The 144,179-nt window shown below is 36.5% G+C and overlaps 1 protein-coding gene across 7 annotated transcripts; it reads left to right on the top strand.

The window, feature by feature from the left end:
• The first annotated feature begins 22,783 nt into the window (after positions 1-22,783).
• Positions 22,784-138,374, top strand: JAK2 (Janus kinase 2). 7 transcript variants are annotated; one of them, XM_043890761.1, is made up of 28 exons: positions 22,784-22,925; positions 23,298-23,377; positions 44,013-44,048; positions 44,459-44,565; positions 47,419-47,507; positions 50,902-51,152; positions 69,528-69,651; positions 80,447-80,564; positions 88,428-88,573; positions 97,346-97,667; positions 98,530-98,649; positions 103,531-103,688; positions 106,335-106,446; positions 108,318-108,504; positions 109,185-109,312; positions 112,081-112,215; positions 113,333-113,420; positions 114,361-114,488; positions 115,414-115,552; positions 119,519-119,670; positions 119,822-119,972; positions 120,661-120,797; positions 124,297-124,486; positions 125,095-125,219; positions 125,626-125,798; positions 135,105-135,222; positions 136,737-136,850; positions 137,099-138,374. In XM_043890761.1, the coding sequence occupies exons 6-28, from the start codon at positions 50,927-50,929 to the stop codon at positions 137,204-137,206; spliced, it is 3,399 nt and encodes a 1,132-aa protein (XP_043746696.1). In that variant the 5' UTR covers positions 22,784-22,925; positions 23,298-23,377; positions 44,013-44,048; positions 44,459-44,565; positions 47,419-47,507; positions 50,902-50,926; the 3' UTR covers positions 137,207-138,374. The 7 variants fall into 7 exon arrangements, with proteins under 7 accessions (XP_043746696.1, XP_043746697.1, XP_043746698.1 ...); XM_043890762.1 differs by having other exon boundaries at positions 44,010-44,048; XM_043890763.1 differs by lacking the exons at positions 44,013-44,048; positions 44,459-44,565.
• Positions 138,375-144,179: the final 5,805 nt, after the last annotated feature.

Below are 144,179 nucleotides of genomic sequence, written 5' to 3'. Positions count from 1 at the left end.
CTTTCTAAATTCCATATATATGTGTTAGTATGCTGTAATGTTCTTTATCTTTCTGGCTTACTTCACTCTGTATAATGGGCTCCAGTTTCATCCATCTCATTAGAACTGATTCAAATGAATTCTTTTTAATGGCTGAGTAATATTCCATGGTGTATATGTACCACAGCTTCCTTATCCATTCGTCTGCTGATGGGCATCTAGGTTGCTTCCATGTCCTAGCTATTATAAACAGTGCTGAGATGAACATTGGGGTGCACATGTCTCTTTCAGATCTGGTTTCCTCAGTGTGTATGCCCAGAAGTGGGATTGCTGGGTCATATGGCAGTTCTAGTTCCAGTTTTTTGAGAAATCTCCACACTGTTCTCCATAGTGGCTGTACTAGTTTGCATTCCCACCAACAGTGTAAGAGGGTTCCCTTTTCTCCACACCCTCTCCAGCATTTATTGCTTGTAAACTTTTGGATAGCAGCCATCCTGACTGGCGTGTAATGGTACCTCATTGTGGTTTTGATTTGCATTTCTCTGATAATGAGTGATGTTGAGCATCTTTTCATGTGTTTGTTAGCCATCTGTATGTCTTCTTTGGAGAAACGTACAGACTGGTTTTTTTCACTTAGTAATATGAGTTTGTTTCCTTCATGTCTTTTCAAAGCTTGAAAGCTCATTTCTTTTTATCACTGAATAATATCCCATTGTCCCTATATACCACAGTTTTTTTATTCATTCACCTACTAAAGGACATTTTGATTGCTTCCAGGTTTCAGCCATTATGAATAAAGCTGCTGTTAACATTCTTGTGTAGGTTTTGGTGTAAATTTTCCATTCATTGGGGTGATACCAAGGATCATGATCTCTAGATTATTTATTAAGGATATGTTTAGTGTTGTGAGAAAATGCCAAACTATCTTCCAAAGTGGCTGTTCCATTCCACCAGCGGTGAACAAGAATTTCTATTGCTCCACACCCTTGTCAGTATTGGATGTTGGTAGTGTTTTGAGGTTTGCCTATTCTAATAGGTGTGGAACGGTATCTCATTGTAATTTGCCATACCCTAGTAAATCTATATGTCTTTAGATTTAAGGCAGGTTTCTTGTAGACAGCATATAGTTAGATCTTGCTTTTTGGTCCACTTCGACAATTTCTATCTTTTAATTGGTATATTTAGACCATTAATGTTTAAAGTGATTTTTATATAGTTAGATTAATATCTACAATATTTGTTCTTATTTTCTATTTGTTGCCCTTGTTCTTTCCCTATTTTTTGTTTTCCATTCTTTTTCTGCCATTTTTTATTTTAATTGAGCATTTTATGTGATTCTATTTACTCCTCTTTTTTAGCATATAGGTGGTTCCTTTTTAAAAAATAAAACAAACTTTTTTAGTGTTTTCTCTTTAGAGTTTGCAATATACATTTACAAGTAATCCAAGTTCACTTTCCTATAGCATACTTCTTCATACATAGTACAAGTACTTTCTTATAACAAAATAATCCTGATTCCTCCCTCTCATCCCTTGTATCGATGTTTGCATCCATTACACATATACATAAACATGCATAAAGATACGTATTATATGTTATGTATTATGTATATGGACATATGTATTCATATATACTGTTGCTATTTTTATTTTAAACAAATTATCTGTTAAATCACTTAAGAATAGAAAGTAAAAGTTTGTATTTTACTTTCATTTATTCCTTCTCCAGTGCTCTTCCTTTCCTTACGTAGGTACGATTTTCTGATGGATATCATTTTCCTTCTCTCTGGAGAATTTCTTTTGACATTTCTTACAAGACAATGCTACTGATGACAAATTCTCTCAATTTTGAGTATTAAGTATTAAATTAAAAAATGTTTTATTTGTTTATTTTTGCCTGTGCTGGGTCTTGGTTGCTGCATGTGGGCTTTCTCTAATTGCAGAGAGCAGGGGCTACTCTTTGTTGCAGTGCGCTGGCTTCTTATTACAGTGACTTTTCCTCTTGAGGGGCACTGGCCCTGGGCGCACAAGAGCTTCAGGGATGGTGGCACATGGGCTTAGTTGCTTCACAACACGTAAGATCTTAAATCCTAGACCAGGGATCGAACTTTTGTCCCCTGCATTGGCAGGCCAATTCTTAACCACTGGACCACCAGGGAGCTCTTAAATTTCCTCAGTTTTGGTTTGTCTGAGAAAGTTTTTATTTCTCCTTCACTTTTGAAGGATAATTTCACAAAATTCTTGGTTGATATATTTTTTCTTTTAATATTTTAAATATTTAACTCTCCTGTCTTCTTGTTTCAGTGATTTCTTTGGTGAAGTTGTATAATAATTTTAATCTTTGCTCCTCTGTATATAAGGCATTTTTTCTTCTGACTTCTTTGAAGATTTTGTCTTTATCTTTGATCTCCTTCAGTTTGAATATGATATGCCTATATGTAGGGTTTTTTGTTGTTGTTGTTTGTTTGTTTGCTTTGGCATTTACCCTGCTTACTGTTCACTGAGCTTCCTGGATATGTGGTTTGGTATCTGCCATTAACTTGGGGAAATTCTCAACAATGATTGTCTCAAATAATTCTGTTTGTTTTTCTCTTTATTCTCCCTTTTTCACATGTACCTTTTTTAGTTTTTCTTCAGTTTAGGGATATTCTGTTCTGTTTTATTTTTTCCAAGTCTTTTTTGTTTTTCTTTGTTTTTTCACTTTGGAAGTTATACTGACATATCCTCAAGGTCAGAGATTTTTTTTCAGCTATGTCCATCCCACTAATGAGCCCATCAAAGTCATTCTTCTATTGTTACAGTGTTTTTGATCTCTAAAATTTATTTTTGATTCTTACATTGCCCATATGATCATGCATGCTATCTGCTTTATCCGTTGGGGACCTTAGTGTATTAATAATAATTGTTTTAAATTCCCAATCTGGTAATTCCAACATCCCCACCATATCTGAGTTTGGTTCTGATGCTTACTTTATCTCTTCAAACTGTGTTTTCTGTCTTATGTCTTCTAACTTTTTGTTCTTGTTGTTGAAAGCCGGACATGATGTATTAAATAAAAGGATCTTTGGTGAAGAGGACATTAGTGGTATGGTGGTAAGGTAGGGAGGAGGGGAAGCCTTCTATAGTCCTGTGATTAGGTCTTAGTCTTTTTGTGAACCTGTGTGTGTACTGTGAACTGTGAACCTCTGTCTCCCTCCCTACTTCCTGCTGTATTAGGTGAGACAGGATGGCTAGAGTGATCTAGAACTGGGTATTTCCCTCCCCCCACATGGAAGACTGCAATGGATTGGAATCAAGTATTTCCCTTCCTCAGGTCAGTTAGGCTAAAACTAAAGCCCATTAGTTTAGGCTAGGGTAAAATAGTTTCTCTTGAGGGTAGGCCTTGTTAAGAACCAGTAGAAGGCTGTACCATATTTGAAAATGGTTACTTTCCACCTGCTAGGGCTAGAGGGGACTTTTCTCCAATATTCACTGTGAGAACCAAGTTAAGCTCTTGGAGGTAAAACTTAACAAAAATGTGGTGACTCTCTGACTGATTTTTTTTATCTCTCAGGCTTGTTCACACCAAACCGCCAGCAGTTTGTCAGTTACAGTTTAGGTTCTAACCTGACAGTGGTTCCCTTGATAGTTTCTATTTGAGAGTTTCCACTCCAGGATGCTTTCATTGCCTGTATCTGCCTCTCTGTTGCTCCAGTTTTTTGGGTGACAGTTTGCTTTGTGAATTCACTAGTCCGATGGATCAAAGAAGAGTTGTTGGTCTTTTGTTTGTTCAGCTTTCTACTTGTTAAGATAGAATGATGATTTCCTAGCTCCTGGAAGTTTCTCTTTCACTTTTGGAGAATAGTACTGCTAAATAGAGAATTCTTGTTTTGGTGTTTCTTTTTTCCTTTCAGCACTTTTAGTATCTCATCCTCTGCCTCATGGCTTCATGGTTTTCAATGGAAATAAGATGTTAAACTTGTGGATTCCTTGTACATAATGAGTTGCTTCTCTCTTGCTGTTTGCAAGATTCACCCTTTATTTTTGACTTTCAACAGTTTGACTCTAATATGTTTCTGTATGGATCTCTAAGTTTATCTCACTTGCAGTCATTGAGCTTCTTGCATGTGTAGATTCACATCTTTTGTTAAGTTTAGAAGGTTTTCAGCCATTATATTCAGCCATTATAGCCGTTAAGAATATTTTTAAAATATTCTTTTTGCACTTTTCTTTGATTCTGGGGCTCCTGTTTTGTGTGCATTTGATGCCCACAAAGGTCCCTTAGGTTTCTGTACTTTTCTTCCATCCTTTTTCTTTCTGTTCCTAAGACTGGATAATTTCAAACAACCTATTCAAAGTCACTAATTCTCTCTTCTCCCAGTTCTTCTGCTGTTGAAACTTCTAATGCATTTTTCATTACTGTTTTTAGTTCCAGAATTTTAATTTTTATTTCTGCTATGAATTGAATGTTTATATTCTTCAAAAATTCATATGTTTTAATGGAATCCTCAATGTGATGGTATTCAGAAGAGGTGCCTCTCGTAGGTAATTATGTCATGGGAGTGGAGCCCTGTGAATGGGGTTAGTGCCCTTTTTAGCAGAGGCCAGACAGCTTGCTCACTGTCTTTCTGCCATGTTGAGGATAGAGTGAGAAGCTGGCAGTCTGCAACCTGGAAGAGATTTCTCACCAGAACCTGATCATGCTGGCACCCTGATTTCAGACTTCTAACCTCCAGAACATTGAGAATAAATTTCTGTTGTTTATAAGCCACTCAGTCTATGATACTTTGTATAGCAGCCCAGACTGACTAACAGAGTTTCTCTTTTAGGTTTCTACCTTTTTATTGATAGTCTTATTTGGTGAGAAATCTTTCTTCTGTTTTTTTTTTATCAACTTCAATTTAGCATAGTAAGATGTTGATTTAAAGTCTTTGTCTAGTAAGAACAATGCCTTGACTGTTTCTGGACAGTTTTTTTATTAATTTCTTTGTTTCCTTAAATGAGCCACACTGACTTGTTTATTTCATACCTGATTTTTTTTTTTAATGAGATCTTCTGAATTTTATAATGTGGCGACTATAGAAATACAATTCTACCCCCTCTTCAGGGTTTGTTGTTGTTCTTTGTCTTGGGTTGTTGTTATTTGCTTATGAAGTTACTTTTAAAAAACTTTTTCTCAAGTGTGTATTCTTTGTCATGTATGGCCACTGAAATCTGTGTTCTGTTACCTAGTCATTGGTTGTGTTTGATAGAATAACCTTAAGTGCCTGGAATCAACAAAAGAAGAAAAGAAGGAGAAAGGCTTCTTCCGGTCTTTGTAGATTGGCTCTGTGTTGGGGGCACTCCTTCAATGCCTTGTCAAGCAGTTTATATCCTTGCTTTAGCCTTTAAGTTTTGCTTGCACAGAATTTGCAGGCAGGCTAAATGTGAAAGCTTTGGATCTTCTTGGGCTTTTTCTGAGCGTGTGTCTTGCCCTGTGTGTGTTCATGGCCTTCTTGGTTCTCTGGTGTACATGGGGGCCTTTACAGTCCCTATTCCTGCATGTATCTCCTTTCCTAGTCTCTTTCTTTTCATGACTCGCAGTCTATTTCTTGTCCCAAGTGTTGTCTCTTTCTCAAGGCCACTGTATCTAACACCTTTGCCTTTAAATGCTTTCAGCAAAAGCTGCCCAGGAAGTGGCCCCAGCCCTGAGAAGGCTCTGAGCAGGATGAAACAAAGGGAAGCCTTTGTGTAGGTCCTCAATGGAGCCACAAGAGAGGTCAAGACCCAAAACCACAATGTTTTGAAAATAAGGTTTGTGTTGCTCCCTCTGACTCTAGCAACCTGTGCCAGGATTGCAGGCTGCCATCCTCACTATTAGTTTTTGTTTGTTTTCCTTGTGGAAAGATTCTTAAACTCCAGGTTAAATTTCATATAGATATGGGAATATTCAGTTGATTTACTCCTTATTGAGTGACTTTTGGTAGTTAGTGCCTTTCAAGAAACTTTTCTGTTTCATCTAAGTTATCAAAATATTGGCATTCTGCTATTCATAATATTCTCTTAATACAGGTCTATAAGCTTTATTGATTTTTTAAAATAATCAACTTTTGTGTTTATTTATTTTCTCTTGTTGTTTTTCTGTTTTAATTTCATTGTTTGCGAGTCTTTATCACTTTTCACCTTTTATTTGCTGTGACTTTAATTTGCTCTTTTTTTCTTTTATCATGAAGTAAAGAGCATCTATTATTGATTTGAGATATTTCCCCCCCTAATATAAGCAGTTGATGGTTTAAATTTCTTTCTAGTCACTGAATTCACTGTACCCCACAAATTTTGATATATAATTTTAATTTTCAGTCATTAAGGTATTTTTTAATGTCCCTTGTAATATTTTTCTTTGATCTATAGAAGTCCTTAAAATTGTGTTGATTAATTTCCAGATCATCAGTGGTTTTCAAAATAGTTTTCTATTACTTTGCTAGCATGTGAGATGAATGCAACTGTGTGGTAGTTTGAACATTCTTTGGCATTGCCTTTCTTTGGGATTGGAATGGAAACTGACCTTTTCCAGTCCTGTAGCCACTGCTGAGTTTTTCAAGTTTGCTGGCATATTGAGTGGAGCACTTTAACAGCATCATGTTTTAGGATTTGAAATAGCTGAACTGGAATTCCAACACCTCCACTAGCTTTGTTTGTGGTGATGCTTCCTAAGGCCCACTTGACTTTGCATTCCAGGATGTCTGACTCTAGGTGAGTGATCACAACATCGTGGTTATCTGGGTCATGAAGATCTTTTTTGTATAGTTTATTTTTATTATTTATTTATGCTAAATATTTATTTATGTAAATAAAAATTTGTATTTTATTTAATTTTATTATCAACTTGAATCATCTGCAGAAATTCAGAAAAAAAAAGTTGTGCTAAAGTGCAAGGTGAAGCAGCAAATGTTGATGTAGCTGCAGCAAGTTATCCAAATCTATCTAAGATGAAGTTGGCTACACTAAACAACAGATTTTCAATGTAGATGAAACAGCCTTACATTAGAAGAAGATGGCATCTAGGATTTTCATAGCTAGAGAGGAGAAGTCAGTGCCTGCTTCAAAGCTTAGGACAGGCTGATTCTCTTTTTAGGGATTAATGTAATTGTGATTTTAATTTGGAGCCAGTGGTCATTTCAGAAATCCTAGGACCTGTAAGCACTACACTAAATCTACTCTGTGCTGTATAAACGGAACTACAAAGTTTAAGTGACAGTACATCTGTTCACAACATGGGTTACTGAATACTTCAAGTCCTCTGTGGAGACCTACTGCTCAGAAAAAAAAGATTCCTTTCAAAATATTACTGCTGGTCACACCAGGAGCTCTGATGTGCAGTGAATTTAATGTTGTTTTCATGCCTGTTACCACAGCATGAATTCTGAAACCCATGGATCAAAGAGTCATTTTGACCTCAAGCCATATTATTTAAGAAATACATTTTGTAAGGCTATAGCTTCTCCTTGATGGATCTGGGCCAAGTCACTTGAACACCTTCTAGGAATTGACCATTCTAAATGTCATTAAGAACATTCAAGTTTCATGGGAAGAGATCAAAATATCAACATTAGTAGGAGTTTGGAAGAAGTTGATTCCAATCGTCATGGATGACTTTGAAGGTTTCAAGACTTCAATGGAGGAAGGAACTGCAGATGTGGTGGAAGAAGCCAGGGAACTAGAATCAGAAGTGGAGCCTGAGGATGTGACTGAACTACTGCAATCTCATGATAAAAATTTTACAGATGAGGGATGGTTTCTTATGGGTGAGCAAGGAAAGTGGTTTCTTGAGATGGAAGCTACTCCTGGTGAAGATGCTATGGAGATCGTTGAAATGACAGCAAAGGCTTTAGAATACTCTATAAACTTTGTTGATAAAGCAGCAACAGGATTTGAGCAGGTCAACTCCAATTTTGAAAGAAGTTCTACTGTGGGTAAAATGCTATCAAACATCAATGCAGGCTCCAGAGAAATCTGTGAAATGAAGAGTCAATTACTGTGGCACGCTTCATTATTGCTTGTGTTAATAAATTGACATAGCCATGCCAACCTTCAGCGACCATCACCCTGATCAGTCAGCAGCCATCAACATCGAGGCAAGACCCTCAACTAACAGAAATATTATGACTTGCTGAAGGCTAAGATGATGCTTAGCATTTTTTAAGCAATAAAGTATTTTTAATATTAATTTATTTGGCTGCACTGGGTCTTAGTTGCAACACATGGGATCTTTGATCTTCATTTTGGCATGCGGGATCTTCAGTTGCAGCATGTGAACTCTTAGTTGCGGCATGTGTGACCTAGTTCCCTGACCAGGGATTAAACCCTTGCTCCCTGCATTGGGAGTACAGAGTCTTAGCCACTGGACCACTAGGAAGTCCCAATAAAGTATTTTTTAATTAATATATGTACACTTTTTTAGACATAATGCTATTGCACAGTAGACTACCATATAGTTTAAGCATAACTTTTATATGTGTGGGGAAGTAAAAAAATCCTTGTGACTTGCTTTATTGCTGTGGTCCAGAACCAAACCCTCAATATCTCAGAAGTATTCCTCTAATCGCGAGGCACAGGATATGAGGAGGGGCTGTGTGAGAGAAGAATCCTCATGGCTGCCAAACTCAGACTAAGTCAGCAGAAGACAGTTCTCCAAAGCACGAGGGCCACCTTGATTTAATAGGCAAAACCTGTGTGGAGTACAGTTGTCCCTCCATATCCTTTGGTTCTGACTTCATGGATTCAACCAACCTAGGATTAATAATATTAGGAAAAAAAATTGCAGAAAGTTCCAAGAAGCAAAATGTGAATTTGTCATATGCAGACAACTATTTACATAGTATTTACATTTACATTTTTTGTTGTTGTTCAGTCGCAAAGTTGTGTCTGACTCTTTGTGACCCCTGAACTGCAGCTCGCCAGGCTTTAGATGGTATTAAGTTATTATAAGTAACACTGGTGACTTAAAGTAGGTGGGGAGATGTGCATAGGTTATATCCAAATACTGTGCCATTTTATATAAAAGACTTGAGCATCCACAGATTCTGGTATTCTAGGGGTGTCCTGGAACCAGTCATCCTTGGTTACTGAGGGATGACTATAATACAAGTGAAGCTGGCAAGCTGACAGCAGAAGCTTCTCTACAACTCTGCTACCTTCGATAGTTCCACCTCCTCTGTTTCTAGGTCACTCTCTCAAGTACCCTAACTCCAAGCATCCTTCAAACAGTCCCTTACTGGAAAAACCATTAATTTTTTTTTCTGTTGTCCCCACCTACCTCATATTTTCACTCTCTTGTTTACTGAATTAAAATTCCATGATCAACTGTTATAATCAGTGATTTGCATACACCCTCAACTCCCTTGTCTCTTTTTCACTTCCTCTTACTCATCCAGGAAAGCTCCAACATTGCTTTAATTAAGCTTTCTCTATTCTGAGCTTTGTCTTGTGCAGCTGAATGTGGGTGGGAAAAAACCCACAACTGTGCTTGCAGAGCCCAATTTCAAATTCTTGATGTCTAGTGGGCTCTTTCACTGCCTGGTTATCAAACTACATCTCCTTGATCTTTTCACCTTCTGTTATTCTAGGTGACTTCTTTGTGCCTTCTCTGTTATCTTCAGACTTCAAAGTCTTTACCCTCTCCCACCCAAATTCACTGTCAGTTGATGATCTTGCATTCTATACACAGGAAAAAAAATAGAATCAGTTCATGAGCAGAACACTCATCTGTCAGTGTTGTTTCCATGTAACCTGCTTTCTTTTACTGTTTGGAGTTGCTTTACTGAAGGGAATCTCCTGGGAGGTATGTAGTTGGTTTATGGCCTCTGGTTGATTTACTTTAGTTTCACTGCAATTTACACCGAGGGCCCTCCCCATTGCCCCTTGGGCTTCCCCCAGCCAGTGACTGAGCATGGTGTGAATACCAGAAATGGGTCATTTTTGCTCCACATGCAGTTCCTCAAATAGGCAATCCTGCTTGAAGACTCCCTATTGAACCAGTTAAGACTTTCTGAGTGGTACTGCAGGTTTGAGTCTTCCTACCTAATCTTCTGTTTTTCTTTCTCATTTGAAAAATATTTATGGAGATATACTTCACATACCATACACTTCACCTATTTACAGTGTATAATTCATTCCTTTTCATTATATTCACAGTTATACAACCATCACTTCAATCAATGTTAGAACATTTTCATTACTCCCTAAAGAAACCCATACCCTTTAGCTGTCACTCTCCAAATCTCCCATCCACCACAGCCTTAGATAACCATTAATTGATTTCTTGTCTTTATAGATCTGACTCTCCTGGAAAATTCATGTAAGAGCAGTCATATACTTTGTGGTCATTTGTGACTGACTTAGCATGTTTTCAAGGCTCATCTATATTGTAGCATGTATCAGTACTTCCTTTTTTATTGCTGAAAATATTTCATTGTCTGGGCACACCACATTTTATTTATTCCCCACATTTTATTTATTCATCAGCTAATAGACATTCAGGTTGTTTCAACTTTTTGTCAATTATAAACAGTATTTCTGTGAGCATTCTGTACAAGTTTTTGAAAGGATATTTGTTTTCATTTCTCTGGTGTTTATACCTAGGAGTAGAATTGTTGCTCCATATGATAACTCTGTTTAACCCTTTGAGGAACTACCCAATCCTCTTTTATTTCTTCTGTTTTTCACCAAGTCTCAGGCTTGCATAATGGTCTGAAGGCACTTTGTATCTACTTCTGATCTCTTTTGTCTTAACCCTTCACAGATTTTCTCCCGGTAAATCTCTGGCACATCTAATTTTATCCTGGCACCTACTTCTCATAAGACCTAAACTTATACATCCTGGATGAATGCTCTGTGCTCTCATGTAAGGCCATACTTTTCATTTACGATCTAGATTCTGTCTTCTCTTCCTATTCAAGAACATTGCTCTAGCAATTCCCCTTTTCCTTCCTTCAACATAAATTGTTACCTTTCATCTGGACCATTCCATTGGATTACATACACAGTTATTTTCACAATTGTTCAATTAGTTAAACAATTATTCTCTTTGCCCTACTTCCCCTTCCAGCACTTTCCATCTTTCTCTCTTCTACTTTAACAAAACTGCTTCTCTGATTTCTCCTCTTACATATCTAATAAGCTTCTCATGCTTAACATATCAAAAAAATTTAAGTGGATAGGAAATAAAAAGAAAACATTTTGAACATGCTCTAATTAGAGACTAGTTCTCCTGAGCCTTTTTAGAAGAAACTAATAAAGGATGAGCTGAGAGATAAAGAAACTATAGCAGAATGACTGAAGAATATTGACTATTCGGACTAAGAATATAGATTATAGCTACAGAACATAATGCAAATTTTTAAAAGACATAAGTTATTAAAGTCATTCCAATACTACCCATTTGTAGAGCTCAAATGATATCTTTAAGAGAACATCTTTGTGGAGAGACAGAGCTAACTTCAAATAGCAACTTTAATACTTAGTAGTTATGTTACTTTGGACCAGTTAATTTTGCTGAGTTTCATTTCTTGTGTGCAAAATAGAAAGAATTCTTTCCTAATAGAATGTATAACAAAAATCATGAAGAATTCATTCATTGAATAGATATTTATTGGCACATACCATTTATCATGCACTGTCCAAGGTGCTAGGCATACAGTATGAATATAACAGACAAAGAACTCACTTTATAATTGAGGGAAGACAGACAAACAAATAAACGAAATATATGTGAAATGGTAATGAGTGTCATGTGTGCATGCATGCTAAGTCAACTGTAGCCTGCCAGGCTCCTCTATTCATGGGATTCTCCAGGCAAGAATACTGGAGTGGATTGCCATACCCTCCTCCAGGGATCTTTGCAACCCAGGGATTCAATCTGCATCTTCTGTGACTCCTGCATTGTAGGCTGATTCTTTATCACTGAGCCACCAGGGAAGCCCAATGAGTGTCATGGAGAAAACCAAATCAGAGTATTGGTGTAGGGAGTGCTGGAGGCTGGGATACATTGGGATTTCAGTTACATCTCATCTGAAGGATGTGATATGGAGCATGATACGTGGGCATAGGTATGTGGGGAAGGGGCCTAGGAAGAGTCACGGCCCTGATTCCTGGCTGCAGCTGCAGTTACTGTTATAGCTCTTGTAATCATCCATTTTGACTTCCCTAAAGCAGCAACTCTGATTTCTACAACTTCAGACCAAAGTCTTCCAGTGGGATACCTCTCCATGGTTGTGCTCTATAACTGAGCCACAAAAAGCTCTGTCTTGAGCTGTCAGTTTCTTACAGAGGCCCTGGATATATCAGTATTTTATTTGAGTGTTCTTGATTAAATTCTTTCCCTCCATTCTCTTCCTGGCTGTGACACAGGTGCTGGATGTCTGGGCTGGAGGGCAATCTTGAACAACACCATCCTATGCTTAACTCAGTTATCACTCATCACGTCTCCTGATACTCAGTCATTTTCTCCAGGCTACACTTCTACACCTCATCTTCTTCCCTTAAGGTGAGGGAATTAATTCCATATCCAGAACTCTACCCAGGCAGTTGAAGTGGTAACTTTTTTCCTGATAGCCTAGCATATTATTAATACAGAACCCTCATTTTTTACCTACTTTTGTTCTTTTTCATTGACCACTTATATGACAGTATTTGTTTAGCACCTATTTCATGTCAAACTTTGATTGATACTGGACATGTGATGGGGAAAGAAACAGATTTGTTTCCTGCCTTTATAGTCTGCAGGGGTGACTTTAAATGCTTATTCCATTGATTCTTCCTACACCTACCCCACCAGCCAAAGAATAGGTACATTGCTTGGACTGCATTGTATTTTTTTGCAACCTTTGTAGAATATGGTATCTATGCTTGATGATTGTATCTCATCAATGATCTTTATGGTGATTATGATAAGGTTCTTCAGCATCAACCCTTTCTGATTTTAGAATTTGATTTCTGTTGTATACTCAATGCTATTCAATGTAAATTCATTGCATTATAACAATGTAATCTTAATAAAAGTAGGGGTTCCTATATGGTCTAGGCATTATAAAGTAACTGTATTCAAACAAATGCAAATTGATAATCAAGAGTAATTAGAGAGGAAATTTGAGTTTTTTTTAGGGGAATGAAATTGTAACCAATATATAACATAAAGCAAAACGCTTTGACATTCTCTTTGCCATCTATCTCTTATTTCCTTCCACATACTACATAAACTCGAAATAAAGATTTCTTCTTTTTATTCATCCCTCAAGTCAGGTACTGTACCTGGGCCTCACACATCTTTTGTCTTTCCGGCCTTCTGTGCATGACTTATTTGTTATTATTGTCAGCCCAAGCTCTCTGGCTTACTTTTTTATTTTTCACTTAACCCATTACTTGGATTCTGTGCAACTGTGGTTTGTTTGGTGTTTTGTTTTGTTTTTTTGAGTTGAGAAAAGTTTCTTGTAGGGCTAAGCAAGGAGAATGTGGTGGCTTATGCTCAAAAACCTGAACTCATATAATAGTGGTTCTTAAACTTTAGTGTGCCTCAGAATCATGGAATTCTTGTTTAGAACACAAGTGACTCACCTCCAGAGTTTGATACATGAGATCTGAATTGGGGCTCAAGAATTTACATTTCTAACAAATTCCGTTAGTACTGTTACTGCTGGTCCAAGGATCACATTTTGAGAACTACTACTCTACAATATAGGAATATCTGGCAGCTGTTCCAGCAAATAATAATTTATCCCTGGGTAAGAAGCCTTTGTTATACACTGTATATAAATAACATTAGATGATTTCCTTATATGGTAATACAAAGCTTAAGAATTTATGAGTCATCTTCTGTCAGCATATTTAACGTCCAGTAGGTAGGGATTGTGTCTGATAGACCCTGGTATAATGCACAAAGAATAAAGGAAATGTTATTTTTTTGCTTGATTACATATACAGAGACAGAAAAGTGGGGTTGGTATGAGGCTCTGAAGCCAGATTCTCTGAGATTTGGTCCTGCCTCTGCAGAATTTCTGGAAGACCCTGGGAAAGTTAGTCTCTTGTGTCTCAATTTATTTCTTTTGAAATGAAGATAACAGAAGTAGCCATCTGTAGTTGTTGTGAGGCTCAAATGATTTACTATGTATGAAGCCTTTGAAGAACGACTAGTATATTGCACACACTCTGACATTACTTATTACCATCAGGAACCTGTTGTCTTCTCTGTTTTACCTCATGGGCTTCCCTGGTGGCTCAGATGGTAAAGAATCTGCACTACAGGAGACCTGGGTTTGATCCCTGGATAGGGAAGATACCCTGGAGAAGGGAATGGCAACCTGCTCCAGTATTCTTGCCTGGAGAATTCCATGGACAGAGGTGCCTGGTGAGCTATAGTGACAGTGGAAAAAAAATCCAAATGAAACCAAAACAAAACTCCAACAAACAAAAACACCATTATACAAAAAGAGAAACCAAAGAAATAGCATTTGTTTTTTTTCTCCAAATGAATGGTTATATCAGTGTTCAGTGGGAGACAGTACTAGGTGTGGATGAAAGAAGAAAGTTATTTTCCTGGTTTTCCTCAGTTTCAGTTTGAGAAATGTAGCATGGCATATTAGTTTCTTTGACTGCTGAAACAAAAATGTCACAAACCGGAGACTTAAAACAAATAGAAATCTATTATTTCACAGCTTTGGAGGCTAGAAGCCCAAAATCAAGGTGTTAGGAGTGCCATCCTCTCGCTGAAGCCTCTAGGAAAGATTTCTTCCTTGCCTCTTTTAGTCTCTGGCAGCCCCAAGTATTCCTTGCTGTGAATGTATCACTCCAGTCTCTGCCTCCCTTCCACATGGTTGTTTTTCTGTGTTGTCTCTGTCTTCTATACTCTTAAGGACTCTGATCTGTTGGATTAGGGTCCACCCTAATGACCTCCTCTTCACCTAATTACAAACAAAGACCCTATTTCCATATGTCACAGGTACAGGAGATTAGGATTTAAACATAACTTTTGGGGGAAGAGAATTCAGTCTGTAGCAATGGGTTCAAGTCTGATCAATTATTAATAACAGTCATTTAAAATATATGGCATTTGCCTAAGTCTGATAAGACTGATTCTGTAAACTTTAAAGCACCTCATAGTCATTCAATTCAAACAATCTCAACAATAGTCAAAAAAGACATAGGTGGCTTAAAAGCATTTTTTTTTCAGGTAAAGACATAGGTCACTGTGATAAATCTTAGGTCTCAAAGAGAACTGAGAGGACAGAAACGTCGATAAAGCAAGATTACCTGAAAGAAGGTGCTCTCTTAGCACCAGTTGCCCCTGTGAGGAGGGAAAAACTGGTTTCCCCTTTGGCTAATTCTCATGATGTAGAGATAAAGGAGAACAGGCTCAAAACCTTAGGAAGAGAAGGCACCAAGGGAAAGAAAAAGGGGGAAATAAAGGTGTAGTTAAAGATGAATTATAGATGTTGGAGGTATGTAACCAGTTAGGAGTGAAAATTAAAATTGAGAACTATGTCATTTATCATTTTCTGATTCATTTATATATTTCATAGGTAAAACTGAAATTCAGAGTATTTAACCACATTATTAAGATGCTTTAATATCAAATCAAATTTTCCTTTGATCAGTAGTGTAGGTACAATGGAATGACCACAACGTTACTGTGGCTATGGCCCAGAAAACTCACAAAATTATTAAGTTACAGAGAAAGTAGAGTGAAGTGATTGAGAAAAGAAAACTAAACAGTAGTGATAGGAGTGATGTTTTATAGGAGGAGGTATCTTTATTTTCTGCTAACCCATGGATTCTGTGTAATGTCTTCAGTTCAGTTCAGTTCAGTCCAGTCTCTCAGTTGTGTCCGACTCTTTGCGACCCCATGAATCACAGCACGCCAGGCCTCCCTGTCCATCACCAACTCCCGGAGTTTACCCAAACTCATGTCCATCAAGTCGGTGATGCCATCCAGCCATCTCATCCTCTGTCGTCCCCTTCTCCTCCTGCCCCCAATCCCTCCCAGCATCAGGGTCTTTTCCAATGAGTCAACTCTTTGCATGAGGTGGCCAAAGTATTGGAGTTTCAGCTTCAGCATCAGTCCTTCCAATGAACACCCGGGATTGATCTCCTTTAGGATAGACTGATTGGATCTCCTTGCAGTCCAAGGGACTCTCAAGAGTCTTCTCCAACACCACAGTTCAAAAGCATCAATTCTTTGGCGCTCAGCCTTCTTCACGATCCAACTCTCACATCCATACATGACCACTGAAAAAACCATAGCTTTGACTAGAGAGACCTTTGTTGGCAAAGTAATGTCTGTGCTTTTTAACATGCTCTCTAGTTTGGTCATAACTTTCCTTCCAAGGAGTAAGCGTCTTTTAATTTCATGGCTGCATTCACCATCTCCAGTGATTTTGGAGCCCCCCAAAATAAAGTCTGACACTGTTTCCCCATCTATTTCCCATGAAATGATGGGACCAGATGCCATGATCTTAGTTTTCTGAATGTTGAGCTTTAAGCCAACTTTTTCACTCTCCTCTTTCACTTTCATCAAGAGGCTTTTCAGTTCCTCTTCACACTCTGCCATAAGGGTGGTGTCATCCGCATATCTGAGGTTTTTTATACTTCTCCCGGCAATCTTGATTCCAGCTTGTGCTTCTTCCAGCCCAGCGTTTCTCATGATGTACTCTGCATATAAGTTAAATAAGCAGGGTGACAATATACAGCCTTGACATACTCCTTTACCTATTTGGAACCAGTCTGTTGTTCCACGTCAAGTTCTAACTGTTGCTTCCTGACCTGCATACAGGTTTCTCAAGAAGCAAGTCAGGTGGTCTGGTATTCCCAACTCTTTCAGAATTTTCCACAGTTTATTGTGATCCACACAGTCAAAGGCTTTGGCAGTCAATAAAGCAGAAATAGATGTTTTTCTGGAGCTCTCTTGCTTTTTTGATGATACAGAGGATGTTGGCAATTTGATCTCTGGTTCCTCTGCCTTTTCTAAAAGCAGCTTGAACATCTGGAAGTTCATAGTTCACGTATTGCTGAAGCCTGGCTTGGAGAATTTTGAGCATTACTTTACTAGCGTGTGAGATGAGTGCAATTGTGTGAGTTTGAGTATTCTTTGGGATTGCCTTTCTTTGGGATTGGAATGAAAACTGACCTTTTCCAGTCCTGTGGCCACTGCTGAGTTTTCCAAATTTGCTGGCATATTGAGTACAGCACTTTCACAGCATCATCTTTCAGGATTTGAAATAGCCCAACTGTAATAGAATGTCTTAGATTGTGACTAATACTTATATAGTTATGCTTGACTTTATGATTGAAGATAGAATTCCAAAATTGCTGGGTAAATTTGATTTTTAAATGACATGCAGTTCAGCACAGGGAATATAGCCAATGCTTTATAATAACTATAAATGGAGTATTATCTACAAAAATTTTGAATCACAAAGAAATAAATGAAAGGCATCATATGGCCAAAAAAAAAAAAAAAAAAAAAAAGACATACATTTTCCCTGTTGTAATTTGAGAGTGTGGTTTTTTTTTTTTCTTTTTGACATTTTCTTCTTATCATTCTACCATAATCCAAGTTATTTCATTGTGAATACTCTGACTCTACCAGATCTGGTAAAAGTTAAAAGGAGAAATTTGTCATAAGGAAGTTTCAAGATACCAGATACAGGAAGTTTCTTTGGGCCGTGTAAGGAAGAGGAAGCTGAAAGCCTCAGAGAATTCATTCTTGGTACACTGTCTTTTTTTCTCCCAAAGCAAGTCAGCTTTCTATGCAACTCCACGTACATGAATACAGATAGAAATCTTACAACTTTAGAGCATGGGTAACTTAACCTAAAAGAACAAAAAAGTCTGAGTAACTGTCTTTGAATCCCAGTTCCAAATTCCTCAGCAGGGAGACCATAAATGATTCAGTTTGAATTAGGTGACAACTCATGGTATAATCAAGTTATGGGGGGCAGGGTCACAAACCATAACACAGGGGCTAGAGGCTGACTACTCTGGGTGTAGAGGACATTTCTCAATGAAAGAGGGCAAAATCCTTAATCTAAATAAGGACACAGGAATTAACAGTCTATAAGCTAATAATTGCTTCCCAGGTGGCTCAGTAGTAAAGAATCCACCTGCTAAGCAGGAGATGTGGGTTCAGTCTCTGGATGACAAAGATCTCCTGGAGAAGGAAATGGCAACCCAGGTATTCTTGCTTGGGGAATTACATGAACAGGAGAGCCTTGCAGGCTACAGTCCATGGGGTTGCAATAGAGGCAGACACAATTTAGCGACTAAACAACAACAAACCAATAGTTATGCTGGGGGATTTCTACTCTTAAGAGTGAATCTTGGTATGGATCTTTTTATAAAGAAACATATTTTTAGTGAATTGGTACTACAAATGTTTTAAGTTAAATTTTTATTGTAAAGTAGAGCATAATTTGGAGAAGGAAATGGCAACCCACTCCAGTATTCTTGCCTAGAGAGTCCTGTGGACAGAGGAGCCTGGTGGGCTGCCGTCTATGGGGTCGCACAGAATTGGACATGACTGAAAGGACTTAGCAGTAGCAGCAGCAGAACATAATTATATAATAGATGCTTTGCATATTTTGCCAAATAATCATCTTTACCTCAAGGAGGTTATTTATTCCTGGCTTACAGATGGGATAATTAGTTTTTATGCACCAATATTAAACTTATCCAGTTACCTTAAGGGAAAGAGGGACCTGCTTGCCAGGAACACCTTTTTCTTTGAGACTCTAATGAAGGATGAAAGGATTGATTTAGAGATAGAGATATAAATAAATGCAGAGGAAAGTTTGAAAAAAAAATTTGCCATATCCAGCCAGACTTTGAAATGAATTGTCCTAAAATATGTGAATGATTCAAAGTAAAACAACATTGCTTGCTTATCTGTCTACCTGATTCACACTCCTGACTTTATCTTTTGGCATGTATTACTAGGCCTGGGGTAAATCAGCCTCTCTCCATAGCTCTTTTCTTGATGCCTTTAGAAGAGTAAATCTCTATCCTGGAAGGAAACAAACTAATTTGTGGATTTATCCCCAGTCTTTTGTTTGGGCCTGTTTCCTGTTCCAAGGGGAATAACTTTCCTATATCTTTTTCTGCTCTTAAGAGTGTTTTCATTATTTCATCAGCTAATGGCATGATTTATTTTTATACAAATGCAGAACTTTGCGTTTATCTCTATTACAACTCAGCCCTTATCATTCTTGCCCACAGAGTTCCATGTCATGCAATAAACTGTGACAAATGCTTCAGGATTACTAAGAAAATCCAACATTTTGGCAATATATATAAATTGTCCCTATCAAAACCATAATAGGCATTTAATAACTGTGCTAAGGGTTTAAAATATTTTTTCATCTAATCTTCAAAACAACTCTTCAAGGAAGATATTCTTATCCTCATTATACTGATGAGGAAATGGAAGCTTAGAAAATTTAAATGACTTCCTTGGTGAAAAGAGTAGTTCAAACCTGGGTTAGCCAGATTCCCTGAACCATGGATTTCTAACCTTTGCATCAAAACCACTTAAGGACTTTGTTGTTCAGTTTCTCAGTTGTGTCTGACTCCTTGCAATCCCTTGAACTGCAGCATGCCAGGCTTCCTTGTCCTTCACTATTTCCCAGAGTTTGCTCAAACTCATGTCCATTGAGTCGGTGAAGCCATCCAACCATTTCATCCTCTGTTGCCCCTTCTCCTTCTGCCCTCAATCTTTCCCAGCTCAGGGTCTTTTCCAATGAGTTAGCTCTTCACATCAGATGGCCAAAGTATTGGAGCTTCAGCTTCAGTACCAGTCCTTCCAATGAATATTCAGGGCTGATTTCCTTTACGATCGACTGGTTTGATCTCCGTGCTGTCCAAGGGAGTCTCAAGAGTCTTCTCCAGCATTGCAGTTGGAAAGCATCAATTCTTCGGCGCTCAGCCTTTGTTACAGTATAAAAGGAAGTAAATGCCAAAGCTCCATCTCACATGTACTGTCAGTCTTGTTGCAGGTTTGGGTTGGGAATGACAATCAAGAACCAGTGCCACTGTATTCTATTACAAAGGGATAACAGAACTTGTGGCACAACACCCCATACTTGACAACTGACTGCTAATTTTTACTTCTAGCTATGACCTACAATCAGTTTTGAATCTAAATGTATTACCATCTAACCAAATTCACACTTTTTGTTTTTCCATATTGTGTGAAAGAATGTCTTGAAAGACAGTCAGATGTCTTGGAATTTTCTTTTATTATATCAAAGAATAGAGGAAACTTTCTGAAATATTTGCCCTGGGAGCAAATTTCTAGCTATGTCACCACCAGGGATCACATAAAAGCATTAAAAAGTTTGCTACAGAGTGAAAAGAGCTAAACATTCCAGGGTAATATTGGCTTAAAATCATAGTATCTTGGTGACGAGAGAGGCTTTCACTATCAGAATGACAGTAAGTCAGTCACTTTATCTCTCTGTGTGGGTAGATTGATTTCTCAAGTTTATAAGCCTATGACTAATATAGTTCCCTTGTCCGCCCTCTCTTCCCTATCCAAATCACTAATATAAAAAAAGAATACTTTCCTCCACAAGACAACCTCAATATCCACTAGTTCTACATGGCTTTTCCCTGCAAAAAGGCAGTGGACAGTAACAGATACCATGCCTGGTTGAATAAACATATCATTGCAAAATTCAGAAATATTATTTACTAGAATGAATGTATCTGTACTGTTTAGAGTTCTTAAACAGGTTTTGTTTTTTCCCCTCTTAAAGAGAATGCTTCCATTTCCACAGTTCAGATACTTTTCATTTTAACTGTAATGTTAAGGTCATCCTCAGCACTTTATGTTCTTTGTGTGGGTCTGTGTTCTGGTTTCTAATCTAGTTAACAGTTTTGTTTCTGCGGGAACTCTCATGATGGTTCCTGCTTGTAATTTCACCCTTAATATTCTAAGCAGATTTTAGATCCGCTGTTGTGTCACAACTCCTATTTCTAATTTCTTTTTAGAAACTAAACAACAGCAACCACACAGCACTCTCTGGCATATTTTGCTTGTAAGACAGGAGCCATAGGAATGCAATTCCCCAGTATATCCCTTCCTAGGCGAAAACAGGGCTCCAGTTCATTATTTAAAGAAGTCAGTGTGGATTCAAGTCATTTCCTATCCTGCTATCATTTGCTCAAAGACCTTTTGCAATGGGTCTTATGTAAGAAGAAATGCAGGAGTTGCTTTGGTGAGATTTAAAGAAACAATTAAGTTCAAGCTAGACCTGAATTGCAGCATCATTTGTATGTGAAACAGGGGCTATAAATGTATCTGTTTTTTTCGGATTCACAGAAGGCTAATGATGAGTGAAAAAGGCCCGACATAGTTGGATTACAGGCTACTGCTTTGGCCTCACCTGTTACCGTTGCCCCTTCCTTTACTGTTCTTCAGCCACTCTGACCTCTTTCCTGGTCCTTGAACTTGCCAAGCACATTCCCTTCTTAGGGTCTTTGGCTTTGCTAGTGTTTCTGCATGAAACTGTCTATACAGATAGCCACAGGACTGGCTCATTCTCCTTCTTCAGATCTCCACTCAAGTGTTCCTCTGGGAGGTCTTTCCTGACCACTATAAAATAGCACACTGCCTCCCCACTTCCTGGTCCTTTACTTTTCCTAGTGGCAATTATACTCTGGCACGTTATAAATTTAAGGCTTTTTTTTTTTTTGGTCGCTGTATCAGAATACAAGCTCCAGTAGGGCAAGGGGTATGCGGGTTGTGTTCACATAGCATTTTTGGGGTCCTACCAAGAATGGCAAACAGTAGGTGCTCAGTAAATTTGTTGAACCAATGAATGAGGCTCTTCGGGATGGTGGAAATTGTTTCTCATTTGCCTGGCACTGCCGCCAGTCCACAGGCATCTGGGCACTTCATCCCAGCCTCTTTCTTTCCAGCACAAGTGACTGATTGGAATCAGACTCCCAGAACTGCACTGGCGCGAAATGGTGCGTTAGGAACGCGTTGCACCAAACCCTCGGCGCGACTTCCCTTGGCCTAGCGACCAGAGCTGTGGAACGACAGGTTTGTTGCACTCCGAACGTGGAAGGTAAAGCAGAAAAAGACAACCGTGAGCAGGACGGGAAAGTCTCTCTGCGGTGCCAGGTTGTACGCTGGGGAGCCCCTACCCGGCCGGGCTGACTCACTCCCAGCCGCCTTCACGGCGGGCGGCAGCCACGCACACGCCCATCTGCGAAGGGCCCGGCCCAGCTCAAGTTCCCCGCCCGCTCACGCCCAGGGGCCACCGCGGGAATCTCCGCGCACGCCAGTTTGCTTCCCGAGAAGCCCAGGTTCTGCGTAGCCAGTCGGCGGCCGCCCCCGGCGCGCGTCGGTGAAAGCGCAGCCTGGGTGGAGCGGCGCACGCGCAGTCCGGGGGTGCGCGCCAGGCGCCGGCCCCGCACCGAGGCGGTCTCTGCAGTGAACCAGACGCCAGACCCGAGGCCAACTGGGAGGCTGAGTCGGACGTAAATAGGACGTCCCAGCCAGTGTCGCCTGCGGCGCTGAGAAGAAGATGTGAGTCCGGAGAGGGTGGAGACGACGACTGTGACGGGCTTCCCGGTTGCCCAAAGTGGGAGTGGTGTGGGTTGCAGGAAGGAGAGAGGAAGAGGAGCCGGAGCGGGCCGCAGCGGCCGACGCTAACGGCCTTCCTGAGCGCTGACAGGCTGGGCCCGCGTCCTGCTCGCTCCACAGCGCGCGCCGCCGCCTCGGCCCCTCGACCCCTTGGGGTCCGGACTTGGTGGCAGCGCGTCGGAGCGGAGGGCTTCTATTGCAGCGCAGGGAAAGGCCAAATCTTCGCCGCCGAGGGATGTGAGTGAGAGCCGAACCCGCACGGGAGGGCCCCCGAGGTCTCAGCCTGGGGTACACTCGGACCTTTGCCTGCTCCAGGGGCTTCGCAGACAGTGGCCAGCCGGAGGCACCGGGTAAGAGCCGTCCCCTCGGGCTTGGGGGCGCGTCCTCGTCGCCACATCCGTGCGGCGGGTGAGTGTTATTGCTGCCTGGGCTCCAGGTGGAGGGCAGCAGTTGTCTTTCTCCTCCTCTCCACCCCGCTCCGCCTCCCCCGCTGCTAGTGTCAGTAAACTTCCCGGCAAGAAGATCCTCATTTTTAGAAGGAAACCTCGGACGGAGTGTCTTGCTGTTGATAATTGCATCCTTATGTGCCTGATACTCCTCCTCGCCTTTACTTATTCCTCTTTAAAATTTTCTAGACATCTGAACAGCCTAGAAAAGAGCATCTATTTCCCCTGGATTTCTGCGGTAGTAACTATCGCTTTTTTTTTTTTTTTCCCTTTTAGGTTTCGGAAGCAGGCAAGGCAACAAGATGTGATCTGTTTCTCTTCTTCAGAAGAGGCCTTTCCATCCCCTTTCCCCGAAGGTGGGTAAGCGATCCTGACTGCAGTCCTTTTTCTCTGCAGTCCTCTTTCTCTGCAGCAAAGACGAGGGTGTTTTGAGGTGTGAGTCTGTGCGTAGGAAGATTGGAAGCGTGTGTCGACAGGCAGGGCTCGTTGTTGCTTACTTCTTTGAAAATGGCAGTGCTGAACTTTGAATGTTGCCCTGGGAGGGTAAATTTGCGCTTTATTGTTGTTCTTTAAGAAACAGTCGTTATTTATTTCTCTGCTGATTGTACATTGTTTTTCTTTGCAGAGAAAACGTCATCCAATACTCTTTCTCCTCAAGCAGCAGAAGATTCTTAATCTTTGAGGGAGAAACATTTTCAAGTAATAAGAGATACCTATTGAGAGGACACGTTAGCTGCTCTTGCTGGGGTTTCTGCTACCGCATAGAATGCTTCCTGGACAGTTTTATCTGCTTAAGTTTGCTGTGTCGGTTGAATTTACCCATTTTGCTTTCCGGTGGTTATTAATCTGTCCGGAGGAACTCCTTTTCTCTGAATGAAAGGATAGAGGCAGCTGAGTATGTCATAGGGGGAGGAGAAATGTGGAGAAGGAAACTGCAAGTGGGAATAAGCGATGACGATTGGTTTTGGTTTCATAATAGGTTTGTACAAGTTGGGCTACTGCAGGTATTCTGATGGAACACCCAGAGGATATTAAGATGAATAATCAACCTTTTTCCTCCCTTTCCCTTCCCCCTTTACCATTTTGGGTATGAGAATCCCTTGCTCCTGTGTGCATATATCTTTTAATATGTAACATATCTGCAAACTGGATGTGTCCAGCATTTGCCTTAACATGTATTTACCGGTACAGGAAAACTACAGTACTTGCTGACTAGATAAGCATACAATGCTTATTTCTTTCTCTGAGTATAGGAAGGGAACATGGTTTTTTTCTCTATTTCAACTGGCTGTTTCTGAAAGATGAGATGCTTTTTAGACCAAATAGGGACGGACATTAACTTTGGGGTCAGATCTGGGTTTGAATTCTGGTGTTCCTGCCTTTTAATAGTGTTAATTTAAAATCTCTTTGAGCCTCACTCTCTTATAAGATTGTTGTGGAGATTGAATAAAATTACTCATGCAAAGTAGTACATTGCTTGGCCACTGTGAAAGTCATGGCTATTGTCCTGACCGGGTAGGCAAAGAAAGGATGTTAGAAAAGGGCAGGATGATTGCATAAGGTGATCTGCCAGTGACTGGTGTTTCTTCCTTTTTAGTCTAAGGAGAAAAAGGACTTTCATATCTTGAACTGGTTGAGGGGTCTTAGAGCCTTTTTATGGAAAGGTTTGACCCTTCTCTCTCCTCATGAATGCACTACCCCCTGCATTTGTGCTGCCACTACCTACTGTTGTGCTGCCCTCTTATGGTTAACCGGGCTAATAAGAATTTTCTTTTGCTCCTCTCCCCTTTTTTTCCCCTTTTCTTTTCTTTTCTATTTAGCCCCCTTCCCTTTGCTCCCAGTTTCTCAAATTGTGTGCTGGGGTGCCCCAGGGTGCCACTGAACTCAGGCTTGAACTGATAATTTGAGGTAGTTCACAGTTTCAACATTAGATTGACACATTCCTTTCTACAATGTCATGTTTTCACATAGCTGTATTTTTAAAGGTTGCTCTGATAAAAAGCAACTACTGTAGGAAATAGAATACTGGAATGTGATGTTGTCCAGTTTGATTCCAAGTTTGAGAGTTTGTACAGAGCCCAACAAACACTAAATTATAAGGACATTAATACTTAAGTGGTTTGACACCACCCCCATGTAAGTATTTCTTTTGGTCTGGGGGTGCTATGAAAAAATTACTACGTCTAAGGATTCCCTAAATGGAGAAAGTTTGGAAGCCTTTGCCTTAGTTTTTGGTTGGCTTCTGATTTAAAGAAAAAAAATTAATGGAAAAACTGCATTTTTAAATGTTGTTCACTAATTGATGGCCTTCACCAGCAAAGTTATTGATACAGTTATTAATACAAAGTTAGTGCCAGCTGATCACAGCTTAGGCTGTTTACTTTCCTATTTAATATCTTTATAGCTACTATCTAGTTCCTTTATTTTACAGTGATCCTATTGCTTGTCATTCTGATTACTTTCTGGTTTCTCTAGTACTGGTTTTCTATTAGTATTTTTGACCATCTCCTTAAACTTAACTTTGCCCCAAATGAAAATCATCTTTTTATGCCCCTTTGTAATTTCCTGCCCTCTGTTGGCCATACAGACTTTAAATTAGACATAATCTTTAAACTGCCTCTCGTTTATCTCACATACTAATCCATTCACCATGTCCTATTCATATTTATTTTGTCATCCATACCTCTGCTTCTCCCACTTTTACTACCTGAATCCCAGGACTCATCCTCAGCCTAGAATATTGGAAGTCATATCAACCCCTTTGAATCCAGCATCTCTTCCTTCTACAAATACCACTCTGATACTCCTTTTTGTGGTACTCTCTTGCTCCCAAATCCTCAGTGGCCTCCCACATGCCACCTATTATGTTGAACTTCTTTTTCCTGGCTTTCAAAATATTCTGTCATCAGTCCCTGCCCTGTTTATTCAGTTTTGTCTAAGGACCTTCAGCAAGCATCCTCTGCTCTAGTATTGCAAGCTGTGTCTCATACTTCCTAGTAACAGGTAAGCTTATTCTGTTTTTTAACTTTCACATGTTTTCCATCCTTCTTCCAGTAAGTCCGGTTCTACATCCTATTGCATGAGTCACTAGGTGTGGAATAACTGAGCAGAGCCTCAGTCTCCTCATCTGAAAACTGAGAATTGTACTTTTTCTGTAAGCTCGTAGTGAAAATTACATGATACGTGAAAAACCCTCAGGAATAGGGCCTGGCACATTAAGGACTCCCAGACGTAAAGTAAACTCCTTTAACAATAAACTATTGTCATAATTATACAATGCTCTGAATATAATAAGCTATTATTATTAAAACAATTTATTACCACTACTACTAAGTTGAAAGTTCCACCTCATTCGTGAAAATGTTTCTCACTAACTCTTGCTTTTTTCCTCTCTACAGTTCTATAGTTCTTTTAGTCTTAGCATATCATCATATAGTTTAATTATATATTATACTTTGGTTGTTTGATAATTATTTCTCTGTTAGCCACATCTTTTCAAGTTGATTGTGTATGAGAAACAAAATTTAGATTAAACCCACACACATACAAACCCACAATGCTGAGTACATGGGGAACATTCAAGAAATGCTGTGTATTAAAAAGGAATTTTAGGCCATTACCAGACAAATATTTATTCATATCTACAACATAAAGGTACTTTGCTATATATCCAAAAGAGATGCAGAAAAATGTAAAGCAGGTTCCTTTCCTTGAGGACTTATAATGTAATAGGGGAGATAGGCAAATAATAAAAGTTATAAATCTCTGATACCATATAAGGTTGAAGTGAGCAGACAAAGATCCAGAGAAGAGGTAGAGTCAAAACTGGGCAGAATTTGATTTTACATAAGAGGAAGGAACTTGTATAGGAAGTAAAGGCAAAATACGCAGGCCAGGCTCAGAGAACAGTACATAACAAGTTGACTGAAGTGAAGGTTTGAGTGGGAGAGTAGTAAGAAATCAGGTGAAAATGTTTGGGATTAGATGGATGGATGTCTTTAAGTGCAGGGTTAGAAGAATGTACTTTGATTCATAGGTAATAGACAAGTTTTAAAGGTTTCACAGTGAGAAAGAACTTGCTTAAAAAAAGGTATTTTAAGAAAATCACAGTGGCACCAGAGCTGGGTAGAGTATGAGTTGGAAAGAGAAGTGATAGACCTAGGAAAATCATCTAGGCCTGAGGTAGTGAGAATTTGAATTTAGTAAAAATAAGACTGGAGAGATGTCACGCGAGATTTTGTTCTGGACTGGATAAGAAAGGAAGATGTAATGCGGGGAAGGAGAGGAGTAATCAGAGATGACTGAAGTTTTGATCCGCAGTGACGAGAAATTAGAGTGTTGAGAACATGTGCATTAGGAACATGTGCATTAGGAAACCTAGAGAGGTTTAAAAATATGGCCAAAGACACTCATTTAGTTGGTGACAAAAAAAAAGAACAAGGATTTAATTAATGACTGTACTGACAGAAATAGGTATGAAATATTAGCTAGTTGATGGGGTACAGACATCTGGTCTTGTAGCTTGGATTTGTTGAGTTTGACGTGACAGTGAGATAAGCAAGTGCAAACAGATCACCAGAGAGTGGGACAATGTGAATAGAACTTAGTAAAGAAATTTAAGGCTGAAATTGTTGTGCTTAGAGAGAAAAGCAGGGGATGTGAGATTGAGCCTTGGGAACTGCACATACTTGGAGAGTGAGTGAAAGAAGAGGAATTGGCCAAGGCAACAAAGACAGAGCAGTTAATATGAGAGGCAAGTGAGTGGGAAGGTTAAGAAGGTGGGAGTGGTTATCAAGTTGATCATGGTTGATCACTGCCAAAAAGTGAGAAGACTCAGAATTGAAAAAGGTCTTATAAATGTTTACTGGTGTTTTTATTAATATAAAACCTAGAAAAGCAGAAGAAAGAAGAAAATTGCTTATGGTTTTCCCGTGCAGAAGTAACCACTGCTAATATTTTGTTCTCTCTAGTGTAACAGACAACCTCTGAATTTGATTTTTGGTTGATTGATGGAGACTTTTTTTCAAAGCTCTCCATCCCTGGGACTAATGATGAGAATTTTAGACATAGTAAAGACCAGAAGGTATTTTTTGAAAGAATGTTTGTCATTTATCTGTGTCCTCTCATATCGTACTACATAGGCGCCCGTGTTTCTTATGGGCATTATTCCTGCATTTGTATTATCTGAATGAGTGGACATTAAGTGGTTAGCATTAAGATATTTAGTGGTCTGTCAGGGTAGACAAATGACTGTTGGTGCAGTTGTTTTGGTAAGATCTGAATAAAATGCTGCTGCTGCGTCGCTTCAGGCATGCCCGACCCTGTGTGACCCCATAGATGGCAGCCCACAGGTTCCCCCATCCCTGGGATTCTCCAGGCAAGAACACTGGAGTGGGTTGCCATTTCCTTCTCCAATGCATGAAAGTGAAAAGTGAAAGTGAAGTCGCTTAGTTGTGTCCGACTCTTAGTGACCCCATGGACTACAGCCTACCAGGCTCCTCCATCCATGGGATTTTCCAGGCAAGAGTTCTGGAGTGGGTTGCCATGATAAGGATATTAATTGCTAAAAGAAAAGAGAAATTCTTACAGATAACTTAGAATACTGAAGGTAGCATATTTTAGGACTATTCAGATTAGGAGAATTGGAAAAGGTAAAAGGAAGTGTTATCTGTTTTTGAAAACTGTATGATAGAGCTACTCTGGAGGTGACTGAGGTAGAGATAGTCTATGGGCTATTTGTTTTGCTTGAATGCATATTTTTATCTTCCCAAGAACACTCTTCTGCCTTCTTTGTTGATATCAGTCCTCGAGAATGGGGCATTCATTATTGATTACTAAATTATTTTAGTTTAATTCTGATCATGAAATATAATTCCACTAGGTAATATTTTTATAATATAAAAGGTAGTATAATGTGAGAAAGTATACTGTTTTGGAAATCAAGATCAAAGACTGAGCGCTGTTAATATGGTGTGTGACTTTGAGCAAATCACATAATCAAGTGAGTCTTGTTTTTTCCTCATTTAGAAAATGAAGGAGTTTTTAAAAAAATTAAGTTTAAGAGATAAATGGTTTAAATGTTTGTAACAAAAAAACAGCAGCCCTTTGCCTCTACCCGCTTCTCCCCCCATCTCTTATTCATGTTCATCAGGAAACCACTTACAAACCTTACAAGGGTGTCTTCTGGTACTTACCTCTATTTTCTAAATAACACAACCTACCATCAATAGACCCTCTCCTCCAATTCTGTATCTGTGTCTATACTCTGCCCTTTCCCCCCTTTACAATGTATGTGCTGTTCAGTGTCCCATGTAAGGCTTCTTCATCTGTTTGGGTAGAGGAACCCATCCCCTTTTACCTTCAAGGACTTTACCATTGTATTTCTTTCTCTTTGTCTTGCATTCTCCATTTTTCCTCTACTGGATCATTTCCATTAGTATGTATTTTTGTTGCTATTGCTTTATGACAAACCCATCCGAAAACTTAGTGAAATAAAATAGCTGCTTTATTAGACTCAGATGTTTTGAGTCAGTACTTAAGATCAGGCACATCAGGGATGGCTTGTTCCTCCTCTTCAGTGTCTAGGACATCAGTTGGGAAGAGCTGCTGGCGGGGGTAATGTGAAGGCAGAGGACAAGAATCATCTGGAGGTATCTTCACTCACATGACTGGCTGTTTGACTTGAGATCTCAGCTCAGGCTCTTCACTGGAGCACGTACCAATACATGTGGCTTGGACTTCGTTAAAACATCAGGGGCTCAGGATACTTGGCTGTCTTACATGATGAGTCAGGGTTTAAAAGTGAGTGTTTCAGTGAACATGGCGAAGGTAGGGTGAAGAATAGACTCTGTTAATCATGTTATTGAACTAGGTTCACTTGCCTGATGTGCAGCAAGACACATGCTGAGATAGTAAGTTCGCAGCAGAGAAAATGTTTACTCACAGGTCACAGCTAAGTGAGGAAACCAGAGAACAAATCTCAAATTTGTCTCCCTAAAGGCGAAGGTTTTGAGATATTTAAGGGATAAAGGAGCAGGGTGGTCTGAAGCATGGGGAAGGGTGATTGGATGCAGGCAAAAGGTATAGTGATTGAAGTTCTCCACGGAACTGAACTACATGCTTCTTCACGGGGTGCATGTTCAGAAATTGGTGGCATTAGCATGATCTGAGGGTGGAGTTTTTAGCCTTCTGATATAAAAAGGTGATGCATTGGATACTTAGGTAGGCGTAGTTGAATTAGACTGGTGGTCTCAGCTGGTTTGAGCTTGTCAAGATCTAGCTCTGAGTTCCTGAAAAACAACTTAAGCAACCATTATTATAGTGATTCATACATCAAAGGTGTTATCTATGAGAAAGCTATTGGGAGTTTAGATATATTGCTTGGCTAGTGACTGTTAGCTATATGGATTCTTAAAAAAATTTACTTAGTTATTTTCGACTGTGCTGGGTCTTTGTTGCTTTGTACAGGCTTTCTCTAGTTTCATTGAGTGGGGGCTGCTCTCCAGTTGCAGTGTAAGGGTTTCTCATTGCCCTGGCTTCTCTTGTTGCAGAGCATGGGCTCTAGTGCACGTAGGCTTCAGTAATTGTGGAATGTGGGCTCCGTAGTTGTGGCTTATGGGCTCTGGAGCATGGGCTCAGTAGCTGTGATGCACAGGCTTAGCCGCCCCACCGCATGTGGAATTTTCCCGAACCAGGGATTGAACCCATGTCCCTTACACGGAAAGGCAGATTCTTAACCACTGGACCACCAGGGAAGTCCTTGAGTTTACTTTTGTGTATGGTATTATGATGTGTTCTCATTTCATCATGTAAATTTCATCATACATGTAAAACATGTAGCTGTCTAGTTTTCCCAGACCACTTATCGAAGAAACTGTCTTTTCTCCATTGTGTATTCTTGCCTCCTTTGTCATTGATTAGGTGACAGTAAGTGTGTGTCACCTGGTAGATATTTCATCAGTGTCCATTTTATGCTGTGCACTGCATGTATTCCTGGAGAGGGAAATGGCAACCCACTCCAGTATTCTTGCCTGGAAAATCCCATGGACAGAGGAGCCTGGCAGGCTACTACAGTCTGTGGGGTCACAAAGAGTTGGACACGACTAAGTGACTAAACCACTGCATATGTTATTAAGGATAAGTCAGTGAACATCATCTTTAATATCGTGGTAGTCTCTCGACTAAGTATACTAAGGATCCAGATGTAAAGAGAAGTATAACGTGGCAGTGAAATAAAGGCATATACTCATTGCAGAGATTGTCTCTTAGGAACAGTTACAGTAACTGTCAAGTAATTTTTAGATTTTGTTATGCCTTTTAAGAGTTTCCTTTTTAAAAAAAATTTTTTTTTCGAACATGCTTCCTTGTGGTCAGTTTTTATAAATGTTCCATATGTGCTCGAAAAATATATTTTAGGTGGAAAGTTGTAATATATTTGTCATTTTTATAGTGGATTGTCTCTTATCAGTTTATGGAGCTCTTTGTGTATTAGAGATATTCTTTGATAAATGAATTGCAAATATTTCCCTCAGTCTGTTTGTCTTTTGATTTTGTTTATGGCCCTCTTTCTCTAGAGAAATCGAAAATTTAATATAATGGATCTTTTTCTTTATTGTGGAGGTAGAAAACTTAAATGACTAAAGTGTCATCAATGAATATAAAGGGTCTTGTTATGGAATATAGTAGGGAGAAGTGGAGATTATGGGGAACTGGGGAATGCCTGTCCTGCCTAAGGCATTGAAATTGAAGTGAGAATAAGAAAACTACTTTATTAGTCAAGGAAAATAGGGACTCAGACACTGAATTTGTGTGACTTGTTAAATTGATTTTGAGTTTTCCATTTGGTGTAAGAAAATTTTTCCATTCCTTCTCTCAAAGATTCTTCCAGTATTTTTATTGTTTTGTTTTTTACATTAAAAATTTAATTCATATATAATTTATTATTTATTTATTTTTGGTCACACTGGATTTCCATTGCTATGCATGGACTTTGTCTAGTTCCAGTGAACAGCGAAATCCCATGGACAGAGAAGCCTGGCAGGTTATAGTCACAGGGTCACAAAGAGTTGGACACAACTTAGCGACTAAACAACAATATAGTTATAGCATATTTTCTCCAGTTGTACTGCCAGTTATGCCAGTGCTTTTTATAAAAACTAAATATCCTTTTCTATTGCATAGCAATGTCATCAGATTACACTATATATTTAGATTTATTTCTGGATGCTCTTTTGGTTCCCTGATCTGTGTAGGGTATACCAGTACTATTTTGGCCAGAGTTGTTTTATATATTCTTTTCCATTATGGTTTATCACACTGTATTCAGTATAATTCCGTGTGCTATACATTAGGACCTTGTTTTTTATCCATTCTGTTTGTAATATTTTACATCTACCATCCCCAAACTCTTAGTCCATCACTCTGTTTTCACTCCTCCCTGTTGGCAACCATACTTTTGTTCTCTGTATCTATTAGTCTGTTTTGTAGTTGGTTCATTTGAGCTGTATTTTAGGTTCAACATGTGATACCATATGCTATTGATATTTGTCTTTCTCTTCCTGGCTTACTTCACTTAGCATGCTAATCTCTAGTTTTATCCATGTTGCTGCAAGTGGCATTATTTAGTTCTTTTTTTTTTTTTTTTTTAATTTATTTAATTTATTTATTTGGCTGTTCCCAGCCTTAGCTGCAGCATGTGGGATCAAGTTCCCTGACCAGGGATTGAACCCTGGCCCCCTGCATTGGGAGCACAGAGTCTTAGCCTCTAGACCACCAGGGAAGTCCCTATTTAGTTCTTTTTTATGGCTGAGTAGTATTCCATTGTATATATGTACCTTGCTTCTTTATCCATTCATCTTTTGATGGGCAGTTAGGTTGTTTCCATGTTTTGGCTGTTGTGAACAGTGCTGCTGTGAACATAGGGGTGCATGTACTTTTAAAAAATAAATATGGAACTTTTAATCATTTTTTTAATTATTTAGTTATTTTTGACTGTTCTGGGTCTTTGTTGCTGTGCGCAGGCTTTCTCAAGTTGCAGCGAGCAGTGGCTGCTCTCTAGTTGTGGTGTGCAAGCTTCTCATTGCAGTGGCTTCTCTCGTTGTGGAGCATGGACTGTGGAGTGCTCAAGCTTCAGGCGTAGTGGCTTGCGGGCCCTAGAGAGAGGGCTGGGTAATTGTGGCACATAGGCTTAGTTGCTCCACAGCATTTGGGATCCTCCTGGACTAGGAATTGAAGCAGGGTCCCCTGCTTTGCTAGGCAGATTATGACCACTGGACCACCATGGAGGCCTCTGCATTTACTTTTTTGAATTATAGTTTTGTCTGGGTATAATGCCAGGAGTGGAATTGCTGGGTTATAGGATAATTCTGTTTTTAGTTTTCTGAGGAACTGTCATACTGTTTTCCATAGTGGCTGTGCCAGCTTGCTTTCCCACCAACAGTGTAGGAGGGTTCCCTTTTCTCCAGCTCCTCTCTAGCATTTGTTATTTGTAGACTTTTTAATGATGGCCATTCTGACTGGTGTGAGGTGGTACCTCATTGTAGTTTTTATTTGCATTTCTGTAATAATTAGTGATGTTGAGCATCTCTTCATGTGCCTACTGGTCATCTGTGGAATATACACATTTTTATTTGATGGGATTCTTGTTACTGTTAAGATAGTGTTAAGTTATTGTTAAGATACTGTTCCTCTTCATTAATTCAGAGAAAGGGTTATTTTATCCTATTACAGCATTTATAAGTGTATTTCAAATAAAGAGTCTATAAATGCACAAGTAAAGAAATGTCAGTAAATAGCCAGTGACTTTTTGTACCATCTTGGTTTAATCCCTTGGTTCATGGGCTTCCCTGGTGACTCACTGGTAGGGAACCCACCTGCCAATGCAGGAGACATGGGCTTGATCCCTGGTCCTGGAAGATCTCCTGGAGAAGAGAATGGCAATCCACTTAAGTATTCTTGCCTGGGAAATCCCATGGACAGAGAAGCCTGGCAGGCTACCATCCATGAGTTCCCAAAAGAATCAGACATTACTTAGCAACTGAATGACAACATCAGTTTCACAGAGGATCTTTTTCTCTAGTAAACACTTGCAAGTTTTGGATAATGTAAGTATATAGCAGTTCCCCTCCCTCAACCAAATTACTTTGGTTTTAAAGCATTAAAACCCCTTCTGTTTACAAAATTTAGCCTGAGGCTTTAGACTAAATGTGCCACTACATGTGGAGATCCTTACTCTTGATCAGTGATGCTTTTAAGGAAAACTTTTGATTAAAAGGGGAAAATGTGAAATAAAGAAGAAACCTCAGCTAAAATTGAGACAGGCCTGTATGGGGATCTCTCAGGCCCTGCCATGCACCTACCCAGGTAAACTGAAAATTGTATGCTTCCGTTATTGACACGAAGGAAGCTTCCCAGGTGGTGCAGTTGGTAAAGAATCCACCTTCTAAGTGAAGGAGATGCAAGAGATATGGGCTCGATTCCTGGGTTGGGAAGATCTTCTGGAGAAGGAAATGACAACCCACTCCAGTATTCTTGCCTGGAAAATTCCATGGACAGAGAAGCTTGGCAAGCTATAGTCCATGAGGTCGCAAAGAGCTGGACACAACTAAGCACGCACACTATTATTTATACCATTATAACTCCAAAGACATAACCTATTTTAATGTAACCAATGACCTTAAACTAGCTTTCATTTACCAAAATTTAATCCTGTTGAATAGATCATGTGAATTTGAAAAGCATTTTGGGTTATATTCTGTGATATTTCTTTGATTACTGCAAGTGCTTGTTTGTTTTTAAGCAAATAGAACTCTTTTTACAAGCAAATTTTAGCAATACTATCTGAAGGTAGAAAAGAAAACAAAACCCACATGTCTACAACACCTATATACACATGAACACGCAGACAGATGCAAACAGGAACTGTTTGATTTAAAATTTTAGCCATATAGTGATACAAACCCAGAAGAATAATAGATGCAAAATGTATTTGCATCCTGTAAGGGTCTTTTTAGTGCTGTTTTTGGAGTCAGTTTATTTTTTAGAAGCTTCTGCATGCCAATCAAAAATGCTTTTTATTGTCTCACAAGAGGTTTGGAATCCTCTCTTTCGGTGGACTTATTTAAAACAAATGTTTCCCCTTTGAATGGGAAGGGTCACTTACCTAACAAAAGGAAACAGAAAGCAAGTTTTCTCCTAGGAGTTTTGTAGTCTATGTTACCAAAATCTACCAAAAATCTAGGGTAGTTGTTATTTAACACTTTTCTTCTAAATATTTACTTGCTCAAGTTAACTTCAAAACAGTAATTAGGATTATAGCATTTGAATCTTCACAGGGTCCAATTTTAAAGGGGTAGGTTTTTGCAGAGGAAGAAATAGGCATGGAGGTGGGACCTGAGCACAAAATAGCTGCTGGGATGTAGTTTGAGACTAATGGGTGATCAGGGAAGACACACGATGGCTCTTGAGACAAAGAAGTTGGGGGAGGGTGAGGTGTAGGAAGCTTCAGAAGCCATTTTGTTCTTTTTTAGTTTTTGTTGTTGTTTTTGTTGTTTCATCCAATTTAGAAATGTTATCTTACAAAGTGGAAATTTTAGAGTTTTGTGTACATTTGGATTAGTTTTGTTTAATTATAGAACTGTAGTCCTCCACTTTAATCTTAAGCAAAACAAGTTTGGGGAGATTGAAAATTCCCCATACAGCCCATTGTAATTCTGATTACTTGTAGTTTGTTCAGGTCACTTAGTTAAAAGTGCACATGCTGGGGTCCCTGGTTTTTAAACATGAAACTGTCCAGAGTCCTGAAAGGCGGGCTCTGTCTGCTTAGAGCATTTAAGTGACCAGAATCTGCCCCCCTCCAAAACCCCTCACTACTACACACTGTAGAAAGCAACTGAGTGCTCTCCAAAGTCAGAGCCTCAAACCTGAAAGGACCAAACCTCTCCAGATGCTGAGTAAAGTCAGAAAGCTCAAAGTGCAGAAGGAACGGAGCTTGGAACCTAAGAGGACACTTACTTAGCAAACTTCGATGCATGAAACAGGGCTCTCAAAGCCAATGCACTGGGACAACCCAGAGGGATCAGATGGGGAGGGAGGTGGGATGGGGGGTTTGGGACAGGGGGACACATGTACACCAGTGGCTGATTTAGGTCAATGTATGCCAGAAACCACCACAGTATTGTAAAGTAGTTAGTCTCCAATTAAAATAAATTAATTAGTTAAAAAAAAAAAAGCTGGCAATAGCTCATTGAAGTGATGAGCACAAGGGCCTTGGTGTTGGTACCTTGCTTGATTCCAGGATTCAGTGTCTCAGGGTTCACCTGCTTTGGGTCCCACTTCTGACACCAAAAATGTCAGCTTTAGTAATACATTTGCCATTTATTTTACCAGCAAAGTTGGTTTATTTGGAAAGAGCCAAAGAGATTGCAGTTTTGGAAATGCAAGCTATGGTGAACCATGGGCAAATTTAGAGAACAAAGAGGGGGAACTTACTTTTATAAGGAAAAAGGGGAAACTTGGAGGGGCCCTTAACCAAAGAGTCCATTGGCAGAAGCTGGGAATTCAGGGTATGGTGGATTCTCATTGGTGGGCATCTATAGTCTGATTGGCTGAGCTGTCATGGAGCAGAGAGAAGTTTTCTTCTTCCCCCTGGTTAATAAAGCAGAGGCACCTTCCTGTCAGAAATGTAGGCATGTCTTTTCCTGCTTGGAGCAATGGATGATGCATAGTAGTGCCTGAGAGGTCCTGCTGCAGGCTGTCCCTACTCCGAATTTAGCTGAGATTTCTTTGGTTAATTACACACTTTATGTAATAGTCTTCGCCCCTTCATGGATCACAGCCTTGTCCTGGCAAAGGGGTTTGCTTGCTTCAGTGAAGCTATGAGCCATGCCATACAGGGCCACCCAAGGTGGGCGGTCATAGTGAAGAGTTCTGACAAAACATGTCCCTCCTCCCACTGGAGGAGGGAATAGCAAACCACTCCAGTATTCTTGCCGTGACAACCTTATGAACAGTGTGAAAAGGCAAAAGAAGACACGACACTGGAAGATGAGCCTCCCAGGTCGGAAGGTGTCCAATATGCTACTGGAGAAGAGTGGAGGGCAATTACTGATAGCGCCAAAAAAAATGAAGTGGCCAGGCCAAAGCGGAAATGACTCTCAGTTGTGGATGTGTCTGGTGATGAGAGTAAAGTGCGATGCTATAAAGAACAATATTGTGTAGGACTTGGAATGTTAGGTCCATGAATCAAGGTAAATCAGACGTGATCAAACAGGAGATGGCAAGAGTGAATGTTAACCTCTTAGGAATCAGTGAACTAAAATGGACAGGAATGGGTGAATTTAATTCAGCTAGCCATTATATCTACTACTGTGGGCAGGAATTCCTTAGAAGAAATGGAGTGTCCCTCATAGTGAACAAAGGAGTCCAAAATGCAGTATTTGAATGCAGTCTCAAAAATGACAGAATGATCTTGGTTCATTTCCAAGGCAAACCATTCATCATCACAGTAATCCAAGTCTGTGTTCTAACCATCGGTGCCAAAAAAGCTGAAGTTGAACAGTTCTCTGAAGACGTACAACACCTTCTAGAACTAACACCAAAAAAGATGTCCTTTTCATCATAGGGGACTGGAATGCAAAAGTCAAGAGATACCTGGAGTAACAGGCAAGTTTGACCTAGGAGTACACAATGAAGCAGGGCAAAGGCTAACAGAGTTTTGCCAAGAGAATGCACTGGTCATAGCAAATGCCCTCTTCCAACAACACAGGAGAAGACTACACATGGACTTTACCAATGGTCAATACTGAAATCCTATTGATTATATTCTTTCTAACTGACTATACATGCAGCAAAATCAAGACCTGGAGCTGACTATGGCTCAGATCATGAGCTCTTTACTGTAAAATTCAGGCTTAAATTGAAGAAAGTAGAGAAAACCACTAGGCCATTCAGGTATGACCTAAGTCAAATCCCTTATAATTATATAGTAGAGGTGATGAACAGATTCAAGGGATTAGACCTGGTAGACAGAGTACTTTATAGACAAGGTTCATAACATTGTACAGGAGGCAGTGACCAAAACCATTGCAAAGAAAAAGAAACGCAAGAAGGCAAAGTGGTTGTCTGAGGAGGCCTTACAGATAACCTGAGGAAAGAAGAGAAATGAATGGCACAGGTGAAAGGGAAAGATATACCCAACTGTATGTAGAGCTCCAGAGAATAGCAAGGAGAGATAAGAAAGCCTTCTTAAGTGAACAGTGCAAAAAAGTAGAGGATAACAATAGAATGGGGCAGACTAGAGATCTCTTCAAGAAAATTGGAGCTATCACAGGACTATTTCATGCAAGGTTGGTCATGATAAAGGACAGAAATGGTAAGGACCTAGTGAAGCAGAAGAGATTAAGAAGACATGGTAAGAATACATAGAAGAACTGTACAGAAAGATCATTATGGCCTGGATAACCATGATGGTGTGGCCACTCACCTAGAGCTAGACATCCTGGAGTGTGAGGTCAAGTGGGCCTTAGGTAACATTACTACAGACAAAGCTAGTGGAGGTGATGGAATTCCAGCTGAGCTATTTAAAATCTTTTAGGATTATCTTCTATGTATATGAGACTATACTTGGTTTGAGGCTTCCCAGGTGACATGAGTGGTAAAGAACCCGCCTGCCAGTGCAGGTTAGACGTAACAGACACGAGTTTAATCCCTGGGTTGGAAAGATCCCCTGAAGGAGGGCACGGCAGCCCACTCTAGTATTCTTGCCTGGAGAGTCCCATGGTCAGAGGAGCCTGGTAGACTGCTGTCCGTGGAGTTGCACAGAGTTGGACATGACCGAAGTGACTTAGCATGCATGCATATGCTCGGTTTACATAAATGTTTACTTTTCTCTAAGTCAACTGCATAGAGCTCTTTACCAATTAATTATCAATTAATTAGCAATTACCAGTTAATTAGCAATACCATCTGGAGGTGGAAAAATATATCTATAATGTACATACATAGATAAAATATGCAGACAGGCACAGAGATCTCGGAGCTCTATTCCAGAACTTTGGCCATGAATCGAGTACAATACAAAACTCACTAATTTATACATAATTGTGTCTCTTGTGGAACAAGTTAAAGATACCTACCTTTAAAGCTTTTTGTTAATGTTTATGAAGAATAAAGATTTGTGTTTGTCTTTGACAAGTAACCTTAAGAAGGCTATGTTCTACAGTTTGGGCACGAGAACGCTTTTAGCAGTTTATATTTTTTAAAAAGCCTCTTTCTGTCTTTAGTCTCAGGTGAGCCTGGGCATTTTTTTATACACCTTTTGGGATATTTACTTTCAAAGATACAGTAAAGTTTACATCTTAAGGGACAGAGAAAGGATGCAGGTTTTCTCTTGGCAGTTTTGGAGTACATTTGCCTATTACCAGAACTTTAGGGCAATTACTATTTATAGGGCATGATATGACCTCTGTCTAATTCACTGTAGGGGAGAAAGCCTCTAATATCATTCCTGTCATGCCTTGAATATTGGCCTGTAGCTGAGTCATTACCTGGTTATTTGCAGGAGGTCCTAGGACAGGTTCTGGCCATATCTATGAGAGGTGGCGTTTAGTCCAGGGCCCCCTAGATCCAGATGATCTTCTGGTGGGTCAAGGGTAGAGAGCCGGGGACAAGAGGTGTGTAAGAGGGAGAAGAAAGGGGGTTTATGTCAGATTTGATTTTTAATTTTGTTCTGAGTTTAATTTCTGTTCTTTTATCTCATTAAAGGAATAATTAAGGCTAATCATTATATTTCTTCATATTCACTTTTAACTTTGGTCTTCCCATATGAACCAATAATACAGTTGCTTAAGATGAGAAAATTGAGAAGTTTTTTCCAGTTTGAAGGATCCATTGTCTGAGCATTGAGGAGTAGGATCTTCTTAATAGTGACTTACACCATAAATAAGCATTTTTATGACTTAACTATGGATGCATGAGGTGTTCTCAAAGAGAGTATAAAGAATTAGCTCTCACAGTATCCAAAAAGATATCACAAAGATAGTCTAAGAAAGGAAAGTCCTTTGTTGCATAGGTGGTAAGAATTGTGTGCTGAAAACTGTGTTTCTGATATTCCCAAGAATATAAGACACCTCTGATTACAGATCCACTAATCTGTGACAGTAGGCAGGTGTTACTGGAATGGGACTTTGCCAGCATTAATAAAACAACAAAGGTTGAGATGACAGAGTCCCCTGTGGACTGGGGCCCCTTGTGACCAATTACCCTGAGGGCTTACACTGCTGGACAGATTGCTGCTTGTGACTTCATGTCTCAGCACCCCAGTGTATTTGACTGGTCACTGGGTTTACCCTGACAAGTGTACTTTTTAGATGGTAGTGATCAGAGAGAATAGTTTCACTGCGCACAAAGCCAAGCTTTCAGGATGTAGAACAAGGTGAAATGGAAATCCTCATACTCATCTGATGAGAACTGAACTCACTAGTTTGTGAAAGCTGGTTCAAACAGCAGGCTTATAGGGCTTATGCCTGTGTTCTACCCTGTGGATTCTCCTCCTTAGTACAAATGATACAACAGAGCCACACACACACAATAGTGCCCCCATCTCTGGGAGGAAAAGGATCAATAAAAACCAGGAGTGCTAAAATTAAATTTATAATAGTTGCTATGCCAAAGAAACTTGTTACACAAATAGCTTCTTCTGTTAGTGTAAATTTAGAAAAAGGGCTATCATCACTTTTGCTTTCACTGGACCCCTATGGACAAAGATCCAGAAGGCTGACAGTAAGAATCCTTCCCTGCTGACAGCTCTTGCCAGAGGTTCTTGGACAGCAGCAGCAGTCCTGGGAACAGGCAGTTTTCCAGCAAAGGAAGATCCTGCTGATTATAGCAAAACTGTTGGGGAAGGTAAATTTCCCCTCTTTGTCACTTGGTTCTTTTGGCTGGCCTAATAATCAAATTGACTGAAGACAGATTAACAGCAGAAAAACAAATTTTATTTCATACATACAGAAGTCCATAGATATAAGACCTAAGAAGTGACCAAATCAGGCTGTTGATATACTCTTTTAAACAAAGAAACATTTGTGAAGTTTTGATACAACAAAGGGCTTTGGGCTTAGGGTAGCAAATTAATGAAGTAACTAAGTTTATATAGCTTTCTCAACCTTGAATTCTCTGTTTCTGGTGATAAGGATTCCTTCTAGCCTCCCAGTATAGGGGCTATTCCTTCACATGGGAGATTTATTTCACACTTTAAAGAAACATAGGTGGGTCAGAATGGCATATTTTGAGGTGGCGTATTTTGCCTCAAATCCTGTAATAGGTAAGGAGAAATCAAATAGCCCTCTTTTCTTATGCTTACTAATGTTTCAGATTCATTATTCTTTCTTGAGGTTTTTTTTTTTTTTCCTTTAAAAACACTTGTCAGTATCTATTCAGTTCAGTTCAGTTCAGTCGCTCAGTCGTGTCCCACTCTTTGCGACCCCATGAATCGCAGCACGCCAGGCCTCCCTGTCCATCACCAACTCCCGGAGTTTACTCAAACTCATGTCCATGGAGTCGCTGATGCCATCCAGCCGTCTCATCCTCTGTCGCCCCCTTCTCCTCCTGCCCCCAGTCCCTCCCAGCATCAGGGTCTTTTCCAATGAGTCAGTTCTTCGCATGAGGTGGCCAAAGTATTGGAGTTTCAGCTTCAGCATCAGTCCTTCCAATGAAAACCCAGGACTGATCTCCTTTAGGATGGACTGGTTGGATCTCCTTGCAGTCCAAGGTACTCTCAAGAGTCTTCTCCAACACCACAGTTCAGAAGCATCAATTCTTTGGCACTCAGCTTTCTTCACAGTCCAACTCTCACATCCATACATGACCACTGGAAAAACCATAGCCTTGACTAGACGGACCTTTGTTGGCAAAGTAACGTCTTTGCTTTTTAACATGCTGTCTAGGCTGGTCATAGCTTGCCTTCCAAGGAGTAAGCATCTTTTAATTTCCTGGCTGCAGTCACCATCTGCAGTGATTTTGGAGCCCAGAAAAATAAAGTCAGCCACTGTTTCCACTGTTTCCCCATCTATTACCATTTACCTATAATTTATCAGTTTTGGTGCTTACTGTATCTTAAGTACTTTCTGTCAGAATTCTCTTCTCATTAAAATGTATATTTTAATAGTTCTTTTAGTCAGAATATGTATGTAGTTTATCTTCATATAGCTTTGAAATGTCTGAGAATACCTTTTATCACTCTTGAAAAATAGTTTTCTTGATTGTTTTCCAGGCCCCTTAACTGTCTTTTGAATTTTTTTGGTCTTTATCATGCTGCTTTCTGGTTGAATGTCTTAGTACTACCTTCCCGTTTACTACTTCTCTCTATATCTGTTTCTGAGTAATCATTGTCTGACATATTCTGCTGGAATTATTTTCTTTTATAGCTGTTTGTTCTTTTCATGAATGTTAATCTTTCTTTTGTTTCTTTGATCATGACTAATAATTATTGTAAAGTTTCTATCAGACCATATCATTCCTTTCTTTGGTCTCAGGCACTGGTATTTATAGAATTCCCTATGTTACTGTAACTTGCAGCCAGGGTGAGAACAATTGTTTTATTTATTTGTTTATTTTTTCATTTATTTTCACTAGTTGGAGGCCAATCACTCTACAATATTGTAGTGGCTCCTGTCATACATTGACATGAATCAGCCATGGATTTACACGTATTCCCCATCCCAGTCCCCCCTCCCACCTCCCTCTCTACCCGATCCCTCTGGGTCTTCCCAGTGCACCAGGCCCGAGCACTTGTCTCATGCACCCAACCTGGGCTGGTGATCTGTTTCACCATAGATAATATACATGTTTCGATGCTGTTCTCTCGAAACATCCCACCCTCGCCTTCTCCCACAGAGTCCAAAAGTCTGTTCTGTACATCTGTGTCTCTTTTTCTGTTTTGCATATAGGGTTATCATTACCATCTGAGAACAATTGTTTTAAATTATTTCAAGATGATGTACAGTGATTGTATCATTATTTTAAAGATGAAGGAAGTCAAAGAAGAATCAAGGTGAACAGTGTGATAAGACTAGATAAAGGAGGGGAACTGGGACTAGTAGTTCTTAAAGTAGATTATAAATTAAATATTTAAGTATATTCAATGAAAAGTTTATAAAGGTACGTTTCATAAATTCTTACAAGGCTTTTTTTTCCCTTGCAGATTAATTCAAACTGGGTCTATATAGTTGAGGTTGATCAGATATTTTAGATCTACAATTGTAGTAGTACTGAATACCTTAAAAATATCCTGTTTGGGATTTTTTATAATTTATTTATTTTTGGTTGTGTTAGGTCTTCATTGCTGCCTGTGGGCTTTCTCTGCGGAGAGTGGGGGCTACTCTCTAGTTGCAGATGTGGGCTTCTCATTGTGGAGCAGAGGCTCTAGGCACATGGGCTTCAGTACTTGCAGCACTCTAGCTTGGTAGTTGTAACCTGTGGGCTCTTGAGCAGGGGCTTGGTATTTGTGGTACACAGGCTTGGTTGCCCTGTGGCATATGGGATTTTTCCAGATCAGGGATCAAACTGCATTCACAGGTAGATTCTTAACCGCTGGACCACCAGGGAAGCCCAGCAGCTATCCTTTTTCTTTTTTGCTCTTCACTTTTAAGAGTACCCGTGCCACCATGATTTTCTTATTTCCTAATTACTTTCATAATTTTTTTTTCCCCTAGATGTTTCATTTATATTAGTTTAAAAAGTCAGATCACACAGAAGCACTAATAATGTAGGACAATCCAGTTACAGTGAAAAACTCTGCGCTTCCAACTTTAACCCTTTTCTCCAGAGGGAGACAGTTTTAACTGTTAACTTCTGGTAGTTCAGTCTCTGTTTTACCTGTACCACCATGTTCCTCCTCTTCTCTTCAGATTACAGGTGTCACTATTTTATTTCTTATATTGGCTGTCATTGTAACCTACGGTAATATATTTGTAACTTTATTTCTCGTTCCAGCAGCCATTGGCATTATTTGTTGATTTCTCAGTTTCTAAGGTTAGTGCGTCTGTCCCAAGCTTTGCTTTAGCTTCCCTGCCTGCTTTCACCTCTCAGCCTCTGGTATTTTATGTTCAGACTAACATTTATGTTCTGTTCAGTACCCATAGTTAACACAACAATGTTTATGTTACACTGAGGATTGTTTATTACAGAGACTGGAAATATGCTGTAATTTCATCTCCTTTCTTATAAAGTTTTCTCCCACTGGAATTGCCTTTTTTTCCTTTCACTGTTTTCCTTTATCATGTCCACTCTGGGTGTTTTGTTTTGTTTTGAACTAATCATAGCAAGCAGTCTAACACTCTTTTCTGAAATCTTCCTTCTAGAGCTCCTCTGCTCGTATCTGCTCTTAGTGTGCCTCAGGCCTGCCGTTGAACTTTCTTTAACTTTACTTTATTACTTTCCAGGTTTAGATCTATTTTTCTGGACCTGATATCATACTCTTTTTGGATTTACTCTTCTGGTGTGGTGTCTTACATCTTAAGAAAATAACTTCTTCAATGTTGCTTTTGAGGTAAACTTTGCATTTTTGAATGTTTGGGAACGCCTATATTCTTTTGGGTAATAGTCCTGAGTTGAAAACCATGCTTGAGATTAGAGAACTCAAAATAATGAAACCAAATGAAAAGAAAAAGCCATCCTTAACCCTTCGGATTCTTTCCCTATAGGTGGTCTTTACTTCTTAATTACCAAATTCAGCAGATTTTTTTTCCTTCTGTTTCTTATTTTACCTCTTCATGATGTTTGATAATTCTTCTCATAGATAATTCTTCTCTTCTGTTTTTTTCCTAAAGGAAACCGTATTTTTATTAAAATATATACACTAATTATTATACAGTTAACTCTAGTTTTCTTCTATTTCTGGTCATTTATTTTCAAGATCTTTGCTACATTCTCCTTTATGCCCTCCATCCATGATGTTTCTGGATAGCACTTAAATGTTGTGACCTCAAGGATTTGATCTATCATCTTCTCTTCCTACCTCATACCTTATATCTGGACATCATATATGTCTATGGCTATAGCTACCTTTATGTGTACTGACTATGAAATCTGTCACAAAAGCACATTATGTTCCCCTTAGCCTGCATAAATCTAGCTGCCTTTAGAATGTCTCAGTATGTATATATCATAGGTAACTCAGTTCATTTTATGCCAAATTGAATTAATCATTCTTCCCAAACTATCCTTGTATTCCATATATTCTATTCTGTGAATTATAATACTGGATACCCAACCTCTCAAACCCCAAATTAAGAAATCATTCTTAACTACTCATGTATCAAGCCAGTTACTACAAATATTCCTTTTAATTATCTTATAGGTGCTTCTGACTGTAAATATCTAAAATTCATTTCTTCTTTCTTACTCTTTTTATCTATCTTGGCGCTTTGTATATACCTAGTCACTCAGCCAGCTCAGATTGAGGAAGGATTCCTCCCTTTCCCTTATGCACATTTGGTGGTTGAGCTAGGTTTATGCATAGCCCAGTCATTTCACTGTATGTATTCTGTTAAATGTTTTGAAACAATATATGTATTGTTTCATATCTGAGAACTTTTTAGAACAATAATTACTGAGAAGTAGATCCAAATTCTTATTCGCTGATCATTTCTGTTGAAAACATGATGTTCCTATTACCATTTCTGACAAGAAGTTCAGGCTGCACTGTCTTTGCCCTTGTGCAGTTTATGTTGTGTAATTGTCTTGGCTGTCCCCACACTTGGATGTTTGCTTATTGTTTAGGGAGGTATTGCATTAGACGTAATTGATCAAAGGTGAAGTGAAAAGTATGTTTGGATAGCCAAATATATGGTAGAAATGGACAAACTAGTAGAAATACGAAGAGATGAAGACAACAAAAGTTTACTTGTTTTGATGCTAAACATGTATCTGGGGTAATTATTTTAACATTTCTATTTTTCCTAAAAATACATATATTTAAAAAATTTTTATTGGTACGTAATTCAAATGCCATATGATTCACTCCTAGCCATACAGTTTCATTTTAAATTAAAGAGGCAAAATGAGAATCTGTATGAGCATGAATAGTGAGAAGTTGTATTTAGATATTATTCCCAGCGCCTTTAATAATAACTTTTGTACTTTTCTCAAACTATTCTCAATGAACTTTTTAGGTTCAGCAGTTGAGGGTATGGAGAAGGCAATGGCACCCTACTCCAGTACTCTTGCCTGGAAAATCCCATGGACGGAGGAGCCTGGAAGGTTGCAGTCCATGGGATCGCTAAGAGTCGGACACGACTGAGCGACTTCACTTTCACTCTTCACTTTCATGCATTGGAGAAGGAAATGGCAACCCACTCCAGTGTTCTTGCCTGAAGAATCCCAGGGACAGGGGAGCCTGGTGGGCTTCTGTCTATGGGGTATCACAGAGTCAGACACGACTGAAGCGACTTAGCAGCAGCAGCAGCAGCAGTTGAGGGTAAGGGATTATGGAGAAAATAACCGTTTGTCTTCTAGAATGGTCTTATGGACCACGTACACAAGGGAAAGGAAAGGATTTTCTGTGTTATAGATTTTCTGATCATAACTTTTTGCTTACAAGTTTGTAATTTTGAACTAAGAAACTACATGAGATCCAACAGGCTTTCTATGCTGTGCCTCAGCAATTTCTTTTGCTTCTGTTAAAGCAAAAGAAATTCTTTTGCTTCTTTTGAAACTGCTAAAATCAGACCTCAGATTTGAAGCTGGTGAGAGAATGCCTTTTTGAACATATTTCTTTTAAAAAATAAGCATACTTTTCTGTGAAATCCTTTTGACTTAATCCTTTACAATCTTGCAGATAACATATCTTCTTGACTTGGTTTGAATGCAAATAGCATTTATTGTAAATGCAAGATAGGAAAGCCCTGAAAGGGCAGAAATTCAAAGGAAAGATTAACTTATTTACTAAAATGTTTTAGATTGTAGGAAGAGTTGAAATCTGGAGAAGGACATCAGTTTTCATTTGACTTGGCTGCAGATAACTGGAATATAGAAATAATCTCTTTCGTGACCCCATGGACTGTAGCCTGCCAGGCTTCTCTGTCCATGGAATTTCCCAGGCAATAATACTGGAGTGGGTTGCCATTTCCTACTCCAGGGGATCTTCCTGACACAGGGATTGAACCTGCATTTCCTGCATTGGCAGGAGGATTCTTTACCACTGAACCACCAGGGAAGCCTTGCAAATAGTATTGGATTTATTGTTTCTCTCTGTTGGACTTAGTGACTCCCTGGTTGTCAAGAAACTAGTTACCTGCTATCTTTCTGTTCTTCCAAACTTTGCATTGATTTCCATCCTCATGGTTGCCTTGTGGTTGCAAGAGAGTCATTGTATAGCTTCACTACTGTGTCTTCATTCCAGGTATCCTGAAGGAGGAAGTAGCAAGGAAAAAAACGTGCACTTTATAGCTAAATTACCAAGGAGTGGACTTGTTGGATCATGGTGTGAATGTATGTATAACTTTGTAAGAAAGCGCTGAACATTATTTTTGCAAAGTATTTGTTCGATTTTACATTCCCACCAGCAATGAGAGTTCCAATTTCTCTACAATTTTTTAAACATTTGGTATTATATTTTCCATTTTAAAGGGTGTGTCAAGGTATCTTATGGTTTTAATTTGTATTTCCCTAATGATTAGTGATATTCAGTAGTTATTCATAAGTGCTTTTGGACAATTTTGTATCTCCTTTTGTTGTTGTTCAGTCACTAAGTCATGTCCGACTCCTTGAGACCCCATGAACTGCAGCATGCCAGGCTTCCCAGTCCTTCACTATCTCCTGGGGTTTGCTCAAACTCATATCCATTGAGTCGGTGATGCCATCCAACCATCTAATTGTATGTCATACCCTTTTTCTCCTGCCCTCAGACTTTCCCAGCATCAGGGTCTTTTCCAATGATTTGACTCTTCACATCACGTGGCCAAAGTATTGGAGCTTCAGCATCAATTCTTCCAAAGCATATTCAGGGTTGTTTTCCTTTAGGATTGACTGGTTTGATCTCCTTGCAGTCCAAGAGACTCTAAAGAGTCTTCTCCAGCACCATAGTTCGATAGCATCAATTCTTCGACAGTCAGCCTTCTTTATAGTCCAGCTCTCCTGTCCATACATGATGACTGGAAAAACCGTATCTTTGACGCTACAGACCTTTGTTGGCAAAGTGATGTCTCTGCTTTTTAATACACTTGTCTAGGTTTGTCATAGCTTTTCTTTCAAGGAGCAAGTGTCTTTAATTTCATGACTGCAGTCACTGTCTGTAGTGATTTTTTTTTTAAGTGTGTTCAAATGTTGTCCCCCTCTTATTTTATTATTGAAAGATAAGTTTCTATTGTCATAAAGATGTTCTCCATTTCTCTGAAATGTTTGTTTGTTCCAGAAAAAGTTTATTCCTTATGCATATTGGTCAATTATCCATCTCAAGTTAGTAGTTATGTATGGTATAAGGTTGAGGTCAAAGTTCTTTTTTGTTTTTTTTTTTTCACCTCCTATATGAATAGCCAATTGACTGAGAAACATTTATTGAAAAAATTATCATTTCTTCTCCACTGAAATGTAGTGAGGCATTTTTTCTAATTAGGTGACCATATGTGAGGATTTTTTTTCTTTTTTTTTTCTCTATTCTGTTTCATTTGCCTATTTATTTGTAGTTATTCCAATACCAACCTGACTTAATTACTCTGACTTTATAATAAATCTTGGTGTCTGGTAGTATAAATTCTCCATTTTGCCCTTCAAGATTATCTTGGCTATTGTAAGTCCTTTTTGTTTTTCATATAGATTTTAACTTGTAAATTTCCATGGAGTAAGCTGCTAAAATTGTAATTGGGATTGTGTTGAATCTGTAGGTCAATTTGGAGAAGAATCAGTATCTGGACAACATTGACTTTCCCATCATTGTCTATCACCATGTTCTGTTCTTGGCTTTTATTTTTTGTATTTGTCATAGAATGTAACTGATTAACAACGTTAGTTCCAGGTGCACCTGGTAGTGAGTTAGCACTGTTAGAGACTGTACTCCATGGAAAGGTGTTATAAGATAACAGTTATAATTCCCTGTGCTGTACAGTTATCCATGTTATTTTATACAGGATGGTATGTATGTCTTAGGAACTAAAGAGCCTCTTGATGAGGGTGAAAGAGGAGAGTGAAAAAGCTGGCTTAAAACTCAGCATTCAAAAAAATTAAGGTCATGGCATCTAGTCCCATCACTTCATGGCAAATAGAAGAAAAACTAAAAACAGTGCTGCTATAAATGTAGGGGTGCTTGTAGCTTTTCAAATTAGTGTTGTTGGTTTTTCTGAATATGTACCCAGGAGTGGAATTGCTGGATTATGTGGTTATTCTATTTTTAGTTTTTTGAGGAAACTCTACACTTTTTTCTGTAGAGACTGCACCAATGTATATGCCCACCACCATTGTAGTAGAGTTCTTTTTTCCTCCATCTTCTCTAGCATTTATTATTAGTAGACTTTTTGATGATGGTGATTCTGACAGGTGTGAGGTGATGCTTCATTGTTTTGATACGTATTTCTCTAATAATTAGTGATGTTGAGTATCTTTTCATGTTTCTATTAGCAATCTGTATGTCTTCTTTAGAAAAATATCTATTCAAATTTTCTGGCCTTTTTTTTTCTTCTAACAATGTTTTCATTTGTTTTTGTTACAGAGTTGCTACAGATATTTCAATAAATTTGTTCCTACATATTTGACTTTTTGATTCCTGTTATAAGTTATGTCAGTTTAGAATGTTCATTTTTTAATTGGTTCTGGCATATGGAATTGCAGTAGATTTTTACATATTGGTTTTGTATCTTGTGATCTTATAAGCTCACTTTAATGATTTTTAGATTCTTATAAATTTTCTATGTACACAGTCATATCATATGTGAATAATGATAGTTTTACCTTTTATTTCTTTTTTTTTTTGCCATATTGCACTGTCCAGGACCTGCACAATATTGATTAGAAGACATGATTTTAGACATGTATATTAAGTTTTTGAATTCGGGAAAAACAAGTTTGATATTTTGCCATTAAGTTATTAATTTTAGGTCTTTTGTAGTTACTCTTAATCACACGTTTGTTTTTAAACCTAGTTTGCTGAGTTTTTATCATGAACTATTGTAGAATTTTAATTCAGTTTTGGCATTTAGTGAAATGATCATATGTTACTTTTCTTATTTATTCTAATAATGTAGTAAATTTTATTGATTGAATTTTGATTGTTCAGTTAACCTTGCATTTCTGGTATAAATAACTCAGTCAAGATTTTTTTTTGGCTGAAGCACATGGCTTGTGATCTTAGTTCCCTGACCAGGAATCAAACCTGGGCTACAGGACTGACAGCAAATGCCAAGCCGTAACCACTGGACCACCAGGGAATTCCTAAACTCAGTCAAGATTTATTATTCTTTTAAAAATTACTGAATTCCGTTTGTCAGGTTTTTTTTTTTCTTCTTCAGTATTTATCTTATATCCTTTTGAGAGTTACTGTTGTAGAAAGATTACAAATTGCTGAAGTTTCACGTGATGGTTAACAATAATAATGCATTTTCAGTTAAGGTATGTACAGTGGATTTTTTTAAAGATATAATGCTATTGTACACTTCATAGAGTACAGTATAGTGTAAATATAACTTGTATATGTACTGGGAAACTAAAAAATTGGTGTGACTTTTTTAATTGCACTGATCTAGAACAAAACCTCAGTATCTCTGAGAAATGCGTGTGCATGATACTTACTCAATTAGTGGATTTGACAGAGTCGATGCTATCAGTAAAGACTTTTTACATATGAAGGATGACTTATCAGTATCACTTTGATTAGTAACTTTGGTTTCTCTTACAGGCAAATGTTCTGAAAACGACTGTTCATGGGAATGGCTTGCCTTACAATGACAGAAATGGAAGAAGCATCCACATCCCCTGTACATCAGAATGGTGATATTTCTGGAAATGCTAGTTCTGTGAAGCAAATAGATCCAGTCCTACAGGTCTATCTTTATCATTCCCTTGGGAAAGCTGAGGGGGATTATCTGAAGTTTCCAACTGGAGAGTATGTTGCTGAAGAGATTTGTGTTGCTGCTTCTAAAGCTTGTGGTAAGTATTAAAAAACAGTGTTTTTCTTCTTATTAATATATGCTTGGTTTATTATACTCTAACACAATGTACCTGTGTAATATATTTTTTATGCTTCTATGACTGACAAGTGTTTTCATATGCATATAAAATGAGAAAATTACTAAAGTAGAATATAAGGTAAATTCTATGTTGAGCTAGTGGTATAGAATGAATGTGTTCCCCCCCAAATTCGTGTTGTGACCTACTCCTCCAGTGTGATGACTTTGGAAGTGGGGCTTTCCAGATGAATCAGTCATGAGAGTGGACCCCTCATCAGTGGGACTAGTACCTCGATTAACGAGATCGCTGAGAGTCCTTTGCCCCTCGTGCCATGTGTGGACATAGCAAGAAGATGAATAAGAAAATGAATCATCTATGAACCAGGAATTGGGTCCTTATTAGACACCACATCTGCTAGCACCTTGATTTTGTACTTCCCAACCTCTAGAAATGTGAGAAATATGTTTCTGTTTTTTATAAACCACTTCATCTATGGTAAGTTTCTTATAGGATCCTGCATGAGCTAAAACAGCAATTGATACTGAGAAGTGGAAGGGCCGTAACAAATTCCTAAAACTGTAAAAGTGGCTTTGGGACTGGGTAATGGGTAATGGAAGAGTTTTGAGGTGCATGCTAGAAAAAGCCTACACTGTTGGAAACAGATCTTTAAAGGAGATTCTGGTGAGGACTTGGAAAGAAAGAAGCAGAGTTGTAAGAAAACAGTTTTCTTAGAGAACACCTGTGCAGTCCTGTGCAGAATATTGGTAGAATTGTGTTCCATGAAGACCATTCTAAGATCTCAGATGGAAATGAGGACCATGCTATTGGAAACTGAAAGACAAGTGATCCTTGTTATAAAGTGTCAAAGTACTTGCCTGAGTTATGTTCATGTTTCCGTGCTTTGTAGAATGTAGAACTTATGAGCAATAAAATTGGGTATTTACTTCAAGTCATTTCTAAGCGAAGGGTTGAAGGTGTGGCTTGAGTCCTCATAACTGCTTATGTTTGTGAAAATTAATGCTGTTGCTGAACTCCTTGGCTGCCCTTGATATGGTTCTGGCAGCCCCTAGTGTGGCAGTTATCCCTCAGCGGGGTGCAGGCAGCAAACTTTGGTGGAATAAGTGTCTCCACTAGTGGAGAATGCAAAGGCCCTGGAGGCATGTCTGACTCCACCTAGATTTCAAAGAAGGGAAGCATGGGACAGGGCTGCCAGGAGTCTTTGGTGCCCTGCTTCTGCCCAGCAAAGCTGGAGGGGCAGGATTGTTGCCCTGGTGTGCCCTGCAGGTGGGATCTCTGCTTCAGTGGGTCTGGAAGCAGAGTATCAAGTTAGAGGGTTATTCATCAGCCTTAAGGTCTAATGGAATTTGCCTTACTAGGTTTTAGATTTATTTGAGACTTGTCACTCATTTCTTCTTTTGGAATGGAAATATCTGTCCTATGCCTGTTGGAATGGGAACATCTGTCCCATGCCATTTCCACCGTTATATTTTAGAAACACATAATTTGTTTGATTTCATAGGTTTACAGCTGGAGAACCTCAGGATGAATTGTACCTTGTTGTTGTTCAGTCGCTAAGTCATGTCTGACTCTTTGCGACCCCATGGACTGTAGCACGCCAGTCTTCCCGATTCTTCATCGTCTTGCAGAGCATGCTCAAACTCATGTCCTTTGAGTCGGTGATGCCATCCAACCTCTGTTGTTCCCTTCTCCTCCTGCCTTCTATCTTTCTCAACATCAGGGTCTTTTCTAATGAGTTGGGTCTTCTCATCAGATGGCCAGAGTATTGGAGCTTCAGCGTCAATCCTTTCAATGAATATTCAGGATTGATTTCCTTTGGGATTGACTGGTTTGATCTCTTTGCTGTCCAAGGGACTCTCACGAGTCTTCTCCAGAACCACAATTCGAAAACATCAGTTCTTTGGCACTCAGCCTTCTTTATAGTCCAACTCTCACATCTGTACATGACTGCTGGAAGAACCATAGCTTTTACTATACAGAGCTTTGTTGGTAAAGGGACGTCTCTGCTTTTTAATATGATGTCTAGGTTTGTCATAGCTTATGACACCAAAGATGCTTTGGTGGAGATGCTTATTCCACCAGAGTTTGTGTCTCTTTTTTCCCAAAGAGCAAGCATGTTTTAATTTCATGGCTGGGGTCACCATCTGCAGTGATTTTGGAGCCCAAGAAAATAAAATCTATCACTGCTTTCACTTTTTCCTTTCTATTTGCCATGAGGCGATGGAACTGGATGCCATGATCTTTGGTCTTTGAATGTTGAGTTCTAAGCCACCTTTTTTTCATTCTCTTCTTTCACTGTCATCAGGAGGCTGTTTAGCTCCTCCTCACTCTGCCATTAGAGTAGTAGTATCTGCGTACTAAGGTTGTTAATATTACTTCCTGGCAGTCTTGATTCCAGCTTGTGATCCATCCAGTGTGGCGTATCACATGATGTATTCAGCATAAAAGGTAAAGAAGCAGGGTGACAGTATACAGCCTTGTTGTACTCCTTTTCCGGTTTTGAAGCAGTTTTTTGTTTTATGTCTGGTTATAACTGTTGCTTCTTGACCTGCATACAGATTTCTTGGGAGGCAACTAAGGTGGTCTGGTATGCCCATCTCTTAAAGAATTGTCCACAGTTTGTTGTGATCCACAATCAAAGGTGTTAGCATAGTCAGTGAAGCAGAAGTAGGTATTTTTCTGGAACTTCTTGCTTTCTCCATGATCCGACATATACTGGCAATTTGATCTCTGGCTCTTCTGCCTTTTCTAAACCCAGCTTGTGCATCTGGAAGTTCTCAGTTCACATACTGCTGAAGCCTTGTGTGAGTCTCATCCACATCTGATTTAAATGATATTTAGATGAGACTTTGAACTCAGACTTTGAGTTGATGCTGAAATGAGTTAATAAGACTTCTAGGACTATTGGGATGGAATGAATATATTTTGAATGTGAAAGGATATTATTTTTGGAGGGCCAGGAATAGAATGCTGTAGGTTTTGGGAGAAGGACACAAACATTCACATTCATATGTTGAAACATATTCTCCCAATGTGATTGTATTTGACGGTGTTACCAGGTCGTTAAGGTTAAATATCACCTTACCCCAGTTGCTTTTCTACCCTTGTGTGGCTTAGTTATAGATAACTAAGTTATCTGTGTCTCTTCAAATTACGGATATTTGTGTCTCTTTTTTCAAGATGTAGTCTCAGTTGTGTTATGGTGTGAAATATGTGTTCCTAAAAGACACTGTGTTCTGCAGAATTGTGCCGTAAAAACCACAGGGCTTATAGAAAAAATAAGGTTAAGGGTATGACAGTCTAAACTTGGTGATATTAAAAAAAAACTTAGTAAAACAGCACATGCTAAGAGGTAAGAAAATATATAAATAGTGCAACATATTTGGCACTGTACCCTAAAAAGTCATGAATTATTCTGATATTATATCCACAGCCTTGGCAAGTTTTATGTTAAAGATATGAGATAATTATCTCTAGTGTAGAAACAGCAGCATTTAGACAAAAGAGGCCCATAGAGTTATCTTTCAGAATCCTCCCACCTCTCTTGGGCCCTTTACCAGTTAGACTTTCTTGACTACCTACTCACATATCTGTTATCTTCAAATTCCTTTCCATTCCCATCCCTGAATGCCCTTTATTGAATGACCTTTTTGTTAGGTATAGCTTTGATGATAAAATAATTTATATTAAGTTACAAAATAACAGTTTTAATAGAGATATTTGTATTTAATGAAGAATCTTGATCTGTTATAACTTCTAATTGTAAGAAAAAATGCTTAAAGGAAATGTATTTTTTAAAGTGACTTTTATTCTTTTCTCAGTTGAAATGAGAATATGAAGTTAATGTTACAGTTGTAGCCCATTCACCTCTTTCAGCTGGCTGAAATTTATTCTCATTGTTTACATAAAACACACAATTATTTTATATGTGTTACTCAGTTCTTACCATAGCACTAGGGTGTTTGTGTGTATTGATAAGCATCTGATAGCTTTAAAAATTTTTTAAACTTTATATTGGAATATAGTTGATTAACAATGTTGTGTTAGTTTCAGGTATATAGCAAAGTGATTCAGTTTGACATTTATATGTATCTATTCTTTTTCAAAGTATTTTTCCATTTAGGTTATTAAGCAGAGTCTTGAGTCAGAGTCTTGAGCAGAGTTCCCTGCAGTATACAGTAGGTTCTTGTTGGTTATCTATGTACATGTAAATCCCAGACTCCCAGATTCTATCCCTCTCCCCGACCCTTTCCCTTAGGTAACTCTAAGTTCTCTGAGTCTCTTTCTGTTTTGTAAATAAATTCATTTGCATAATTTCTTTAGATTCCCCATATAAACAATATAATATGATACTTGTCTTTACTTAGTATGGTAATTTCTAGTTCTATCCATGTTGTTGCAAATGGCATTGTTTCATTCTTTTTAATGGCTGAATAATATTCTAGTGTATATATGTACGGCGTCTTTTTTATCCATTCCTGTGTCGATGGCCCTTTAGATTGCTTCCATGTCTTGGCTATTGTAAACAGTGCTGCAGTGAACACTGAAGTGCATGTATCCTTTCAAACTATCCAGGTTTTTTCTGGATAGCTATATGCTCAGGAATGGTATTGCTGGATTACATGGTAGCCCTACTTTAATTTTTTTAAGGACCCTCCATATGGTTCTCCATAGTGGCTGTACCAATTTACAGTCCCTCCAACAGTGTAAGAGGGTTCTTTTTCCTCCACATTCTTTTCATCATTTTTTGTGTGTAGATTTTTTGATGATGGCCATTCTGACTGGTGTGAGGTGATCTCTGATAGTTTTGATTTGTACTTCTCTAATAACTGGGAAAGATTGAGGGCAGGAGGAGAAGGGGACAACAGAGGATGAGATAGTTGGATGGCATGACTGACTCAATGGACATAAGTTTGAGTGAACTCCGGGAGTTGGTGATGGACAGGAAGGAAGGTCTGGCGTGCTGTGGCTCGTGAGGTCCAAAGAGTCAGATACGACTGAGCGACTGAACTGAACTGAACTGAATAATTAGTGATGTTGAGTATTTTTTCATGTGCCTCTTGGTCGTCTTTGGAGAAATGTCTGTTTAGGTTTCTGCCCGTTTTTTAATTGTATTTTTTTGTTGTTGTTATGCATGAGGTATTTGTAGATTTTTGGAGACCAATCCCTGTCCTTCAGATAGTTTGTAAATATTTTCTTTCATTCTGTGGGTTGTCTTTTCATTTTGTTTATGGTTTCCTTTGCTGCACAAAAGCTTTTGAGTTTAATTAGGTCCCATTTGCTTATTTTTATAACCTTAGGAGCTGTGTTGAAAAGGGTATTGCTGTGTTTCATGTCAGAGTGTTTTGACTGTGTTTTTCTCTTAGTTTTATAATATCTGGTCTTACACTTAGGTCTTTAGTTCATTTTATTTTTGTGTATGGTGTTAAGGAATGTTCTATTTCATTTTTTTATATACAGGTGTCTGGTTTTCCCAGCATCATGTATTGAAGAGACTGTCTTTTCTTCATTGTATAATCTTGCCTCCTTTATCATAGATTAATTGATTATAGATGCATGGGTTTATTTCTGGGCTTTCTTTCCTGTTCCATTGATTTATCTTTCTGTTTTTGTGCCAGTGCCATACTGTTTTGATGATTGTAGCTTTATTCAGTAATCTGAGGTCAGGGAGTCTGATTCCTTCAACTCTATTTTTCTTTCACAGATTGCTTTGACTCTTTGGGGTCTTCTGTATCTCCATACAGATTTTAAGATTTTTTATTCTAGTTCTAAAAAAATGCCACTGGTAATTTGATAGGGAGTTGCATTGAGTCTGTGTTTTGCCTTGGGTGGTAGAGTCATTTTGACATTATTAATTGTTGCAATCCAAGAACATGGTGTATCTTTCCATTTGTGTCATTTTCAGTTTTTTTTCATCAGCTTCTTAATAGCTTTTGGAGTCCAGGTCATTTGTCTCTTTAGATAAGTTTATTCTTAGGTATATATTCTTTCTGATGTGATGGTAAATGGCATTATTTCTTGAATTTCTCTTTCTGAACTTTCATTATTAGTGTATACAAATAGAATAGATTTCTGTGCATTAATTTTATATCCTGCAACTTTACCTAATTCTTTAATGAGCTCTAGTAATTTTGTAAATGGCAACCCACTCCAGTGTTCTTGCCTGGGGAATCCCAGGGACAGAGGAGCCTGGTGGGCTGCTGTCTAGGGGGTCGCAGAGTCAGACACAACTGAAGCAACTTAGCAGCAGCAGTAATTTTGTAGTAGTGTCTTAGGGGCTTTCTATGTATACTATCATGGCATCTGCAAATAGTGACAGTCTTACTTTTTCTTTTCCAATTTGGATTCCCTTTATTTCTTTTTCTTCTCTAATTGCTGTGCCTAGGACTTACAAAACTGTGTTGAATAAAAGTAGTGAGAGTGGACATCCTTGTCTTGTTCCTGATCTTAGAGGAAATGCTTTTAGCTTTTCACTGTTCGGTACGATGTTAGCTGTAGGTTTGTCATATATGGCCTTTATTATATTGAAGTATGTTCCCTCTGTCCCACTTTCTGGAGAGTTTTTGTTATGAATGCATGTTGAATTTTGTCAGAAGATTTTTCTGCATTTATTGAGGTGACCATATGGTTTTTATTATTGTTTGTTGATGTGATGATTCATACTGACTGATCTGTGGATATTGAAAAATCCTTGCATCCCTGGGATAGATCTCACCTGATCATGGTGTATGATCCTTTTAATGTATTGTTAGATTTGAACTGCTTGTATTTTGTTGAGGATTTTTGCATCTATGTACATCAGTGATATTAGCCAGTAATTTTCTTGTGATATTTGTTTTTTGTTGGTGTTGGGATGATGGTGGCCTCACAGAATGAGTGTGGGAGTGTGTTTTACTCTGTAGTTTTTGAAATAGTTTCAGAAGTAAAAGCGTTAACTCTTTTCTAGGTATTTGATAGATACACTTGTGAAGCCATCTGGTCCTGGACATTTGTTAGTTGGGAGTTTTTAAATCACAGTTTCAATTTCATTACTTGTGATTAGTCTATTCGTATTTTCTATTTTTTCCTGCCTCAGTTTCAGGAGTTGTACCTTTCTAAGAATTAGTCCATTTCTTCCAAATCATCCATTTTATTGGCATATAGTTTCTTGTAGCAGTCTCTTATGATTCTTTGTATCTCTGTGATATGTGTAGTAACTTCTCCTTTTTCATCTGTAATTTTATTGACTTGAGCCCTCTCCTTTTTCTTGATGAATTGGCTAGAGGTGTATCAGTTTTGTTTATCTTTTCAAGTAGCCTACTTTTAGTTTCATTAATATTTTCTTTTTTTCATTTCTATTTCATTTATTTCTCTGATCTTTATGATGTCTTTTCTTCTACTAACTTTGGATTTTGTTCTTTGGTTGCTTTTGATGTAAGATTAGCTCATTTATTTGAATTTTTTCTTGTTTCTTGAGGTAAGGTTATATTGCTGTAAACTCCCATCTTAGAACTCCTTTGCAGCATCTCAAGGGTTTTGAATTATGCTTTTTGTTTTTCATTGTCTTTGGGCATTTTAAAATTTCCTCTTTGATTTATTCAGTGATTCATTGACTGCTTAGTAGCATATTGTTTAACCTCCACATGTTTGCTTTTTTTTTTTTTGTATTTTTGTTTTTTTAACAGTTTTTCTTATAGTTGATTTCTAATCTGATAATGTTGTGGTTGGAAAAGATGCTTGATATGATTTTAATGTTAAGTTTACTGAGGCTCTCTTTGTGGGCCAGTGTGTGGTCAGTCCTGGAGAGTGTTCCATGTGCAGTTGAGAAGAATATGTATTCTGTTGCTTTGGGGTGGAATACTGTATAAATATCAGTTAAGTACATGTGCTTTAAGGTGTTAAGACGTGTTTCCATATTGATTTTCTGTCTGGGTGATCTGTCCATTGACGAAAGTGAAGTGTTAAACTTCTCCCTTTTTATCTTTTGTTATTGTTGATTTCTCCTTGTATGGATGTTAGTAATTGTCTTATTTATTGAGGTCCTCCTATATTGGGTACATATATATTTACAATTGTTTTGTCTTCTTTTTGGATTTATCCCTTAATAATCATGTAGTGTTCTTCTTTGTCTCCCGTGACAGTCTTTATTTTAAAATCTGTTTTGTCTGATATGACTATTGCTACTTCAGTTTTCTTTTGATTTCCATTTGCATGGAATACCTCTTTAATCCCCTCACTTTCAGTCTGTATTGTCTCTAGATCTGAAGTGGGTCTCTTGTAGACAGCATATGTATGAGCCTATTTGTCCATTCAGCCAGTCTGTGTCTTTTGTTTGGAGGATTTAATCTGTTAATGTTAAACATAATTATCGATATGTGTTTCTTATTGCCATTTCATTAATTGTTTTGGATTTGTTTTTGTAGGTGTTTTTTCTTCTCCCCTTCTTTTGTTCTCTTGAGATTTGATGGCTAATTTTAGTGTTTTATTTGGATTCTTTTTCTTTTATGTGTGTGTATCTGTTGTAGATTTTTGGTTTGAGGTTACCATGAGGTTTTGTAATAGTCTGTATATAAACAAGATTGTTTTAAGTTGCTGATCTTTTAATATCAAATGCATTTCTAATATCCTGCATTTGTGCTCTCCTCACAATTGCTGGTTTTGATATTATATTTCTGTGTGGATGATTTCCTGCCTTTACCAGTGAGCTTTTCCATTTGTAATTTTGTTGCTAGTTGTGGCCTTTCTCTTCTACTTTGAAAAGTTCCCTGATGATTTTTCCTGAAATGCACCTTGTAATCATAATAAGATCAATAAGAGCTGGTCCTGCCACAGCATTAGCTCTGGAAGGGGAAGTGTCTGTGGAGGCTCACCTCAGTCCTGGGTGCGTCTTTAGGAACTTCTGGTTCCTAGCAACATTATTGATAGGCTGAAACTGACACACAAGTTAGTATGTTGTCTCTCTTTTAAAGTGAGGAAATTACCCAAATGACTCTTTTTCTTTGACTTGATCTGAGAATTCTTTTTGGAGTTTTTGAGGTAGAGTTGTCAGGTCCTGCTCTTTAATACTGACAATTCTGGCCAATCCAGAGATAGTTCAGACATTCATTCAGCCAAGGCAATACCCTTGGCACCATCTAATAGTGAATCATACCCTGTGGTTATGAAGTAATGTCTCATGTTTGTTTTTTGTAAATACTTTATTGATATATAATTCAATATAATACATTTACAGTCATATGTTTCACCCTTAAAAATGTACAGTTCAGTACTTTGTATTATCCTCACAGAGTTGTCCAGCCATCACTACCCTCAAGAAACCACTGTGCTTATTGGATATCACTTCCCAACTCTCTCTTCTTCCCCAGTTTCTTAGACAACCACTAGTCTAGTTTCTGTCTCAGTAAATTTACCTTTTTGTCTCAATAAATTTGAATCATAGAGTATTTGGTCTTTTGTTACTGACTTCTTAAGCTCATATAATTTTAAAAGGTTCATTCATGTTGTATTACTTCAGTTCAGTTTAGTTCAGTCGCTCAGTCGTGTCTGACTCTTTGCGACCCCATGGACTGCAGCACTCCAGGCCTCCCTGTCCATCCCTACCAACTCCCGGAGTTTACTCAAACTCATGTCCATTGAGTCAGTGATGCTGTCCAACCATCTCATCCTCTGTCATCCCCTTCTTCTCCCACCTTCAATCTTTCCCAGTATCAGGGTCTTTTCCAATGAGTCAGTTCTTCATCACGTGGCCAAAGGATTGGAATTTCAGCTTCATCATCAGTCCTTCCAATGAATATTCAGGACTGATTTCCTTTAGGATGGACTGGTTTGATCCCCTTGTTGTCCACAGGACTCTCAAGAGTCTTCTCTAACACCACAGTTCAAAAGAACCAATTCTTCGGTGCTCAGCTTTCTTTATAGTCCAACTCTCACATCCATATATAACTACTGGAAAAACCATAGCTTTGACTAGATGGACCTTTGTTGGCAAAGTAATGTCTCTGCTTTTTAATATGCCGTCTAGGTTGGACATAACTTGCCTTCCAAGGAGTAAGCGTCTTTTAATTTCATGGCTGCAGTCACCATCTGTAGTGATTTTGGAGCCCCCCAAAATAAAGTCTGTGACTGTTTCCATTGTTTCCCTGTCTATTTGCCATGAAGTGATGGGACCGGATGCCATGATCTTTGTTTTCTGAATGTTGAGTTTTAAGCCAACTTTTTCACTCTTCTCTTTCACTTTCATCAAGAGGTTCTTTAGTTCTTCTTCACTTTCTGCCATCAGGGTGGTGTCATCTGCATATCTGAGGTTATTGATATTTCTCCCGGCAATCTTGATTCCAGCTTGTGCTTCTTCCAGCCCAGCATTTCTCATGATGTACTCTGCATATAACTTAAATAAGCAGGGTGACAATATACAGCCTTGACGTACTCCTTTTCCTATTTGGAACCAGTCTGTTATGCCATGTCCAGTTCTAACTGTTGCTTCCTGACCTGCATACAGATTGCTCAGGAGGCAGATTAGGTGGTCTGGTATTCCCATCTCTTGAATAATTTTCCAGTTTATCATGATCCACATGGTCAAAGGCTTTGGCATAGTCAATAAAGCAGAAGTTGTATCACTTATCAGTGCTTAATTCTTTCATGACTGAATAGTATTCCATTGCATTGATATGCTACATCTTCTATAACCACTGATCAGTTGATGGACATTTGGGCTGTTTACAACTTTTAGATATCATGAATAATGTTTCTGTGAATGTTTGTATACAGGTTTTTGTGTGGATGTATGACTTCATTTCTGTTGTGTATAAACCCAGCATTGCTGAGTCAAATGGTAATTCTATGTTTAGCATTTGAGGCACCCCTAATTGAAAGTGGGTTTTTGAAAGTGGGTGTATTGTTTAACATTTATGCCTGTAGTGTGTATAGGTATCTTCATCATAGTTTTATAATTTCTTCTCAGGACTTAGAGTTACTGTCTAATGTCTTATCATTTCTACCTGTAGAATACTTTCTAGCATTTCTTTAGAGCTGGCCTTTTAACAGTGAGATCTCTAAGCTTTTGTTTATCTTAAAATGTCTCAATTTCTACTTCATCTTTAAAGAATTATTGTGTCAGATATAAAATTCTCATTTGACTTTTTTCTCTTTGAGTTCTTTAATTATGTCATCCAATTTCTTCATGGCCATATTGGTTTCTGATGAGAAATTGCTATGAGTCTTACTGAGAATGCCTAACTGAGGATTCCTTGTATGTAATGAGTCATTTCTCTCTTGCTGTTTTTGTTGTTTTCTTTATATTTGTCTTTTGGTGGTTTGATTTTTAATGTGTCTTGGTGTGCATCAGTTTGCATTTATCATCGTGCAATTCATTCAACTTCTTGGATTTTTGTGGTTCATGGTTTTCATCAAATTTGGGGAGTTTGGGGCCATTATTTTTTCAAATATTCTTTCCTTTTCTCTACTTTCTCTTCGAATCTCTGAAACTGTCATAATGTAATGTTGGCAGACTCGAATGTATCCCACAAGTGTATTAGTTTTGTGCATCTTTTTCCTTATTTTCCCCTGCTCTTCAGACTAGATAATTTAATTGACTTATCTTTAAGTTAGCTGATTCTTTTATCTAAATCTGTTTTTGAAACAGTCTAGTGAATTTTTCATCTCAGGTATTGTACTTCTTTGTTCCAGATTTTCACTTTTTATACTGTTCATCTTTGTTTACACATCTTTCTCCTGGTTCCTTTAGGTTTTTGTCCATGGCTTCCTTTAGCTCTTTGAGCACATTGAAGGCAGCAAATTAAAATTATTTAATGGTTTTAATTGATTTAATCAATCATTAAGATTGACTCTATTAACTCTAGAGCCATGGACCAGAGTTTCGCATTGGGAATACCAGCTGCCATCTCTAAACCCTTCTTGGGCAGTGAGCAAAGTAGACATGCTGCTAATTTTTCCTACCATTTTAAAATTGTCTTTTTCCTGACTCAGCAATTGCTTGGTTGTTGCATATCTTTGACTGTTTTCCAGAGTTCTCATGAAGTTGATTGCAACAGTGTTTACTGTTTTTTGTTGTGGATTTTGTATGAGAATATACCATTTTTGCTGATGTCACTCTTCCTTTACTTCTGTAATCATGGTTTATTCTAGTTTTTTGAACATATTTATAATGACTGCTTTGAAATTTTCGTTAAATCTCACATCTGGGTCTTCTTATAGGCATTGTCTGTTACCTTCCTTTTTTCTTGTCCAAGGATTACACTTTCCTGTGTCTTTGCATATCTCATAATCCTTTTGTTAAAAACTGGGCATTTTAGGTAATATAGCACATCCAGTACTCTTGCCTAGAAAATCCCGTGGACGGAGGAGCCTAGTAGGCTGCAGTCCATGGGGTCACTAAGAGTCGGACGGGACTGAGCGACTTCACTTTCACTTTTCACTTTCACACGTTGGAGAAGGAAATGGCAACCCACTCCAGTGTTCTTGCCTGGAGAATCCCAGGGACAGGGGAGCCTTGTGGGCTGCCGTCTATGGGGTCGCACAGAGTCGGACACGACTGAAGTGACTTAGCAGCAGCAGCAGCAGCAGCAGCACATCCAGATTCTGATTCCTTTGGGGGATTTTAAAATTATCCTTCTGTTACTGATTTTTTTAAAAAAAATTTTCTATGATCATAGTGTGTACTCTATCAATCCTCTGAAATTTTTTGAGACTTGTTGCTTAGGTTATCTACTTTCTTGTTTAATGTTTCACATGCATTTGAAAATAGTGTATAGTGACTTGCTAGGTGTAGTGTTCTCTAAATGTGAACTAAATTGGGTTAATTTTAAATTTTATATCCTTTGTTTATTTATTTTGTCTTCTCCCAATTTCTGAGACATTTGAACGTATGTTTCTCCTGGTTCTGTGTGTGTTTGCTTCATGTATTCTGTTGAGCCTTGAAATTAGAGGGGCTTCCCTGGTGCTCAGACGGTAAAGCTTCTGTTCTGCAATGCAGGAGACCAGGGTTTGATCCCTGAGTTGGAAAGATGCCCTGGGGAAAGAAATGGCTACCCATTCCAACATTCTTGTGTGGGGAATTCCTTGGATCAAGGAGCCTTGTAGGATACAGTCCATGGGTCACAAAGAGTCAGACAAGACTTTGTGACTATCACTTTCACTTTATTAGTGAAACACACATTTAATATTATTATGTCTTCCTGTTGAGGTGGCTCTCTTATTACTGTGAAGTGTTCCTTTTTATCTCAACTAATCTTCCTTTGTAAGTTTTCTTAGTTTAATGCTAATGTTGACTCATCAGGTTTTTTTTTTTGCCTTGTGTTTGCATGCTGTATCATTTTCCTACTTTTTAGCATCAACTTATCTATATCCTTTTGTTTAAATTAGTGTTAGTCACTCAATATGCCCGATTCTTTGCAACCCTATAGACTGTAGCAACGCCAGACTCAAGACTCATCTGTCCATGGGATTCTCCAGACAAGAATTCTGTAGTGGGTTGCCATTTCCTCCTCCAGGGGATCTTCCCAACCCGGGGATCAAACCTGCGTTGTTTAAAGTACGTCCCTTGTAAATAACACAGTTTTCTTTTTAATAATCCAGACTGATATAGTATGTACTTTAATTGGCTCATTTACGTTTATGTGTAATAGAATTACTGATGTATTTGTGTTTATAACCTTGTTTGTTTTCTATTTGATGTATCTTTAGGTTTCCTCCTTTTCTGCCTTTTTTAGGTTGATCAAGTATTTTTCTTTTTTTTTTTTAACTTTATCTCTTCTATTGGATTTTTTTTTTAAACTGGTTTTTGTATTTTTCTTTTGGCAGCTACCCTAGATATTATAGTGTACATTTTTGGGCATATTACAGTATTAAGCTAGCATGTTATTTTTCAAACAATTCAGGAATTTTATAACAATTTAACTGTGTTTACTTCTTTTCACATTTAGTGTTACTGGTCTATTTTACTTTTGTACACATCATAAATACACAGGTACACTTATGTTTTGATTTATTATTGATTTAAATACACAGGTACATTTATGTTATGATTTATTATTGATTTAAATGGTTATTATTATTTTACTCTTTCCCATTCGTTTGTCATACAGTTCCATGCTTTCATCTGTCATCGTTTTCCTTCAGCGTAAAGAACTCCTTTTAGTATTTCTTGTATTGCAGATCTGCTTGTGACAGATTTCTCCAGCTATTGTTTATCTTTACTTCACTCGAACCTCTTGATATATTTTTACCTTTGCTCAAGAAAACCAGAGCCAGACAAAACGTGATAAAGATGTACTTTATTTAAACAACTATTATAGTAAGGAAAGCTACTCCAGTGTAGAAGTGGGCTTAATTCTGAGTACAGTCTGAAAAAGTGGAAATTTATAGCCAAGGAGCAAGTAGGATGGGGACAGTGGCGAATCGCAAATTACTGGAGGAGACATCAGGTCTGGGGATGATTCTTGCTGAGCAGACCATGGTGGTCAGATACCAGCTGGGGGATTAAAGGAGTGCAGAATTTGATCAGATATGTCAAAGGTGGAAAAATCTTGCTAAATCTTGCTAAATTTAGCGGGAATCCTGCTTAAATCCATTTAGCAAGGAATGGATTCTTCAAGGAAATAAACTTTTCGGTTACTTAGGGGAGGGTTCAGAGAAGCCTGACTAAAAGTTTGTCTAGGAAAGAATCTATTTCAACGCTATACCTTTGTGTTTTCTTGTGGTCTTTACTATCATGCCCTTAATTTCTTGTTTTGTAATTCTCTAGTGGCTTCTCTGGGTCACCTGTGATGAGATCCTTAAAGTTAGGCAGTGTTTTCATTTTTGTATTTTCCATACTCATCTTGTGCATGTTATAGAATAGAGACTGTTAATATTAGTGGAATGATGACTGTTCTTGGTCTAAAATGATACGGAATTGAATCACAGTTTTGGTAGTGGCTTAGAAAAGAAGAAACATTTTGAATTAATTAATTGTTTTATTAAATAAAAATAAGAATAATTTGGACTTAGTGTGTAGGGAAAGAAAAGGAGTTAAAAGTGACTTTGAAGTTTCTTTGAATCTATTCAGTATAATGTATATCTCAGACACAGTGTCACTGCCTTTTCTTTCTTCCTAGAACAGCCCAATTAACATGAACTAGTTAGAAAAAATGTGAATTAAGTATTAATATATAATTGCCATTTTGGAGTAAGATGGTGTGACTAAACATGACGTAAGCACTGTCTTTTGCTTTTGTTTGCCTTGTGACCTAACCATTTTCCTTTAGGGGTGTATCCCCTTGTTCTGACCCTTTTGTGCCAATTTATATGGATACAATTGTCTTCCTATTTTGGTACATAAAATTAAGGTTTGGAGTCTTACTTCTGTTAAGACATCATTATTCAACATTTAAAAAAATCCTGATGTTTCATCAGTATGAGTTCACTTTTCCTGCTTTGTATAATACACTATTGTTTGAAAATCATGACATTATGTTGTTCAGAAAAATATCCCTGTCATCATATGCTAAGAATAATGGTTCCATATATGCAATTTTATTTGCATGATTACATTTAAACTAAATGATGCTTTTTTGCTAAAGTTCTCTTCCTAGTATTCTTTTTTCCAAGGCAATCTCATATCAGGTGTTTTACGTTCCCTTCCTGGGTAACTTCATCTCCCACTGTGTTTTTTTTGTAATTGGAGTATAATTGCTTTACAGTGTTGTTAGTTTCTGCTGCACAACAAAGTGAATCAGCTGTGTAGGACTGAGGTATATGCACTCCCACCGTGTCTCATGTATATACCTGAAACACTGGCAACATGACTTATTTTGTGGAAAGAGCTACCTTCTAGATAAAAGAAATGTCAAGTTTAAAGCATTTTTTCAATGCAGAATTAGACTAGATCCAAATAGTACTCAGATAAAATAATTACTTCTCAAATTATTTGAATAGCATTCTTTCCTATCATCTTACGATTATTTTAAAGTTTAGAGACTAACAAGCCATTTTTCTGTAGTTTCAAAGTGGCATATGTGGTGGACTCTCACTTTGTATTCATTAGTGTCTTTTGTCTGTTTTCCCCTTTCCCTTTCTTTTTAACATGGGGCTTACTGTTTTTATTTAATGAATTCTTTTTAAAAAAAAAAAAAGAAGTTTATTCTCCATGGTACTGTTATCTTCCTTTTACCTTAGTCCCATCCTGGCACCTAGGACCATAATCTTTGCTGGATCCTCCAAGTTTTCTCCATAGTTGTGTGACCCTGTGTGCTCAGTTGCTCATTCGTGTCTGACTCTCTGCTGCCCCGTGAACTATAGCCCACCAGGCTCCCCTGACCATCACATTCTCCAGCAAGAAGACTGGAGTGGGTAGCTATTCTCTTCCCCTCTGAGCCACCAGGGAAGCTCCCATATAATCATACAGGAATGCACAACCCCTCTCCCTGTCATACAGAGTCATTAGGGTTTTGAGATCATTATTTTATAGCATGGAATCATATTATACACTCTGATGTGCTTCTTGCTTTTTTCATGAACACATACATTGTGAAAAATCTGTTCAAACCAACTGCCTTTGTACTAACTCATTCTTTTTATTAAATTTCATAAAGGTCCATGGAATGGATTATACCGCCTCAGTTTTTTCATATTTTCTGCTCTTGAATTTACATTTTATTTCTTTTTAATTTCTTACTACTATGCCATTTTTAGAAGTGCCCAGGAGAGATTGCTGGCTTAAAAACACATTTTAAATTTTTACTGACATTGATTTCTCACAACTATATAGGTACTACTTTCTCAGAAGTTGTACTAGTTTACGTTTCTAGCAATTACGTAGTGTAGTTCCCTTTTCAGTACAGTTCAATCAGCACTAGATGCTACCCCTCTTAGGTGAATAGGTGAATGGGGATAAAGTGATATTACTTAATTTAAATTTACATTTTCTTTAATGTAAACTAATATTTCCATTCTTTCTCTTGCTTTTTAGTCTTGTGGATTTGCTCCACTGTGAATAACTTATTTCCATTTTTTTTTCATTTTCACTTTTAATATTTTTGTTTTGCCTTTTGAATGTTGATTTTTATTATAACATATTTCAAGTAATTCTTCGTGTAGAATGATAAAATACATATCAGCATGCTCACTACTTCTCAAATTTATCATTTTGTTATTTAACTACAGACTTTTTTCTAATATCTTATGATGTCGAAAGTGTCAGTCGTGTTTGACTGTTTGTGACCCCATGAACTGTAACCTGCCAGGCTCCCCTGTCCATCTAATTCTCCAGGCTAGAATACTGGAGTGGGTTGCCATTTCCTTTTCTAGGGGATCTTCCTGACCCAGAGATCAAATTTGGGTCTCCTGCATTGCAGGCAGATTCTTTTACTCTCTGAGCCACCATCCTGATGAGTTATGTTAGTAGATTTTCTTAATTTAGCCCTCTCTCCAATCTTCAAATAAATGAACTTTGTCATATTTTTTTCTAAGAAACATTGCTAGATTTTGTTTGCAAATGTTTAATTTAGGATTTTAAAATTTATTTTGGTAAGTGAGATTTACCATTTTATAATGTCTTTGGTTTTGATATCATGGTCAAACTGAATTAAAAAATGTGTCAGTTTTCCTGTTCTCTTTTTTCTTAGTATTTGTTTCTGATTTAGTTGAAATGTGAATAGAAAACATAGTGTGTATGACCAGTCTCTGGCATTTTTGGAGACTTGTTTTTAGCCTCACATGATTGGTATGTACTTGTGTGGGTTCTCTCTGTGTTTGGAAATAATATACATTATTTAATTTTGTGGTTTCAGTGTTCTATGTGATTTTTAAAGTTCACTGGCCTTCAACCTTTTGTTAATGTACCTTCTAAAATATTTTTGAAAAAAAAATCACATATCCTTGCGTTTTATGTTGATGTTTAAAAGTTTTCATTGTAAGTTTAAATAGTTCAGAGAATATGATAACAAGTGTATTATGTAAAACTTGATATTTAAAAATAAAACTGTTTCATTGTTCTTTTTAAAGCTCCTGGTGACACAGATATTTTAGTTATTTGGTACCCTCATTATTATTTAAAACAATATTGTTGGGTTAATCCAGTATTATTGGGTCAACTTTACTGTACCAGACAACTAAGAAAACTAGATAAACTGTTTTTTATAATGTGTTTGAAAGAATCCTAGCAGTCAAATGTTACAATATAGGAGGAAAATATATTTAATTAAGAACTTACTTGTAAGTAGTGTTGAACCAGAAGATTTTGACTGCTGCTGTATTTTGCATAGATTTTAAGAGTTATTGCTTCAGCCCCACTGCAGTTTATACATGTTATTGTAAATGTACTTTAATATCTGTAATAATTTGTTTCTGTTTCTTTCTTAGGAATCACACCTGTGTATCATAGTATGTTTGCTTTAATGAGTGAAACAGAAAGGATCTGGTATCCACCCAACCATGTCTTCCATATAGATGAATCAACCAGGCAAAATGTACTCTACAGAATCAGGTACTTTCTCCAGTAAAGTAGTCACTTTTAACTTAATGGTAAAAGGCAAAGTGGGAGAAATTATCAACCATACTTTTTAATTGCAAGGTCTTTAGTATCGGAGATCAGAACCAGTTAGCATCTAATCTTCATTTGGGCTTCCCAGGTGGTGCTAGTGGATAAGAACCCACCTGCCAATGCAGGAGATGTAAGAGACATGGGTTTGATCCCTGGGTTGGGAAAATCTCCTGGAGGAGTGCGTGGCAACCCACTCCAGTATTCTAGCCTGGAGAATCTCATGGACAGAGGAGCCTGGTGGGCTACAGTCCATAAGGTCGTAAAGAGTCTGACACTACTAAAGTGACTTAGTATGCACGCACACACTTCTTTTCAGATTCTCTTTCCCCACTAGATAAAGTGTTCATACATGCTCTTTTACTAGAATGCTCTGAGAATAAAGCTGTTTTGGTGGGATGCTACTTTTCCACTTAAGATTATAATTAAAATTTGAAAAGAATAAGAATGACCTTTACTTGCAAAATCCTAAATGTTTGGAATACTGATAATTTCTCAGAAAACTTGATGTTTTATATAATAATCTATGATCTCACATCTATTCTTTTTAATAACTTTTTTCAGTTGATGTGAAGGAAGGATAAGATTTTTCCAGTGATTATTTACAACCTCAAATTGCAAATTATTTAATAATTTTTGGTAATATGTAATGCCAATTTAGAGAAATCAGAGATATTTTATGATTTAAAAGGATGAAACAAAGAAATAAGTCCAGTCTGTTCTTACTTCTGAAATAGATCAGTTCTATAGAGTCAGTGTTGCATAGTAAAACATGACCATGGACTCATTCATGATTATAAAAAGGAAAGAAAACCTTAGTAAAGTAAAAGTCAGGAGAGACATTCATACCATGATTAAAGGATATCTGCAAAAAACATGTGGCAAATAATATTCTTAAATGATAAAATATTAGCATCATTCTCTTCTAAAGTCAGGAGTAAGATAGAAAGCAAAGATAACATGAATGTAGTAATCTACTTATATATAGGATTTTGATGGAGTTCCTAACCAATACAGTAAAACAGAAACAATATTTCGTAATTGAGAACAAAGCAGGAAAAAGTCATTGTTTGGAAATGATGTGATTGTTAACAAAAAAAATATGAGCAAATCTACAGGCATCAGTAATAACCATTCAGCAGAAGGCTATATTTATGTGATCAGTATATTAAGGTAGCCATTTCCATACACAATAAACAAACAGAAAAGAGGTCACTTAAAAGACTAATAAAAGCAAAATACATAAGGTACTTAGAATTAAACCTATTCGAATTTATTAAGACTTTTATGCAGGTTTTAAGACTTTTCAAATTTGTGTTATTTAAAGAAGCAGAGTAATATGCAACATGTGTTTCACAGAATATCAGTATCTTATTAAGAATATTTTCTTTATCAATTTCTATAATTTCTTTCTGTAATTAGCAAGTAGTGTGTCTTTATTTTGAAATGTCTATAGAGCAGTAATCTGCAGTCTTTTTCTATAAGAAGTCAGATAGTAAATATTTTGGGTATTGTGGGGAATAGTTTGCTGACCTAAAGAATTAAAAAATGTTTCCCTTATCCAATTCATGACTTCCTCCTACTTTTAAACTAAGGAGGCACATATGCACTGCTACCTATAATCACAAGTACCAAGGATAATGTAACCAGAAACTGCCCCAAAGAGATTTTATATATTTTTTAAAAATTCTGCCTGTCTGTGGTTTAGAGGCTCTTCTTCATTTCCTTTATTACATATTTATGGGTTATTTCAGAATCAACATAAAAGAGCACAATTATACAACTGTGTTGGAGAACTTATAATGTATAAAGATGTGGTTTATATGACAAATATAGAATAAAGGGAATGAAAGAGAGTTTTTATATTGTATTAAAATTAAGTTGATATTAATAAGAACTAGATTGTTTAAGTTACAGTGTCTTTTGTAATTCTCTGAGAGACTCGTATGCCAAACTCAAAAATATATAGTAAAAGATAAAATAAGAGACTTAATGTATTAATAATGCACTAGAAACTTAATATATTAATATATTAGAAAATATCTGTAGCAATAATGAAACAAATGAACAAAAAGACAAAAAAATCCAAAAAATCCTAGTGGAAGCTAGATGACAGACATAATACTTTATTAACAGTAATAGCCTTAAGTGTAAATGAATTAAACTCTCAAAAAAGCAGAGACTGAAGAACTAAATTTTTAAAAATATAAATTACATCCTGTCTATGAGAGGCACACTTTGCACTCAAAAGCACAAATGTCTTGAAAGTAAAGGATTGAAAAAGATATAGCAGGTATTGAGTAACCAAAAGAGAGCTGAGAAGCTATATTATCAAGCAAAGTTGATTATAAGATATACGTTGTTGCTAGAGGTAGGGGAGGGACATTTTATAATGATCAAGGAGTTTATCCATTAGAAAGCATGATATTTGCTTCTAATTGCTATGAGTTGGATCCAGCTACAGAGCTCCAAAATAAATGAAGCAACAATGAAAGAATTAAAAGGAAAACTAGATGGTTCGACAATAATAGTTGGAGACTTCAATGCCTCACTTTCAGTAATGGACAGAGAAACCAGACTGAAGATCAGCAAGGAAATAGAAGACTTGAATAACACTGTAAACTAGCTAGACATACAAACATAGGACCCTGCACCTAATGACAGGACAATGCATATTCTTTTCAAGTGCATAGGGAATATTCTCCAGGTGAGATCATGTGTTAGTCCATCAAATGAGTTTCAGTAAATTTACGAATATTGAAATTATACAAAGTATGTCCTCTGACCACTCTGGAAGTAAATTAGAAATGATTAACAGAAGGAAAACTGGACAGTTCAAAAATATGTGGTAAATTGACAACACTATTCTAAATAAATAATAGGTCAAAGAAGAAATCACAAAGGAAAATAGAAAATATTTTGATATAACTGGAAATGAAAATGGATCATATGAAAACTTACGGTGTAAAAAAAAAAAGAAGAAAACTTACGGTGTGCAGCTAAAAACCATGCTTTAAAGTAAATTCATAGTTATAAAAACTATATAGAAACGTTCTCAAATCAATAACATTCCATTTTAACAAAGTATAAAAAGAAGAGTAAAAAAAAAAAAGTAAAAAAAAAAAAGAAGAGTAAATTAAACTGAAAGCAAGTTAAAGGAAGGAAATAATAAAGATCAGAGTAGAGATAAATGAAATAGATGCTAGAAAAACAAGAGACGATGAGGAAACCAAAAGTTGGTTGGTTCCTTGAAAAGATCAACAGTATTAGTAAAGCTTTAACTAGATAAAGAGAGAAGCTTAAATTGTTAAAATCAGGAATAAAATAGGTTGCATTACTGTGACCTTACAGAAATAAAAAGGATTATAAGAAACAGCTGTATGCTAACAAACTACATAACCAAGATGAAATAGAGAAATGCTTAGAAAGACACAAACTATAGAACTGACAAAGAAATAGAATATGTGAATTGACCTTAACAAGTAAAGAAATCGATTTCAATTAGTAATTAAAAAACAAACAAAACAAAAAACTTTGTACAAAGGAGAGCCCAGATCCAAGTGGCTTTACTGGTGAATTCTATTAAACTTCTAAGGATATGTTGATACTTTGTTGTTTTTCAGTTGGTAAATCTTGTCCAACTTTGTGACCTCATGGACTGTAGCTTGCCAGGCTCCTCTGCCCTGCTCTATTTCCCAGAGTTGGCTCAGGTTCATGTCCGTTGAGTCAGTGATGCTATCTAACCGTCTTATCCTCTGCTGTCCATTTCTCCTTTTGCCTTCAGTCTTTCCCCAAATCAGGGTCCTTCCAGTCGGCTTTTCACATCGCATGGCCAAAGTATTAAGCTTCAGCTTCAGCAGCATTCCTTCCAGTGAATATTTAGGGTTGATTTCCTTTAGGATTTACTGGTTTGATCTTCTTGAGTCCAGGGGACTCTCAAGAGTCCTCTCCAGCATCACAATTCAAAAGCATCAATTTTTCTGTACTCAGCCTTCTTTATGGTCTGCCCCTCACACCCTTACATGACTACTGGAAAAACCATAGCTTTGACATGCGGACCTTTGTTGGCAAAGTGATACCTTTGCTTTTTAATATACTCTCTAGGTTTGTCATAGCTTTCATTTCAAGGAGCAAGTGTCTTTTAATTTCATGGCAGCAGTCACCGTTCACAGTGATTTTGGAGCCCAGGAAATCTGTCGCTGTTTATATTTTTTTTTCTTCTATTTGCCATGAAGTGATGGGACCGGATGCCGTGACTTCAGTATTTTGAATGTTGAGTTTCAAGTCAGTTTTTTCACTCTCTTCTTTCACCTTCATCAAGAGTTTCTTTAGTTCCTCTTTACTTTCTGCCATTAGAGTAGTGCTATCTGCATATCTGAGATTGTTGATATTTCTCCCAACAATCTTGATTCCAGCTGTGATTCATCCAGCCCAGCATTTCACATAATGTACTCTGCATAGAAGTTAAATAAGCAGGGTGACAATATACAGCCTTGTCATACTTTCTTTCTGGTTTTGAACCAGTCACTTGTTCCATGTCCAGATCTGACTATTGCTTCTTGACCCGCAGATGGGATTCTCAGGAGACAGATAAGATGGTCTGCTACTCCCTTCTGTTTAAGGACTTAGCACAGTTGTGATCTACACAGTCAAAGGCTTTAGCATAGTCAATACAGCAGAAGTAGATGCTTTTCTGAAACTCCCTTGCTTTCCTGATAGTCCAGCGAATGTGGCAATTTGATCTCTGGTTCCTCTGCCTTTTCTAAACCCAACTTGTGCAGCTGGAAACTCTTGGATCACGTACTCCTAAAGCCTAGCTTGAAGGATTTTGAGCGTAATCTTGCTAGCATGTGAAATGAATGGAATTGTATGATATTTGGAACTTTCTTTGGCATTGCCCTTCTTTGTCATTAGAATAAAAACTGCACTTTTCCAGTCCTGTGGCCATGGCCGAGTTTTCCAAATTTGTTGACGTGTTGAGTACAGCACTTTTTTAACAGCATCATCTTTTAGGATTTTAAATAGCTCAGCTGGAATTTCGTCACCTCCACTAGCTTTGTTTGTAGTAATGCTTCCTAAGGCCCACTTGACTTCCCACTCCAGGATGTCCAGCTCTAGGTCTGTGACCACACCATTGTGGTTTTCTGGCTCATTAAGACCTTTCTTGTATAGTTCTTCTGTGTATTGTTGCCATTTCTTCTTAATCTCTTCTGCTTCTGTTAGGTCCTTGTTGTTTCTGTTCTTTATTGTGCCCATTCTCACATGAAATGTTCCCTTTATGGTTTTGGTCACTGCCTTCTATACAGTGTTACGAACCTCTGCCTGTAGTTCTTCATATACTCTACCAGATCTAGTTCCTTGAATCTATTTGTCACCTCCACTGTATAATCATAAGAGATGTGATTTAGGTCATACTTGAATGGCCTAGTAATTTTCCCTACTTTTTTTAGTTTAAGCCTAAGTTTTGCAATAAGAAGTTCATGATCTGATCCACAGTCAGCTCCAGGTCTTTTTTTTTTTTTTAACTGACTGTATAGAGCTTCTCCATCTTTAACTGTGAAGAACATAATCAATCCAGTTTCGATAGTGACACTCTGGTGATGTCCATGTGTAGAGTCATCTCTTGGGTTGTTGAAAGAGGGTGTTTGCTAATGATCACTGTGTTCTTGTGACAAAACTCTGGTAGCCTTTGCCCTGCTTCATTTTGAACTATAAGGCCAAACTTGCCTGTTATTCCAGATATCTCTTGACTTCCTACTTTTACATTCCAATCTCCTATGATGAAAAGGACATCTTTTTTGTGTGTGTGAGTTCTAGAAGGTATTGTAGGTCTTCATAGAAATGGTCAGTTTCAGCTTCTTCGGCATCAGTGGTTAGGGCATACACTTGGATTATAGTGATGTTGAATGGGTTGCTTTATAAACAAACAAAGATCATTCTGTTGTTTTGAAGATTGCACCCAGGTACTGCATTTTGGACCCTTGTTGATTATGAGCACTACTTCATTTCTTCTAAGGAATTCTTTCCCACAATAGATATAATGGTCATCTGAGTTAAATTCACCCATGGCTGTCCATTTTAATTCACTGATTTTGATTCCTAAGATGTACTTGTTCAGTCTTGCCATCTCCTGTTTTTATTATGTCTAATTCACTTTGCTTCATGAACCTAACATTCCAGATTCATATGCAGTGTTATTCTTTACAGCATTGGACTTTACTTTCACCACCAGACACATTCACAGCTGTGTGTCATTTCTTGTATGGCCCAGCCACTTCATTCTTACTGGAGCTAATAGTAATTGCCCTCTTTCCAAGTAATATACTGGACACCTCCTGACCTGGGTAGGGGGTGGCTCATATTCTGTTGGTATATATTTTTGCCTTTTCATACTGTCCATGGGGCTTTCCAGGCAAGAATACTTGAGTAGGTTGCCATTACCTCTTCCAGTGGACCATGATTTGTCAGAACCTTCCACTGTGACCCCTCCTTCTTGGGTTGCCATGCATGCCATGGCTCATAGCTTCATTGAGTTATGCAAGTCCCCTCACTGTGACAAGACTGTGATCCATGAAGGGGAATGTTGATACTGAAAAAGGTGAAAGTGTTAGTCACTCAGTCATGTCCGACTCTTTACCGCTATGGATTGTAGCCTGCCAGGCTCCTTTGTCCATGGGGTTCCCCAGGCAAGAATACTGGAATGGGTTGCCATTGCTTCTCCAGGGGATCTTTCCTGACCCAGGGATCAAACCCAGGTCTCCTGCATTGCAATCACATTCTTTACCATATGAGCCACCCGGGAAGCCCCTATTAGTTATTCCCAAAAAGTGAAAAGGAGGAACCACTTCCCAACTCATTCCACATGGTCACCATTGCCCTGATACCAAATCCAGACCAAGAAGTCTAAAAAATATGAAAGCTACAGGCCAATGTCATTTATAAACATAGGTGTAAAAATCATCAAGAAAATACCAGCAAACCAAATCTACCTATATATAAAAAGGATTAAATACTGACCAGGTAGAAATTATCCTAGGATATTGCTTTAACATCTCAAAATCAGTATAACGTACCATATTAGAATAAAGAGCCAAAGCATATGATCATCTTAATAAACATGGAAGAAAACTTTTGACAGAATTCAATATTCTGTTGTAATCAAAATACTAAACACAACAGGAATGGACTGGAATTTCCTCAGTATGATAAAGGATCTGTGAAAAACTCCAAAGCTAATCTAATACTTGATAGTGAAAAGCTTAATGCTGTCTTCCAAAGATTAAAAACAAGACAAGAATATCTGCTCTCACCACTTCTGTTGAACACTGTAGAATAGATTCTAGCCAGGGAAATATGTCAAGGGAAAGAAATACAGGGCATCTATATTGGAAAAGAAGAGATAAAACTCTCTATTCTCAGATATTAGGATCTAGTATATGCGAAATCCTAAGAAATTAATGAACTATTAGAACTAATAAACGAGCTCAGCCTGGTTGTAGGATAGAAATTCAAAGTGTTGTATTTCTGTATGCTAGGAATTATAGTACAAATGTGAAATTAATAAGCTTCCATTTACAGTAGCATAAAAGAATACTTTGATTTAAACCTAACAAAAGAATTGCAGAATTTGTACACTGAGAAATATAAAATATCATTGAAAGAAATTAGAGAAACACCTAAATAAATGGAAAACTGTCTCATGTTTGTGTATAGGAAGATTTAATACAGCAATATTCCCATCATTAATCTTTATTTTCAGTGTGATCTCCACTGAAATTCTGTCTTTATTCCAGAAATTGACAGATAATCATAAAATTTGTGAAAAATCAGAGTCTTAAAAAAGAGCAAAGTAGGAAGATTCACATTTCTTACTTCAAAACTTACTCAGCAATCATCATTATTAAGACTTTGGTACTGACCTCAGGTTAAATATACACATTAATGGAATACTTTGAAAGTCCAAAAATAATCTCTCATATTATGGTAGTAGACTTTAGGCAAGGGTGCTAAGACAATTCATGGAGAAAGAATAGCCTTTTCAACAAATGATGCTGGGACAACTGAATATCCACATGTAGAGTAATAAACTTAGAGCACCAACTCACGCCATTGACCAAAAAGTGACTTAAAATGGATCATAGACCTTAATTTAGTGGCTAAAACTATAAAATTCTTAGGAGAAAACATAGGACTGTATCTTTGTGTACTTAAAGTAGGGAGTGATTTCAATATGGCACCAAAAGCCTAAGCAACAACAACAAAATAGGTTAGTTGGGATTCATCAAAGTATGTTTGTGCATCAAAGGATACTGACATGAATGTGAAAAGACAACCCACAGAATGGAAGAAAATGTTTGTAAATCATGTATCTGACAGATACCTTATATCTATAGTATATAAAGAACTCTTACAGCTCAATATAATGACAAATAAGCCAGCTAAAATAAATGGGCAAAGTTTTGAATAGCCCTTTCTCTAAAGAAAACATTCAAAGGATCAATAAGCATGTGAAAAGATACTCAACATCATTATTCATTAGAGAAATGTAAATCAGTACCACAATGGGATATCATTTACCCACTAGAATGGCAAGCATTAAAAAGATGGACAGTAATTATCAGTTTTTCAAATTAACTCTTATTAAGTGGGACACAGGGATGGTGAGCCACATTTCAACAATAAACTGCAAAAGGAATTGAAGCTGAAAAGTTTATTACTCACTGGTCCTTGAGGACATACCAGCATGCCTTAAGCTGTCACATGGAAAAGTTAAGGCACACTGGAGATAGAGTCAGCCCTGGAGTACATGCCTTTATTAGGATTTGTGGGTGAGTGCTTTGGGGTTCCTGGACTAAGGCTAGACTCATTTCAAAAGACCTGGGTTTTGGTAAGCCATATGGGCGTCCACTGAAGAGGCACATAGGGATGGGCATGGAGAGGCAAGGATGACTATGGATCACAAAGGCTGTTGGGGAAGTCGTATCAGGAACTTGTAATTGCTTGTGACTCTGCAAATTTCTGTCTGGAGCGTGCATTTGTGTGGGGATTAATGTCAGTTTATAAGGTCCGTATAGAACTCTTGAGCAAACAAAATGAATGCTAAGTCGGCAGTACCATAGAAAAATTCAGCTTAAACTCTTCCACCCAAGTGTTGGCAAGGATGGACCTATTGGGGCACTCATACATTGTTGTTAGAAATATAAAATAATCCAGCTGCTTTGAAAGAGAGTTTGGCTACTCCTTAAAAAGATAAACATAAAATTTCATATGATTCAGCAGTGCCACCCGGGTATATATGCAAGAGAAATGAAAATATACATCCTCAGGGAAAAAAGAACTTGTATATAATTATTACTAGCAACATTATTCACAACAGCAAAAAGGTGGAAACAAACCAAATGTCCATAAAGTGATGAATGGTTAATCAAAATGTGGTACATGCATACAGTGAAAATCTAATTGGGCAATAAAAAGAAATGAAGTACTGACACGTGCTATAAATATGGGTGATCCTTGAAAACATTATGCTAAGTGAGAGAAGGTAGAAAAATCCACATTATATGATTCCATTTATATACAATGTCTGGAATAGATAAATTTATAGAGACAGAATAATGGTAACTTAGGGCTGGGGGGTAGATAAGGGTGGCTTGGGTGTGACTGCTAGTGAGAATTGAATTTCTTTTACAGAGGATAAATATGTTCTAAAGTTAGGTTGTGGTGATATTTGTACAATGCTCTGAGTATACTAAAAACATTGAACTTTTAATGAAGTATGTCTCAGTAGAGCTGTGAAAGCAATATAGAATTTTTTTTGTTTCTTTGAAGGACAAGTGTGTCACCTCCGTTTTTTTTTTAAATTGAAGTATAGTTGATTTACAATGTTGTGCTACTTTCTGGTGATTCAAGTTATACATATTTATGTATATTGTTTCTTATATTCTTTTCCATTATGGCTTATTACAAGATATTGAATACCCCTGTGCTATACAGTAGGACCTTGTTGTTCATCCATTCTATATGTGATAGTTTGTGTCTGCTAACTACAAACCCTCAATCCAACCTTCCCCCACTCCCCTACCCCTCTGGCAACCACAAGTCTGTTACCTATGTCTGTGAGTCCATTTCTATTTCATAGATAAGTTCATTTGTGTCATATTTTAGAGTCCACATATAAGTGATATCATACGGTATTTGTCTTTCTCTTTCTTTATGACTTGGCTTAATAAGATAATCTCCAGGTGCATCCATATAGCTGCCAGTGGTATTATTTCATTCTTATTAATGTAATCTGCATTTCTTAAAAGAAGAAGCAGTTGTTTCCAGTGGTATTATTTCATTCTTTTTAATGTAATCTCCATTTTTAAAAAGAAGATAGAATTGTTTTCACACCAAATTTAACATTTTCAGATTCTTCTATTGATGTTCCTAGAATTACGTTAAAATTTTTTTGTTAATGTTTTATTTCTACATTCCTCTATTTTCTGTTATTGCTTCTATGTTCTGTGCATTGAAGAAGGCAGATTATGAATTTTAAACTTATGTTTCTTATATTTTCTGCCTATGTTATTACTGTGGTTTTATCTGTGTTTCCTTTTATCCTCACTTTGTATTTAACACTCAGTTGTGTTTTCTGCTTATGGGATAATACCTTTTGGTAGACTGGAGATGGTTATATATACACAGTTTATCTATTTTAGAACTGTTTGGAGGCTGACTGAGTATTTTAACTGTCTCGTAGATTTTACTTTCCTTACTGGTATTGTAATGGCAGCAACAGAACCTATCGACATGGAATATCTCGAGGTGCTGAAGCTCCTCTTCTTGATGACTTTGTCATGTCTTACCTTTTTGCTCAGGTATGATTATATTATCTTCATTGCACATGTGTTAAATTATAAATATCTTGCTGTATAGTATATCTCTTAATCAGGAAAATAATCGCATATGGGAAAATTGATGCTATGTATGCATAACAGGTGCAGAAAGGTAACAGAATTGAGTCTTCTATCACTAATTTTTAATCCCGTAGCTTTTGGATGTATGTGCATGTGTGCCTAGTCATGTCTGACTCTTTGCCACCCCATGGACTCTAGCCTGCCAGGCTCCGCTGTCAATGGAGTTTCCTAAGCAAGAATATTGGAGGGGGCTGCCATTTCCTGCTCCAGGGGATCTTCCCGACCCAGGGATTGAACCGGCGTCTCGTGTCTCCTGCATTGGCAAGCAGATTCTTTACCACTGATGCCACCTAGGAAGCCCATGGCTTATGGATAATAGACTCTAATTTATAAAGATTCCTAGAATTGGCCCTTTTGAATTTTCCTTTTATTTTAGTGCTTTAAATCATTTTAAGAATTTCACAAAGTTTAGACTGAGTTTTACAGCATGATTCATGTAGACCTAAGTGGCTAGAATATAGGACAGTGAAATTTCTTTAGAGAGGTTTTTAAGAAATTCCTAAACAATTGCAGACTTCTGTTAGTGGGTAGCGAAATGTAAAGAAAGTAAGTAACTGCATAGAAAGTGAACCATCAGTACAGTAGTATGTGTAGCCCCTCAAAGGAGGGGAGCTGGTTGTTGATATTTAGCCTGGAAACTGTGTTCCAGTTACTTGTTTATTAATACTGTTTGACTTTTGTGGTATTTTGGAACATTTTAAAATGGTTTCTTGTTTATAACCTTGATTTAAACAGTAATTGAAATGTTTTGTCATTAAATTACTTTTGAGTCTGTGTGCTACAAGAATGAGGAGTAGTTAGTAAAGAAAGAAATTAGTGCTTTTATGTAAAGATATGCTCTTGATATTCCCAAGGTATACAGTCAAGTTCTAAATCAGATTTGCTAATATCATGGGAAGTAATCTCACAAATCCTCATAGCTTACATTTCTAAGATGTGTAGTAGATATAGTTCAGTTTATGAGCAACAGATTAAAGAATATTTCTTTTTTGCTGTATAGAGCAACTGACATTTTTATGTGTGAAGGGATATAATATACTTAATAAAGTTTATTATTTTAACCACTTTTTAGTGATCAAAGCATTGGCATCAATTCAGGGAATTCATATTGTTGTTCAGCCTTTACCACCATCCATCTCCAGAACAGTTTTCATCTTCCCAAATTGAAACTTTATACCCATTAAAAAGTAACTGTTTGTTTCCCTCTCCTCCTGACCTTTGGCAGCCACCTTTCTACTCTCTGTCTTTATTCATTTGCTTATTCCAGGATAGCTCAATTAAGTGGAACTATACAGCATTTACTTTTTTGAGACAGGCTCATTTCTCTTATTGTAATGTCTTCAAGACTCATCTGTGTTGTGGAATGTGTCAGAATTTCCTTCCTTTTTAAAGCTGAGTGATATTCTGTTGTATATACCACATTTTGTTCACTCATGTCTCTTCTTGGATAGTTGCTTTGCTTCTACCTTTTGGTACTTATGAGTAATACTGTAATGAACATGAGTGTACAGATATCTCTGAGACCTTACTTTTAATTCTTTTAGGTATATATCCAGAAGTGAGACTACTAGATCATATGGTAATTCTATTTTTAATGTTTTTAGGAACTACTGTACTGTTTTCCATAGCAGCTTCACCATTTTACATTATTGCCAGTGGCACACAAGTGTTCCTCAGCAACAGTTTTTGATAATGGCCATTCTGATAGGTGTAAAGTGGTATCGTGTTGTGATTTTGATTTGCATTTCTTTAATTAATTATTTAGAGCATTTTTATAGGCTTATTGGCCTCTTGTATATTTTCTTTGGGGAAGTTTCTGTTCAGGTCCTTTGCTCATTTCTTTAATTAGGTTATTTAGGTTTTTTTTTTTCTTTTGTTGTTGTCTGGTTCTGGCTACTAACCCCTTATCAGATATATGATTTGCAGTTATTTTCCCCTGTTCCTTGAGGTGACTTTTCACTGTTGATTATGTCCTGTGATGCACAAACATTTTAAATTTTGATGTAGTGCAATTTATCTATTTTTTCCTTCTGTTATCTATGCTTTTAGTGTCAAATGCAAGAAATCATTGCCAAATCCATCATTGTGAAGCTTTCCCTCTTTATTTTTTATAAATATTTTATGGTTTTAGCTCTTATATTTAGATCTTTGATCTCTTTTCAGGTTTTTTTTGATTGAATTATAGTTGATTGACAGTGTTGTGCTAATTTCTGCTGTGCAGCAAAGTGATTCATACATCCATATATACGCTCTTCCGTAGCTTCCCAGGTGGTGCTAGTGGTAAAGATCCCACCTGCTTTACCACATAGGAGACACAAGAGATGCAGGTTTGACTCCTGGGTTAGGAAGATCCCCAGGAGGAGGGCACAGCAACCCACTCCAGTATTCTTGCCTGGAGAATCCCATGGATGGGGGAACCTCTGGGCTACTCCATAGGGTCACAAAGAGTCGGACACGACTGAAGAGACCTAGCACGCACACTTTTTATATTCTTTTCAGTTATAGATTTTCATAGGATATTGAATATAGTTCCCTGTGCTATACAGTAGGACCTTGTTATTTATCCATTCTCTAGTTTACATCTGCTAACCTGAAATTCCCAGTCTGTCCCCCTACCCCTTGGAATCTGCATGCCTGTGAGTCTGTTTCTGTTTCATAGATAAGTTCATATTTTAGATTCCACACATAAGGGATATCACGTAGTATTTGTCTTTCTCTTTCTGACTTACTTTACTTCTGTGATAATCTCTAGATCTATTCATGTTGCTGCAAATGGCATTGTTTCAGTCCTTTTTATGGCTGAGTAGCATTCCATTTTATATATGTACCATATCTTCTTTATCCATTCATCTGTCAGGGGAGATTTAGGTTGTCTGTATGTCTTGACTCTTGTAAATAGGTTGCTGTGAACATTGGGGTACATTTATCTTTCTGAATTACAGTTTTTTCCAGATATATGCCCAGGGGTGAGATTGCTGAGTCATATGGTAACTCTATTTTTAGTTTTTTTTTTATTTTTATTTTTTTTATTTTTTTATTTTTATTTATTTTTTTTTTTTTCAGTGGGTTTTGTCATACATTGATATGAATCAGCCATGGATTTACATGTATTCCCAATCCCGATCCCCCCTCCCACCTCCCTCTCCACCCGATTCCTCTGGGTCTTCCCAGTGCACCAGGCCGGAGCACTTGTCTCATGCATCCCACCTGGGCTGGTGATCTGTTTCACCATAGATAGTATACATGCTGTTCTTTTTAGTTTTTTTGAGGAACCTCCATACTGTTTTCAGTAGTAGTTATACCAACTTACATTCCCTTCAACAGTGTAGGAGGGTTCCCTTTTCTCCATACTCTCTAGCCTTTGTTATTTGTAGCATTTGTTATTTGTTGTTACTTTTTAACAATAGCCATTCTCACCAATGTGAAGTGAGATCTCAGTGTATTTTTGTTTTGTGTTGTTCCTCTGTCCATGGAGTTTTCCAGGTGAGAATACTGGAGTGGGTAGCCATTCCCTTCTCCAGGAAGTTTTCCCGACCAAGGGATCAAACCTGAGTCTCCTGCATTGCAGGCGGATTCTTTACCATCTGAGCCACCAGGGAAGCCCAACAATTAATGATGTGGAGCTTCTTTTCATGTGCTTATTGCCCATCTGTATGTCTTCTGTGGGAAATGTCTAGCTCTTCTGCCCATATTTCAGTAGGGTTATTTGTTGTTTTGTTACTGAATTGTGTCAGCCATGTGTGTATTTTGGAAATTAAGCCTGTTGCATCATTTGCAGGTACTTTCTCCTGTTATATAGGTTGTCTTTTTGTTTTGTTTACAGTTTCCTTTACTATGTAAAAGCTTGTAAGTTTGATTAGGTCCCATTAATTTATTTTTACTTTTTTACTTCTATTGCCTTGACAGACTGACCATAGGTAGGATTTATGTCAGAATGTTTTGCTTATGTTTTCTTTTAGGAGTTTTATGGTGTCATGTCTTACATTGAAGTTGTTAAACCATTTTGGGTTTATTTTTGTGTATGGTGTGAGCGTATGTTCTAATATTGGTTTACATGTGGCTATTCAACTTTCCCAATACTACTTGGCTGAGGACACTTTTTCCCAATGTATGTTGTTGTCTCCTTTGTTGAAGATCAGTTGCCCATAGGTGTGTAGGTTTATTTCTGGGCTCTCCATTCTGTTCCATTGACTCGTATGTCTGTTTTTGTACCAGGACCATGCCATTTTTATTAGTGTAGCTTTGTAGTAATGTCTGAAGTCTGGGAGGGTTATGCCTCTTGCTTTGTTCTTTTTCCTTAGAATTACTTTGGTAATTCTGGGTCTTTTATGGTTTCATATAAATTTGAATATTATCTGGGAATTCCTTGGTAGTCCAGTGGTTAGAACTTGGTGCTTTCACTGCCAGGTCCTGGGATTAATCCCCAGTTGGGAAACTAAGATCCTGAAAGTTTCATGGCATGGCCCAAAGAATTAGCATGATTCCTTTTAGTTTGTGAAAAATGTCATGGGTGATTTGAAAGGATTGTGCTAAATAAATCTGTAGATTTCTTTGGGTAGTATGACCATTTTAACAACATTAATTCTTCCAATCTAAGTACATAGGATATCTTTCTGTCTTTGAATAATCTTTAATTTTCTTTATTAATGTTTTATAGTTTTCAGCATATAATGCTTTTACCTCCTTGGTCAGATTTATTCCGAAGTATTTTATTTTTTTGAATAAAATAAAATTCTGTTTGAAAAGCAATTTTGTTTTTAACATTCTCTTTGATGTATCATTGTTAGTGTAAAAATGCAACCAAAAAATTGTATGTTAATCTTGTATCCTACTGCCTTGCTGAATTCTTTTATCAGTTCCAGTAGTTTTTGTGTGGAGTCTTCAGAGTTTTCTATATGTAGTGCCATGTCACCTGCATGTAAGGACAGTCTTATGTTTTGAGGTAATTTTTATATGGTGTAAGGTAGGAGTCCATCTTTATTGTTTTGCATGTGGATATCCAGTTTTTTTTAGCACCACTTGTTAAAAAGACTATTCTTTTTCTGTTGAATGGTCTTGGCACTCTTGTCAAAACCATTTGAATATCAATCAACTTTTATATAGCTTCCTTTGTTTCAGTAGTCATTAAGGAAAGAGAGAAACAGGTTTCTGAGAATAGGGGTACCATGAAGTTATGACTTTCTGCTGCTTTTATAATTGTATTATTTCATCTGTTACACATATATGGTTTATTTGGTGGCATGCTAGTTAAGTCACATTGATAGGGCAGGTTTTCCTAAACTATTCATTGAGCTCCTTTACCCTAATATTAGTATTATGACATCTCATACTTTTGATCTAGAAAAATGGTGGGTGATTTCCAATTTTACCTTTCTAGAAGGGATTTTCTTATCTAGGATGGCAAGATAATTTCACAATAGAGTCCTAAATTGTGTCTGGACACTACTACATGCAATTTTCTGTTACTTAGTGTTTCTACTTCTCTAAATCCATGCCCAGAAAATAAATAAGGTAATAGTTAACTGATTCTTAGATTGTATTGATATCAGGTTAGAGTTTATGCATGTTTTAGACTAAATATAGCAAATTTTTTACTATAGCTGTTCCCCCCCGCCCCCCGGCTGAATGTAGATAAAATTTCTTGGTTCAAATGTCAGCTGCCTAGATGAGAAACTACTTTTCTACAGTTTTAATTAAATGAGTCAATCAAATGAATCAGTTTTTATTGATGGTTAAGAAGGCTAGTTTAAAATTATATGCTTTGACATTTGGGACTCTTTCATTTGTAACTTTTTTCTAATGGTATTTGGTTGATTATGTTGTTAGCACTGCACTAATTTTTTCATATGTTTATTGCCTTTTGGGCATGAGTTCAACAGGATATTCTCATAAACAGAATTTATTATACTCTGGTCCCATATAGTATATGAAATGGAAGCAAGCTATTAAAAATAGTCTTCCTAGCCTTTGGTTATCTGTGGCTTTTTTTACTTAAGAATAACTTACTTGCCTATTTTCAGAAGTGGAGTGAAATTAGTATTTGAAATTGAGCAAAAAGAAATATCCTTCTGTGAGTCAGTTTTGCCTGCCTGACCATATTGCGGCCTTTGTTTTGGGTGGGGGTGTGTGTGTGTGCACTCACTGGTTGTTTCATGGTTTGTGCCTTTTAAGTCATATATTTCTTTTCTTATACAAAAATGTTTTCTGATTTGTTAATAGAAAGTTAGCTAACAAATATACTTTTAAGTGCATATTAATTTTTTAATAAAATTATTTTTTTAATTTATGTAAAACTTATTTCATGAGATGTTATCATATGGAAGAAGGGAGATAATGTGTATAAAATATGGATGATCTTTTCTCTTAGTTTAAACCTTGGTTGGTATTTCAGCCATTATTACGGCTTTTACCTTTCTTATAAAGCAAATTGTTATTTTTAGAATATTGGTGCTTTTACCCTTTCTCCCATTACATATTTAGTCTGATTTTATCTGTATCCCTAAATTGTCTAGATCAAAATCTTAGAATTTCTGTTTTTCCATTTTCTTCATTCTTTTACATATAATTATAAAGTTAGTGGGTTTTTCAGACTCAGTGTCTTTTCTTCTATATAGCAGAGCCTTACTCTCTCATATTTGAATCATTACTGCAGCATCTTCAAGAGTCTCCTTGAATACACTTCATTTTCTTAAAGTCCTTGTATCATTGCTACTTCTACCAGTGAAACAGGCATGATGCTTTAAGAAAAGATAGTTTATGAAATGGATACATTTAAGAAAATGGTTCTCTATTGCTTCTGGGATCCAGTTGTTGAAGAGTACCTGCAGTTTGAGCCCAACTTGCTTTTCCAAGTCTTAATTCACTCTGTTCACTTTACATGAATTATCTGCTCCAACCAAACTACTTTGCATCTCTGAACATACCTTGTGCTTTCTTTTTGTGCCATTTCTTCTATTTTTGCATCCTGTTTTGTGTTAATCAAAAATTTCTTCAGGGAATTCTCTAGTGATCCAGTGGTTAAGAGTCCACCTTGTGTGGTGCAGGAGACATGGGTTCAATCCCTGGTCAGGAAACTAAGATCCCACGTGCTCTGCAGCAGCTGAGCCACAGATCCTGTGTGACACAACAGAGACCCAGTGCAGCCAAATAAATAAATACATAAATAAATATCTTTTAAAAATTTCTTCATATTCAAAGAATACATTAAATTTCAATTTTTCTGTGAAACCTTTCCTAATTACTCCTACTGGATATAATCTCAACTTCTTTTAAGTTCCTAAATCATCTGTTGTGTGGTACTTACTATACAGTGTCTGGCATTATAATTTTTTTTTTTTCACTTGTTTCACTTCCTGGCTACATTTTAGTCTCCTTGGAGGCTGAGGGGCTACATCTTATATTTCTTTGTAATTAAAACAGTCCTTAGTACAATGCTTTGAGCATATTTGGAACTCAGTACATATTTAATTGATTAATACCTATTTTAATTTAGGTAATTTTGATGTTGAAGATACAATTTGAAGATATAATCAGTGAAATAGGCTGATAATTGGGAACCTAATTTAAATCACTTTCCATTTGCAAAAGAACTTATACTAAAACTATGGCAGAGTGTTTCAAAATCAAGGAAGGAGTTAACCTTGTTAAATGTATATGTTCTGAAAATTATGTTATAGATTAAAATACAGTAAAATACAATAATAGATTAAAATGTGATAGTGAAACTTAAGAAATATTTTCTTCTATATTTTGTTTTTACTTTAGTGGCGGCATGATTTTTTACATGGATGGATAAAAGTACCTGTGACTCATGAAACACAGGAAGAATGTCTTGGGATGGCAGTGTTAGATATGATGAGAATAGCCAAAGAAAAGAATCAAACCCCACTGGACATCTATAGCTCTATCAGGTAATTTTCTTATGCAAATCCATATATATAAGTATGACTAGTTATAGTTTTTGTATAACTTATTTGTTTTTTTCCGGTTTGCCTGTATTTATTTTTTGGTGTTTTTTTAAAATTACATGAAGAAAATTTAAAATTCCATAGTACTTTAGGATTTTCAAAAGTTTCAAACAAATGATTTTATATGTTATGATAACAATCCTTTTTCCCTTCTACCTGTGTAGAATTCCTCCTCCTTTCCCTCACCCCACCAGAAACCACTAGTTCATTCTCTATATCTGTGAGTCTATTTCTTTTTTGTAATGTTTACTAGTTTATTATATTTTTTAGATTCCACATATAAGTGATATTGTACACTACTTATCTTTCTCTGTCTGGCATACTTCATTTAACATAATTCACTGCTAGTCCGTCCATTTTGCTGCAAATAGCAAAATTTTGTTCTTTTTTATGGCTGAGTTGTATTCCATTGTGTGTGTATGTGTGTATATACCACATCTTGCTAATCCATTAATTTGTTAATGGACACTTAGGTTGCTTCTATACCTTGGCAATTGTAAACAGTACTGCTGTGAACATTGGGGTGCTTGTATCTTTTCAAATCAGTATTTTTGTTTCTTTTGCATTTATACCCAAGAGTAGAATTGCTGTGTCGTATGTTAGTTTTAATTTTAATTTTTTGAGAAGCCTCCATACTATTTTTCACAATGGTGTACCAGTCTACATTCCTCCCTCACCAACATTTGATATTTGTGTGATTTTTTTTTTTTTCTAATAGCCATTCTGGTGGGTGCAAAGTGACATCTCATTGTAGTTTTAATTTGCATTTCCCTGATGATTAGCAATATTGAGCATCTTTTCATGTGCCTGATGGCCATCTGCATTTCCTCTTTGGGAAAATGTCTATTCAGTTCTTATGCCCAGTTCTTAATTGGATTGTTTGGTTTTTTGATGTTGAGTTATATGAGTTGAGAACTGACTCATTGGAAAAGACCCTGATGCTGGGAAAGATTGAAGGCAAGAGGAGAACGGGACAACAGAGGATGAAATGGTTGGATGGCATCACCAACTCGATGGACATGAGCTTGAGCAAGCTCCAGGAGTTGGTGATGGACAGGGAAGCCTGGCGTGCTGCAGGCTATGGGGTCGCAAAGAGTCAGACATAACTGAGTGAACTGAACTGAATCCTGATCGTTCATTTCATTTGCAAATATTTTATCCCATTCAGTAGGTTGTCTTTTCATTTTGTTGATGGTTTCCTTTGCTATGCAAAAACTTTTAAGTTTAATTAGATCCCCTTTATTTATTTTTCTTTTTTTTTTTTTCTTTTATTTTCTTCACTTTAAGAGATGAATCCCCCCAAAAATATACTGTTATGATTTATGTCAGGTTGTGTTCTGCCCATATTTTCCTTGAGGAATTTTATAATATCCAGTCTTACATTTAGACTTTTAAATTCAAAATCCATTTTGAGTTTATTTTTGTACACTTGACATATAAAATTATAAGATATTTAAAGTGTACATCTACCTATATATTGTAAAACAGTTCTTATCTATCACCTCACATAAGTATTTATTGTGAGAACATACATTCTACTCCTTTAGCAAGTTTCTGTTATATAATACCGTGTTATCAGTTATAATCAGATCTTTAGGCCTTATTCGTCTTATAACACATCCAGCAGATTCTTATACATGTGATCCACAGACTCCAAATTATTCTTCTGCATCTTGAATTCTGACAGTCATTTTGAAATGCTACTCCTATAGCCCAGCTTTAATGGCTACAAGACTTCTACTCCTTTTGAAGCTATATATGACCATTGTAAGGATAATTTTTTGTTTTTTTGAAGTTTGAAGATTAAACATTTGTTTTACATATTATATATAACTACCAGATTATAAGTTTGAGGATGTCATGAATCTGGTTAAAATTTTCTTTATTCCTAGAAATCCTTCTCTCAGTAACTGGCTTTTGTCCCTCTTTTTCTGACTGCCCTCATGTTAAATACCCAGTTTGCAGGTTATCAGTTTCTATGTTTCCCTCTTTGGTTTTTGGTATTCTTGTTTTTTTTTCAAATGTCTATTAGTCCTTAACCTAAGGGTGTAGGCCATACGGAATGATTTCAGGAACTCACTGAGGTATCTTAAAGATTCCAGCATCTGAAGAAAAAATAAAAATGTTTCTATTTTCCAGTAAGGCCTTCATCTTTATTAAAATCCAGACCAACACCTCTTAGGGTAATAACTTACTCATTCATTTGTTTGTTCACTCATTCGTTTAACAACTATTTGTTGAATACCTGCTGTAGCAAGACCATAGTAGAACATAGTGAGTGTCTTAGATGTTATCAGTAGAAACTGAAGGAATTGAAAGGGGCATAGTTGAAAAACAGAGAAGCTTTGAGCCATTGAAAATGAATTTTTAAATGAAGCCAACTCTTAACCAGGCTTAAGCTCTGGTGGAACACTTCTGCGATGGAGACATGATATTGTCCAAAGTCTTGGCACAGTATAGATTGTGGTTTCTTTGAGGTCAGGAATCACATCATCTATTTATTCTTTTTCCTGCTTATTTAATCTAGTGTCCTACAAAAAGTGAATGTGTAGTAATTATATTTCTTTGATTATCTTTACCAGAATATAAATGCATCTGCAAAATTCTGCTTCATTTTTCATTTACTTTTAAAACTGTATAGATACTAAACATTCATTATAAAATTCCATGATATTTTAAAACAGCTTTATTGAGATATAATTCACATAACATAAAGTTTACTTGTTTTAATTGTACAATTCAGTATTAATTATTGAGTTATAAAGGTTCTTTATATATCATGAATACAAGTCTCCTGATGTAGGTTCTCATATATATGATTTGCAAATATTTTTTTTATTCTGTGGATTTTTTTCACTTTCTTGAAAGCATTATTTGCAGCACAAGAATTTAAATTTTGAAATAACCTAATTTATCTATTTTTTCATTTGTCTTTGGTACCATGACCTTTTAATATTAGGTAAATAATTATCACTGTTTAGCCTTCTTAATGTAATTTAATTCACTTATGTTTTCCAAATTTTCACTTATTGCTTATTTCTGAAAAATAATCAAGGAACTCTACTTTTTGTTAAAGTTTTCGGGATTGATGGAAGAACAGGTGAATAATTTGTTCTTTACCGAATGAAATAAGCTACTTTGTTCCTAGAAATATCCAGTAGAGAATGCTTCTCTGACTAGTATAATACATAAAATAATACATATTCTTTGCCAGACTTAAAAAAGTCCATGTAAAATCCATCTCTGTGTGTCTGTACCTGTGTATTAGGTGCATCTTTGTCTGTGAGAACAAGCCTTTGTGTCTACATGTGTACCCATATCTATGTGTTTTTGCATCTCCTTGTGCATGTGTATGTATTAGGTACTTAGCCTTTGTTATGCCAGATCCTAATTAGGCATTGTGGTTTTGGTGTTGGAATACAGAAAGTAAAGGAAATGGATAAGATTTTTCTGTTTCATTCTTCATCTGCTCCTTGAAATCCTAGGTCTGCAAAAGGAAGAGAGCTAGAGAATGGAAAGTGTTTAAAGGAGACCCTGCTGAGTTTGCGAACACTAGACCAGGGCCAAGGCCACTTACATAGTAACAGAGGTATATACCTCATATCACTAGACTCCTACACAGCTAAGCAGATATGAGAGTTTACAGTGGTCTATTCCAATTGTAATAAGATGCAGATTTCATGTTATGGTACAAAAATAGTATGTAAGACAAAACTTAAGTTCAGACGCTTTTAGAGCCTGCATTTTAGGCTACCTTGAAGGTTTAGGGCCTGTCTGGTGACTCAGATGGTAAAGAATATGTCTGCAATGCAGGAGACCTGGGTTCAATCCAGGTCATGAGAAAGATCCCCTGGACAAGGGAATGGCTTCCCACTCCAGTATTCTTGCCTGGAGAATTCCATGGACAGAGGAGCCTGGTGGGCTACAGTCCATGGGGTCGCAAGAGTTGGATGTGACTGAGCGACTAACACTTAAAGTTTCAGTATAACAAAAGCGTCAAGAAGAATGTTTTCATGCTTCAGGAGTTAATAACTTTGTGACTTTTGAAAAATTTTTAGTGTTTCTAACAAAATCTAGCTAGTTCCCATCGCAGATGACACCAGAGTAGATTCATCATATTCAAGAAACCATACATTCTTGTAGTATAGCAAAGAATGTTTGTCTGTCCTTTATTCCAGGAATCAAAGTGGAAAAACTTTCTGAATTTTGTTATCTTAAACTCCTCTTTTGATTTCCAGATAAGCTTTCAAAGCCTTTTAAAATCAAGTAGCACTGGTGTTTATGTAAATTATAATCCAGGTTTAGTAGGGCTCTTGGTTTAGCTAAAGTTTTTGACAGAAGAAGGTAAAGTAGGAAGTATTTGTATTCTGATTGTATTTTTAAACCTTTCAGGTTTTTTCTAAACTTACTGAGGCTCTCCTATATTCTATCCAGACTTTTATTAAATTTTATATATTTTGCTCAGTTGCTCAGTCATGTCCAACTCTTTGCGACCCCATGAACTGTAGCACGCCAGTCTTCCCTGTCCTTCACCATCTCCTAGAGCTTGCTCAAATTCATGCTCATTGAATCGGTGATTCCATTCAACCATCTCATCCTCTGTTGTCCCCTTCTCCTCCTGCCTTCAATCTTCTCCAGCATCAGGGTCTTTTTCAGTGAGTCGGCTCTTCACATCAGGTGGTCAGAGTATTGGAGCTTCAGCCTCAGCGTCAGTCCCTCCAGTAAATATTCAGGACTGATTTCCTTTAAGATTGACTGGTTTGATCTCCTTGCAGTCCAGGGGATTCCCAAGAGTCCTTTCCAACACCATAATTCAAAAGCACCAGTTCTTCAGCACTCAACCTTCTTTATGGTCCTGCTCTCAATCCATGCATGACTACGAGAAAAACCATAGCTTTGACTATACGGACCTTTGTCAGCCAAGTAATGTCTCTGCTTTTTTTTTCTTTTTTTTTTTTTTTCGTGCACACACGATCAGTCATGTAATCCCATGGACTTCAGCCCGCCAGACTCCTCTGTCCATGGATTTTTCCAGGCAAGAATACTGGAGTGGGTTGCCATTTCCTTCTCCTGTCTCTGCTTTTTAACACACTATATAGGTTTGTCATAGTTTTTTTTTCAAGGAGCAAGCATCTTGTAATTTCATGGCTGTAGTCACCATCTACAGTGATTTTGGAGCCCAAAAAAATAAAGTCTGTCAGTGTTTTCCGTTGATTCCACATATATTTGCCATGAAGTGATGGGACCGGATGCCATGATCTTAGTTTTTTGAATGTTGAGTTTTAAGCCAGCTTTTTCACTCTCCTCTTTCACTTTCATCAAGAGTCTTTTACAAATATATAATTGCCCTGAAAAGGAAAGGAATGTGACTTCTGATATCTGAAAAATGAGTAGAATTTAATGGGTGGAGAGAGGTAAGTGATGGAGAGTAGAGGCTCATGGAAGAGGCTTTGCAGCAGAAAGAAACATGGAAAGAATGAAGAGTCAGTATGATTAGAGCTCAAAGAGTTAGTAGGTAATGAGGCAGGGGCTGGACCATATAGAACCTAGAGGCATGTTGATAAGGTTAAGAACACTAGGAAACTGTGTAAGAGTATTGCGTTTGTGCTCATTTGCTAAGTTGTGTCCAACTCTTTGCAAATTTGTGGATTGCAACCCGCCAGGCTCCAAGAATATTGGAGTGGGTTGCCCTTTCCTTCTCCAGGTTATCTCGCCAACCCAGGGATCAAACCCATATCTCCTACATTGGCAGCTGGATTCTTTACCACTGAGCCACCAGCAAAGCCCTATGTAAGAGTATTAAAGCCCGGGTAAAAAGATTTGTGTGTTTAGAAGATTCCTATGACAACAGTGTAGAAAACTAGAGGGCTGAAAGAGAAAATGGAAATGTGGGTCACCTAGAGAGTAAGATCATTGCAGTAGTTCCTCTAGGAATTGCAGTTGAATGGGTTAATAATAAGAAAAATGGGCGAATTAGAGAAATATTTAGAAGGGAAAATCAAGGGAAGATGGTGACAGATTGAATAATGAGGGTTGGTGGGGAAGTCATGTAAAGAATGATTCATGAGTTTCTGGGGCTTGTGGGAATAGAGGATCTTTAGTGCAGTGTACTCAGATAGGGAATGCTTTAGGAGAATCTTTTGGGGGAGGACGTCATGGGAACTTATGAATTTAGTTTGCTACATTGTTTGAGGCACTTTTGAGACATCCACATTATATGGGTAAATTGACTTGACTATGGGGGATAATGTCTGAAGCTTAGAGGTCTGGGCTAAAGCTGGAGATATCAGAGTCGTTTGTATATAGACTATCTAGAGTGAAAGAAAGTATAGATGATAAAAGAAGAGGGCCCGTAATTAAGTCTTGAAGAATTCTAACAATTATCACCAGCTAAAGGGGATTGAGGAGAAGGAAATGGCAACCCACTCCAGTATTCTTGCCTAGAGAATCCTGTGGACAGAGGAGCCTGGTGGGCTGCTGTCCATAGAGTCACACAGAGTCGGACAGGACTGAAGCAACTTAGCCCGGCAAAGGGGATTGAGCCTGTAAAAAAGACTGGCAAAGTAGCCAAAGGAATGGGATGGAAATCAGGAAAGCTAAGGGAAGAAAGTATCAGGGAGAGTATCAGGTTAAAAGTATCGGGAAGAAAGTATCAGGGAGAGTATCAGGTTAAAAGTATCAGGAAGAAAGTATCAGGTTAACACTGTTGGATGCTTCTGAAAAATGACAAGTAAAATGAACAAGGAGTTTGGTTTTAGCAACATTCCTTGATCTTAGCAGGAGTGGTTTCTAGAGAATGGTGGAACAGAAGCCAGATTGGAGTGAGTTAAGGAGTAATTGGAAGGTGAGGAAATGAAATTGGCTATATGAACTCTTTAAAAAGAAGCCAGATAGTCTGGCTGGAGAGAGATGAGGGATAAGGAGATTTTATATTTAAGATGGGAAGAACATTAATGTTTTAAAACTTGTGGATAGAAGATAAGTAATAAATAGAGTAAAATTCCCCAGAGGGTAGAGGTAAGTACACATCAAAGAAATAACTTTAACAGATTTATACCTTATTTATTGTAATAGGTGGGAAGGAAGAAAGAATGAGTGCACATGTATAAGGTTTACTAGCAAGATACTGATGGAGAAGGAAAAGGGAACCCACTCCAGTGTTCTTGCCTGGAGAACCCCAGGGACAGTGGAGCCTGGTGGGCTGACGTCTATGGGGTCGCACAGAGTCGGACACGACTGAAGTGACTTAGCAGCAGCAGCAGCAGCAGCAGCAGCAAGATACTGAGGGAATTCTGCTTAGAGAAGCTTCTGTTTCCCCTAAGAAAAAGATGAAGTCATTTTTGATAATAAAGAGGAATGTAGCTGAGGTGTAAGAAGAAAAGTAGGAACTTTAAGAATATAGGAGATTTGACATAGTTGTGGGACTTGGGGAAATTAGTTGAACAGAGAAATGTCATAAAAGTGATAGTAGTGATAAAAGCCTATTTGAAATTTGTGATTATGAATTTATAATTCAACCCGTCTACCTTGTCAAATGACTTTTCCCAGCAGCTTTGGCTACTTGAACATAAGACTGATAGCTCTGTAAGGGGATTAGGGTAGAGCAGGGAAGGAAAGAAAGCAGTGGTGTGCTGGTAAATGTTTCACAACAGTTCTTAAACAGGGAAAAAAACATCTGATTTGTTTGTAACTTTTGCTGATATGCATGGTTTAAATACCATGTATCTGTGGCCAATTTCAAAGTAGCAATCTGAGATCACCCAATGCAGAGTTGAAAAGAGATGAGTAGCAAACCCTTTCCGTCACTCAGATATAACCTCAAAAGTACATATAGTAGTAAAAAACATAAAAATAAATAAATAATGTAAAATAATTAGGAAGTGATGCCTTTTGAGTATTCATTCTCTATATTTAAATATAATTTATTTGTAATTTTATTTAATTTAAATTTTAATGATGGCTCTATAACAGTACAAAATAATCATTAAAATATAATAATCTCTCAGCATTAGGCAGTTCCAGCATTCAGGTATGTGTAGTACAATGTGATAAGTGATTAATTATGGAGCAGTGCACAGAATGCTATCAAAGGGAATAGCATCTAACATGGTTATAGAGATCCATTTGTACCTTCAGAAATAAAATAGTCTTCTTTTTTCAGACACTTGAGCAGAAGGGAAATAAGTTATCTACCTTCCTTAGGATATTTTACATAGAGATGGAAGTACAAAAGATTCAGAACATTTCCAACTAGAATTGTTTTTATTACAAAGGAGTTATTGAAGCTGACCTGAGAGAATAATGCACACAAAAGAAGTATGTTTGCCTAGTGAATATCAGTAATATCTAACAAAATATAATAATTTCCAGAATTCAGATAAATTTTAGAGTATAGCATTATAGGAAAGATATGCCAAAATGGCATATATAAGAAAAATTTTTAGAGATTTCAATATTAACTAGACTACGTCTTCATTTCTTTAGGGGGGAAATATTAACTTCTCCTTCTCTAAAATTTTATGACAACTCAGAATTTGTAAAGGCATTCATATCATCATATAAAACCTTAATGTTTTATACCATATGGATGGCGACTGTGTTTCCTTTTTCACTTGACTATTGTGCTATTTACTTATTATGGAGAAGAGTGGTATCTTCTAATTTTATTTTGTTCCAACTTGTTTTGCTCTTGTGTGTACTCTTTATTATCTCTAGCTACAAGACATTTTTGCCAAAATGTGTTCGAGCAAAGATCCAAGAGTATCATATTTTGACAAGGAAGAGAATAAGGTACAGATTTCGCAGATTTATTGAGCAATTCAGCCATTGCAAAGCCACTGCCAGAAACTTGAAACTTAAGTATCTTATAAATCTGGAAACTCTTCAGTCTGCCTTCTACACAGAGCAGTTTGAAGTAAAAGAACCTGGAAGAGGTCCTTCAGGTGAGGAGATTTTTGCAACCATTATAATAACTGGAAACGGTGGAATTCAGTGGTCAAGAGGGAAACATAAAGAAAGTGAGACACTGACAGAACAGGTAATCCTCAATGATATGTTCTCGTTCTTTGTTAATTTAAGTAGAATGGTAATAGAAACAAAGTACTTTTAGTCATTTGGAACATGGTCTTGCACTACTCTCCTTCCATTGATATAAGTGGAAGTTTTTAATAATGTGACACAAGCAAGATCATAGCTATGGTTCTTTTCTCATTGTTCTTAAATGGCATTTTGTTTGTTTTTTATGTATGACAAAATAATTAGTAATGGTGTTCTTTTTAAATTTTTGTGTTTTAAAATTATGAAAGTATAACACATTTACAGGAGATTTGGAAAATACAGATGGTGTTCTTATAGGTTCAAAAAAGGCTTAAATTCTAAAAGTGATTTTTAAGGTTGTTTTGCTTCTTTTTTTTTTTTTCTTTTACTGTTACTGATAACTGGAAGCACAATTATGAAATTCAGTTAGAAAAAGATTAGTTTTTATTGATTTTATGATGTTGCATACTTGTTAAATACTTCTTTAAGTTTGCATTACAGGTTTTAAGTTTGTTCATATCTATATTATTCTTAGGATGTTATCAAATATTTATTTTTTTATTTTCATTATTTGGTAAACTGAATTTTCTGGTAATGGTTTCTATTAATGTTGATTGGATTGAAGGGTACTATAGCACACTTTAAATTCCTGGCACCCTTTAATCCTCTCATTTTTAAGTGGAAGCCAAGATACAGTGTAGTCTTAGGGTTACATTATTAGGAGAGAGAATCTCATTTAATGCTTATCTATTGCTATCAGTACTTTTAAAAAGAATTTGGAATGAAATCTCCTTTATAAGTCTTGTTTTAAAATGGCTCCATAAATTCAACCTATTTTTAATATCAACTGCTCTTAATTACAGGATTTACAGTTGTATTGTGATTTTCCTGATATTATTGATATCAGTATTAAACAAGCAAATCAAGAAGGCTCAAATGAAAGCAGAATTGTAACTATTCATAAGCAGGATGGTAAAAGTCTAGTAAGTTTGCTTTATCATTATATAATGGTTATGCTTTATGGTTGTCAGAAATAAGTATTTCAGAATCTTAATACCTAAGATGTTCTCTCATAGGGATTTTGATTATAGTTTCAAATAGAGCTGTAACATCAATTTAACAAGCTTTTTGATTACATATAGTGTTTTGTATCACTACCAACATCATCTCCCCCAAGAATGTCTTGTACATTAATGTATTTTTCAGTCATTTTCATAATTAGCAAAGCACCAGTTACTTCCTGCCCTCTCCTCTCCCACTCCCACCCCCACCCCAGTTTTGCTTGTTCCCTGTTGTTACGCTCGTTCCTGTCTATACAGTCTACCCTCTGTATCTGTGAGTTCCATATCCACAGATTCAACTAGCTGCAGGTTGAAAATATTCAGAGAAAAAATTCCACAAAGTTCTAAAAAGCCAACTTGAATTTACCATGTGCAGGCAACTCTTTGCATAGCATTTATATTGTATTTATAACCATTTGCATCTCATTTACATTATATTAGGTATTATAAGTAATCTAGAGATGATTTAAAGGATATGGGAGGATATACATACTTTAAATTCAGATACTGCATCATTTAATATAAGGGACTTGTGGATTCATGGATTTTGGTGTCTGTGGAGGGGAGACAGATCCTTGAGCCAATACCATGCAGATACAGAGGAATGGAGAGACAACTGTATAATCTTTTTTACCAGTAGAGGTGTGTGTAATTCTATCATATTGCCTATTTATATAACAGAATGTGAACCAATCCCAGGTAATCCCTATCCGAACTGTGAGGCATGTTTGATTATGAAAGATTAACTTTTTCTCTGTTTTAAAATAGCTTCAGAGAGAGTTCCCTGGTTGTCCAAAGGATTGGACGGTGTGCTTCCACTACAGGGCCATGGGTTTGATCTCTGGCCTGGGAACTAAGAGCCCACATGCTGCCCAGCGTGGGCAAATAATAATAATATAAAACAGCTTCAGACATCCTACTTGTTTTAATTGAAATCAAGAAATGAATTCCTTAGCAAGACTCATTAAGAAACAGAGAAGAACCAAATTAACAAAATTAGAAATGAAAATGGAGAGATCACAACAGACAACACTGAAATAAAAAGGATCATAAGAGACTACTACCAGCAGCTCTATGCCAATAAAATGGACAACGTGGATGAAATGGACAAATTCTTAGAAAAGTATAACTTTCCAAAACTGAACCAGGAAGAAATAGAAGATCTTAACAGACCCATCACAAGCAAGGAAATCGAAACTGTAATCAAAAATCTTCCAGCAAACAAAAGCCCAGGACCAGATGGTTTCACAGCTGAATTCTACCAAAAATTTAGAGAAGAGCTAACACCTATCTTACTCAAACTCTTCCAGAAAATTGCAGATGAAGGTAAGCTTCCAAACTCATTCTATGAGGCCACCATCACCCTAATTCCAAAACCAGACAAAGATGCCACAAAAAAAGAAAACTACAGGCCAATATCACTGATGAACATAGATGCAAAAATCCTTAACAAAATTCTAGCAAACAGAATCCAACAACATATTAAAAAAATCATACACCATGACCAAGTGGGCTTTATCCCAGGAATGCAAGGATTCTTTAATATCTGCAAATCAATCAATGTAATACACCACATTAACAAATTGAAAGATAAAAACCATATGATTATCTCAATAGATGCAGAGAAAGCCTTTGACAAAATTCAACACTCATTTATGATTAAAACTCTCCAAAAAGCAGGAATAGAAGGAACATACCTCAACATAATAAAAGCTATATATGACAAACCCACAGCAAGCATCACCCTCAATGGTGAACAATTGAAAGCATTTCCCCTGAAATCAGGAACAAGACAAGGGTGCCCACTCTCACCACTACTATTCAACATAGTGTTGGAAGTTTTGGCCACAGCAATCAGAGCAGAAAAAGAAGTAAAAGGAATCCACATAGGAAAAGAAGAAGTGAAACTCTCACTGTTTGCAGATGACATGATCCTCTACATAGAAAACTCTAAAGACTCTACCAGAAAATTACTAGAGCTAATCAATGAATATAGTAAAGTTGCAGGATATAAAATTAACACACAGAAATCCCTTGCATTCCTATACACTAACAATGAAAAAACAGAAAGAGAAATTAAGGAAACAATACCATTCACCATTGCAACAAAAAGAATAAAATACGTAGGAGTGTATCTACCTAAAGAAACAAAAGACCTATACATAGAAAACTATAAAACACTGATGAAAGAAATCAAAGAGGACACAAACAGATGGAGAAACATACCGTGTTCATGGATTGGAAGAATCATTATTGTCAAAACGGCTATTCTACCCAGAGCAATCTATAGATTCAATGCAATCCCTATCAAGCTACCAATGGTATTTTTCACAGAACTAGACCAAAGAATTTCACAATTTGTATGGAAATACAAAAAACCTCGAATAGCCAAAGTAATCTTGAGAAAGAAGAATGGAACTGGAGGAATCAACCTGCCTGACTTCAGACTCTACTACAAAGCCACAGTCATCAAGACAGTATGGTACTGGCACAAAGACAGAAATATAGATCAATGGAACAGAATAGAAAGCCCAGAGATAAATCCACGAACCTATGGACACCTTATCTTCAACAAAGGAGGCAAGGATATACAATGGAAAAAAGACAACCTCTTTAACAAGTGGTGCTGGGAAAACTGGTCAACCACTTGTAAAAGAATGAAACTAGAACACTTTCTAACACCATACACAAAAATTAACTCAAAATGGATTAAAGATCTAAATGTAAGACCAGAAACTATAAAACTCCTAGAGGAGAACATAGGCAAAACACTCTCCGACATAAATCACAGCAAGATCCTCTATGACCCACCTCCCAGAATATTGGAAATAAAAGCAAAACTAAACAAATGGGACCGAATGAAACTTAAAAGCTTTTGTACTACAAAGGAAACTATAAGTAAGGTGAAAAGACAGCCCTCAGATTGGGAGAAAATAATAGCAAATGAAGAAACAGACAAAGGATTAATCTCAAAAATATACAAGCAACTCCTGCAGCTCAATTCCAGAAAAATAAATGACCCAATCAAAAAATGGGCCAAAGAACTAAACAGACATTTCTCCAAAGAAGACATACAGATGGCTAACAAACACATGAAAAGATGCTCAACATCACTCATTATCAGAGAAATGCAAATCAAAACCACAATGAGGTACCATTACACGCCAGTCAGGATGGCTGCTATCCAAAAGTCTACAAGCAATAAATGCTGGAGAGGGAGTGGAGAAAAGGGAACTCTCTTACACTGTTGGTGGGAATGCAAACTAGTACAGCCACTATGGAGAACAGTGTGGAGATTTCTTAAAAAACTGGAAATAGAACTGCCATATGACCCAGCAATCCCACTTCTGGGCATACACACTGAGGAAACCAGACCTGAAAGAGACACGTGCACCCCAATGTTCATCGCAGCACTGTTTATAAGAGCCAGGACATGGAAGCAACCTAGATGCCCATCAGCAGATGAATGGATAAGGAAGCTGTGGTACATATACACCATGGAATATTACTCAGCCGTTAAAAAGAATTCATTTGAATCAGTTCTAATGAGATGGATGTAACTGGAGCCCATTATACAGAGCGAAGTAAGCCAGAAAGATAAAGAACATTACAGCATACTAACACATATATATGGAATTTAGAAAGATGGTAACGATAACCCTATATGCAAAACAGAAAAAGAGACACGGAAATACAGAACAGACTTTTGAACTCTGTGGGAGAAGGTGAGGGTGGGATATTTCGAAAGAACAGCATGTATACTATCTATGGTGAAACAGATCACCAGCCCAGGTTGGATGCATGAGACAAGTGCTCGGGCCTGGTGCACTGGGAAGACCCAGAGGAATCGGGTGGAGAGGGAGGTGGGAGGGGGGATCGGGATGGGGAATACGTGTAAATCTGTGGCTGATTCATATCAATGTATGACAAAACCCACTGAAATGTTGTGAAGTAATTAGCCTCCAACTAATTAAAAAAAAAAAAATGAATTCCTTTTACTGTGCTCTTAAACTGCTTATTTTTCTGGCTCTGTTTTCTTTTTAACTCAGATATTTCTTGTACTTTTGGCTTAAATGTCATATTTATTTTGTAATTTAAATATCTGTCTTACCTTTCTAGCCATTTCAGGGTTATATGACCAAAATTATAAAACTTGTAACTCACTTTGATCAGCATCCTTTCCTGTTCTTAGGTATTAATCCTTTTTTGCACAGGTTTGCAGTTCCTCATGTCTTTTAACATTGTTTATGGTATCTTTTATAGAAATAGTTTTTATAGACTGTGTTAACTAAATATTTTTTATAGTTCAAATACTTCACACAGTTCTCTCCTTATGATTTTTGGTATAAGTACATATTCTGTGTTCTCATTGTGACTAATATTGTTCTTTGCTGAGCCAGGCAATATACTATGATCACATTTTCATTCTTGTATGTACAACTTTTTGTTTTTCTGCGAGTTGATTGTTCCTTCAATTTCTTTTAGTATTTCTAATTCATACCAACTTTTGTAAATCAGACTAGATATAGATAGGTTTCTAATTGAGATGACTGCAATATGTGTCTAATGGGTGTATTGGAAAATACAGCATAATTATGGGTATAGAGTGGACTGTAACTGGAAAAGCATGGTAAACCCATATTTGAGAGGGTCTCAAATATCAGACACAAGAATTTGTAATTCAAAGTGTATAACTTGGAACCATAAAAGACATTTGAGCAATCTCAAAGAAAACTAATTTAGAAGAATCACCTGATAACATGGAGTGAAAATAAATTTCTTCTTCTTCTTTTCTCCTCCTAGGAAATTGAGCTTAAGTCATTAAGAGAAGCTTTGTCTTTTGTGTCATTAATTGATGGATATTATAGATTAACTGCAGATGCACATCATTATCTTTGTAAAGAAGTAGCACCTCCAATGGTGCTTGAAAATATACAAAGCAACTGTCATGGCCCAATTTCGTGAGTAATACTGACTTTAAAAGTAAATTTTTTAAAGTAATAACAAGATATTTACAAAGAATATTTTACACAACAGAATGATATACCTAGGTTTAGGAAGTTCAGGAAAAGAAATATTATCTTGATCTGACTGAAATTATTTTTCTTTTAACAAAAGTCTATTTCCAATCAGATTACATAATAATTAGAATTATTTAAATTATAATCTACCATCTGTATCCCAGTCTATAGTACCAACTTGTATAAGTTTGATATTTAGTACTCTAAGTAAGTAAGTAAAGTCACTCAGTTGTGTCCGACTCTTTGCGACCCTGTGGACTGTAGCCTACCAGGCTCCTCTGTCCATGGAATTTTCCAGGCAAGAGTACTGGAGTGGGTTGCCATTTCCTTCTCCAGGGGATGTTCCCTACCCAGGGATCGAACCCAGGTCTCCAGCATTGCAGACAGACGCTTTACCATCTGAGCCTTAATGAATTCTTTGGTATTAATTTTTTAAAACCGTCCAATTTATGTTTCATTAATTTGGAAATACTGTGGGGGAGCCACAATTCAAAATTTGATAATCATCCTATTTTTGAATAATCCAACACCTTCTACTGAAACTTTGAACACAAACTGTATCTGATGTCCATCTTTCTAGACTTTTGCTGTGCAGTATGTGATGGAAGTGAAATATTCTATATCTGTGCTCTTTAGTAACTACTACTAGCCACATGTGGCTATTTAATATTTAAAATGTTTCTACTGCAGCCAAGGAACTGAATTTTTTATTTAATTTTAATAGCTTTGAAGTTGACCCCTGAACAACACAAGATGTTAATCCACATATAACTTACAGTCAGTCCTCCATATCTGTGGTTCCTCGATATCCTTGAATTCAAACAACCACAGACCATACAGTAGTATAATATTTACTACTGAAAAATGCCTGCATATATGTGGACCCTTGTGGTTCAAACCCACACTGTTCAAGGGTCAACTGTGAAGAGCTTCATGTGGCTGCTAGCCAACATATTGACCCACACAGTTGTAGAGCTTACTTTAACACTAGATAAAACCAGCTATCATAAACATCTGTTCACCCCAAGTAGAAGTTATCTCTCAACCAGAATGTGTTTTATGATTGGCACCAGGTTTGAAGGACTTGAGCAGAAGAAACAATCTGGGATTCTGAACATATGTTTTTTTACCTTAGTGAAAGTGTTAGTTGCTCAGTTGTGTCTGACTCTGCTACCCCATGGACTGTAGCTACTGCTACTCCAGGCTCCTCTGTCCTTGGGATTCTCCAGGCAAGAATACTGGAGGGTTGACATTGCCTTCTCCAGGAGATCTTCCTGAGCCAGGGATCAAACCCGAGTCTTCTGCATTGCAGGCAGATTCTTCACAGTCTGAGCCACTGAAGAAGCTTTTTTACCCTAACCTATCTTTAAATATTTGAGAAATCAGGTCCTGACTGAAATTCAAGCCTGAGTTGACCTATACCTAATGTCTGTTTAAGAAGTATGATTGTGAGAATTCCCTGGTGGTCCAGTGGTCCTGTCTCTGTGCTTCCACCACAGGGGTCATGGGTTTGATCCTTGATCAGGGAACTAAGATCCCACATGGTACTCGGTGCAGCCAGAAAAGAAGTATGGTTGCTATGAAAAAGTTGCATTATTTGAACATTCTGTAATTTACATATTCAATATTTTTAAAATTCCTACCATTCAATAATTCATTATCCATCCATCCATCCACTCTTTCATTTATTTGTAGAACATTTAGTAAGTACCTGATACGTATCAGGTGCTGGTTTATATATGAGAAATACAGTGATAAGTAAAACAGATAATTCTTGCTTTCATGTAGATTACATTTCTTTCAATATATACAGCTTCAGTTAAACATATAGCAAATTTAAAAAAATTGGTAGTCTTTGTTGCTTGCCATGGGTCTTCTATTAGACCTTGGTATTATATTAAATTAAAAGTAAGCTTCCCTGGTAGCTCAGAGGTTAAAGTGTCTGCCTGCAGTGGGGGAGACCTGGGTTTGATCCCTGGGTCCGGAAGATCCCCTGGAGAAGGAAATGGCAACCCACTCCAGTATTCTTGCCTGGAGAATCCCATGCACGGAAGGAGCCTGGTGGGCTACAGTCCATGGGGTCACAAAGAGTCGGACACAACTGAGCGACTTCACTTTCACTTTCTTCCCCCCCCCCCCTTTTCACTTTCACTTTCATTATATTAAATATTAAAAATACGCATACATTTTTATATTAGTAATTGCTGTGATGGAAGAGACAAGTGTTTTATGATACACTGTATAGTTAAATGAAGTTTTGAGTGTGGTTTTTAAAATACTAAATTTTAAATTGGAAGGCAGAAAAGTCAAAGGAATGAATTGTGTTGTTTGTGATTTTGTATGTCTTATAATACCTTATGTTTTTAAAGCAATATAATTGCCCCTTGAATCAATGTGAACTTATTGCAGAATGGCTTGGTACTTCAGTATTTTTCTTTGCAAGATTATTGATAAAAATATAAAGGAGAGGAGACTTATAAAAACTCTTAGAGTTATAGATTTGACTTTCGATCTTTTAGATGACACTTTGGTTGTAATGTCATGGTTCTTACTACATTATCATTCAAATTATTTCTTTACCTTTAGAATGGATTTTGCTATCAGTAAACTGAAGAAAACAGGTAATCAGACTGGACTCTATGTACTTCGATGCAGTCCTAAGGACTTTAATAAATATTTTCTGACTTTTGCTGTTGAGGTTAGTATGACACTAATTAATCATAATATCTTTATTTAGTGCATGTAATTCCCCCTTGATAATATCTACTGTATTTCCTTTTTAATGCTGCAAATGATAGCTCTGGATATGATAACTAGCAATTAAGTAAGGTTAATTTACCTCAGGGATTCTTTATAAATAAACAAAATATAATTCCTAGGATTTATATTAAAAACTATTTGTAATATCTTAATATCTTTTTATCTGGATTTTTTGTTTGAGTATTACCAGTATGTCAGATTTCATCACATCTTTTGAAGTGTTTTTTCACAGAAATGGAAATCTTTACCAAAACATGTAGAACAAAACAAATCAGAAGTAAACTTTCACTTTACTGGTAATGGTTATAGGATTAGAGCGAAATAGGGTAATAACAAAGAAAAAGACATTGTACTTTTAACTGGTGGTTTTTCCAGTATTAAGAATAATGATCTACAATGTATGCTTTAAATGTAATACTATAATGAAATCTCACTGTTAATATGGACCATTTTGGATCTCAACTAAAATTATTTACTATACAAAATTATATAAAAAGATACTGTCACTTATAAAGCAATTTCATGGTATAAATCTCGAGAAACTTTATAGCTGCTTCCAAAATATATCATACTTTTTAAAAGTAGAGGCTGTAAGAATTGTTATTATTTTAATTTTTATAAAAAACAGTCATTTAACATATGTAAAGTGGATTAATTGTCCATGAAAATATAGAAAGTAGGTTGCTCCATGACTTAAACATTGTAAAATATTGATAGTCTATCCTAATTCACAGTCTGTTATATTCAATTATCAAATCAAAATGTGTATATTTTTATGTTTACTGTATTTGTCTAGTGTAATATGAGGGCTGTATATTAGGAAACATATGGTATAACCCTGCTTTAAGAAATTTATCTTTTTGAAAAACAAAAATAAAGTATACCAAAAAATGCTAAATTGAGCATTGTTTATTACACAACATTATCCAGTATAAGCAAATAAGACAATAAGAGAAGGTTTACAATGATTAAAAAACAGGTCCTTTAGAGTGGGAAGGACCTGAGACTGACCAGAGATAATGATTTTATAAAAAATGGTTGTAAGTAGGTTGAATATGTTTATAGCAGATTGAATATGTTTAAAAATAGATGGATGAGAAGTAAAGCACATAAGACAAACATTGAAAAACTGAATATTATCAGAATTGCCATATTAGAGATAATTATACAAATACTGTAGTGGCACAGTCAAATAGGTCATCACCTTTGCCTGTGGAATGGGGTAGGTGTTGTTAGGGAGGACCTCACAGAAAAAGTGAAATTAAACTGAGTTTTAAGAATTGAATAAAAGTCCATTGCTCAAAAGGAAAGGATGTACATTCTGCAGAGAGATAGCACTTACAGTTTTCAAGGCATGAAATGGCATGGCATTTGCTTTAAATTTTTTAAGTCACTCAGTATAGCTAGGACATGGATTATATGTTGAGAGTGGCAGGAGTTAAGGTTGGAGATGGAGGCAGAAGCCAACTCATGGAAGACCTTATATGCTAAAATCGTTTTATACTTTGTCTTATAAATGATGGAAAGCTGCTAAGGATGGTATTATTATTGTTTATTATTATTGCTTTCTTCCTTGCCTTTCAATAAAGTAACTCTTAAGCCACATTTATAGGCTAGGCAGTTGTAGTTAGATGCCTTTTTGAGGAACCAAACACCTTGGTCACCTGATGCTGATACTACATTAGGATTCATGGTTCAAATGTCTAAATGTTCTGTTGGTTGTTTTTGTGCTATCCTTTTTGTCACAGTAATCACTATGATGTCCACTGTGATTTTTCCTTCCCTTTCTTTATAATTAAACTTACATAGCGAGAAAATGTAATTGAATATAAGCACTGTTTGATTACAAAAAATGAGAATGGAGAATACAACCTCAGTGGTACTAAGAAGAACTTCAGTAATCTTAAAGATCTTCTGAATTGCTACCAGATGGAAACTGTTCGCTCGGACAGTATAATTTTCCAATTTACTAAATGCTGTCCCCCAAAGCCAAAAGGTAAAATAGTTTTCTAGTTATTTTTAAAACACTGGTCTTGGGTGTTGTATATGGTGGGAGATATCTTCAGGATACTGATTTCACAAGAAACAGGAGAGAAAGAGCTCCAAAAACAATGAATTTTTTCCTCATGTGTTGTACAAGCATCCTCTAATAGAATTGTTCAGTTTGGTTTGGGTTGTCTATAAGTGACTTAAAGTTGTATAATTCTAAAATTTATTTTAAGAAATAAAAATTTCATAGTATTAATAAGCTACTTATTTATTGAACTGAATGACCTCACAACCAAATTCTCATGTTATTCTGAATAAATACTTTCAGATCCTTGTAGAATCTTAATTTCTTTTAAATTATCTTTTAAAATGAAAATAGTAAGATTAGAAATCTCTTGAGATAACAGGCATATTAAAATTCCTGAAAAATTGTACTAGTTAAGAAAATGATTATAATTTTGCATATATTATAGTAACTGGCTAGAGTACATCAAATTTCAATGAAAAAACTCCTAAAATAGTTTTCCGTGGGGAAAAAAAAAATTGAACAATAAGAGGCTGTTAAGCATTTCTTTTATATAGGACACATTTTATTTTATTCCCTTGGAGCAATTTATATTCTCACTGTGTTTTGATTATATATATATATATTTTTTTTTTCATTCATTCTATCCTTTTTTTAAACAGACAAATCAAACCTTCTAGTCTTCAGAACCAATGGTATTTCTGATGTACCAACCTCACCAACTTTACAAAGGCATAATAATGTGAACCAAATGGTGTTCCACAAAATTAGAAATGAAGATTTGGTATTTGTAAGTCACTAGATGCTGATTATTCTCTTTTTGTTTTTTCAGAGAACTGTTCTTCATTTTCTACCCCCCATTCATTCACATGACATTAGAACTATTTTATTATAACCTATGTTATAAAAATTTTATAGCAGTTCAGATAGGTTCATTTCCTGTGAAAATGTGATACCAAACTTGAGTTAATTATTTTAAGAGTGGAATTGTATTCTCTTTTGAGAAATTTAAAAAAAATTAAAAAGTCTTCTTCTGAAAAAGTATCTTAATTCTCAGGTTCTCAAGAAAGTAAGGGAATTTCAAAGAAGGTACTGAAAACAGTAGTAACACATAAGAGCTGATGTTTGGCCACAGGACATTTTGGGACATTAGGATTAGTCTCACTAATCAAGAGAACTAAGAGCTAAAAGCAGTACAAAAAAGGGCCAAGTCTTGAGTTCTATACAAGACGAGGAGTTAAAAGTAAGGCTATCTGTGAATAAAGCCAGGATTCTTAAGTAAATGCATCCACAGTGAAACAGTATATGGCTTGTGAAAAATTTATCCACTAGCAAAAAGAGAAAAAGAATGTTGTCTGTTTTAGTTGTGCTCTTAAGTTAGGAAAAAGTTCATCCTCAGAATTTGTAGTTATAAACTTTTGAATTAAAGTTTATACCACCTGCATTGTTTGAGAAGCCCTAAGCCAATAAGTTGAAGAACTAAAGAGCCTCTTAATGAAAATGAAAGAGAGTGAAAAAGTTGACTTAAAGCTCAACATTCAGAAAACTAAGATCATGGCATCTGGTCCCATCACTTCATGGGAAATAGATGGGGAAACAGTGGAAACAGTGGCTGACTTTATTTTTCTGGGTTCCAAAATCACTGCAGATTGTGACTGCATCTATGAAATTAAAAGACACTTACTCCTTGGAAGGAAAGTTATGACCAACCTAGACAGCATATTAAAAAGCAGAGACATTACTTTGCCTACAAAGGTCCATCTAGTCAAGGCTATGGTTTTTCCAGTGGTCATGTATGGTTGTGAAAGTTGGACTATAAAGAAAGCTGAGCACCGAAGAATTGCTGTTTTTGAACTGTGGTGTTGGAGAAGACTCTTGAGAGTCCCTTGGACTGCAAGGAGATCCAGCCAGTCCATCTTAAAGGAGATCAGTCCTGGGTGTTCATTGGAAGGAGTGATGTTGAAGCTGAAACTCCAATTCTTTGGCTACCTGATGCGAAGAGCTGACTCATTGGAAAAGACCCTGTTGCTGGGAAAGATTGAGGACAGGAGGAGAAGGGGACGACAGAGAATGAGATGGTTGGATGGCATCACCGACTCAATGGACATGGGTTTGGGTGGACTCTGGGAGTTGGTGATGGACAGGGAAGCCTGGCATGCTGCGGTTTATGGGGTCGCAAAGAGTTGGACACGACTGAGCAACTGAAGTGAACTGAAGCCAATAAATTAAAATAATAGGTGGTACTCCTTTAGTAACACCCTGTGGTGGTTGTCAAAAGCAAATATAAAATCTTTCTGGACGGATATCCTCTTAATGTAGGCTACCTAAGATTCCCACAGATAAAATGACTCCAACCATGAGCTTTTAGCTGAAAATTTAAAAACATATGGAGAATTAATCCAGGATTAAGCAAGAATCAGCAGACCAGTAAACATCAAAATTATATCTAAGAGGTTCATATAACAGACTTTTCAGATACAAGCTATAAAACACATGTTTATGTATTTAAACATTAAAAAGGAGTTGAAAACAAGGGGAAAACCCAAGATAGTATCAAAATAGCCCAAAAAGATTTGGGGGGAAAAGTATAGAAATGAAAAACCTACTCACTGACATTTTAAAAATGGACAAAGTAAAAAGCAGACTATTCATAGTTGAAGAGAGAACTAGTGAATTGAAAGATCTGAAAATCATTTAAATGCTGCAGATAGGGAGAAAGAAATGGAAATTATGAAAGAGAGCTTAAGGGACATGGAAAGTAGAATGAGAAAGACCAAACTGATGTCTGAATTCCTTAGGGAGACAATAGTTAGAATTATTCATAATTACAAAGATATGAATCTTATGTGAGTAACAAGAAGCAGGGAGTTGCTAGGTAACCTGACTAACACCACGAAACTAATAATAATAGAGTGCAGGGAGCCGTGCTTCAGATTGCAGGCTTTCAGTCATTCTGTAAGGGTATATAAGAAGCACTGGTAATAGTAGCAATAGCTGGCACTTAATTGAGCATTTACTGTGTTGTGGACTGCACTAAGTACTATTGTGTATTTTCTCATTTATTGTTCATGACAGTCCTATGGAAAAGTAATCATTATTCCCATTCTTCAGATGAGGAAACCAAGATAACTGCAGTATAGAAAGATAAATGGCCTGTACAAGGTCACACAACTAGTAAGTAGTAATAAAGAACAGGTCAGACCTTCTGCACTATCAGGAAAGGCTAGCAAGGAAAGAGACTCACATTTAAATAAATGTAGGTAAACACTGACATTATAAAAAGTGTGAAAAGTGATAATTATACCTAATTTAGGGCATTTAAGAACAGGGTGAAATCAAATAACACTTTGTTCTTTAATCTGTGTTTTCTGTGTTTTATTACTATGAAGAAAGCAGAATATAATTAATATGGAGTCTCAAATCCAGATTTGGTTTGTAAAGGAAATATTTGCTCATGAATTTTTTTTTTAAACTCTTGTCATTGGACATATTTCCTAATTCCCACATCTTCCTCCATCCTTACTTATTCTTTCCTTTTTTTTTTTTTTTTGGTTAAAGAATGAAAGCCTTGGCCAAGGAACTTTTACAAAAATTTTTAAAGGTATAAGAAGAGAAATAGGAGACTATGGTCAGCTGCATGAAACAGAAGTTCTTTTAAAAGTTCTGGATAAAGCGCATAGAAACTATTCAGAGGTTTGTATATTTTTTATATAGTTCATGTAGTTTATGATAGTTAAAATATGCTCTCATACACACAAAATACATTGATGCATGTGGCTTTTCAAATTATAATTTTTAAAAGTATATATATCAAAGACCTTTCAGAGGATGCATTCTGTTGGGGCTAAAAAATACAGAATTTTTTCATTGTAACTAATTTCCAAACTAATTTTTAAGCATGGTGTTACGTGTTTGATTACATCTTTGCATATATAATACTAAGGCAGTTGGTTTTAAAGTTGGCTACCCAGAGCTTCCTGGGTTCCACAGTTTTCCTCTGTAATTTAATCTACTTTTTAAAAAATTTTGAAAGGCAGTGTACTGAGGAACACTGTGTAGGTGAAATATGGATGGATATCTCTGGGCATCATCTTAAGATGCTAACCAGCAGAAATCCTGCTGCCAGTTGCCAGAGTCTTAAGCATAGTAAGATATCACCAAACGTGATGTAACACACATTTATGAACTTAAAATGTCTTAAAAGAAGTTAGTAGAAGATATTGTGAAACATACAAGCCAAAGAGTTGTTCTAATCCAGAACTCCACAGTGTTGGTGATTGTGATCTTCAACAACCATACCCCAAAGTTCTAGGCAAAGTTTAGTTGAGTTAGGGTGATATTACCTGCCAGTCTCCTGACATAGGCGTTAAGCTGTTTTATCTGCCGAATCATCATTCTTAATTCTTTAGGAAGTGTTAATTGAAGCTCCCATCCATATTTACTGCAGTTGCAAATCACTGTCTCTGCTGTATGCAGCTGTATGTATCTCTGTTCTCCACTCTGGCTGCTATGGGTCTAAGACTGTTTATCTTGCACCATTCACATTGCCCTGTATCACGATTGCTCTTTCTCATTGCTGTTTCCTTAAACTAAGCTTAAATCGGGGGTTTCCTGAGAATGAACTCGAACATCAAGGTTGATGGAAGTTGCAAGTCTAAAGGGACCAAAGCACATTGTAGTCTTGTCTGTAGTCCTGCTGAGAACAGAAGTGCATTTTTCTAATGGCAGAGTATCTTTCTGAACTGTGAATGCCAATAGACATAAAAGGTAACTCTTTTGCAATTTTTAATTTTTTTTTTCTTTTCCTTAGTCTTTCTTTGAAGCAGCAAGCATGATGAGCCAGCTTTCTCACAAACATCTGATTTTAAATTATGGAGTATGTGTCTGTGGAGAGGAGAGTAAGTAAAACCACCAGCTTCCTTTCTGTTAATGTTATGTCTTTCAAAACATCCATTTTTATTTATATAGAAAATTTAATTTTAGGATTATAGTTGGATATCAGTATATAACAAATTAAATATTGTTGAAACACAAAACACTGTATTTCTTTTTTTTTTTTTTAATTGATATTTCCCATGCTTTTTCATTTAGGGGAAAAGCGAGAATATACTTCCTTACAAAGTTTGAAAACAGTGTTTTAGAGCATATAATCCCAGTTCTTTTGGTTTTATACTTATTTCATTGACTCTGTGATGCATTTTTTTCACATTAAAAGTATCTGAATATAATTGATGGTATTTCATAATTGACAATTTAAAAATTTTTGCAGTCCATAATAATGGAACATATGACAGTCAGTGGCATCTATGAAATATATATATGTTAGTCTTTGTGTGCCACATAAAAAAGTTTTACTAAGCTCTTGCTCATTAAAACTCCAAGATCTTTTTTTTTAATACTAATGTAAATTTTTCGCAGTAAATTCTTCATTATTTATGTATGGATTATTCTCCAAATTAACAATGGCAGCAAAACATTCATAACATTTGTTTTAGTCACCCAGCAAGATCCAAAGGTGACTTTTGTCATCAAAAATTGTATATACATATGAAAACTAATTTTAATATTAGTTGAAGCAGAGTCATGATTTGAGATTCATTCTATATATGATATTGTGTTTATATATAATTATTTAGACTTCTACCTCTTAGTGTTGTGAATAAACTAAAACCCCAAAATACAGTGGTATATACCTGTTATGCTTTCTTTAAATTATTGAATTTCATGTAATTTAATCTCTTTTCCTATAATACATATAAGTATATTTATAAAAGTTTAAAATTATATATTTTTCATTGTATTATACTTTAGCCTTGTTATTATTATATTTTAATGCAGATATTCTGGTTCAGGAATTTGTAAAATTTGGATCACTAGATACATATCTGAAAAAGAATAAAAATTCTATAAATATATTATGGAAACTTGAAGTGGCTAAACAGTTGGCATGGGCCATGCATTTTCTAGTAAGTAGTATATTCTTTTGTCAACTTACTGTTTTACATTATGAAGCAGTATGAAAGGATCTTGACCTGGGAACAAGAAATAAGTCTATAGATGCTGAGTTATTTAAAATAATCTGTGTCAGTTGGGGAAAGGGATTATTTTAGGTGTACATTTATGTGAAATAAATTTTGAAATAAGTAGTATTGTCATTCCATCAGTCTCTTAGAACTGCTGAAGGATAATCTGTAGTTTGTGTACCTTAACTTTAAAGAATTGAATGAAAAATTATAAAAAAAAAATGAGTTATGGACAGCAGAAAAATCCTGTAGAAAGTGCCTTGTTACAATATTTGTGGGTAATTGGAAATTATGTCCACTGAGAAAGTAATATTGCCAGAAAAGCAAAATACTAGAGGGCCAGCCAGTGATCAGATTCTTTAGAATGCACCTACTGAACAGAAACAATATTTCTTGTGTCAGCTGCTATCTACAAATACATACAGTTTAAAATCTCAGATTCATAAAGTGAACTGGCATAAAGTAGTTTTAAAAAATATTAATTTTTCGGAGACTTCCCTGGCAGTCCAGTGCTTAAGACTTTATACTTCCAAGCCGGGGGTACAGGTCCAATATCTGGTCAGGGCACTAAGATCCCATATGCTGCTGAGTGTGGCAAAAAATAAATAAATAATCAAATAAAATAGCCTATAAAAATGATAAAACTAAGTATTTGTTTCATCATGGGTATAGATTATTATTTTGTTTAAAATGTAAAATAGGAAGCATAGTGCTGCTATAAGATTTCCTTTTATTTTCTCAAAGTGTACCTCCAAATTAATGTTTACTTAATTTTTGTTTTTTAAATTCATTTGGGGGCCCTGGACATACTAAGTGCTCAAATATTTGTGGATTAATATTTGAATGTTTATGCAATTAACTTTAATAGGAAGAAAAAACCCTTATTCATGGGAATGTGTGCGCCAAAAATATTCTTCTTATCAGAGAAGAAGACAGGAAGACAGGAAATCCTCCTTTCATCAAACTTAGTGATCCTGGCATTAGTATTACAGTTTTGCCAAAAGACAGTAAGTTCTACAAGAATCAAATTTAACTTTATTAAGGTTTGCTTGGAAAGAGGCATAAAAATCATGCTGTTAATTTTTCTCAAACACTATTTTATTGACATATTCTTGCTTAATAATAAAATTTAGTTACCATTTTCAGCAACCTAAATTATAGTTACGTCTTAGATTTTTGTCTATTTATCCTTTCTTATGTTTCCATGAACTGTAAAGTGATTTTTTTGAAGCAGTTTTAATCCCTAAGTAAGTACGAAATGTCAGGTTTTATCCAATTTTATTGTGGAGTTTTTTAAATATCATTCTTTGAATCACAAGTAAATTTTCTAAATTTTTATTCTCTTTAGTTATTAAATAAAAACTTGAGAAGAAATATTTCTAGTTTAAATTTTTATTTTGTTTAATTATTCAGCTAATTGACTTCTTAAATTCAGACATATTCAGCTATGACTTCTTTTTTTTTTTTTTTCATTTATTTTTATTAGTTGGAGGCTAATTACTTCACAACATTTCAGTGGGTTTTGTCATACATTGACATGAATCAGCCATGGAGTTACATGTGTTCCCCATCCCGATCCCCCCTCCCACCTCCCTCTCCACCCAATTCCTCTGGGTCTTCCCAGTGCACCAGGCCCGAGCACTTGTCTCATGCATCCCACCTGGGCTGGTGATCTGTTTCCCTATAGATAATGTACATGCTGTTCTCTCGAAACATCCCACCCTCGCCTTCTCCCACAGAGTCCAAAAGTCTGTTCTGTATTTCCGTGTCTCTTTTTCTGTTTTGCGTATAGGGGTATCATTACCATCTTTCTAAATTCCATATATATGTGTTAGTATGCTGTAATGATCTTTATCTTTCTGGCTTACTTCACTTTGTATAATGGGCTCCAGTTACATCCATCTCATTAGAACTGATTCAAATGAATTCTTTTTAACGGCTGAGTAATATTCCATGGTGTATATGTACCACAGCTTCCTTATCCATTCATCTGCTGATGGGCATCTAGGTTGCTTCCATGTCCTGGCTCTTATAAACAGTGCTGTGATGAACATTGGGGTGCACGTGTCTCTTTCAGATCTGGTTTCCTCAGTGTGTATGCCCAGAAGTGGGATTGCTGGGTCATATGGCAGTTCTATTTCCAGTTTTTTAAGAAATCTCCACACTGTTCTCCATAGTGGCTGTACTAGTTTGCATTCCCACCAACAGTGTAAGAGGGTTCCCTTTTCTCCACACCCTCTCCAGCATTTATTGCTTGTAGACTTTTGGATAGCAGCCATCCTGACTGGCGTGTAATGGTACCTCATTGTGGTTTTGATTTGCATTTCTCTGATAATGAGTGATGTTGAGCATCTTTTCATGTGTTTGTTAGCCATCTGTATGTCTTCTTTGGAGAAATGTCTGTTTAGTTCTTTGGCCCATTTTTTGATTGGGTCATTTATTTTTCTGGAATTGAGCTGCAGGAGTTGCTTGTATATTTTTGAGATTAATCCTTTGTCTGTTTCTTCATTTGCTATTATTTTCTCCCAATCTGAGGGCTGTCTTTTCACCTTACTTATAGTTTCCTTTGTAGTACAAAAGCTTTTAAGTTTCATTCGGTCCCATTTGTTTAGTTTTGCTTTTATTTCCAATATTCTGGGAGGTGGGTCATAGAGGATCTTGCTGTGATTTATGTCGGAGAGTGTTTTGCCTATGTTCTCCTCTAGGAGTTTTATAGTTTCTGGTCTTACATTTAGATCTTTAATCCATTTTGAGTTAATTTTTGTGTATGGTGTTAGAAAGTGTTCTAGTTTCATTCTTTTACAAGTGGTTGACCAGTTTTCCCAGCACCACTTGTTGAAGAGGTTGTCTTTTTTCCATTGTATATCCTTGCCTCCTTTGTTGAAGATAAGGTGTCCATAGGTTCGTGGATTTATCTCTGGGCTTTCTATTCTGTTCCATTGATCTATATTTCTGTCTTTGTGCCAGTACCATACTGTCTTGATGACTGTGGCTTTGTAGTAGAGTCTGAAGTCAGGCAGGTTGATTCCTCCAGTTCCATTCTTCTTTCTCAAGATTACTTTGGCTATTCGAGGTTTTTTGTATTTCCATACAAATTGTGAAATTCTTTGGTCTAGTTCTGTGAAAAATACCATTGGTAGCTTGATAGGGATTGCATTGAATCTATAGATTGCTTTGGGTAGAATAGCCATTTTGACAATAATGATTCTTCCAATCCATGAACACGGTATGTTTCTCCATCTGTTTGTGTCCTCTTTGATTTCTTTCATCAGTGTTTTATAGTTTTCTATGTATAGGTCTTTTGTTTCTTTAGGCAGATGTACTCTACCTAAAAAAGTATTTTATTCTTTTTGTTGCAATGGTGAATGGTATTGTTTCCTTAATTTCTCTGTTTTTTCATTGTTAGTGTATAGGAATGCAAGGGATTTCTGTGTGTTAATTTTATATCCTGCAACTTTACTATATTCATTGATTAGCTCTAATAATTTTCTGGTAGAGTCTTTAGGGTTTTCTATGTAGAGGATCATGTCATCTGCAAACAGCGAGAGTTTCACTTCTTCTTTTCCTATGTGGATTCCTTTTACTTCTTTTTCTGCTCTGATTGCTGTGGCCAAAACTTCCAACACTATGTTGAATAGTAGTGGTGAGAGTGGGCACCCTTGTCTTGTTCCTGATTTCAGGGGAAATGCTTTCAATTGTTCACCATTGAGGGTGATGCTTGCTGTGGCAGCTATGACTTCTTAAAACTTTTCTTTTGTGTTGATAACATCCTTAACAAAGTTAAAGTAAAAATTTCAGTCAGAGGAGTTTTTTTTTGGCCCAAATAGTGTTGTAATTGTGTTTCATTGAATTAGCTAATTTCTCAAATTGAATGCTCTACATTTTGAATCCAGATTTATCAACTTTTGTACATTGATGCATGTTTTCTTTTTTGAGCTAATACTAGTTGAGCTCTGTACCTTTATATGACAGTGAGGACAGGGATTATAGGACAGAAAATGTTATAGGAATTTAGGTCTGATACTTGGGGATTTTACCCTTTGGAGTGGAATGTGAAGAAAGAGAATATATATTCATATGAAGGAGAAAGGACTCTGTACTGTTAAATCTCTTAATTATGCACCAGAAATATTCACATTGCTTTACCAAAATATACCAAAAGATGCAACAGTTTATCATTCTTATTTATTTATTTACTTATTTACATACCTGTTTACTTATATATATCTATCTTCTATTATTCTGTCTATGCCAGAATACCAGAAGGTAAAGTTAAAGTATTCCCTCCTTTTGTGAATATCATTATTCGGATGGGATCAAAGACATCAAAAAATTAACTTGGCCGATCCCATGGTCTGAGCAGAACCTGTGTGTGTCAGTATTGTGCCCAGAATGCCTTGGTATCATCTAGTCATTCATTTGCCTGTTGGCCCTGGTTTTTCATCTACAAGTTAGAGTAGTCACTGCTGTTGAGTCATCCGTACAGATTGAAATGATGTTAACATTACCTTTATTATTTATACATTGTAAAGAAAAAATATATAAAGGAGCAATTTGGGAAAAATTTTATGGGAAAAAAATATTGTGAATGCATAGCTATTAGGAAAGGGTAGAGAGAATGGGGCAATAGTTGAAACACTGTGGTTTAATGAAAAATTTAGTCAATTCAGGAGTTATTGTACAGTAACTAATTCTGTGCTATTAACAAATTGTATAACTTCGGGCAAATTATTCAGTCACTATGGGTCTTAATGTTGGCATTGTTAAAGCTGAGATATTGAATTAGGTGATCTCAAAGGTCCCTTCTGGCCCTCAAGCATGTGTATATGCATGAACATACCCCTTCCCCCAAGCAAATTAAAATGATTTGATTTTTCCAATTTGTGTGAAATTATTAACATATATAAGAATTGTTTTATTAAGGGAGTTATTTAAGCTTTTTTTTTTTTTTTTTTTTTACTGTCATTTAAAAGTCCTGCAGGAGAGAATACCATGGGTACCACCTGAATGCATTGAAAATCCTAAAAATCTAAACCTGGCAACAGACAAATGGAGTTTTGGTACCACATTGTGGGAAATCTGTAGTGGAGGAGATAAGCCTCTGAGTGCTTTGGATTCTCAAAGAGTAAGTTTATATAAACAGTGAAGTTGTAATTACTTTGTGATCCCTCATATTTGTTTCACATTATTTGATATTCTTTAGCCCATTTTATGTTAAAAAGAAGGTTGATATGGCATTTATAATTTATTCTCAACATGTGGTTCTTTAATTATAGAAACTACAGTTTTATGAAGATAGGCACCAGCTTCCTGCACCAAAGTGGACAGAATTAGCAAATCTTATTAATAATTGCATGGATTATGAACCAGATTTTAGACCTTCTTTCAGAGCCATTATAAGAGATCTTAATAGTTTGTTTACTCCAGGTATGTACTGTTGGAGCAGTCTTAATGATGTATTTAATAAATCCTTACTAATTTTGTAATCCCCCTCTGGGAAGTTCCCTGATATCTTTTAGACCCTCTTAATTTCTTACATTCATATGACTTTTTCTACCTTATACATATTCTAGTCTCATTGATTGTGAAGTATTTTCATAAAAGGCTTTTACCCTTTTAATAACCTCACTTTAGTGGCCAGTTAATGAGTAGTACACTGAGAAACTTATTTGATTTTTTATAAACAATTCATTGTTTTTTAAACTAGCTCTCACATATAGCTGATTAATTTTCTAAACGTGAAGTAGATTTTTGTTTGTCCTCTCCTTCTTAAAAAACTTAACTAAATATACATGTGTCTGACCCATAAATATTTTCTGTTCCAAAACTACTTGCTGTTCTTGTCACAAAAATCAGCATACAAACTTACTTTATAAATATTAAAACTGCCTATTTTGGAAAGTATTCATTTATCCTTTGCAAAAATTTTTACCAAAAACCTGTCCAGTTATGATTCAAGGCTTCCATTAACAATCTAAACGTTCAGAGTTGCCTTGTATCAATTTGTGTTTAGTGTTTCTAACTCATGATTATTTTAGTCAGCCTGAATAAGAATAATTTTAACCCAGAGAATAGATTTGCCAGATTATGATAGAAATGTTATTTATTTCTCCAGATTATGAACTATTAACAGAAAATGACATGTTACCAAATATGAGAATAGGTGCCCTAGGGTTTTCTGGTGCTTTTGAAGACCGAGACCCTACACAATTTGAAGAAAGACACTTGAAATTTCTACAGCAACTTGGCAAGGTAAGGTGTCAGATTTTTAAATAATTAAAGTGTAATCATAAAACATTTTATTTAGGGGAGAAAAGACTTAAGAGATTCTCTAAAGTTCACTTTGCACAGAGTTTTAGAGTGTTTGTATAACCAGCAAGTACCTACTATATAACACAAGAAACTCTGCTCAATATTTTATAACGACCTAAATGAGAAAAGAATTTGAAAAAAGAACAGATACGTGTATATGTGTAACTGAATCACTTTGCTCTACACCTAAAACTAGCACAGCATTATTAATCAACTATACTTCAATATAAAATAAAAAGTTTTTTTAAAGGTGTTTGTAGAAAAAAGGTTTAGTTTTCAGGTTTTGGGGAAATGCTGTGTTAAATAATTGTCTTTACTGAAAAATTTGTTGGAACCTTTAACATGCACTGTACGTTGAACATTTTCAAGAGGAGGATAAATTAAGCTATATTTTTCCCAATTTGATCATGAGATTCTTTCTTGGTAGAGGGCACTTTATGAGATAGAGAAAAGAACAATTAATAAGCCTTTCCACCTGCCGCCTTTTTTAGTCACCTATGGGAGAAATAATTAATCTGCTTGCTCATTCAGAGTTCAGATGTTGACTGGAGAAGGCATGTTTACTAGCAGACAGTTTCTCTCTGCTGAAAGGTCACACAGTCAGGCATAGCCCACATATTAGGCTGGTAAAAAAGTTACTGTAGTTTCAGACCGTGAATTTGAAGCCATTATAACTAGGCTCAAATACATCTTTATTAATCAAAAAGGAACCATTACAATCAGCACATTTTTGCCAATGAGAAATAAGTTTGTTTATTCCTATAGCATAAAAATCTGTGCTTCAGGATTCGACGGACTTTTTGGAATGCATTTTCCCTGCAAAAAATCGTTGAGATGCTTAAAGAAGTGATAGTCAGTTGGTGAGATGTCAGCTGAATATGGAGAATGAGGCAGAACTTTGTAGCGCAATTCATTCAACTTTTCAAGCATTTGTTGTATCGTGTGCGGTTGAGTGTCGTCATGGAGAAGAATTGGGCTGCTTCTGTTTACTAGTGCTGGCTTCAAGCACTGTCGTTTTAGGTGCATCTCATCGATTTGCTGGGCATACTTCTCAGATGGAGTGGTTTTGCCAGGGTTCAGAAAACTATAGTGGATCAGACAGGCAGCAGATCACCAAACAGTGATCATGATCTTTTTTGTTTAAACCTTTTGCCAAACCTCCCAAAGTTCGGCTTTGGGAAGTGCTTTGGAGCTTCTTCTCAGTCCCACCACTGAGCTAGTTGTCACTGGTTGTATAGAATACACTTTTCATTGCATGTCACAATCAGATCGAGAAATGGTTCATTGTGGCATAGAATAAGAGAAGACAACACTTCAAAACGATGATTTTTTTGATTTGTGGTTAGCTCATGAGGCACCCAGCTTTTTCACCTTTCCAGTTTGCCTCAAATGTTGAATGACCATAGAGTATTCTTTGGCAACTTTTTGTGTAGTTGTAAGAGGATCAGCTTTGATGATCCTCTGAATTGGTCGTTGTCAACTTAAGATGGCCAGCCACTGTGCTCCTCATTGTCAAGACTCTCAACTCCTTTGCAAAACTTCTTGAACCACCACTGCACTGTACATTTGTTAGCAGTTCCTGGGTCAAATGCATTGTTGATGTTGAGAGTCGTCTATTCTGCATTATGACCCATTTTGAATTGCTCAAATTTGTTTTTTGTCTAACATCATTTCCCTAGTCTAAAATATAAAATAAACAGCAAGTAATAAGTCATTAGCAAAATGCCATAAAGCGAGAAATGTGCATTAAAATGATGTGTAACATAATCACATTTGTTTAAGAATGTATTCCAGTATCAAACAGCAGAGTTCAATGCAAAACCACAATTACTTTTGCACCAACCTATATTTTAAGTAAGATAGAAAAGGCTTACTTCTTAGTTGGTCCAATCATAGTGGTAAGCCCTCATTCTTCCTCTAAGCTTGGTAGTATAGGGTTCTGTATCATGTGGCCTTATGAACTGGATTTTTGGCGTGGATGCAATGTGAAGGCCTCAGGTAGGTATTGAATCTAAACTAAATGTTCTGATCCAGTTTTACCAGAGCTAAACATTGGGGGTTATATTATACATTGGCTTAGTTTTATTAATACGTTGATGTCATCCTTTGTAAAATATTCTCGAGAATGTTTCAGAGAGTGTAGCAATGACAAAAAAAACAGTCTAGGTATTTGGTATATTCATTATCTATTGCTGTGCAACAAATTACCCTAAAACTTAACAGCTGGAAAAAAAAAAAACAACATTTATTAGGTGAGTCAGGAATCTAGGAGCAACTTAGCTGGATGATTCTAGCACAGGGTCTCTCAAAAGACTGCAACCAACGTATCAGCCAGGTCTTGCAGTTTTATTTGAAAGCTTAACTAGGGAAGGACTTACTTTCAAGCTTGTCACATGGCTATTGATAGGCCTCAGAATATCTGCTTGCTAGCTCACTTACATGGGCCTCTCCATAGGCTGCCTATCAACATGGGTGCTGAGAGTAAACACCCAAGATTGAAGGCATGATCTTTTTATAGCCTTGGCTCAGGCATGGCATCTTCTAACTCTTGCCATATTCTGTTCACTGTCAGTTCAGTTCAGTCGCTCAGTCATGTCCAACTCTATGTGACCCCATGGACTGCAGCACGCCAGGCTTCCCTGTCCATCACCAGCTCCCAGAGCTTGCTCAAAGTCATGTCCATCGAGTCAGTGATCCCATCTAACCGTCTCATCCTCTGTCATCCCCTTCTCCTCCTGCCTTCAGTCTTTCACTCTCTTTCACTTTCAGTCAATGTTCACTATAAATGAGTTTATAGCCTACACTCAAAGGAACGGGATTTTAAAAGAGCTTGACTATCAGAATGTAGAGAATATTGGGAGATAATCACAGAAGCTACCAATGACACAGCATGACCTTGGCTTAAGCAGCAGACATTTTTTTCTCAAAGTTCTCGAGATAAGTCTTAAGATCAAGGTTCCAGTAGGGTTTGGTTTCTGGTGAAGACTCTCTGTTTAGCTTGCCACCTGGCAACTTTCTCACTATGTCCTCATGCGGCAGAGAGCACTGGTGTCTCTTCTTCTTGTAATGGCACTAGTCTTACAGGAGGAAGGCCTCACTCTTATGACCTTATTTAACCCTTATTACCTCTTCAGAGGCCCTGTCTCCAAAAGCACTCACACTGGGATTAGGGCTTTATCATACAAATTTAAGGGGATGGGGCATGGACATTCAGTCCATAACAGACCCTTATTCCATGCAGCTCACTGACAGTGATATCAAAGTCTACATTGTGAAAAAGAAAAGTTCTTCCTGGAAGTTAGTGACAGAAATTTAGAAATTCCCTGGCATGTCCTTTGGCTTATCTTAAAAAATAATGTTTATGATCTGTATAATCAGAATTAGTAATTTTTCTAGAAAACTTGAGATTTGTATCTTAATGTGATATGTGTTGTTTAAGGGTAATTTTGGGAGTGTGGAGATGTGCCGGTATGACCCTCTACAAGACAATACTGGGGAGGTGGTGGCTGTGAAAAAGCTCCAGCACAGTACTGAAGAGCACCTCAGAGACTTCGAAAGAGAAATTGAAATCCTTAAATCCTTGCAGCATGACAACATTGTGAAGTACAAAGGAGTCTGCTACAGTGCTGGTGTGTTGCCCATTGATGCTTTTTTTGAACTTAGGATATGTCTTTGGTATACTGGGTAATAGAAACCTATGATGTCTCCAGATCTGGACTTAAAATATTCCAGTGTCCAGAGAAGGAAACATTCTGGATGACTGGAGACTGTGTTTGGTGTTGGTGGGCTGTGACTATAGGAAATCCTCGATTACTTGGCTGATCATTCTTTTCACTGAGGATGGTGGTTGCTATTTTTGCTTTAGTGTACCAAGGGAATATCATTTCTAAAGAAAGAAATTGTTCATATTTTCTATAGAAATATTATTTTTTAATTAGATCCTTTTTATTCAGTATAGAGAAGAGAAAGTAAGTTTTTGCATCAGCTTATTTTGATTTGCATAAATGGTTACAGGAGATTAAAACATAAGTATTTCTAAAACTTTCTGTTCAGACCATTTTGAATCAGAAAGTTAGTTTTCCTGACTACCATATGACTTTTAATTTATAATCAGGTTTTGTCATCTTAGTCTCAGATTTTATATCTCTTTAGGTCATTCATATACAGTTGTCTTGTATTAGTTCATCAATAAAACATGGCAGAATAAAACATTACGTTCTCATTTGTGTGTTAATAGGCCGGCATAATCTAAGATTAATTATGGAGTATTTACCATATGGAAGTTTACGAGACTATCTCCAAAAACATAAAGAACGGATAGATCATAAAAAACTTCTGCAGTACACATCTCAGATATGCAAGGTACCTAATATCCTGGCTATTTGTTGTAAATGAAGAGAGTTTGTGCTTAGTTGCTCAATCATGTCTGACTCTTTTGTGATCCCATGGACTATAGCCCGCCAGACTCCTTTGTTCATGGGTTTCTCTAGGCAAGAATATTGGAGTGGGTAGCCATTCCCTTCTCCAAGGGATCTTCCTGACCCAAGGATCAAACCTAGGTCTCCTGTATCACAGGTGGATTCTTTACCATCTGAGCCACCAGGGAAGCCCAAATAAAGAGAATATGTTGAAGTAATTATTAAGAAATAATATAATTTTTTCTATTTTCTCTAGAATTTTCCTTAGATAATTAAGGGAGTAGGTACAGAAGACTAAATTGTTTATGTTTATAAAGCTGGCTGAAAGAAAAATGTTATTTTATCCATAGGGTATGGAGTATCTTGGTACAAAAAGGTATATCCACAGGGATCTGGCGACAAGGAATATACTAGTGGAGAATGAAAACAGAGTTAAAATAGGAGATTTTGGATTAACCAAAGTCTTGCCACAAGACAAAGAGTACTACAAAGTGAAAGAGCCTGGTGAAAGTCCCATATTCTGGTGAGTATGTTTTAGTACCATAAAATGAAGTTTTGGAGCACAGACTTCAAACTTTATTTTTATTTTTAGTAGTTTGTCATTTATATATTTATAATAATAATCAATGAAGTTACTCCCTATGTTTTCCTCTGGGAATTTTATGGTTTTAGGTCAAACATTCAAGTTTTTAATCTGTTTTGATGTTAATTTTTATATGTGGTGTAAGTAATGGTCTAATTTCATTCTTTTCCATGTATCTGCCCAGTTTTCTCAACACTGTTTATTGAACTGTCCTTTTCGCCATGCTACCTCCAGCTTTGTTCTTTATCAAGGTTGTTCCCTTTCTCAAAGGAGCTTTTGTAGTTTCATACAAATTTTAGAATTTTTTCTAGTTCTGTGAAACATGCCGTTGGAATTTTGATAAGAATTGCAATAGATCTGTAGATTGCTTTGAGTGCTGTTGTTGTTATTCAGTAGCCACGTTGTGTCTGACTGTTTGTGACCCGTGGACTGTAGCACACCAGGCCTCCCTGTCCTTCACCATCTCCCGGAGTTTGCCTAAGTTCATGTCAATTGTATCGGTGATGCCATCTAGCTGTCTCATCCTCTGATGCCCTCTCCTCCTTCTGCCCTCAATCTTTCCTAGCTTCAGGGACTTTTCCAGTGAGTCAGCTGTTTGCATCAGGTGACCAAAATACTGGAGCTTCAGCTTCAGCCTCAGTCCTTCCACTGAGTATTCAGAGTTGATTGACTGATTTTGATCTCTTTGCTTTAAGATTGACTGGTTTGGTTTCCTTGCTGTCCACGGGACTCTCAAGAGTCTTGGCCAGCACCACAGTTTGAAAGCATCAATTCTTTGGCACTCTACCTTCCTTATGGTCCAGTTCTCACATCCATACATGACTACTGGAAAGACCATAGCCTTGACTATATGGACCTTAGTCAGCAAACTGATGTCCTTCCTTTTTAGTATACTGTCTAGGTTTGTTATAGCTTTCTTCCAAGAAGCAAGCATCTTCTAATTTCATGGCTGCAGTCACCATCCACAGTGATATTAGAGCCCAAGAAGAGGAAATCTGTCACTGCTTCCACCTTTTCCCCTTCTCTATTTGCCATGAATTGATGGGATCAGATGCTGTGATCTTGGTTTTGTAATATTGAGCTTTAAACCAGCTTTTTCATTCTCCTCTTTAGAGGTTCTTTAGTTTCTCTTTGCTTTCTGCCACTAAAATGGTATCATCTGCATATCTGAAGTTGTTATTTCTCCCGGCAGTCTTGATTACAGCTTATAACTCATCCAGCCCAGCATATCGCATAATGTGCTCTGTGTATAAGTTAACAGGGTGACAATAAACAGCCTTTATATACTCCTCTCTCAATTTTGCACCAGTCAGTTGTTCCATATAAGGTTCTAGCTGTTGCTTCTTGACTGGCATACATGTTTCTCAGGAGACAGGTAAGATGGTCTGGTGTTATCATCTCTTAAAGAATTTTCCAGTTTTTTGTGATCCACACTGTCACAGACTTTAGCATAGTCAGTGAAACAGGTAGATATTTTTCTGGAATTGCCTTGCTTTCTCTTTGAACCAGTGAATGTTGGCAACTTGATCTCCAAGTTGTTCTCCAACTTGATCTCCTGCTTGTTCTTGCTTGAACATCTGGAAGTTCTTGGTTCATGTAGTGCTGAAGCCTAACTTAGGGGATTTTGAGCATAACCTTACTAGCACAGGAAATGAGTGCAATTGTCTGGTAGTTTGAGCATTCTTTAGTACTCCGCTTCTTGGGAATTGAGATGAAGATCAACTTTTTCCTGTCCTGTGGCCACTGCTGAGTTTTTTCAAACTTGCTGACATATTGAGTGCAGCACTTTAATAGTTTTCTAGGTTGGTCATAGCTTTTCTTCCAAAGAGCAAGCATCTTTTAATACCGTGGCTGCAGTCACCATCCAGTGATCTTGGAGCCTAAGAAAATAAAATCTGTCACTGTTTCCACTGTTTCACCATCTATTTGCCATGAAGTGATGGGATCAGATGCCATGATCTTAGTTTTTTGAATGTTGAGTTTTAAGCCAGCTTTTTACTCTCCTCTTTCACCTTCATCGAGAGGCTCTTGAGTTCTTCACTTTCTGCCATTTTCAGTCTTTATTTCTGCCCTCATCTTTGTTATTTCCTTCCTTCTAATAACTTTGGACTTTGATCTTTTTCTGGTTACTTTAGGTGTAAATTCAGATTATTTGTGAGATTTTTCTTGTTTATTGAGGTAGGCCTGTATTGTGAGCTTCCTTCCTAGAACTACTTTTGGTTCATTCAGTAGATTTTGGTGTGCTTTATTTCTGTTTTCATTTGTCTTTGGATTTAATTTTTCTCTTTTGATTTCTTCATTGACCTATTAGTTGTTTAGTAGCATGTTGTTTATTTTTAAAATTTTATGTTTATTATTTTTGGCTGCACTAGATCTTTGTTGCTATGCGCCAGCTTTCTCTAGTTGTGGCTAGCAGGGGCTGTTTTCTAACTGCAGTGCCCTGGCTTCTATTGTGGTGGCTTCTCTTGCTGGCTAGCACGGGCTCTCGGCTGTGCAGGCTTCAGCAGCTGTACACGGCTCGGCAGCTGCAGCTGGTCGGCTGCAGAGCAGACTCCGGAGCTGTGGCACATGGGCCCAGTTGTCCCGTGGCGGAGGCAGCCTTCCCGGACGGGGAGCTGAACCAGTGTCGCTGTATTGCAAGGTGGATTCTTAACCACAGGACCACCAGGGAAGCCCCAGCATGTTGTTTAATCTTCATATTTCTGTGGTGGTCCAATTTTCTTATTGTGATCTCTAATTTCATACCATTATAGTTGGAAAAGATGCTTGATATGATTTCAGTCTTCTTGAATTATTGAGACAACTTGTGGCTTAATATGTGATCTATCTTGGAGTGTTCCATGTGCACCTTAGAAGAATGAGTATTCTGTACATACCTTTGAACTCCATCTCATCTAATATGTCATTTAAGGCCAGCTGTTTCCTTATTAATTTTTCTGTGAATTATCTATCCACTGCTCTAAGTGGGGTGCTAAAGTCCCCTACTGTTGTTATTGTATTGCTTTTAATTTCTCCCTTTAGGTCTGATAATATTTGCTTTATATTTTTTGGTGCTCCTATGTATGTATAAATGTGTATTTATAAATATATTTTTCCTTCCATCTAGTCTGTGTGTGTTTTTACCTCCGAAATGAATCTCTTTTATGTATACATAGATAGATACACACGTGATGGAACTGTATGTACATACACATACAGTGGAATACTACTTAGCCTTAAAAAATAATGAAATTTTGTCATTTGCAACAACATGGTTGAACTTAGAGGGTCAGACAGAGAAAGATAAATACTGTATGATATCACTTATATTTGGAATCAAAAATACAACAAACTAGTGAATGTAACAAAAAAAGAAGCAGACTCACAGATACAGAGAGTAAACTAGTGGTTACAAGTAGGGAGGGGCATTATGGGGGTGGCCGAATGGGAGGTACAAACTACTGGATGTAAGATAGGATACAGGGATATATTTGTTCAACATGGAGAATATAGCTAATATTTTGTAGATGGTATATAACCTTTAAAAATCATATAAAAATTTTTTAAAAATCAGGTGCAAAAAAGGTGTATTAAACCAACATTAAAGAAACAACAATGTAAAACATACTACTCTAAATACAAAATTTGTTGTTTTGGAAAATAATTATTTTTTATAAAAATGTTATTTATGCTAGTATTACTGGGTTTATTGTTATTTTTAATGATACTTTTACATCTCCTTGGTTTTGAAATCTAATATGGTAAATATTAGTAGATACAACCCACATAAACAAAAGCTTTGGGGGCACGTCCGTAATTTTTTAGTGTATCAGGGACTTCACACCAGAACTGGTGAGAGAGGACTAGTTAGACAACTTTTTCAGGTATCTAGGTCATTGATTTTGAAACTGTTTGTGCATATATACTCATTGAAAGAATTATCAAAAACTATATTCTTTATGAAACATTTAAAAATTTTATATGGTTGTAAATATTTTGTAAAGTATTATAAATAATGACATTAATACAAGACATATCAGTCCTTTAGGGGTATACAGTAAAATCCAAATGCCACAGCGACTTGATACCGATTGTCACCCACTTAAAAAGGTATAGGAAGAGACTTTCTTTTTGATAGAAACTTTTTGTTATTCCTTTTTCTCTTTAAAATTATGTTTACACCTCCCTTCTCAGAATTCTGCATAATGTATTTTATTTTGCACTTGGAATCTATCTTGATAATCTCCTTTGTAACCAAAATACATATATAAATTGAATTAATTTTAAAATTTCCTGTGACCACAAAACTATTCATTTTTTTTTCTTCTGGATTGAATTATCATTGAAGTTACTGCCAGGGTGCAATTTCCAATGCAATATAAATGAATTATTAATTTAGATTAGTAATTTGAATAGTTCTTTAAAAAATTTTATTGCAATCATTTCTTAATGAGATATGGAGTTTTTTCTTCCCCTCTCCAACTAGTCCATATAGCCTTAGATGAATATTATTTACTTGTATAATGGGACCAGATTCAACGTAAATTCCAAGTTTATTTTTGTTTTTGTAAACACAGAGAAAACTTTTTTGTATAAATGAGATGGGAATGGAAGGAGTTTTGTTTTAACAATGTCATTCATGTTTATGACTTGTGATAAGCAAAACAGTATACAGTGATCTACCAATAGAATTTGTTAGCTGGCAGTTTCATTAGATCCATTCTGTTTTCAATTTCATAGAAAACAAAGAATTAAACCCACTTGATTTTCAAAAGTGGATTTACTACCCAGTCATTAGGGTCTTTCATTTTCTCAGTTTCCGGGAAGTATGCCAAAAAATTTTTTTCAAATTAATTCAAACCATGGTATTACTCTCATGTAGAGGCATCTTGTATATATGTTTATAAAAGTTAAAGAACAGAATATTATTAATTTCAATACAGTATTTTACATAACATTTTATCATTTTTAAATACATGATTTAAATATGACAATCCCTTGCACTATCTCAAAGATTGAGTCACTTAATGAAGAATGTCCTTCATTCAGTCTGCTTAGCAATACCGTCCTCATAAACAAATACACTTATTTTTCTGACAGAAAAAAACCTTAGTTCATTTTTCAGTTCAAGTAATTAATGTTATGAAATACTCTTTTTAAAAAAATCATAAACTATAGAACACATGTGCAGAGAGACATGTTTACAATGAAGCTAACAAAGCATATCTGTCAGAGTTCCTTCCTTTTGAGATTCTTTCTTTTCTAATTTTAAATATTCACTTTCATACCTAACTTTATATTCTTATCATAAAGAAAGCCCCTAAAGCTTTGAGCCCTGTATTTCTTCCTGAATATCTGGAAAGATTAATCACAAAGGAAGTCAGGATAAGCTTATGTGCGTGCATGCATGCTAAGTTGCTTCAGTTGTGTCCGACTCTTTGCAACCTCATGGACTGTAGCCTTTCTGTCCAGAGGAGGACTGCAGGCTCCTCTGTCTGTGGGATTCTCCAGGTGAGGATAGCGGAGTGGGTTGCCATGCCCTCCTCCAGGGCAGGATAAGCTTAAGATGATATATATTTAGTAAAAAATTTCATTATTAAATAATTAAGATAAATTGCTTCTTATCACTTAAATTTCCAATACATAATACAGAATAAAATATAGTTAAGATTTATGTTTTATGAAGTAAGGCATATGGTAAAAGGCCTGTTACTCCTTCAGTAAACAAATGTTTTAGGGAAATTGAACTCTGATGTTTGACTTTGGGCTGCTCAGTCGCGTCAACTTTTTGCAACCCGTAGACTGTAATTCATCAGGGATTTTCCAGGCAAGAATACTGCAGTGAGTTTCCATTTCCTTCTCCAGCATATCTTCCCCACCCAGTGATCCAGCCCATGTCTCTTGCATCTCCTGCATTGATAGGTGGATTCTTTACCAGTATCGCCACTTGGGAAGCCTGATGTTTGATTTTGGGGATTCACTAATAAGAAGCTTGTATAAAAATCAGAAACCATATCATTGTCATCATGATCAAAATTTTATGTATTTAATGAAAAAGAAAGCTATATACTTCTAGAAACTAATTAGATAGTTAGCATATTGTTTTATTTTCATAGTAGCAAGTAAAAATTCCAAGTGTTTTATATAAGTAAATGAGGTCAACTAATTTTTATATAAATATTTCAAAAGGAGTTGATAGAACATATTTTAACTGACTTATTGAAAAGCAAACACTAAATGTAAAGTTTGAAAGAAATCATCATTTTTATCCATAGGATTTAGCCACCATATTTTTTAAAATATGTAATTTCATTTAAAAGAATCATTGTCATCTACATTGCTTTTATTGTTCAAAAGTGTTGTTTAGCTTACAGCTTGCCCTGTAGGTTCTTCTTTGTATTAAGAACTAAGAGAAAATGCTTCTGCTGACATTTTTTTTTTTAATTATTAAAGCACGGTTTTGAAGTAATGGAGAATCCTTATACTGTTCTTGCTATACAGCCCCTTGGGAAATATTTGTATGTTTTTCTGCTTACTCCTCACCTGGTTTGAAGAACTCTGTACTAGTCATGAGATAAGGATCTAACCGAAGACTGTAATGGCAGTATTGGATTGGGAGGCTGATTAGAGACATATCTAAGACATACTAAAGAAACTTAGTGACTCAGTAGACTTTGGAGTGAAAAATGAGTCAAATATAATTCTTAAGATTTTCAGTTTAGGGAGTTAGATAGATTTGATGCCATTCATTGATTGCACAGAGAAGGTAAAATAATCTTGTACAGGTTGGCTGGATTTCTTTTTGCTCATGGAACTTTAACGCGTGAATTTTCAGTAAGTCTGAAACACAAAAGAAGCGTCAAAGATTAAGTGGCTGTAAATTTGGGAGACCTTAGTGTGTAAGTGGATGACACTATCTTAGGGAAATTTTTTGAAAGAGAGGAAAAGCTCTAATGATGGAACTTAGGGAAACCCAACTTCAGAGAATGGAGAAAAGGAGGGAACGTGCTGGGTAAATGTTATTAAAAACAAATCTCCTCTCAACCCAGAAAGCCTCTCCCCCGAAACAGAATAGAAAGAAAACAGTTTCATTACTGAATACACATTAATCCAGAAAGTAATATGCATCATAAGCAGTCTGCTAAGAGATTGCAAAAAAACAGAAAGAAATCTCACTCTTGGATATGGCCAAGCCAATTCAACTCGTTTCATATATGTTCTCAGGATAAACAGTAACTAGTCCTAAAGTAAGAGGACTTGACAGCATCATCTGTCACACGTAAGTTCATCCTAAATTCACTTATTAATAGGAGTTCCCATTTGTGTTAGCTAATTGGCTTTATCCAAAGAAAAAATAAACTTTTCATACCTTTATGATAGGAGATAGTTTTGCAACTTGCAGGAGGCACCAGCCCAAGTTAGGCTCCTACCCTCCCACTTAAACTGGGATGTAGGGGCATGATCTTCCTTGATAACTGCATTCTGAAGAGGTGGTTTCCAGGTTCTTGAGAAAGACATTGCTATATGTAAACCTGGCAAGAGGCTTTTAAGCAAAAGCCTTTAAAAAGATTTTTACATATATTTCAAAGAGAGAATTCACAATTCTAAATTTTCTAAAGTAAATGAGAGAGTCTTTTCCCTCCTTTTCTATGTGGGCTTCTTTTTTCCTTTGTATTTATCCTTACATATGTAATGTGAAAATGAAGGGAGAAATTACAGAGTGCTTTCATGAAAACCAGAGTAAGAGAATATTTTGCAAAGGCTGAGGGAGTAGTACTCTTCAAGGAGGTTATATTCCATTTGTGGGATAAACTAACATAACTAAATATGTAAATTTTTAAAATAAATATAAAAATAATAGAGCATTACATGGTTGTGTAGTATAGACTGAAAGTACTGTAGAAATTCAGTAGCATGAGGTCATTAAGACCTTAACTAGTTAGAGGAGGCTTTCTGGAAGTGAGAAACCATAGGCTGAAGGAGAGATTCAGTTTATATAATTTATATTTTAAATCCCAGTTTAAAACAGATCTTTCATTATTCTCTGTAATGAATATAAACAGAATATAAACGTTGTGGACCATGATGTTCATAATCCATTGGCCAAAATTCTCCCTTGGGTAGTGTTAATACTTGAGGGAAAGGATGACACCATTTTCCCCTGTGACTTTCTATTTTCTATGTTCCCTCTTTAATCACCCCCTTTCAGATTAACAGTTATTTGTTTTATATGTTAATAGTTTCAAGTCTTCTCCAGCTTAAAAGGCACTTTTTTCTCTAGGATATACTTGCATGCATGCCAAGTCACTTCAGTTGTGTCTGACTCTCTCTGACCTTATGGACTGCAGCCTGCCAGGCTCCTCTGTCCATGGGATTTTCCGAGCAAGAATACTAGAATGGATTGCCATGTCCTCCTCCAGGGAATCTTCCCAACTCAGGGATCGGACCCTATTCTCCTGCATTGCAGGCAGATCCTTTACCATCTGAGCCACCAGGGAAGCCCCCCTAGGATACTTACCTGGATTCATTTTAAGCTTAACTTGGAGAGATCAGCTTTTTTTTTTTTTTTCATTTCTTTGAAAGTACTGTGCAATTAACCCTCGTGTTAAGGAGACAAAATTAATTTTTTTTTCTTGGCTTTCAGTTATCTTTGTGTGTTGTGGTTCCCAAGACCACCCTCAGGTTTGATCATCACTGGAAGGACTCATAGGACTCAGCATACTGTCATAAGCATAACTACGACTCTTACAGAGGAAGGATGGAAAGCAAAATCAGCAAAAGGAAAAGACTCTGTGCAGTGCCTGGAGGAAACCAAGCACATGTTTTCAAGTGTCCTCTCCCAGTGAAGTCAGATGGGACACACTTAATTCCCCCAGCAATAAATTCTGACTACATGTGCAAAATGTCATCTACTAAGGAAGCTTAATAGAGACTCAGTGCCCACAGTTTTTATTGGAACTGACCCATGTAGATATTTTCTGTCTGGCATATACCAAAACTCTAGATTCACATTGTCTATGGAAGTGGTTTAGGTGCAGTAAGCCACTTCTGTCATTTAGGGATTGTGGAAACCCTCCTGAATCTAACATCCCAGGTACCAGTCAAGTGTCAGCATTCAACCACAGACCTTTTTGATGATTGCAAACTCAGGCCTGATGTGTTAGCCCTTTTCTCTACACCTTGTTTTTTGTTTTGTTTTTAAATCCAGTGATTTGCAGGTAAAATCGAGAGCTGGCACATCAAGTAACACTTTTAAGTATTTTACAGGTATGCACCAGAGTCACTGACAGAGAGCAAGTTTTCCGTGGCCTCAGATGTTTGGAGCTTCGGAGTGGTTCTCTATGAACTCTTCACGTACATTGAGAAGAGTAAAAGCCCGCCAGCGGTCAGTATGCTTTCTGTTTACTTTCAATGTTTTTTAACATGAGAAAAGCTTTTCCAAAGAGTAATAGTAAACTTAGGGTTATTTTAGAGTTCCTATTGGTTATTTATAGGACAACAAGCAACAAAATAACCCCCAAACTAACGCATTAAATTAACTTGAGGTTTTAAAAGGTGGGGATTGTAGTAGTTTAATATATTCTCTTAATATTATTTTTAGTAAATCCAATAAACTCATTCATCCCGGGAATTATTGCAAATGTTAAACCTTTTAAAGCAATATTTTTTCTATTCATTGTATAATTTTAATATAGGACAGTATAGAAAAGAAAATGAAAGTAGTCTCTAATTCAGCTACTTAGAGGTAACCACTTTAATACTGTAGTATGTTTTCTTTCAGGAGTCTTTAATTTTATATGTAAAAATTAAATTTTATTTGTTTTATTTATAAAAGAAGTCACACTGTACAGTTTGCTTTCCTGCTTCTTCATTACAGATTATAACATGGACATTTTCCTATGTTAATAAATATTTACTACAAATATGACTTCTAATATCTTGGTGGTGTTTCAACATAAGGATATAGTTTCTGGACAGTCATTTTCCGTTTTTCAGCCTTTTAAGTAACACTCATTGAACATAGTGGCTATCCTTATATATAAATATTTATGTTTATCTCTGGTTGTCATCTTAGAGTGAAAATGTAATTATATGTGAAACATTATGAACTCTTATATATAAAAGATTTTGATGATTTCAAAATGCTCTCCAGGAAATCTGTATCTCAATTAGACTCTCAGTAACTGTGCATAGGGCTATATATTTTATCATTTGTCAGTGTTGACTGTTACATTTCCACGCAGTTTTGCCAAATTGATGGGAGAGAAGTTGTACCGATTTGATTTTAATTTGCATTTCTGCCTTTAGTGTGATTGAGTACATATTTATTGGGCGTTTGGGGTATGTGCATGTGTGCATTGTATCCTCATGTACTTTGCCCATTTTTATATTGGTAATTTTTCTTACCAATATACAAGAGTCTTCTGTATCTAAATAAATGTGTTCATTGTAACTATTCCTCTACCTTATGGTTCAGACTTTAATCTTATGAATTTTAAACATATGAACATTTCTCCATTGCATTTATGCTTTAATATTCATTCTGCATTTTTTATGTCCTCTTCTACATTCAACTTTTTATTTCAACTGAAATGTGATATGATGTGTTCAAACACAGTGTGTTTTTAGTTCACTGGTTTTGAATTCTTCTCAGGGTATTTGTGTTGAGGGTGTTACAGTTACAGAAATGGCATTATAGAGGTTCCACATTTAACAATCTTTTATGAAGTATGACTGACAAGGAAGTTTTTGAAGTTAAAATAGTCTTGTTTTTAAAAGTTTCAAGGTAAGGAAACATACATACACAGGATTTTTCCCATTTACTGGAAGAAATTGAGAATTCTGCTTCAAATTAAATGTACCAAAAATATGTCATTGAAAAGTGGGTTTGTGTTTCAGGAATTTATGCGTATGATTGGCAATGACAAACAAGGACAGATGATTGTGTTTCATTTGATAGAACTCCTGAAGAATAATGGAAGATTACCAAGACCAGATGGATGCCCAGATGAGGTAACAAAATTTTTTTTATCCACAGTAATCATGCATTTTCTTTCTCTTTTTACCCCAGGATTTCAGGTCAGTTTATGCAGTTCACTGGACTTTTAGATAAATAGCATGAACATGACTGTGGATGTAGATACAGCCATGACATATGCCTCTATAACAAAATTAAGTGGGAGTTCCGAATTCATGTCTTCACCAATTAAAAAATGGCGCTTTGTGTTCATTGTAATTTTGGTTTATTTTCCCTTTTACAGATTTATGTGATTATGACAGAATGCTGGAACAATAATGTAAGCCAGCGCCCCTCTTTCAGAGACCTAGCTGTTCGAGTTGATCAAATAAGGGACAACATGACTGGATGAAAGAAATGAACGTCACTCTGAGACCAGAATAGACTTACAGAACAAAGTTTTGTATTTCATATTGCTGTGGACTATTGTTACGTATATGATTATTATGTATATCACAATATTAGCCAGCAAAAGTGTGGAAATACCTGCTTAAAACTTTCGAAGTTTAGTGAGTTTTTCTTCATGAGGATACCAGCCAAAAACATTGATGAAAAGTCCTTAGCAAAGAGTTTTGTAAAATATTTCGGGAACCTGATCAGTCAGTTAACATTACTTTTCTTTGGCAAAAAAAAGAAAATTAGACATTTTTCAACTAAGAATTATGAGAGATTAAAAAATTGTAAATTTTAAATATATACAGAATACATCTGTACAGTTTTTACCATAGTGAATGTATGACACCTTGGCGTCTTGTGTGATGTTTTACACAAGGGCTGGTATTCATAAATAATGTTTTCTAATTTTTCCATAGTTGATCTATGATAACTTCACTCTATAGACAAATTAAGATGCTCAGATAATTGAATATGCACCTTTTTGTCCTTGCACATCTATGTCACTGGCCAGCAATATAAGCAGGTGTATACTTTAGCTTGTTGTTCTGTGTACTGTAAATATTTTTCAAAGCAAAGGGAACAAATGTTTAGTTTTATTTGTATAGGGAATTTTCCTGACCCTCTAGAATACATTTTGAAATGGAACAAGTTTACAAAGATTAACACAATATATTTTCTTATTTGTCTCCCTTGTATTTGTTTGTGGCACATATGTTTTTTAAATAGAACTATCTCCAGATTTTTCTAAGACTACCATGAACAGTTTTCTTTTAAAATTTTGAGATTACAAATGCCAGGAATATTGTCATCCCTTGAGCTGTTTGTTGGTTGCCAATAAGATTCTTCAATCCCTGGGACCTATGGTCATGCATTAAATTTAAGTGTAAGCTATAATATAGATTTTGTTTTTCATATATATAAGCCTGCTAAGATGCACAGTGGGTTAAGAATTTTTTTCTAAAGAATGTATATTTTAGGGATTTCAGAAATCTATTGCAGTCATAAAAGAGATCTTTTTTGTTATTGTTAGATTCTTATATACAAGGGAGAAATTAAATTGATTTTTAAAAATGCTTATTAATTTTATTCAAAAATGCCAGTAGAAAATTCTTAATGTATATCTTGAAGAAAAATGAGTGTTTTCAATTAAGTATAAAGGGTTGTTTATTATTGTTGTCATTTTAGTGCTACTCCATTTTAGACATCATACCTAAAATATGGTGGGTTTTTGTGTGTGTGTGTTATTTATACAAAGTTTAAAATACTTGGAATTTTGGCTAGAAAGAAAATAGTTCATTTTCAGTGCTATATTCTTCTTTTTTTTTTTTTTTAACTTAAAGACTTTAGATTATCTAACTTTCAGAGCTGATTTTTAAATGCATATTATATAAGAAAAAAAAATGCCTCACACATAAAGTTTGAGTTTTTTTGTTGGAAGGGAAGGGAAGAGATGCTTTTTATGTTATCTTTAAAGTACTTGGGCTTCCTTCATAGCTCAGTTGGTAAAGAATCTGCCTGCAATGCAGGAGACCCCGGTTCGATTCCTGGGTTGGGAAGATCCCCTGAAGGAAGGATAGGCTACCCACTCCAGTATTTTTGGGCTTTCCTTTTGGCTAAGCTGGTAAAGAATCTGCCTGCAATGCAGGAGACACCAGTTCGATCCCTGGGTTGGGAAGATCCCCTGAAGAAGGGAAAGGCTACCCACTTCAGTATTCTGGCCTGGAGAATTCCCTGGACTATATAGTCCATGGGGTTGCGAAGAGTCAGACATGACTGAGTGACCTTCACTTACTTTAAAACATTTTACCAAATGTAGTTACCAAACACACAAATCTTCTGAAATGATAATATATTAGATTTTAAAAGATTTCTAGTAAATATTTTGATGAAAGTTGACTATAATTTTTATTTAATTTATAAAAAGACTCCTCCAGGATCTGTATATGTAATGTTCATGCACTTAAGAGATCTTCCATTCTGCTAATTTTCAAGTCAAAAATAGCATATATGTTTGATTTCAGATTTTTGTACTATAACTTAGGTACCTGAAATAGATTCTTAAAGGTCGATAACATTTTGTTTATAAAAATAAGGATGTTAACTAGGTTTCTTTTAAAATAGTTTTTCTTTTAATACTTGTTTTTAGTTTTAGGAGAAAATTCCATATATCTAAAGTTTTTAGATGGAATGACTGCTTTATTGTAAAATTCTAAGTTTACAAGAGAATTATTGTTCGTTGAGTGTTTACGATGTTTTAAATTTTGATTCAGACCTTATATAAAAGGAAAGTAAACTTGCCACTGTTCAGTTGATTGTGCACAAGACACAGGTAAGTACGTATTGTACCAGTTAATGCCAGACAGCTTCTTCAAATTAATATTCTTCAGAAGTGAGGGTAAAGATTTTCTTTAAAATCTGTGATTCTGTAAATATTCCAGTATTTTAAGTTACACAATCTTTATATAAATAATTCCCTATATCCATGGCTACCTACTTTGGGAAACAGTCATTTTTTCATGTTATTTATATATGCTGCCAGTAGCACTATAATTTGCTATGGAAGAGTGTTTTCTTACAACCCAAGACTTCTGCTTTAAAATCAAGTGAAATTTTTTATCACAACCATAACTTGATATTTAAATTTTATTTAAACAATTTTGTTATGGACATTAGAAGATACTGCAGTACTATATACATAGGGACTCATTTTGGGGCGGCATGATGTGGTCAGATTGAGACTGTATTATTTTCATCATTGTGCCTTTAGCATGTTCCCACAAAATTGAAATACTGGTGTAATAAATAATTCAGAAGTGAGTGATCACACCATCATGATTATCTCGATCGTGAAGATTTTTTTTGTACAGTTCTTCTGTGTATTCTTGCCACCTCTTCTTAATATCTTCTGCTTCTGTTAGGTCCAATACCATTTCTGTCCTTTATTGAGCTCATCTTTGCATGAAAATTTCCCATGGTATCTCTAATTTTCTTGAAGAGATCTCTAGTCTTTCCCATTCTATTGTTTTCCTCTATTTCTTTGCATTGATCACTGAGGAAGGCTTTCGTATCTTTCCTTGCTATTCTCTGGAACTCTGCATTCAAATGAATATATCTTTCCTTTTCTCCTTTGGGTTTTTTTGTTTGTTTGTTTGTTTGTTTTTAAAGTATAATATAATCTTTTTTCTTTTATTGTAATGAGAACACAACATACATGAGATCTGTCTTTCTAAATGTTAAGTGGACAATATAGTAAGTATAGACAGAATGTGGTACAGCAGTTCTCTAGAAGTTGTTCATCTAGTAAAACTGAAACTCTGTAATCATTGGACAGCAACACCCCATTCTCCCTTTCTGCAGCCCCTGGCAACCAATATCAGTTCAGTTCAGTTCAGTCACTCAGTCATGTCTGACTCTGCAACCCCATGAACTGCAGCACACCAGGCCTCCCTGTCCATCACCAACTCCCAGGGTTTACCCAAACTCATGTCCTTTGTTTTTCGCATCTCTTCTTTTCACAGCTATTTGTAAGGCCTCCTCAGACAGCCATTTTGCTTTTTTGCATTTCTTTTTCTTGGGGATGGTCTTGATCCCTATCTCCTGTACAATGCCACAAACCTCCATCTGTAGTTCATCAGACACTCTGTCTATCAGATCTAGTCCCTTTTATCTATTTCTCACTTCCACTGTATAATCGTAAGGGATTTGATTTAGGTCATACCTGAATGGTCTAGTGGTTTTCCCCTTTCTTCATGTTAAGTCTGAATTTGTCAATAAGGAGTTCATGATCTGAGCCACAGTCAGCTCCCAGTCTTGTTGTTTGCTGACTGTATAGAGTGCCTCCATCTTTGGCTGCAAAGAATATAATCAGTCTGATTTCAGTGTTGGCCATCTGGTGATGTCCATGTGTAGAGTCTTCTCTTGTGTTGTTGGAAGAGGGTGTTTGCTGTGACCAGTGCGTTCTCTTGGCAGAACTCTATTAGCCTTTGCTTCATTCTGTGCTCCAAGGCCAAATTTGTCTGTTACTCCACGTGTTTCTCGACTTCCTACTTTTGCATTCCAGTCCCCTATAATGACAAGGACATCTTTTTGGGGTGTTAGATCTAAAAGGTCTTATAGGTCTTCATAGAACCATTCAACTTCAGCTTCTTCAGCTTCACATTACATACCTAAATATTAAAATATTTTCTAAATTACCAATTTTGTTTCACTTTATTACAGTATGTTCATCTTAGGTTAAAATATTAATAATTTCTGTTGTGTTTATGCCAGATGTTATTGCATAGTACAGGGCCTAAATATTTTCTCTTCCAGTCTTAGAAATTTATAAGGAAAAGCCTTATCTCTAAATGAAACATCAATCAATATTAATGTTTTTTTTTAAGTTTTTAATGAGCATTTTCCATTATAATGCCTTTCTTTGCATAGCAAATTGCTTAACATCTTATTTTGAACTGTAATAGATTTATGAAATCATTAAAAGAGTTCTAGGAGTCCCTGTTCTAGTTATCCATAGCCTTAGATTTTGTGAACAATTATGTTTTTAATAACTGTACCAGGAAGAACTCTTAATAGATGCTATTTATTGAGGTCAAGCATGTCACCTCTGAGCAATGTGAACAGAAAGTAGCATAGCTTTTTAGGTCTGACTACAGGTAAATAGCATTAATAAATGGTGCAAGGTGGTAAGGAAAAGGCACACAGCAGGACATTGTAGAGGCAGCTGGATAGGAAATTATTAGTGGCAGATGATAAGACATTATCAGATACAAGTATACTGAAGACACAAATGAAAGTATGCAACAGAAAGTTTTATCAGTTATCCTTTTAAGAACATAGTTGAAAATGTTTAGGTGCTTCCCACACACAAAAAGATAATTAAGTAGGTAGTACTTTTAAGGAAAAAGTTTGAGTATTTCAAACTCTTGGAAAAATGTGTATCTCAAACCATGAGTTTTCTAGTAGTATAAGCTTGTGAGTTGGACTTTATTAACTGAAACTGAAAACATTAGAGAGCAAAAAAAAATCATAGACACTATAGAAAGTAGAAATAAAATGAGAAATATAAACCTAAACACATAAACTTAACAATTATTAAAATACTTGAAATTTTTTCAACTTCAACAACTTGAAATACACATGATACTTTCTTCTTCTGCATAATTTGTTGAAGATTGCTGTAAACCTTTATAACTATCCCAAATTTTAAGTATATAAGAACAAAATTTATTTTATGTCCTTCAGTTCAGTTGCTCAGTTGTGTCCGACTCTCTGCGACCCCATAAATCTCAGCACGCCAGGCCTCCCTGTCCATCACCAACTCCCTGAATTTACTCAAACTCATGTCCATCGAATCGGTGATGCCATCCAACCATCTCATCCTCTGTCGTCCCCTTCTCCTCCTGCCCCCAATCCCTCCCAGCATCAGGGTCTTTTCCAATGAGTCAGCTCTTCTCATGAGATGGCCAAAGTACTGGAGTTTCAGTTTCAACATCAGTCCTTCCAATGAACACCCAGGACTGATCTTTAGGATGGACTGGTTGGATCTCCTTGCAGTCCAAGGGACTCTCAAGAGTCTTCTCCAACACCACAGTTCAAAAGCATTAATCCTTCGGCACTCAGCTTTCTTCACAGTCCAACTCTCACATCTGTACATGACCACTGGAAAAACCATAGTCTTGACTAGACGGACCTTTGTTGGCAAAGTAATGTCTGTGCTTTTTAACATACTGTCTAGGTTGGTCATAATTTTCCTTCCAAGGAGTAAGCGTCTTTTAATTTCATGGCTGCAGTCACCATCTGCAGTGATTTTGGAGCCCAGAAAAATAAAGTCAGCCACTGTTTCCACTGTTTCCCCATCTATTTCCCATGAAGTGATGGGACCAGATGCCATGATCTTTGTTTTCTGAATGTTGAGCTTTAAGCCAACTTTTTCACTCTCTCACTTCATCAAGAGGCTTTTTAGTTCCTCTTCACTTTCTGCCATAAGGGTGGTGTCATCTGCATATCTGAGGTTATTGATATTTCTCCTGGCAATCTTGATTCCAGCTTTATGTCCTCAGTAACATTTAAGTTGTTGGATTAATTATGGTTGGAGAAGAAGGAAAAGAAAGTTGTTTGCAGAATCTTGATTCTTAAGAACAAGTAACTTAATTATCCAACAAAACTGATTTAAATACTTTTAATCTTCATAACCCAGGTAGCTAAGCCCTTGAGGGCAAGCTGCAGGTAGCCCAGATCTAAATGACAAATCTAATGTAGTTTCTGTTGAATGATAGAAATTATTGTTTACTGTTCACAAAGCATTTTAAAAACAAAAATAGTTACTATTTCCCACAAATTCTGCCAGAATGTTTTCTTTCTTTCCTTCTTTAAAAAAAATGTTTTAAACACTTGTTTCTATCAGTAAGTTGGAGTACAGCATGAATCCCCAGGTACCACTTCTTCTCCTTTCTGTTATTAGTTTTGTAACATTATAATGTAACTTACTGAATAGTAATTCTTGATAATATAGTAAGGGTATTGGTGATTTAAAAAACTGAAACAAAATCTTACCTTTTTATTGAAGGACTTTGAGACATGTTGAATTCTAAACCCTGAGTCTATCATTATATTTCCTTAAGGTGGCCCCATTTACTTCCCAAACTATTATAGAGGAATAAAACTCCATAGAGGAATAAAACTCCAAAAACTGAGATTACTGTAGAGGACAATCTTTTTCCTAATAATGATTTGGAAATCTGAGACCTAAAGAGCAATGTATGTGGTGAGGGGGAAAGGAGATTTCTAGATTCTGTCAGATCTCAAACTTGCATTTAACAGGAATTTTTTTCTAACATCTTGAATTTCTCTTGTTTTAGGATTACTATAATAAATGTAGAAGGTGTTCACTTAAAAATGGCACAACGTGAGAGTTATGAGTTAAATTTTGT

The sequence above is a fragment of the Cervus elaphus genome, chromosome 29 (assembly GCF_910594005.1).
Source record: "Cervus elaphus chromosome 29, mCerEla1.1, whole genome shotgun sequence".
NCBI lineage: Eukaryota > Metazoa > Chordata > Mammalia > Artiodactyla > Cervidae > Cervus > Cervus elaphus.
Note: the sequence above shows the minus strand (reverse complement) of the source record. Positions and strands in the feature narration are given on the sequence as shown.

What these genes read in the sequence shown, in the direction of transcription:
- JAK2 (XM_043890759.1), top strand. Translation starts at nt 50,927, where the DNA reads ATGGGAATGGCTTGCCTTACAATGACAGAAATGGAAGAAGCATCCACA. An exon ending in AACTGTCATGGCCCAATTTC is followed by an intron (nt 103,689 to 106,334) that starts GTGAGTAATACT and finishes CTTTACCTTTAG; the next exon opens with AATGGATTTTGCTATCAGTA. An exon ending in CATGGGCCATGCATTTTCTA is followed by an intron (nt 114,489 to 115,413) that starts GTAAGTAGTATA and finishes TAACTTTAATAG; the next exon opens with GAAGAAAAAACCCTTATTCA.